This window comes from Haliotis rufescens, unplaced genomic scaffold (assembly GCF_023055435.1).
Source record: "Haliotis rufescens isolate VD_foot unplaced genomic scaffold, xgHalRufe1.0.p SCAF_16, whole genome shotgun sequence".
Lineage (NCBI taxonomy): Eukaryota > Metazoa > Mollusca > Gastropoda > Lepetellida > Haliotidae > Haliotis > Haliotis rufescens.
This window is the reverse complement of record NW_025963846.1, coordinates 24634685-24764211: the sequence shown is the minus strand read 5'-3', so window position 1 is coordinate 24764211 and position 129527 is coordinate 24634685. Positions and strand designations below refer to the sequence as shown.

The window sequence follows — 129527 nt, the reverse complement described above, 5'->3', positions numbered from 1 at the left end:
CCAGAATTTAATTGCCCATAATTCAGGTGCATATAACACATGAGTGCGTATTATTCATGAATAAATAAGTCTTGTGTACATTGATCAATCGGAAGGGGTGCTAAATGGGATTGTTCACTCGCCAATATATTAGCAAATATTGCCGTGGGGGCTTATTAGAGCGGGGCGCTTATTACATCGAATACGGTATATATATATATGTCCCTGTATGCTCTCTGCCATCAACATTGTGTTCCTCATACTGAAGAAGTTGACGTCCATAAGTTCTCTTCCTTCTTGACAGGTTTGCATGCTAATATATATCCTATATTGAAAGCAAGTCTGTCTTAATTTGATTTAGTGATTGCAACTTTTGAGACACCCCACACGTTTAATTAATTGTTTACAATAATCAATTGTGATTTTCACATCACCTGCTATTTGCCATTGAGGGAAATGAACTTTTTCTTTCAAGTATTTTGTAATGCATATTCATGACAGTGAGAGCATCATCAGGATATCACTTGTGTGTTGTGTCAGGGTGTCCATCAGCATCACATCATCACAGTAGCTGTAATAATCCCAGCACAATCACCACCTTTCTGCGCCATATAAAAATGCTGACATATCTATTAATGTGATCAATACACCCATTTGGACATATCATGATATATCAAATATTGACAAAGCAGCAATCTCATTAAGATTGTATCTTTTACTCCGACACGATACATCTATGTATGATTAGCTAAAAATATCATACAGTCCCAGACGAATTCTGTGGCTAGACTTACTAAATTCTGCTGAAAAAACATACCTTTTTCCCCCTAAAAAATTACTATAATCTCATTTTTCCAAAACTTGAATCTAAATCCGAAACGAAGTAGTTCCATAAACTGTCAAATTATAAAGTTATTATTGTAAAAGACACACAATTATGCAAATTAATATGCATATTGTCACTAATATTTATTTATGGTTAGATGTAAACATGATAGTAAGATGTTTATCGTTTATGTCGTCATAATACCACAAGAATGTTTACAAGTTAGAATTTATTTCCAATTTCGTTTTATTGTAGGATTCATATTTTGTATGTTTGAATCACATCTTAGCTTGAAAATACTGAAAAATAGTGTATTGATAACAAAAGGTAAATTTCTGCAGTTTTGGAATTGCCAAATTCATCGGGGACTGATCAGAGAATCGGAAGAGAGGTATCGTGTGTGAGTAAAAGATCTGATTTCAGAGGGATTGACAAAGCAGAGAAAGGAGAGGGAAGCACTGTATCATATTAATGTTGAATTGAGTGTTGAGCATCTTAGAGTTACTGTACGTGCAGCTTCCTTCATCTCTGACGCCGAAGACCCGGGTTCGATTCCCGACATGGGTACAATGTGTGAAGCCCATTTCTGGTGTCCCCCGCCGTGATATTGCTGGAATATTGCTAAAAGCGGCGTAAAACCAAACTCACTCACTCCTTCATCTCTGAATGACATACCCACCTGATCCCTGGCAACTCAACTTATCGGTGGTCGGGTTAGGTGATGGATGGATCTTTGCTCGTATCAATCACTGGTTTGTCAGGTCCAGGCTCAATTATGTTCAGCCTTGAATATTGCCGAGTGCTGTGTTAGACAACAATCAAAGACTTTATGACTTGTATGAGTGAAAATGACTATCCCGGTACATATAGAAATGCAAGTGCAATACAGGGTTATCTGGAATGAGGTTTTTTACCTCCTTCATAGTATCGTGATGTCATACAGGAAGTAGCCGTTGTTGAGTCAAGATTACATTGATTCCTTCTTTTTTAGTGTTGAAAGGACAAGAAGATAAGGGCCTTTTTCGGACCACTGGAAATGTCAAATAATAAAGTTAGGGAAAGTAAAATATTGGAATGAAAATTATGATGTTCAAATGGCTGACAGCTACTACTTTTCTTCTTAGACTTGCAAGTGTTTGACTTCTGGCAATGATCAAGTACCTAAGAATTCCGAAGAGAGTCAAAATAGCATATTTTTACAACTTAAAAATCGAATCAATGTTTTCAGCAAGTCTGTGACGTAGGATTAGTTTTGTTGCCTTATATTAGTGCACTGTTAGTATCTGCTTCTTCTTGGAATGTTTCAGCTGGGGTCAAATTTATGAAATGGGGGGGGGGGGGTTCCAGAGACTTGACTCTGTTCTGACTGCAACTAAGTGGACAAGTAGCTTCATTATTCATACGTGTACATTAGGGAGAAACAATACAGCAAGGTCGCGAGACAATACGTATCACGATACATAGGTCACGATACGATACGATACGTATCACCATATGCATATTTACGTCATATCGCATGGAAAATTCTTGACAAGAAATATTTCAGAGCAGGTTCAAAAGGAAAAGCTAGCTGAAGACACGTTTGTAGAAGCTATTTTTAGTAGTGAATTTGAAACGCTAATTACAACACATCTTGCTGTATTTGACTGACAAAAACGCCAAGGGTCATTAAGCAAGTAGTAAGTAATTTATTTCAGCAAGTGTATCGTCTTGTTTCAATACAGTGAAAAATGTATCATGTAGCGTATCGTCACATGAAAACCCATGATGCACCAGTGCACCAATGTACCGTTTCACCCCTATGTACATTGTAGTAAAAGGGGGCACGGGTGGCCCAGTCGTCTGAGGCGCCGCGATTCGCTGTGCAGAGTTGCGTCCCTTGGGCACGCCAGAAACCTATGATTGTGGGTTCGAATCCCGGTTCGCCCCGATTATGTTTCTAGGTTTGTCAGCACCATACCCGTGCTCGTGGGTTTCACCAAAGTGGTAAACATCTGAGACCTGCATCACTTCAGCTTTCCTCCCACATTAGCTGACACACCGTGATATAACTGGAATACTGTTAAAAGCGGCGTAAAACCCAACTCACACACACACACACACACACACACACATTGTAGTATAAATATATGTATAAGAACAATGTGAAAAGAAAAAAGAAACAATATTATTGTTGTTCCATCTTTTTATTGTTTTTATATTTTATTATTGATAATATTATTTACGTCAGTAGTTTGAAAGGAACCATGTAGGATTTGAAAATAGTTTATGAGTATTTTGCAGACATGACAGTGATGCAAATTAATGTCATATGAACAAGAAATATTCGGATTGAAGATGTGCAATAATGATTGGCTTTTCCTCATCTTTTTCCTCTCCATGTCGGGGCGGTCGGGTAGCCTAGTGGTTAAAGCGTTCGCTCGTCACGCCGAAGACCCGGGTTCGATTCCCGACATGGGTACAATGTGTGAAGCCCATTTCTGGTGTCCCCCGCCGTGATATTGCTGGAATATTGCTAAAAGCGGCGTAAAAACATACTCACTCACTCACTCCTCTCCATGTCTGACAGTCATTCAGTGATGTAAAACATAACATATCTTTTTGCACTTTGTGTAAAAATTGGTTAAGATACAGGAAGAGGGAGACTGTTCATGTTACCAGGGCTACAAGCCAAAGTGAGCCTATTTATGTCATGGCCTGCTTCTACGCCATCCGTCATCGTTTGTCAACATCACCTCCACTTCAACTGCTTCAGTATCATGCTATAGAAATTATGGGAGGTGCAACGAGAGTGCTTGACCATTCATCAAGCTATTGATATTGTGTACTATTATATATCAGGATACCCTCCATTCATTTCATAGTTGTGCCATATTGTAGTTTGGAACCATGTTCATGATTTCTGTATACCATATCCAGTTTGTATCATTTTGTATCATGTATCATGTATCATACTCTACTTTACCGGTACATACTCATATAACACCACCTCATTTGTCTACATCCCTCCTTTGAGGTTCAGGTAAAATGTCAGGGGAACCGAGAACCTCCGTATATCATCCCCCTTGAAATACTGAGGGAGGGAAATGTCAGGGGAACCGAGAACCTCCGTATATCATCCCCCTTGAAATACTGAGGGAGGGAAATGTCAGGGGAACCGAGATCCTCCGTATGTTATCCCCCTTGAAATACTGAGGGAGGGAAATGTCAGGGGAACCGAGAACCTCCGTATGTTATCCCCCTTGTAATACTGAGGGAGGGAAATGTCAGGGGAACCGAGAACCTCCGTATATCATCCCCCTTGAAATACTGAGGGAGGGAAATGTCAGGGGAACCGAGATCCTCCGTATGTTATCCCCCATGTAATACTGAGGGAGGGAAATGTCAGGGGAACCGAGATCCTCCGTATGTTATCCCCCTTGTAATACTGAGGGAGGGAAATGTCAGGGGAACCGAGAACCTCCGTATGTTATCCCCCTTGTAATACTGAGGGAGTAAAATTTCAGGGGAACCGAGAACCTCCGTATGTTATCCCCCATATAATACTGAGGGAGTAAAATGTCATTGGGAACCGAGAACCTCCGTATGTTATCCCCCTTGTAATACTGAGGGAGGGAAATGTCAGGGGAACCAAGAACCTCCATATATTATCCCTCTTGTAATACTGAGGGAGGGAAATGTCAGGGGAACCGAGAACCTCCGTATGTTATCCCCCTTGTAATACTGAGGGAGTAAAATGTCAGTGGGAACCGAGACCCTCCGTATGTTATCCCCCTTGTAATACTGAGGGAGGGAAATGTCAGGGGAACCAAGAACCTCCATATATTATCCCTCTTGTAATACTGAGGGAGGGAAATGTCAGGGGAACCGAGAACCTCCGTATGTTATCCCCCTTGTAATACTGAGGGAGTAAAATGTCAGTGGGAACCGAGAACCTCCCTATATTATCCCTCTTGTAATACTGAGGGAGGGAAATGTCAGGGGAACCGAGAACCTCCGTATATTATCCCCCTTGTAATACTGAGGGAGTAAAATGTCAGGGGAACCGAGAACCTCCGTATGTTATCCCCCTTGTAATACCGAGGGAGGGAAATGTCAGGGGAACCGAGAATCTCCGTATATTATCCCCATTGTAATACTGAGGGAGGGAAATGTCAGGGGTACCAAGAACCTCCCTATATTATTCCTCTTGTAATACCAAGTGAGGGAAATGTCAGGGGAACCCCAAATATTATCCCCCTTGTAATACTGAGGGAGGGAAATGTCAGGGGAAACTTTCTATTTTTCATAAACTGTACAAACGTCAGAGTGTTGACCATCTGGTACCATAATTATTCCAAAGCCTAGAAAATAATTATAAAAACTAACAAAATATATCTTATAAAAAATGTGTAATTTAACAGCAATTTTAAAAGCATTGACTACAAATATTAATCTTATGTACTGTATAGTTAACCTTAAATTCACAGCATTTATATTTTTTACAGCTACCTGTTTCTTGTTTTTCTAAATGTCGAAAACAATCTGGTGGGTCGTGTTAGCATCAATCTAGTAAACACAGTGTTAAATACTTATCCAAACATGGAATAAGTCACTATTCATATGGTCCTACTTTTTGTAGTCAATATTGTGATGATCTTTTGATCATCTACACAAGGTTACCGTATTTAATGTAATTTATTAGCGTATAATACACACTCGTGTGTTATATGCCCCCTTAATTGTGGGCAATAAAATTCTGGAAAAATGTATCTGTCGTATATAAACATTTCAGGCTATCAGCATAAATCATGAAATTTATCTTTCAACTCAAAACCAAAAATAATAACCAAAATAATATTCTAATAAGAGCCCCCATTTCTATTTTTGAGAGCGCCCTGGGCGCTTATTACATAAAATACGGTAGTTTGTTTTACTGTGTATTCATATATAACAGAATTCATAATCAAATGCATACCGATGACATTTCCATAAGATATTATCTATTTATCTTACCAAACATGTGAACTAATTGCATTTTATTGGTCAGCGATGTTTTGGTACATTTCCATGTAATAAGAGGACAAAACCTCAAAAATTAATAATCGACAAAAGACATGCAGGTTTATTGAAACTCTATCTGATCAGCAGTTAACATAGTTTGAGGGAGCCAAGATTCCATATACTACATAGTATTAACTGTTTATACAAAGTGTTTATATAATTAGAATAATTATGGCACTGTCGCCCCTCCAGTGTGATGTGACCCCCACTGACCCTCATCATGTCCTCCTGGGTGCATCTTCATGAGGCAAGGGAGTTAACTATGAAAGTCCAGTTTCCACCCTTGCCGAACTAGGCTGGAATTTCGGAGTTCTATTTGGCTGGACTAGTGAGTCAATCCATAGTCCAATCATAATCACGTAACGAAATCAACAGTCAGTTAGTAAACATTAAGACTACTGCTGTCCAGATTTCGGTCAATTGCATGATTTGCAAAGCATGTGTATGTCAACTGGGCATCAACATGATATTTTCCATATCTTTTCATGATTTTGATCAAGGTGCTCAAGTGGTTTTGATGCACTTCTCATATAGATCTTGATTATCGATCAGATCTTCTTGACTTGCCTTTGCCATTTGGTTTGAAGCAAACGTGGGTGATATGAGACATGGAATCTGATTGGTCAATAGGAGGGACATGGAAGGGACATATCTCGTAACAGCCATTGGTGGCGCTACAATTGAGCCACGAAATTCCAGCCCAGTTCGGCAAGATTTGAAACTGGACTTTATAGTCAGTTACCTCCATTGCCTCGCGAAGATTTATTCTACCCGAGTGTTCTACCCGAGTGTTCTACCCGAGTGTTCTACGTGTGTGTTCTACCTATGTGTTCTACCTATGCACAGTGTCTGCACTGCTCAGTGTCTCCAAGGTGTATCTTCAACTTTATCATAATACTCTAATGTTTTGCATGATGTTTTTTTTTATATAATCTGTATAATATTTATACAATGGATTTTGTGAACTTACTGGATTATGACACTGTTCAAACATGTGGTATGATAAGGTACCTTGTCTCTTCTTCTGGAATGAAGAAAGTCTTTTGAAAGTGTTTGAATGTGATGAGAATTGTTCATTTGACTGAGAATTTGTATTTTTGCTCTTTTCAACACTTGCATGTTTTAAACTTTCGTCAACACCAAATGCAGATTGAGGCTCTAATGTGTCACATGAGCTGATATGAGCGTTCTGGAGGTATTACCGTATTCGATGTAATAAGCGCCCAGCTCTAAGTGCCCACGGCGACATTTGCTAATATATTGGCTGGTGAACAATCACAATCAGCATCCCTTCCGATTGATCAACGTACACAAGACTTATTTATTCGCGTATAATACGTACTCGTGTGTTATATGCACCCTTAATTATGGGCAAATAAATTCTGGAAAAATATATCTGTCGTACATTAACACTTCAGGCTGTCTGCATAAACCACGAAATTTATCTTTCAACTCTTGTTTTTTTTCCACCAAAATAATATTCTAATAAGAGCCCCCTATTTCTAATTTTGAGACAACCTGGGTGCTTATTACGTCAAATATGGTATTCTTTAATTTGAACACGGGTAAATCTTTAACCAAAACTGCTTTTCTTAGAAGACGTAAATGGTGATTGTACAAACATGTCAGTCACAGGCTGGTTATAACTTCAAACAAGTAATAGCCAGAAAAAACTGGTTGACAGTCATAGTCTATTTTTAATAAGGGCGGTTGTGTAGCCAAGTGGTTAAAGTGTTTGCTCGTCACGCCCAAGACCCGGGTTCGATTCCCGACAAGGGTACAATGTGTGAAGGTGATTTCTGGTGTCCCCCGCCGTGACATTGCTTGAATTTTGCTAAAGGTGGCGTAAAACCATACTCCCTCACTCACTCACTCACTCACTGTGTGGAACAACATCTTGGCTGCTTCTGAGACCTATTCCAGACAGGATCAACTCATTGATAGTTTTCAGCCGACGCCCTTTGGGCCTACTCCTGTGTTTTGCAAGGTTTGGATACACATTGCACAAAACATCCGACCATTATCATATTGCTGAATTTTTGCTCACGAGACTGTCAAATCTGTTGTCCTTAGTTGTAAAATTGAGGCAAGCAATTTTGATATCAAAAGCACTTGTGGGATTTAGTAAAGGAAAACTTAAATATTTCTAAAGCAAGCTACACAAAAAGTTTGTTTGGTATTGTTTTTGACATCCGATGAGAGTTGACAGCAAGCTAGTAGACAGCAGCCAGTGATCAATGTTGATATTTCAGTGGCATTATAGAAACTGCAGCAAGGGTGGATCCACCATTGTTAAGAGGGAAGGGTCCAAAATATCAAAATCCTCTCTCAGTGGAGGGGGGGATTGTCCACAACAAGCTACATTTGGTTTTCAAAAGGGATCTGTCTCAGTGCAGGGTTAGAACTTACAGCATGCCCACCTGCTAGCCCGGGGCTAGTACTCATTTGTCCTGCCTGCTACAATTTTTTTAAAATTGCCTGTTGTTTTATCATTACAAGGGCATTTTATGTTTACCCAGACTACTAAAGCTTTTGAGTTTTGTTCATGTTCTAACCCTGGGTGCCGTTGTACAAAACAACCTTAGCGCTACGTAAGTCTGTGTTGATGTATGGGAGTTACGATCACCTTAGCGCTATGACTGTCGTAAGTCTGTGTTAATGTATGGGAGTTACGATCACCTTAGCGCTACGACTGTCGTAAGTCTGTGTTAATGTATTGGAGTTACGATCACCTTAGCGCTACGACTGTCGTAAGTCTGTGTTAATGTATGGGAATTAAGATCACCTTAGCGCTACAACTGTCGTAAGTCTGTGTGAATGTATGGGAATTAAGATCACCTTAGCGCTACAACTGTAGTAAGTCTGTGTTAATGTATGGGAGTTACGATCACCTTAGCGCTACGACTGTCGTAAGTCTGTGTTAATGTATGAGAGTTACGATCACCTTAGCGCTACGACTGTCGTAAGTCTGTGTTGATGTATGGGAGTTACGATCACCTTAGCGCTATGACTGTCGTAAGTCTGTGTTAATGTATGGGAGTTACGATCACCTTAGCGCTACAACTGTCGTAAGTCTGTGTTAATGTATGGGAGTTACGATCACCTTAGCGCTACGACTGTCGTAAGTTTGTGTTAATGTATGGGAATTAAGATCACCTTAGCGCTACAACTGTCGTAAGTCTGTGTGAATGTATGGGAATTAAGATCACCTTAGCGCTACAACTGTAGTAAGTCTGTGTTAATGTATTGGAGTTACGATCACCTTAGCGCTACGACTGTCGTAAGTCTGTGTTAATGTATGAGAGTTACGATCACCTTAGCGCTACGACTGTCGTAAGTCTGTGTTAATGTATTGGAGTTACGATCACCTTAGTGCTACGACTGTCGTAAGTCTGTGTTAATGTATTGGAGTTACGATCACCTTAGTGCTACGACTGTCGTAAGTCTGTGTTAATGTATTGGAGTTACGATCACCTTAGCGCTACGACTGTCGTAAGTCTGTGTTAATGTATGGGAGTTACGATCACCTTAGTGCTACGACTGTCGTAAGTCTGTGTTAATGTATGGGAGTTATGATCACCTTAGCGCTACGACTGTTGTAAGTCTGTGTTAATGTATGGGAGTTATGATCACCTTAGAGCTACGACTGTCGTAAGTCTGTGTTAATGTATTGGAGTTACGATCACCTTAGCGCTACGACTGTCGTATGTCTGTGTTAATGTATGGGAGTTACGATCACCTTAGCGCTACAACTGTCGTAAGTCTGTGTTAATGTATGGGAGTTACAATCACCTTAGCGCTACGACTGTCGTAAGTCTGTGTTAATGTTTTGGAGTTATGATCACCTTGGCTGTAAGATCGCTTTCTACAACGGCACCCTGAGCTGTCATATCAATGAAGACAGAGTTTACATGGATTTTGATTTTGTTCTTTTAATGTGATAAACGTACAAACATCTTTACCAAAATATTGCATTGAGAGACTAAAGAAGTTGGTATCTATTAGTCAACTGTCTTCATTGGTGATGTTGATATTTTAGGCAAACCATTTTATCTTTTTTTATGACAAAGGGGTAGTACCCTTCACAGTAAGGCATTGTTTACTTTACTTACTCAATTTATCATTTTGGGGGCGGTCAGGTAGCCTAGTGGTAAAAGTGTTCGCTCGACACGCCAAAGACCCGGGTTTGATTCCCGACATGGGTACAATGTGTGAAGCCCATTTCTGCTGTCCCCCGCCATGATATTGCTGGAATATTGCTAAAAGCGGCATAAAACCATACTCACTCACCCGATGTATCATTTTGAACAACGTTCCTTTCTTGAACTGTCAGAATCCTTTTGGGCACTTGGTCTTATATCGGCACTTTGCTTCTCTAAACCCATGGTTATTTCCAGGGTCCCATTAATTTGATTCATCAGGTTTAACTGTATTTAAAGAACATGCATACATTTTACAAAAAAATTATTTAAAATGCGTCTTTGTTTATGTCTTTGAAATTCACTTTGTGTGAAATATATGACTGCGTATTTATTCATATATGGCACTTTGAAGTGTAACCATGGTAACAGGAAGACACAGGCTGTTTACGAAAGGTAAGGTCAAACATTGAAAGAAGGTTGAAAATTTTCTTCTCAGAATATTTTTGGATGAACTTATTTGCGAATGCCTTATGAAATAATGGCTTGGCACAAATGTTAGTTTATAAGCCTCAGCAACAGTTTCTTGGTTGTTAACCTGGCGCCTAACAGGCAGCTTGGGTTGTATACTCCCCAGGGAGCTGAGAATGATTGTTGAGTGCTCACTGATCCAGTGACCGGGGTAATAATAGCGCTTTGAGCATGCCCCGGAGTGGTGTGGAAATATGTGCAATATAAATAGCCTATTATTTCCTGAAACTTCATAATATAGATGAGTAACAAGAGGTTATTTTCCTGTAATCTGATTTGTACTTCATTTTACTGGACATAGTAATGATAAGCGATGGAACTGACAAAAAGGACTAAAATAGTTCAAAATATGTTTTTACAAATACCATGTAGAATGGTAATATGGATATTAGAGGTGGGAAATGTCACAGTTTTGTTATTTTAAAGTTATAACATTTGTTTTTAATAAGGGCATCCAATGCTCAGGTCCTCTCCTAGCCTTGAAGGCAAACGTGTTCGGCAAGAGAATTGTCATGTGTGTTTTGGGTGATCCTATGACCCGAAGTGTTGACAGGGATAAACAGCAAATGAACTACAGCATTGACAACAAGAAGTGTACATACAATTTCTGCATATTGCGTGTGCTTTGAGTTAGAATGCTCTTTGCTGTATATCCTGTATAACATCATGAAAGCTATACTTCTTAAGGCTTTTTTCTCATAATCTAAACAGTACCATATTTTGATGGTATCTTAAGTGATGTGTTAATGCTTTAGCCTGCTTGGTGCGATGCCTTTGAGCTTGTGAACAGCCGTTGAAGCAGGTTTGTTTCACATATAGTGTTCAAATTTTACAATAACATTGTCACAAACGCAGTGAATTCTGGGGAGTTTTTGTCTAACTACTTATCATTGTGCTTATGAATGACGTAATGTCACGTTGTGCTTCAGTATTTTTTCGTCAGCTTTGTTATATATCAGTGTTTTGTTTGACCATTTATGCATATAACAAAACTCTATTGTCAATTTATATATGCCTTTTCTATGTTGTTAAACAATAAATTATTACTGATTAAACTGTCAGATGTTTTCTTTAAAGGGGAAGTGTACACGCAAAAATCACTTTCTTTCTTTTTCTAAACAAAACGCAATTTTAGAATTAATTAGTATCTGTGTTTGAAAATATACACTCATTTTTTTCACAGTGAAAGTAGGAAGCTCACAATAGTGTGAAAATGATATGCCGTTATGAGGCCTTCGTTTTTCGAGCTAAACAGGCCTGAGTTATCCCCCTTAGATTATGACGTAATTGGTGCCAATTCAACTGGGTCCCTGTCTATTCTCAACGCAAAAGATATCAAGTACCAGTTTGCGGTAAAACAACATGGCCTACGACACACTCCGGCGCAGTGGTGACTCAGCATAACACTATGCTGGCTGGCATCTGAGACGCTAGAATCACACACCTAGACCTACACCACGTGAAGCGGCTCTAACAAATCATGATGACGTCATAATGTTTATCAATTGGCACCAATGACGTCATATTGCAAGGGGCATAAGCCATGGTGTTTTTGTTGTGGAAATAGAACACTTGGTAAATGTGAAAAATATAAATCGTTTTGATGCGAAAAATATGTTAATTAATTGTGATATTTTTATATTTTTGTCTATGACACTTCTAGGTTAACACTTTTAATGTGGAAAAAGTACAAGAAAAATAGGTTAATTTCCGTGTGAACTTGCCCTTTAAGAGCTTGAGATGCTCAAGGCCATGGTCAGCCTTTTGCAATGAACTGTCAAGCATTCCTAGGCAACCGTTGTCACGGCAACAGGGTTGGAATGTGGGAGGAAGACCCTGAGTAAGAGATTCACCCAATCTGTCGAAGAAGTGGATGGGATTGGGGATCTAGAATATGGCACAAGTGACTAAGCAAGTTCCCAATGTAAATTTTTGCCCCCGCCCCTCTTTGAGTGAGTGAGTGAGTATGGTTTTACGCCCCTTTTCGCAATATTCTAGCAATATCATGGCGGGGGACTCCAGAAATGGTCTTCACACATTGTACCCATGTCGGGAATCAAACCCGGGTCTTCGGCGTGAGGAGCGAACGCTTTAACCACTAGGCTACCCGACCGCCCCCACCCCTCTTTGAAACCAAATGTAGTATGTTGTGGGCAGTTACATTATCTGAGAGAGAATTTCAATATTTTGGACCCCTCTCTTTTAATGCTGGATGCTCCCTTTTACAGATAGACCTCAGACGGATACAATGTGTGACCAGTTATGGGTGGTATATTGCTAAAATCGGCCTCAATATCAAATTGGTCACTCACGCCACATACACATATTCTTCACATATTCACTGCAATATTGTATCAGTGATCCAACAATTACACTAACGGGAGCCGGAATTCAGACTTGCTGACTTGGTTGATGCATGCCATCGTATTCCAATTGGATCGATGCTCATGATATCAATCACTGGATTGTCTGGCCCTGACTTGATTATTAACAGACTGCCGTCATATAGCTGGAATATTGCAGAGTGAGGCGTTAAAAAACAAACAAAACTTTCAAGTATGGAAAAGATACCTTGCTGTTTGATTATGATACTGTCTGTGTCTAGAATTATCAAACTTATTGAAGCATACGTAAAATGTATTTAATAAAACAAATTGCAACAGAAACAAATCGTTTTGTTTCTAAGTCAGAAATACCTGAATATTCACATACTAAAAGTCTTTAGAAATCTTAGGTGGGGAACATTATCCAAATTAAGATTAATTATGAACATACCAATACTTAATTTTTTTTTCCTGAACTGTTTTTTAATTTTTTAAAGACATATCTTGAAACTTTATATTTTTAAGCAATATATCTAGTGAAAGGTTATAATTTTATCTTTATATTGATATAAATCTGAAAATGTTAATTTAAAACAGTAAACAAATATTTTAGATTTATATGCATTTTTTATCCATTTTGACATGGACGGATTTATAAGTGAGAATTGTTTTACGCCCATTTTAGCAGAATTCAAGCAATATCCCGGTGGTGGACACCCGAAATGGGCTTCTCACATTGTAGCGATGTGGGGAACGGAACCTGGGTCTTCCGTGTGAAGAGTGAACACTTTAACCACTGGGCTACCCCACCGCCCCGTATACGAGTTTGAGTAGGTGAGAGTAAGTTGGGTTTAACGCATCTTTCAACAGTATTCCAGTTATATCACGACGTGTCAGTTTAATGAAGGAGGAAAGCCCGAAGTGATGCAGGTCTCGTTTACCACTTTAGCGAAAAACCACGAGCACGGGTATGGTGCTGACAAACCTAAAAACATAATCGGGGCGAACCGGGAATCCAACTAAAAAATCATAGGTTTCTGGCGTGCATAAGGGACGCAACTCTGCACAGCGAATTTCGGCGCCTCAGACGACTGGGCCCCCCGTGCCCCTAGACACGGTCATGTCTATCACAGTCAGTCAGTGAGTTGATGTTGTTTTACACCGCAACCAGCAGTGTTCCAGTTGCGTCACGGCGGGCTGTAAATATACGGAACCCTTTTCGGGCCATTTGTTTTTTATTTTGTACTTGAAATTTCAAGATAGCAAGTTGAAAATTCAAGATACTAAGTTGAAATTTCAAGATACCGACCTGTAATTTCAAGGTACTAACTTGGAATTTCAAGATACATAAGTTGACATTTCAAGATGTTATGTTGAAATTTCAAGATACTAAGTTGAAAATTCAATATACATACTAAGTTGAAATTAAAAGAAAATGATCTTGATATTTCAACTTAGCATCTTGAATTTCAACATAAATTTCAAGATACAAAGGGGCGGTCGGGTAGCCTAGTGGTTAAAGCTTTCGCTCGTCACGCCGAAGACCCGGGTTCGATTCCCGACATGGGTACAATGTGTGAAGCCCATTTCTTGTGTCCCCCGCCGTGATATTGCTGGAATATTGCTAAAAGCGGCGTAAAACCATACTCACTCACCCATGTTATAATCTTAAAATTTCAACTTAGTATCTTGAAATTTCGTGAAAAAAATAAAAGAAACCAATGGCCCTGAAAGGCTTCCGTAGAAATATGCGATTGACGCCAATTCGACGGCATGAGCAACGATTGACGCAGTGCATTAACACTTACTTCACTGTGCTTTGCATTAATATTTTGTCGGCACATATTATGTCGTGGGTAGCACGGCGTTTTAAAAGGGGAGAGGTTAAAATAATATAGCAGCTCCATATGTTAAAACTGGCATAACCAGCGAAATATATGTTTGTAAAAACATTGTAGGGTATACCACTCATTGCCTTACAAGTGCTATTAAAAGACCGAGTGCTCTACTTGCTGATTGAACCCTAGCCCCAGCTGTGGTACTGTAATCTCAATGCTCTTGTTACAGTAGGCCGAGATATGTATATCTATCAGCTGTGTTTAACACAGTATTGATCGTCACGATATGGCTGAAATATTGCCGATGTGACGTAAAGCATTAACTCACTCACTCACAGTATTGGCACAAGTAAATACTTGACAAGGTCGTGGTATAGCATGAGTAATGCACTACCTCAGATTTATCCCCATAAAGTTGCATATTATTCTTTAGGCCCTCAAGCACGGTTGGGAGATACGACTCCGTTTCCGTCAAAAGAACTACATTGTGTACATGTGCCAGCATATAGTAAAACTCATATGTACCTCCGTTCACTCTTACTCCAGGATCTAATTCCTGAAGTGCAAGGGTTAAGTTGTTTATAAACAGGCTGAATAATAGGGGCGACAAAGGGCATCCTTGTTTTACACCACACTTGAAACTGAGAAAACCAGCCTGTTGTAAAACCATTAACTCTTTCACAACTGCAAACATTAATATAAATAGAGTGTAGCGCTTTCCACATTATACCTTTAACCCCCAGTTCACTAAATTTGTGCCATAATATACGTCAATCCACTGAATCGTATTCTTTCCGAAAATCGATGCACTACCAGGAGTCCCACGGGATTAAAAAGTAACCACAGACATATATTGTATCGATAATAATGAAATATATATCGTGCATCGTGTGTATAAGCACATTCAGGAATATGCCCAGCAACCTCTACTAGGTATATCAGTTGTATTCACAGAGTGCCTATAAATTCAGACGACATTACATATAGACGGGCATGCATACATGCCTACAGCAGGCGACGTATGACTAATGCTGAGCTTCCTATATGTGGTGATGAATGATATCCGCGTCGCAAACACTACACACATTGTTGTACTTATTCAGCATGTGATAAGTGTGAGATTTATCATCGCAGTGGCCTGTCTCTTGTACAGTGTCCATATATCACAGAGCGGCATATGCCATGACGGATATACCAGAATTACCAGCCTGGCACTTTAACATAAGATAAGATATTGATGATACAATAAGAGCCCTCAAATTGCTAAAATATCAACACATATTAAACATAGTGGTTAATAATATTTGCAGATACAGTACTGTTTGTTTGTAGTTTAACGCCGCACTCAGCAATATTCCAGCTATATGACGGCGGTTTTTAAATAATCAAGTCTGGACCAGACAATTCAGCGATTGATATCATGATCATCGATCTACGCAACTGTGATACGATGACATGCATCAATCAAGTCAGTGAGCCTGACCACCCGATCCCGTTAGTCGCCTCTTACGACAAGCAGAGTCGCCTTTTACAGCAAGCATGGGTTGCTGAAGACCTATTCTCTTCCTCGATATTCACGGGTCGATATTTCTTTGTAGTCATATCAACTGTATATATCGTATATTACATGAGCCACACTAGACTAATGCTTAAGCTCTGAAAATATATAGTTTTGATAGAATCAAATAACTAAATTTAAATTCAAAGGAGCCCCAGTGCCTGCCCCTGGGCAAAATCTAGACTTGCTTTATTTAGGCCCATAGCATTGCAGTAACGGCTGGACGACGAGGAAAATAATATGGTTCTGTGAGTAGAGTTTTACGCCGCTTTTAGCAATATTCCAGCAATATCACGGCAGGGGAAACCAGAAATGGGCTTCACACATTGTACCTATGTCGGGAATCGAACCCGGGTCTTGGGCGTGACGAGTAAACACTTTAACCACTAGGCTACACAAGCGCCCTTATTAAAAATAGAATATGACTGTCAACCAGTTTTTTCTGGCTATTACTTGTTTGAATTTATAACCAGCCTGTGTCTGAAATGTTTGTCCTTCGGCGTGACGAGATACCGCTTTAACCACTCGGCTACCCCACCGCCTCTAAAATGATTCAGGGACAGTGAAGAAGAAGAAGAAGAAGAAGAAGAAGAAGAAGATTTTATTAACGTGTCACTTGTATACCACATTTTTGTTAAAACAAGTTAAAAATAAAGTTACCTTAAAGTTGTATACAACCAATCGCACAGCGATTTATGAGAGACGGTACATTGTTAACAGGCACATAATAAAAAAAAATAGCAAAAGCTAAATATTAAAATATACATACATTTATATACAATACAATGTGGCATATATGAGAAACACAAATAATCCTCCAATTCATTTGCCAAGTATAAACAAAGCATTATTACGTAAACATCCCTATGAGGTTGTGTACCGTTTGTACCGCTGCAGAACAGAAGGGGCGATATCTGTCACCTCCAGCCTGTACAGGCAGCCCGTGCATCACCGACATGTTTGACCTCTCCCCTCACATTGTTCATTTATCAACGCTCGTGTTGGACAAATCACCACTTGTCCCTAATTTACTTCCCATCCACTTCACATCACTGTAACAAGCCCGCTGTCGGAGTTTAATTGCCGAGACGTTGTCTAACATTGTCATTCATTATCTTACAGCGGACACCGTGCTACGCATGGCAACAGTGATAAATGTACCACCCCTTATGGAAACGGGAGCTTTAGAAATACCTTTATTGGTGCTTTGATATGATTGGGTATTTCTGAATACGGATCGTGTGTTCCCTCTGGTTTATATAGTCAGACGAAGCAGAAAACAGATGCTCACATCTACTGTCTGGTTGAAAACACTTCCGACCTCGAACTGTGCATTTCCTGAGGCTTTCACATTGTGGAGTTCTGTTTAAATATTGTATGATATTCAACAGCGATGGTCCGAGAAGAGCTCCTTGTGTTCATCGTTGGATTTACGGTAAGTGCCTTTTTGAAAGCTATGTTGACCTAACTTAAATGCAGACAAAGAAAAGACGATGAATACAAACACATTTAAAAGAAAACAACGAAAGCAAATTGTTTTTGAAAACGACGAATATTATATAAAAATTATCAACAATTGGCTTTTATGACTGTACAGTAATAGCTTGGTATATTGTGACCGAGACGAGACGAGTTTGGGCTGTTTTTTTAAGAAAGAAACGACACGTGGGAGTATTTCAGCGGTTTATTGTACGATGAAAAACGACCACAAGTCGTCTATTTCTTCTATGAGATATCAACATTATTTTTTTGTTTGTTTGTTGTTTAACGACGCACACAACAATATACCAGCTATATGGCGGCGGTCTGTAAATAATCGAGTATGGACCAGACAGACCAGTGATTGACATCATGAGCATTGATCCACACAATTTGGAGACGATTAAATGCATCAACCAAATCAGCGAGCCTGACCACCCGATCCCGTTTGTCGCCTCTTACGACAAGCACGATCGCCTTTTACGGCAAGCATGAGTTGCTGATGACCTATTCTAACCCGGATCTACACGGGTTCAACACTATACATGTACGGCCTCATTAAGGATGGTGATAAAATGTACACGCTTTAAAAACATTTATCCGTATTTAAATAATGATTACTCCCTCAATAGAATTCGACCTCGACAATGTCGGACAGGTCCATTTCATGCACAGGTGGGTATTACCCGCATATTCTCACAATCCTCATGTCGATTACCTGTACCTTTTCTTCGTTTTCTCCAAATACCGATTGTCATATCTCTCCCGCTTTTGGATGCGATCGTTCGGCCACTGCGTTCATCTGCGTTTCCCAGCTACATCTATGACGAACCACTCACTAGACACTCTAAAAAGTAACGTCGTCCGATATGCGAAGTCATCAAGTTGCGAGCACATGTTCGAATCACAAGAAATTACGTCATGATAGAACAATGTGTTATCGCGAATTCTATCGCTAAAGCGCTCGGTTCAAAATTAAAATAAAGAGGTATCTACTCTACAGTGGGACTACATCAAATTTCTAACACACAGTAGGTTTATCTCCTAAATAAACCATACTTCGCTCGTCATTGTTCTTTGCGATTTATCGCGTAACTATCTTATATAAAAATAAAGAAATATAGGATGAGTGGGAGTAGTTTATTTCTTATAAGAATTATCAACATTTTGTACAGCCTTTTAAGTATGTCAGTCAATTGCACAAGCTTTAAACACATTTACCCGTATTTAAATAGTGATGACTCCCCGAATACAATACGACCTTGGCAATGTCGGACAACTCCATTTTATGTACAGGGGGTATAAGTTTGGTATTCTCAGAATGTTCACGTCGATTAAATGCAGCTTTTCTCCCAATACCGATTGTCAGATTGCTCCGACTTTTGGGTGCGATCGTTCGTTGCTATCTGCGTTGTCCAGCTACATCTAAGGGGAACAACTCAATAGACGCGTCCCTCTTAAAAATAACGTCGTCTTAGTAACGACGTCGTCAAGTTGCGTGCGCATGTTCGAATCTCCAGAAATGACGTCATGATAGAACAATATTTTATCGTGAAATATACCACGCTTCGTTCTTCATTGTTCTTAGTGATTTATCGCGCTTTATCTTGTACATTAGATATAGGGGCGTAGTTCAGTGACCGTAGAACCTTCTTGTCAATACATCGGTACTTGATAATCATGTAGTTAGTTACCCGTGAAGATCCAGCGTAGAATAGGTCTTTAGCAACCCATGCTTGCCGTAAAAGGCGACTCTGTTTGTCCTAAAAGGCGCTTCTTACGACAAGCATGGGTTGCTGAAAACCCATTCTAATCTGGATATTCACAGAATGAAGATTCTAATGTGGAGGGGCGGTCGGGTAGCCTAGTGGTTATAGCGTTCGCTCGTCACGCTGAAGACCCGGGTTCGATTCCCGACATGGGTACAATGTGTGAAGCCCATTTCTGGTGTCCCCGCCGTGATATTGCTGGAATATTGCTAAAAGCGGCGTAAAACCATACAAAACTCACTCACTTACTCACTCACTCACTCTAATGTGGATCTTCACGGGTCGCTCAGATTGTCATCAAATGGTTGATTTTTAAACACTGTCGAAGGACAATGTAAACTTACAGCATCCTCTCCTAATCAGGATGTTGTACGTACAATACTGAAAACGTGGACCTTGACGCTGACTGGAAGCGTTTGAAGCTGTAAACAGTTACATTAAGGGTGCTTAACAAGTCAATTATACTGACACGTGGAGCTCACATTCAGAATGGATATGTCACTTCCAGTAAACCGAGTGGATGCTTGTGTTTGAAGGAGAATGATGGTCGCTCTGTGGCTTGTGATCCCTCCACAACTTTCACAATGAACGGTTCATTAAGTGACCCTTGACCTTTGACCTCGCGCGCTGTCAGGAGACAGTTAACATCGAGGTGAAGTGTTAAGAATTTCCAAGTAATCTTGTGTTCAGTTTCATTTTCTCTAGTAAACGTACATTTGGAGAATTGGGGTCACGCGGCAATAGGGTTTCGCGAATTATTAATTTAACTGAATTACTAGATGAAGGAAATTTAATTTCATTTGTGATTTAAGAATTATTGTGAATAAAAAGCGAAAATAGTGCCAAGTAGAATTACATGAATTAATATGATATATTGAAGGTTGATTTAACTCTGAGTTTCTTTTGTTTTGTCACAATATTATTTTTTTCACGGATCTTCACGGGTCGGGAGGGGATTGACAAAATGTAAGGGTTGGCACAGACAGGCAGACAGACAACCACCACATTCAGCATCTGGCTTTGCTTTATATTACATTTTCATTTAAGTTATGTTAATGTAAGATAATAAAAAAAATCCATGAAGATTTTAGTTTCCGTATAGAAGTGCCCGTTTTTGAAAAATAAAAACAAGGCATATTATCAAACACTTACACGTGTTATTACGCTGGCAAATAACTCAGTATTAATAACCTTTCGTAACTTGACAAGGTAGACACAATTTTATGGATAACAACTTGTTTAATATTAAAGAAGTTGTTATCCATTAGTATTAAAGAGGTTGTTATCCATAAAATTGTGTCTACCTTTGTCATCCGTCAACTTCTAAGTAATGCCTATCAAACAATTTCTTTCGTAACTTTAATTGCAGCTTTCAATAGGGAAATAAATTAAAAGGACACGAATCACGCTTGGTATTTGCATGGTAGAACACTGGTAGTCCTGCACCATGACTGTGGAATATATTTATTTTGTGAAAAAAGAAATATCTAGAAATGCATACAAAGTCTAGCCAGCTCAAGCTAGCTCTATTCTGAAATCAGCATAGGGAATTTTTATTTTATTTTTAGAGTCAAGAAGGTAATATGTAATATAAGATTTCAGAGACTAAATGTTAGTCTAGAATTACTGGTATAGCCCAGTTATCCTCATTTCAGCCGTTAGCATACGTTGACTTTAGTCACTTAAAAACGTCAAGCGTTATAAACTAACTAGATTTTGATAAAATGTTTCGAGTTATCTCTTTATGATCCTTGCTACAAAACTAGAGCAGGTATATAATTTTAAACATCTCTATTCACTTTGGCGATATAAAAAACCTCCCCGAATCGCAGTACGGTGAAATTCACAGTGCAACAAAGGGAGACAACTCAACAGTTTTTGGTCACATACAATATGATTCTTCAATAATTGATTCCTTTATATAATTAGTGACAGATTTCTAAGTAAAAAATTCATTGAGAACAAAATACAACTCCTTACAATCATGCACAGTTTTATATATTTGCGGGGCGGTCGGGTAGCCTAGTGGTTAAAGCGTTCGCTCCTCACGCAGAAGACCCGGGTTCGATTCCCGACATGGGTACAATGTGTGAAGCCAATTTCTGGTGTCCCACGCCGTGATATTGCTGGAATATTGCCAAAAACGGCGTAAAACCATACTCACTCACTCATATATTTGCAGGGAAAGACAAAAGGACAGCTGCAAAATGCAGATCGCGCAATATGTTGACTTTCTAGTAATTATAATAGTATTTAAATATCATAACTGTTCTAGGCCATCGCCTGTCTACTCGTTTATATAAGACATGAACCTAGTCTATTATTGCTCGTCATTTTGTAAGTTACGTGTACATATAGTAACTGACTTACATATATATTAACCTGCAGAAGCAATCACTGTTTATGTATGTATGTGTGTGTGTGTGTGTGTGTGTGTGTGTGTGTGTGTGTGTGTGTGTGTGTGTGTGTATGCCTGTCTGTCTGTATGTATATACACACACATCAACGCATATAAGCGTTAAACGATACCATCGTGTATCGTTAACGAGAATGTACGTCCTGAAATCTCATCAGCAAATTCAAACTTTTAAGCTTTCTGTTTCCTAAAAAATCTTCACGGAATTGGGGGAACGAGACGCGAAGTAGAACTTTCGAGCTTTCTATTTTAAAAACAAACAAACTGTGTACCGAAGTGAGAAGTTAGAAGCGGTGTTGAGCTTTAAAGTTTCCATCTAAAACAAATATTTTCAGGAAATGAGAAGTAAGAAGCGGTACAGAGCTTTCAAGCCTTTCATCTTTCAAAAATTATGTTTGAAAGATAAATTGTCAACTGTTACCCGGATCGATCGTAACTCTCATACTTAACATAGATTTACGGCAAACGTAGAGTTACGATCGGTTTGTGGAACGGGGCCCTGATCACTAATGTGATATTTTCGTTTTTGAATTTTTCGAGCTCTCTGATATTTAGAATTGGAAACACACAACGAGATGAAGATAGGTACCATACAAATGCAAGTGGGGTCATTTGTTCTTGCTTATTTGGAGATTTATCGCCCTATTCTTCAAATCTATAGCTTTATTTGATCTAGTAGCATCAAACAAACATGGCAGATATGTGTCCGGTATAATGCATGTGTATCGGAAAGGTGATTCAGTAAAATATATTTAGAAAGCACTTTTTTTTATATTGGACGTTTACTAGATTTAGTTTCCTTTTCTGATTTGCGAAAGGCATTTTCGGGGAATCCAAATTATACTGTGTGTGTCCTTCCAACATCAGGGGAAGTCTCCTTGTAGTAACTAAGAGTTGTGTGAACTGATATATGAAAATAAACGTCTCTCTCTCTCTCTCTATCTCTCTCTCTCACACACACACATACACACACACACTAAAAATAAAAAACACAAACAAAACAAAACAAAACAAAACAATGGAACTAAGACTCAACTAAAAGGATATTAGCTTTAGCTTCCTATGGCCCAAATCGACCCCGTTATTTTCCACTACTCTCAATAAAATGTGACGTGGGTACAAATTATCGACAAATGTCAACACAAGGAACACCTCTAGAATACAGTAAATAATATATACAGAATAAACTCCATAACTGTGCATAAAAATGAAAAATAATGAATCGAAAAAATAATATAGAGGATATTTCATTTTTCGAGTGAAATATCATCTTTCTCTCATCGTTGTTTCGTGAAAAGCGACTACGCTTATCGTAAGAGGCGACTAACGGGATCGGGTGGTGAGGCTCGCCGATATGGTTGATGCATGTCATCAATCCCAATTGCGTGGATCGATGCTCATGATATCAATCGCTGGATTGTCTGGTCCATACTCGAATATTCACAGACCGCCGTCATATAGCTGGAATATTGCTGAGTGCGGCGTTAAACAACATGGAATAAAATGACTATAGGTAGCGCCTTTAGCGCACCATTTGTCAGCGCCATGACATCAAATAACCACCATCTCGCGAGATCAGAGGTGTGTTCACGAGGACGGGCGATCGCGTTAGCCTCCAGCAAGGAAACATGATGAGTCCTTCCGGATCGGAAGGCGCGGACTCGCTCTCACGGCTCGCTTCCATATTTAAACACATCTGTGACGTCATTCTATTGTTTGAACGCTCCATTATTTTTCAGGAATGGAGAGTTGCTTGTCAACTGTACATATCTTGAAGCAGCATTTGAATTTTTCAAATATTTTCAACTACAGAATATTTTGTCAAAGTGTAAAAGTAGGGATGAGTTTTAAGTAGGAAAATATCCTCGTAACTCTCCATTCCTTAAAATAATGGGCCTCGGCCCCTGCGGGGCCTCTGCTCCATTATTTTTAAGGAATGGAGAGTTACTCGGACATTCCCCTCTACATAGCGTCGCCGGGGATCAAAATGGCCATAGCTACAAGTGTTAAAGGTTCACACATTTAACTAGCACGCAATCAAGGAATAAAAAGGAATATCACAAATGTGTGCATAATTATTTGAAAATTCATATCTCAATGATGATCTGCCACCAAATACTCCTTCTGCAAAGTTTTAATTCTTAAAAATGCATGTACTGTCCTTTCCAAACACGTAATATTGTTATGCCAATGCAAATAGTATAATTAATAAATACTTGCAACGATGTCATCTCAGTAAAGCCTACGTTACACTATCCAAAAATTTGATAAAAAACTTTCTTCGTCCATTTTGGGCTGTTCACACTCATCAAAGTTTTTGACAGGCCGTCAAAGTTTTGGTTGTAATTATCTTGCCAAGGTGGATGCTACTGACGAAGAATTGTTGGCTGTTGTCATATGTATTTTGTGTGATGCCATGTTGAGAAGGCGGCGTCGGGGTAGGCATATTTGGTCCCGAGAATGGCTGCTCGTTGTTGAAACAAATCAATCAAATCTTCCAACATCTCGTCAGTCCAAGATAGTAGACTCATTTTGACTTGACTCTATGCACTTCCGGTTGAAAAGGTGTAAATGTTCCTTGCAGTCTGATTGGCTAAATTAAATCAACGTCATCAAACTTTGATCAAAGTTTGACGAGAAATAGGATCGGTCTCTATTCCATCAAAGTCCCGTCAAAATTTTGACCAAGATTTTTATCAAAGTTTTAAGATAGGACTTTTAATCCACCTGAGCTGATGGACTCCATCAGGCTCGCTGACTTGGTTGATGCATGTCATCGATCCCAATTGCAAGGATCGATGCACATGATATAAATCACTGGATTGTATGGTCCTGTCTCGATTATTTACAGACCGCCGTCATATAGCTGGAATATTGCTGAGTGCGGCGTTAAACAACCAACCAACCATAACGATTTTAATGAGTTGTCAAAAATTAGTTATGTCACACATAACGATATGTCACACATTACTATAGAAGTCTTGGAGATGTAACGGTTTTCGGTCAAAGGGACGTAACCCCTCAAACTTAGTGATCAGTGGAGTTATTCCTCTACTCCTCAAGCCGGGGAACGTATAGATATGCCACCAGATGTTTATAAGAAAATGACTAAGGAAGCAACACCATTTCCTTTTATCAGTTGGTTTGTTGTTTTACACCGCACTCAGCAATATTCCAGCTATATGACGGCGGTCTGTAAATAATCGTGTCTGGACCAGACAATCCAGTGATTGATATCATGAGCATTGATCCACGCAATTGGGATCGATGACATGCATCAACAAAGTCAGCGAGCCTGACCACCCGATCACGTTAGTCGCCTCTTACGACAAGCATAGTCGACTTTTACGGCAAGCATGGGTTGCTGAAGACCTATTCTACCCCGGATCTACACGGGTCTCCTTTTGAGCCGTCCTTTTTATTCAACACGGCTCAAGCTTGAGTGGTCAGAACAGTGCTGTAAATCGGACAAGAGCCTATGCATCCTTTACTTTGGTAATGGGGAATTTGGGGAAATCCGCAGAAAGTTTATCCTTTTCCATCCGAATCAAATTCGTGCACATCGGCCTCTGAAACATTCTTGATGAAGATATAAAAATAGCATAAATGTATATATGTTTGTTTGAGATTAGATTTTCTTTTTCAGCTACAGATGTAAAACCAGATATTTTGTTAATCAAAATATGAGCCTGAAGATTTTTAAAAGTAAAACACCTTGAAACATTTTTTTTTGTGGCAGACAATTTCACGTTGTTTCAACAGACTGAATCCTAATATTTTATTTCAGAATATCAAATGGTCTGTACTTTAACCTACAACGTAAGGCACAACAGAAACTACCCTTAGGCTTCAGACAAAAAACAAATGAATGTGACTGTACATAAAGTAAATGGAAAACCAAGTGATGTGTCGTCATTTCCAGAATAACACATATGACAGTCTTCCTAAACGTTTCAAGAGAAATGGATAATCAAGAAATGAGTTATCACCTGCAAACATGTCCACGCAGTGTGGTGATATCTGATATCTCTCCCGAATGTGATACGATCCTGGTCTCTGTCCTCGCCAGTCACCGCCCGCCCATACTGCCACGTTTTCAGATCCATGGACCTACAGCAACAGTTAATACAATTATACAATCATAAAGACCGCCTCCGTGGTCTAGTGGTAGAGCGTCCACCGGAGAGCGGAAGGTCCGGGGTTCAATCCCCGGCCGCGTCATACCGAAAGACGTTAAAATATGGTACTTGTTGTTACCCTGTCTGGCGCCCGGCATTAAGGGGCTAAAACAAGGACTGGTCGGCTCGGAGTCAGTATACTGTGTCTGAGTGGGGTATTCATGTAAAAACTGTGTCATGGTATCTCAGTGGGCTAGCACTATCAATCGGCATAAGTCCGGACCAGTACAAGCAGCCACACACACACACGTGCATGATGTCGCTATATAAGTGCAATAATCTTGGACGCGATGTAAAACCCAATTTCGCCTCACCTAATGAGATGTCCTCACATCTTTGTGTAGCGATAGCGAGCACTAAGATCTGATTTTATTGATATTGTTCTTCCACAGGAAAACGATTTTCTTACTGCAGTAGAGAATATAAAGCAAACGCGCACCACCAGTTAGCGATCAGTCGATCATGTTTCCAAGATCTCTCAGACAATGCAAAAAAAGATTTCCCAGAAATGTCAGAAATATTTTTCTTAAGCAGATGGTGTGCGGGTCGGGGAGACTGTCCCTCCGCCTTCTGTCCTTCAACAACCCCGGGGGTAAGGGCAACAACGGCAACTACTGCGACGGGTTCTCCATCTTCAAACACTCGCCGTGTGACCACCAGTTCACCATATGCCTACACACTGTACACGGGTAAGTGCGTGTGTGACATCACAATTAATAAGGTACAGAATGCTGGAACGGGGTACATCCTATCCTGCAATATGACGTAATTATAGCTGACTGTGGTCCTAACAGGGATTTGTTGTACAATAAACGCTTTCGATTATTAAAATTTGACTGACCTGAGTCAACAAGTTTATCACATTTCAGGGTTTACTAGATTCAATTAACTTTGGACAGAACCTGAAACAAAATGTATAAAATGCAGCCATAGATATTATACAAAATGGCCGAGATGCAAAATCATCGTCAATGTTGTCTTATTGATTCTAAAGTATTTATATGAACAATCGAAAGTTATATTTCGCTGACGCATGTCACAATACGCATATACTACCAATACCTAGTTAATCATATTCATAACAATGTCTTTATTCATTATTGAATCGGTAAATGAAACCAGTTAGCTTGAACGATGACGACACTTGTATGCTGTATGCTAACCGCACCGCACCCAAACGGGTTCAGTAGCTATGGGCAACTTTGGTCAACTGAAGTATGCGCTCCAAAAGTGAGTGAGTGAGTATGGTTTTACGCCGCTTTTAGCACTATTCCAGCAATATCACGGCGGGGCACCCCAGAAATGGCCTTCACACATTGTACCCATGTCGGGAATCGAACTCGGCTCTTCGGCGTGACGAGCGAACGCTTTAACCACTAGGCTACCCGACCACCCCTAAAAGTATCATGAAATATACATGCTATGCTCGGTCGTCAGAAGATCAGATCTGAAAAATGCCTGATAAAGACACTAACCCCTGGGTCCTTTCCCGTGGTTCTCGCAATCTCCAGTTACCCGCCCTTGATTTCCATTTGCCAATTTAATTGGCTACGCTACTAGGTCTAACGTACCAATCAGAATGCGAGTTACAATCCAGCCTCAATGTTGGGTTGGCAAGTCCCATTGATTGAGATCGAGTTTGCGATTTGAAAAAACGACTGAAACGCAAAAGAAAGCCTCGAAAATCTTTTTGATGGAAATGATGTCATCATGTGCATTAAAACAGGCGGTGGCTTTGTTTTCTAGGTAAAACGAGTTACCTCCCTTACCCTTTCCCCTATTTCGACATCACACTCCGGCGCAGTGGTGACTTAGCTGGTCGCATGGAACCCTGGGTAGGAGAGTGTTTCGACATTTGATAGATCGTTTGAAAATCAAGGGCGGGTAATTTGCAATCGTTAGAACCATGCCAATGGCTGTCTGGTGCTTTATAAGTAAAGTATTAGTGTTATTGTTATTATGATTGTATAATTGTATTAACTGTTGCTGCAGGTCCATGGACCTGAACAGGTGCCAGTATGGGCGGGCGGTGACTGGCGAGGTCAGGGACCAGGATCGGACCACATTCGGGAGAGATATCGGGGGTGTCAGGAACCCTATTGTGTTTCGCATGACATCACTTCCGGTAAGAAATATAAGAGGATAAATAGGATTTTTAATGTTTGTTTCTTGTGTCGGACACGAACTGTGAAAGAAAACAAACATGGAGATGCAGTAACACCGACAAGGCTTCCGTTCCACAAAACGATCGTAGCGCAACGACTGTCGTAAATCTCTGTTAAAGTATGGGAGGTACGATCACCTTAGCGCTGCATAGCTTTGTGGAACGGACCCCATGTTCACTGCTAAATATAACCGCTCGCAGTCACCTGGCAGCCGTTTTTACCCGAATTGGGGCGGTCGGGTAGCCTAGTGGTTAAAGCGTTCGCTCGTCACGCCGAAGACCCGGGTTCGATTCCCGACATGGGTACAATGTGTGAAGCCCATTTCTGGTGTCCCCCGCCGTGATATTGCTGGAATAGTGCTAAAAGCGGCGTAAAACCATACTCACTCACCCACTTACCCGAATTATACTCACCTGATCAAAACTCAACGATTCCACCTCTAGACTTTCGTATCGGCCCCAACATTTCCTGCAAATGTATACGACAGCAGCACTGGGAAGATGTATAAGACCTGTCAGTACCTTCGTGAGGCAGCTCACAGAGCCATGACAACATCGTCAACGGATACGTCAGAGGTGTCAAGCACGCCGCGTTTGGCCTATCCAGCGATTGAGAACTGATTCAGCGATGTTTGCTTCAGCGTTGCATGCTGCGTCGAGCTGATGAGAGAGCCAGGATGTACCAACATCGCCGTGAACCTTTTTCCGCCAACTCAACACAGGTGGTTGACATATATGGCGGTGGCAGAGTATTGATGTGGGTGGAAATCTCCCATACCAGTAGAACAAACCTGGTGCAAGTGAAAGGTTTGCTTACGACCCAGCGCTTCTGTGATGAAATCCTACGGTTGCACATTGTTCCCATTATGGTGGCAGAGTATTGATGTGGGTGGGAATCTCCCATACCGATAGAACAAATATGGTGCAAGTGACAGGTTTGTTTACGACCAAGAGCTTCTGTGATGAAATCACACAGTCGCACATTGTTCCCATTATGGTGACAGTGTATTGATGTGGGTGGGAATCTCCCATACGGATAGAACAAATATGGTGCAAGTGACAGGTTTGTTTACGACCAAGAGCTTCTGTGATGAAATCACACAGTCGCACATTGTTCCCATTATGGTGGCAGTGTATTGATGTGGGTGGGAATCTCCCATACGGATAGAACAAACCTGGTGCAAGTGACAGGTTTGTTTACGACCAAGAGCTTCTGTGATGAAATCACACAGTCGCACATTGTTCCCAGCACGAGCCATGCTGACGTCATCTTTCCACACGAGCCGTGAACAGCACGTGTAACATTAATGTACGTACGGAACAACAATGTCCTCAAGTGCCACTCTAAGTTGGATTATCCTGAACCACCACAGCTGCAACAGTTTGCACTATCACTACAGGCCGAGTGGGTTAACATTCCTCAAAGTGTAATCCGTGCAGTCATTTCGTCCGTGGGCAGGAGATGCCAGGCAGTATTTGAAATTAATGGTGGTATTAAGGTACAAGAGGTATTGGGTTCTCATGACCTTGACCTCCGCATTTTCTGTGTAGTCATCATATTGGACAATTGTCGATTTTTGTCTTGTTTGTAATATGTCATCATTCATCAAGTGTTAAGATGTACAGTACACGCGTGTTACTCCACAAACCAAATATCTGGTTAATATGCGTTTCTGTTTTCTTGAGTATATTCAATCCCTACATGAAGACATAATACTCAGGAACAAAATTATGTTTTTCTTTCAGCCTAGACTACGAATCAAAGTTGGAATATGGGACGTGGATAGCAGCAACGCATACGACTTTGTTGACATCATGGCGAGTGACACGACCTTGACCCCAAGTCCAACCGAGGCTGGTTCCAGAGCCTCCCGACTTCTGATCAAGAGAAGAAGCTCGTATGTACATTTCATAATTTCAAGACTGAAAGACCACAGATTTTAAGTGCTACACGCAACATGCATCTAAATTACTACAATTAATTACTTAATGTAGACGTTATCGTTTCCAGTGAATCGTGCGAATTATTGGATCGTGTTGTTACGAAGTGGAGTATCCACGCCTGGTCCTAACTACATGACTAAATAGATACACAGGGGTCTGGGGAACTAAACGTAATTGTCCTTTGATGATGAAAAATGAGGAACTTAATTTAAAAAAACAACAACCAAAAAAACAAAGGGTAGATATGTATAACCACGAATGTAGGAATGGATGATTATGTTTAAGCAAAATACACTGCTTCAATGTATGAAGGACACGCATATTGGTCACAAGATAAAGATAGCCCGCGTCTTGCTCCCATGGCCGAAAATGTTATACTGACGATTGTAACTAAGTATGACGTGTCAAAATTCAGGTTCCGCATGTGCAGCGAATGCCATGGTCTGGTGGTAGTGTTTTCCGCGAAGTATGATGCGTTTCTGTGATTTGTTTGTTTGTTGTTTAACGCCGAACTCAGCAATATTCCAATTATATGACGGTGGTCTGTAAATAATCGAGTCTGGACAAGGCAATCCGGTGATTGACACAATGAGCATCAATCCACGAAACTGGGATACGACGACATGCATCAATCAAGTCAGCGAGCCTGACCGCCCGATACCGTTAGTTGCCTCTTACGACAAGCATACTCGCCTTTTTCGACAAGCATGGGTTGCTGAAGACCTGTTCTAACCCGGATGTTCACGGATCCGTTTCTACGAACCCGAATCAATGAGTGTTTAATACTTCTCCACTACATATGTATTAGTAACGTCACTTAACACCAGAGAGGCGGTCGGGTAGCCCAGTGGTTAAAGAGTTCGCTCGTCACGCCGAAGACCCAGGTTCGATTCCCGACATTGATACAATGTGTAAAGCCCATTTCTGGTGTCACCCGCCGTGATATTGCTGGAATAGTGCTAAAAAGCGGCGTAAAACCATACTCACTCACTCACTTAACACCAGAAAGCGCCCAGTAGAAACTACACATTAACTGTCCCCTGGTGAATATGTGTTCCAAAGGAGCTTTGGCACCGGTTTAACCGCAGTGTGAGTGTTCTGTTAATGAAAAATGACTGACCTTTTTGACAGATGGGTACAGACTTGAGCGCGAGTATGGTTTTACGCCGCTTTTAGCAATATTCCAGCAATATCACGGCAGGGGACACCAGAAATGGGCTTCACACATTGTACCCATGTCGGGAATCGAACCCGGGTCTTCGGCGTGACGAGCGAAGTACAGACTTGAAAGCATGGTATATTCTTCTATATTATCCAAAAAGGTAGAAAAAAAGAGTTTAAGAATAATTTACCGACATTTGCATTTTTGCGATTCTCAATGCAGCGCGGTTGAGGCGCTATGAACAACATCTGAACAAGAAATTAATTTTTTAGGAGTTTCTCTGTAATATAATTTTTTAATTTCTTTGCCACGGCTTGGCACTTACACCCGATAAAAACTTCACAATTAATAATACGTATTTTCTCGAAGGCCTTTGGCTATTGGTTAAACACCAACACAAGATGGCTGAACTCCATCTTGACCTTGACCTTTGTTTCAGTCTGATTGTTGACGTCAAATCCTACTGTGATCCCAACTACTATGGCGCGCAGTGTTCAGTGTTCTGTTCTCCCAGCACCAAGGGGCGGTACACCTGCCACCCGTACACTGGAGCCAAGACCTGCGCACCCGGTACACCTGTTTTAATAGTGTAGAATGGGTTTGTAAAATGACAATTTAAAAGGAGCTTGCATATATAACGGAGAGTGACTTGAAGAAAAATAACGCCTGTATCATTTCTATCCAAGTGCTGGAATCAATCTATCGCTCTGTATCTCTGATCAACTTTAACAGGGCACGGTTTCACGAAGCTCTAGTTCTAAACACTACGCTCTCATACCCATACGCATATACCTCAAATGGTATAAGCGCTTAAGTCTCTTTGTTGAAACGGACCTTGGGCAAATGGCCACAAATCGATTATCAAACGAGATTGGGTATAGCAATGTAATAAATTTACGCTTTGGTTATAGAAATGGCCAACATACAGTAAACTACGTTTATAACGAACTGACGGATAAAACGAACTAACATTTTTTGTCCCGACTATTTGCTGTAGTTATGTTGTTTATATGCTTATAACGAACTACGGTTATAACGAACTAAAATTAGAGGTCCCTTTGAGTTCGTTATAACCGTAGTTTACTGTATTTGCAAAAATCCTCAAAAGTTACACGAGTAGAAGATGTTTTTTTAATCCTATTAGGCTGGTACGGCATGAACTGTGAGGTCAACGTGGATGACTGCGCGAGTAGCCCTTGTCTAAACGAAGCCATGTGTATGGACAGACATCGAGGATATGTATGTGCGTGCGCAGATGGGTTCTTGGGTAAGTTGTGTAATACTTAAACTCTCCAATACAATATATGATGATTTTGGTATTTAAGCGAGTGAGTGAGTGTAGTTTAACGACGCTTTCAGGGGGCACGGGTGGCCCAGCCGTCTTAGGAGCCGCGATTCGCTGTGCAGAGTTGCGTCCCTTGGGCACGCCAGAAACCCATGATTGTGGGTTCGGCTGTTTCCTGATTGGTTAATAACAGAATCGCGGGACTTGCTTTCCAGTATTGCTTTGAACGATGTCACTGAATTCGTACTGTAGCCTACAGTTTGTGTGTGTTAATCAGTAAATAATCAGTCTGTTATTATTTGAAGAAGTTATTACAAGATTTGACTTCAATATTTTTTGCATTTAAGGAGTTATAAACGTCAAAACCGATGTTCACACTTTGCGTAAATCCGCTATATAATGGATTTACAGTTTGCAGAGCGTTTTAAGGTTTATAAGTCTACAAACGTAAACAATATTGAAGTCAATTATAAATTGTCTAAAATTGACTGTATAAATGTATATCAGAGCGTGTATGTTACAGTTGTAGTACTTGCGATGACATCGTGTTTCCGCTCCCTAATAAGATAGTAGTTCGAATCCCAGGGACTTGGTCGCCACATTTCATACCCGACCCCTCCTCACTATAACGCGCGGTATATCCCTGTTCTCCAGGTCAACGATGCGAGACAAGGATCAACCCCTGTCTGTCCGAACCTTGCAGCAACGGTGGGCTTTGTGAAGACACTGGCAGGGGTTTCACGTGCAACTGCCCGGTTGGTTGGGCGGGGCAACAGTGCACAATGGACAGAGACGAGTGCGCAAGCTACCCGTGTCACCATCACGGAACCTGTGTCGACTATGCGGGAAGTTACGAGTGTTTGTGTTTACATGGCTACACTGGCCGACTTTGCGAGGACAACATCAACGACTGTTTGAGCAGCCCCTGTATCAACAACGCTACCTGCATGGACGACGTAAACAGCTATCGTTGCGCATGCGCGACAGGATTTACTGGACGGTCTTGCGAGGTCAATATCAATGAGTGTTTAAGTAATCCCTGCGCCAACGGCGCTTCCTGCGAAGACGACGTAAACGGATACCATTGCACATGCGCGAATGGATTTGTTGGGGAATTCTGTGATGAAAATATCAATGATTGTTTAAGAAACTCCTGCGCCAATAACGCTTCCTGCGTAGACGACGTGAACGGCTATCACTGCGCATGCGCAGAAGGATTTACCGGGCAGTTTTGTGAGAATAATATCAATGACTGTTTAATCCATACCTGCAGAAACAACGCTACATGCGTGGACGGAGTAAACGAGTATCTTTGCGCATGCGCGGCTGGGTTCAGTGGTAAATTCTGTGAGGAGAATATCGACGACTGTTACAGCAACCCCTGCGCCAACGACGCCACCTGTATGGATGACATCAACGGCTATCGTTGCGCATGCGCATCAGGATATTTTGGCGACAACTGCGAGTTTGAAGTCAATGAGTGTATCTCTGATCCTTGTCAAAATGGAGGAACGTGCTCCGATAGCTTAAACGAGTTCTCCTGCAAATGTCCAGACGGATACGAAGGCAAATACTGCGAAAATAGAACTAACCCATGCGCCAGCAACCCATGCAGTCACAACGGATCATGCCACGCGAATACCACTGACTTTACTTGTGAGTGCCTGTCTGGGTACACTGGCACGTTATGCGAGGCCGAGGAGGACCCGTGCGTGAGTCGGCCATGTTGGAACGGGGCCACTTGTACCAGTCTAGGACCCGCGTTTACTTGCAGATGTCCCCGCGGGTTCACAGGATCCGCATGTGAAGTCGAGGTCAACGAATGTGACTCATCCCCCTGTCTGAACAACGGTACATGCGTTGATGAGGTGGGCCACGTGACGTGTAGATGTATGGATGGCTATTCGGGACACTTTTGTCAGATTGATATCAATGAATGTTCCTCAAGTCCTTGCCACAACAACGGAACATGCGTGGACAGGAAGGGATTCTTTAACTGCACATGTGATGAATTTTATGAAGGTAAGATTCTTTACTATAGTCTGAAATCACTTCCATGATAGGTGGGGTGAGGTGAGGTGAGGTGAAATGGGGCTTAACGTCGCGTCCAAGATTATTGCACTTACATAGCGACCCGGGTTCGATTCCCGACATGGGTAAAATGTGTGAAGCCCATTTCTGGTGTCCCCCGCCGTGATATTGCTGGAATATTGCAAAAAGCGGCGTAAAACCATACTCACTCATTCACTCATTTAAGTTAAGCCGAAGTGGTCGTGGTCGGCACGGGTACTACAGTACCCCAGGAACGTTTCTGTACATACAGAAAATTACCCAAGCCAAGCCTGTATTAGAATACAGAAACGTACCTGGTACATTAAACGGCGGACGAGTCCATATTCCCAACCCGAAACCGAAACCGGTTCATGTTGAAGTTCCGGTTTGCCTGATTACGAGTGCATGCGTGCATCGCGGATTATTAGAATAATTTACGTACGTCACTGTGTATGATTGTTTCCTATATGATATGCTGGAATCCATCTCATGCGACAGTATGACAGTACTGCCATTTTGAATTTAACCGCGGTTTGGCATACAGGAAGTGACGAATACCTAAAGAACCGGTTATGCGCATTGCACCCTGTGGCGGAATGGACTCATCCTAGGCTACAGGAGAGAATATTAAATGCTGTGCCCCTTAGACTTTGGTCTGTATGATTATTCACAAATTGCATTGGGTACGAGTATACGGTCTTTACGCGTCCTATCAAAGTACATTACTTACCAGACTTCTCGTGAATAGAACGACGCCTGTATGACTATTGTGTGTCTCCAAACCCTACAACCCGAGCAGTTTCCTCAAAGTACAACACGTAAGCGTCTCCATAGCCTACGACCCGCACGACTCCTCCAAACTACAGTCTGTATGCATCTTCTTATCCTACGACGAGTATAAATCCTCTGAAACAACAGTCTCTATGCATCTTCTTATCCTATGACAAGTATGACTCCTTTCAAACAAAAGCCTGTATGCATCTTCTTATCCTACGACGGGTATGACTCTTCTCAAACAACAGTCTGTATGTATCTTCTTATCCTACGACGCGTATGACTCCTCTCAAACAACAGCCTGTATGGATCTTCTTATCCTACGACGGGTATGACTCTTCTCAAACAACAGTCTGTATGTATCTTCTTATCCTACGACGAGTATGACTCCTCTGAAACAACAGTCCGTATGCATCTTCTTATCCTACGACGAGTAAGACTCCTCTCAAACTACAGTCTTTATGCATTTTCTTATCCTACGACGAGTATGACTCCTCTGAAACAACAGTCTCTATGCATCTTCTTATCCTACGACGAGTATGACTCCTCTGAAACAACAGTCTGTATGTATCTTCTTATCCTACGACGAGTATGACTCTTCTCAAACAACAGTCTGTATGCATCTTCTTATCCTACGACGAGTAAGACTCCTTTCAAACGACAGCCTGTATGCATCTTCTTATCCTACGACGAGTATGACTCCTCTGAAACTACAGTCTGTATGCATCTTCTTATCCTACGACGAGTAAGACTCCTCTCAAACTACAGTCTGTATGCATCTTCTTATCCTACGACGAGTATGACTCCTCTCAAACTACAGCCTGTATGCATCTTCGTATCCTACGATGCGTATGACTCCTCTCAAACAACAGTCTGTGTGCATCTTCTTATCCTACGATGGGTATGACTCCTCTGAAACAACAGTCTGTATGCATCTTCTTATCCTACGACGAGTAAGACTCCTCTCAAACAACAGTCTGTATGTATCTTCTTATCCTACGACGAGTATGACTCCTCTCAAACAACAGTCTGTGTGCATCTTCTTATCCTACGACGAGTATGACTCTTTGCTGTTTTCAGTTTTGATACGTCTTAAAAGACCGTAGTCTTTCGTGGTGTTCCGATAGAGTTTGTGCTTTTGTATCAATGGTGAAGACGTCCATGTTGCGTCCTGCAACCCGTTGAAACTTGTCTGACACACGTCTCACGTTACAAAAAGGCGTTGGATGTCAACGAAAGGAATGGATGGAAAGAGAAAAAGAACATCTCACTTTAGTCTCACCCCCTGTTTGAATAACTCAGTGTTTTGTATCATTCCTACACAGCACGAATAGCCCAGCTATCTAAGGCGCCACAATTCTCTGTGAAGAGTTGCGTCCCAGAAATCTGTGATCGCGTTTATAAATCGCAGATTGGCCTCATTATGTTTCTAGGTTTGTCATCACCACAGCCATATTCGTGGATTTCACCAAAGTGGTAAACGTCAAAGACCTGTACAGTTCTGACTTTCCTCCGATATCATACCCTGATATAATTAAAATAATGTTCAGGGCGGCGTCAAACCCAACTCACTCACTCACTCACTCACTCACTCATTTGTATCATTCTTTCTTTGCAGGGATACGTTGCGAGATTCCTATTCCCGCATCCTCAGTGCCTGAACAGCCTCTGGTCTCCACACAGAGCATGACAGCGACTTCACAAAGTGCCACCTCCAGCATCTCAACACCAGGGCTTATACACGGCGACACGGAATCCTCTACGGCTTCATTGACAGCCTCATCTGCAGCCTCCACCTACGCTGTAGATTCGAGCACGGACGCTGGAGGTCGTATCACGCCTACCCCGGCGTTAGATTCCAGCACTGATATCAGTACGGCAGCCAATAGACTTGCCTCAGAGATATACCAGACCGCATACACCACCATGGACCTCACATCCGCCATCTGGCCCACGCCAGTCAGTAGTTGGACCGAGAGTTGGGCCACAGAGACTTCTCAGATGACTGTTGGGAACGGAAGTGTCTCTACGGCAGAAGAGACAGCGCCGCATGGTGAGTAGACAGATAGCTTTTGTTTGTAATTAGGTGTTTGTGTCAATCCTAGAATTTTTCCAGAGCAGTAACTGATAACTATAACTGCACATAGGTGACACGTGTAGATCCGGGGTAGAATAGGTCTTCAGCAACCCATGCTTGCCGTAAAAGGCGACTATGCTGGTCGTAAGAGGCGACTAACGGGATCGGGTGGTCAGGCTCGCTGACTTGGTTGACGCATGTCATCGTATCCCAATTAAGTAGATCAATGATCATGATGTCAATTCCTGAATTGTCCGGTCCAGACTTGATTATTTACAGATCGCTTTCATGTGTCTGGAATATTGCGTAGGGCATCGTTAAACAACAAACAAACATGACGAAATACATCTGATGGTCAGGCTTGAAAGGACTTGGTGGTTCGACGAAAAAAATATTTTTTCTGACAAAAAGTCAAGTGCACTGACCCACCCACCACCCACTGTGAAGATTAAATAGCGAGTCACATATCAAAATGAGGCTGACAAGACAAACTCGGCATGTCTGCGCGCGCCAGTATGGCGATGACATTAGGATTATCAGGTTGTACATGAAACTTGTATAACTCAGGGACCGCCTCCGTGGTCTTGTGGTAGAGCGTCCGCCCGGAGAGCGGAAGGTCCAGGGTTCGATCCCGGGCCGCGTCATACAAAAAGACGTTAAAAGATTGTACTTGTTGTTACCCTGTCTGGCGCTCGGCATTAAGGGGCTAAAACAAGGACTGGTCGGCTCGGAGTCAGTATACTGTGTCTGAGTGGGGTATTCATGTTAAACTGCGGCATGGTATCTCAGTGAGCTAGCACTATAAACCGGTATCAGTCCGGACTAGTACAAGCAGCCACACACACACATACACGTGCATGCACGTCGCTATATTAGTGCAATAATCTTGGACGCGACGTTAAACCCAATTTCACCTCACCTATCCTATAACTCTGGGTATGACTCCTCTCAAACAACAGTCTGTGTGCATCTTCTTATCCTACGATGGGTATGACTCCTCTCAAACAACAGTCTGTATGCATCTTCTTATCCTACGACCCGTATGACTCCTCTCAAACAACAGTCTGTATGCATCTTCTTATCCTACGAATGAGTATGACTCCTCTAAAACAACAGTCTGTGTGCATCTTCTTATCCTACGACCCGTATGACTCCTCTCAAACAACAGTCTGTATTCATCTTCTTATCCTACGACGAGTATGACTCCTCTCAAAGAACAGTCTGTGTGCATCTTCTTATCCTACGACGAGTATGACTCTTTGCTGTTTTCAGTTTTGATACGTCTTAAAAGACCGTAGTCTTTCGTGGTGTTCCGATAGAGTTTGTGCTTTTGTATCAATGGTGAAGACGTCCATGTTGCGTCCTGCAACCCGTTGAAACTTGTCTGACACACGTCTCACGTTACAAAAAGGCGTTGGATGTCAACGAAAGGAATGGATGGAAAGAGAAAAAGAACATCTCACTTTAAATTTCCCAATCACCCAATTTCACCTCACCTATCCTATAACTCTGGGTCTTCGTGGATGATAATCTGACTGGAGCCGATAACTGACTGTCACTGGTTGACGATGCAGTGAATTGTTCTACTGTTTACACGCTTGGCGCTGCTGGTTAGCCTAATGGGTATGGTGTCCGTTTGTCACGCCTGCGACCTGGTTCGCTTCGACACTAGTACAATGTGTGAATCTTCTTCTTGGTGTTTCACAAACAGTTACATGAAATTTCATGAATAAAAATCAAAGAATTTACTCATTATCGTTTCAGACTCTTGTTTTCCGCTTTACCTCGAGGGGAAACTAGGAACGAAAGATGAAGAGGGTCTTAATGAAAAGATGACGCGCATGCTCAGAGACTACGCTGATCTGAATGGCAATTTCAGTGTCAGTTGTCAGTTCGCGTATTTCAAAGACGAAAAAGGGTAAGAGCATTTCGATTTTCTTCGCTGTTTACTTAATCTTGCGATGACGTATGCGCACTGCAACTGAATTCGCGATATGTCTGTTGGTAAGGTCGTGTTTAATGAGTATTATACTTTTTTTTGAAAAGTCACAATTCTGTTGATCAGCAAATCAGACGATCAGCATTATTAATGGCAACCGTCAAGATAGATACTTTGAACCATTTGAGCAAAATAGATACAAACAAATATGTCAATGAATGCGAATCTCTTGGACATCTTTTTAATGGATGTGAAAACGTTAAACAAATCATGATTCTTAAAAAAGATGGTTCCAAGAAATTACTGACACGTCTTTAGAAATGAATCAGACGTACCGTTTCTTCGTTTTCAACGCGGTTGGAATAGCACGACCCCAAAAATTGCGTCCGGTCAAATTACTCTCGTGAGCGAGAGGCATTCAGTGTTGTGTTCGAGACAGGAGCGATGGCGGTTGTGACGCCACGTGGTTATGGCGTGAAATGAGTCCAGGGTATTTATGTTTTGGAATGGGATGTAATTCACATGCTGTCTTTAAAACAATGGATAGTAGAAAATGGTATGTTTTCAATGAATTATTGAATAAAACGAGCGTTGGTTCCTAGACGATAAACGTGGAATTCAGCTAATATAGTCGTGAAACGTCGCCCAATCACTTAGCCGCCATGTTGTATGTTCCATTGTTCAGAGGTCCGGTCACTGAGGTGACGCTGGTCATCACTGTTGATGGTCAGTTACTGGACACGTCTCAGATGAGGGAGATTTGCAAGAAAATACCCACTGAAAACCTCCTCGATGGCTTCCCCCACAAGATGTATCTCGGCTCGAGGTTTCCGATGTCAAGTTCAGCAGCTCAAAGTGACGATCAGGTCAGGTGCATGGAACGTTGGGGCGTTATTCAGTAAACTAGAGAGCAGGGCGGTTGAGCTTAACTGGTCCCGAACTTAGCCTTCTCATACCACAAGCACACCTTGACGTATTCCCATGGTTTGTTTTCCAAGATTGGGTGAGTTAGTTGGGAATCGAACTCAGGCCTTCGGCGTAACGATTGAACGCTTTAACCACAAGTTTACCTCACCAAAACACAGTTAGGTTCCAAGAGGTAAACACATGTGACACACCGCCATCACACAGTAGGATGGGGTGACCGGGCTCTGTGATTTGACTGATTGCGTGGCACCCTGCTCAAATGGTGTGGATCCTTGCTCATGACTTCGGTCACTGGTTTGCCTGGCCCAAAGTTTCCCAATTATGTACAGTCCGCCGTGGTAAAGCTGGAATAATGCTGACTGCGTCGTCAAACAATATACACTCACTGGCATACCTGTTTGCGCAGGGATTGTTTTGTAATATGTAAAACACAGACATTTTTGCAATCATTTTTAGCTGACCACCGCGGTATTATCCTTATATTTAACACCCAACACCCTCGCACTTAACGTTTTCTTGTAAAAAATGTAAATACGTAAATATATGTGATTGTTTCAATTTCAATTTTAAATTGTCTACCTTAAAACAGCTTGTGTAAAATGAATGTGTCAGTAATAGTTATCATTCTCTCTCATCCTCAGGTTTTAGGGATGCCAACCGTCGTCGTGATCGTGGTCGGGGCGGTAGCGGGTTTCCTTGCCATTACTGCAGCTGTCATTATAATTAAGTATCGAAGGTAAGCGATGACGATGTTTAAGCATTTTTTCCGTAAAAGATTAGGTTTTGAGGGGAAAAGCAGCAGGCTTTCTGTGATTACTTCCAGAAATGCAAAACAAGCTGCCTTATGAGACATCAGAAGGTTTACTGTCACATTACAATTTCATCCTACCTGGTACCCATTCACTGCTAGGTAAACATGGGCATATTTCGAACAGTCCCTTGCATAAAGATACACCACATGTAACCTATGTTACAGGGTAGATTCGGGCAGGACCGAAGTACTAGAAACTCTCAGGAGTCAAGCTGCTGAACACGGTCACCCATCCACCTACTATCCGCCACCAGTGTACACAGTGCCCCCATAGTGGGATATGCCATCAATAGGGACGATACCGTTCCCAGATTTATCATCCAGATGATATTATTAGCATTATTCCAGTTAAATGAAATCGGTATGCAAATAATTGAGTCGTGACCAGAAAAACCAGTGATTGATATTGTGAGCAACCTAATGGCCGAGGTACGGTGACTCGCACTTAACAGATGCCGATCGACAAAGTCGCCTACTAAGACGAAAATAAGTTTCTTGGGGTCAATTGAAACTCGGAATCACCACGGGGGTCAACCAGTCCTTGAAGGATCCTTGTTGGTGAGGTGAGGTGAAATGGGGTTTAACGTCGCGTTAAAGATTATTGCACTTATATAGCGACGTGCATGTATGTGTGTGTGTGTGTGTGTGTGTGTGTGTGTGGCTGCTTGTACTTGTCCGGACTGATACCGATTTATAGTGCTAGCTCACTGAGATGCCATGCCGCGGTTTAACATGAATACCCCACACAGACACAGTATGCTGACTCCGAGCCGACCAGTCCTTGTTTTAGCCCCTTAATGCCGAGCTCCAGGCAGGGTAACAACAAGTGCGATCTTATGACGTCTTTTGGTATGACGCGGCCGGGGATCGAATCGAACCCCGCTCTACTTCCGCTCTACCACTAGACCACGGAGGCGGTCCCAAGAGTTACTGTGACGTATTATGTCCTATGTATGTAAACGTTTTGGGCAGTAAACGAAAAAGGTGTCAGGATTTTACAGTGCTAGCCCTCTGAGATACCATGCCGCAGTTTAACATGAATTCCCCATTCAGACACAGTATACTGACTCCGAGCCGACCAGTCCTTGTTTAAGCCCCTTAATGCCGAGCGCCAGGCAGGGTAGCAAGAAATACCATACATTTTCTTATGTTTACTTCCAGCCGATGTCGGTCCAGCAGGATCACAGAGCCATTGAACGCGGATTCCGATTCGTTCGGGCACTTCGAGAACCAGATGTATATGCAACCTCACACCATCACCGTGGCGGATAGAGCCACGTCTATAGACTAGGCCACGTGGGTTGGATGGGGGAGGAGCTTCCCGATAACCAATCAATAACCAGCCAAAGAAGTCACCAAATCAGGGGTTGCCCTGTCGATGTGTTTACATTTTGTAAAATATGCCGTGTAAATGATTCCGCTCTCGATAATCCAGGTTTTATATCTACCCCCTTGAGCTAGATAAATTCTGTGCAAGGTTTCTGAAACAGAGATATGGAAATGGTAACGTTACTTATGAATATTTTGGAGGATATTTTTCGTGGTGAAGACAGAACACACAATATCGTAAAAAATATCCCGAACTGTTTTGGTTCAGTATGTAATAAGAGGACACGGGTGGCCCAGTCGTCTGAGGCGCCCTGATTCGCTGTGCAGAGTTGCGTCCCTTGGGCACGCCAGAAACCTATGATTGTGGGTTCGAATCCCGGTTCGCCCTGATTATGTTTCTAGGTTTGTCAGCACCATACCGTGCTCTTGGGTTTCACCGAAGTGGTAAACGTCTGAGACCTGCATCAGTTCGGGCTTTCCTCCCACATTAAGCTGACACGCCGTGATGTTACTGGAATACTGTTAAAAGCTTGAATGTACAATGTAATGTCCCCATTTGATCTCACGTGGAGGCCTGAAAGAAGGCTTGCATCCACAAGAGCAGATGTCTGTACAAACATAACTGACCAGTGAAGATCCGGGGTAGAATAGGTCTTCAGCAACCCATGCTTGTCGTAAGAGGCAACTAACGGGATCAGGTGGTCAGGCTCGCAGACTTGGTTGATACATGTCATCGATCCCAATTGGGTGGATCTATACTCATGGTATCAATCACTGGATTGTCTGGTTCAGACTCGATTATTTTCAGAACGCGTCATATAGCTGGAATATTGCTGAGGGTGGCGTAAAACAACACACCAAACCAAAACCAAAACAAAAACAACATAACTTTATGTTACCGTGTTGAAGGCGTCCCCAACATGTAAATGGGTTGTTTCAGTTTCGCTGTTTTGTAATCAGGCAACCGCATCCTTTCATCCCTTCATCGCAATATGAGCTTACTGTATGTCACTAACGGAGGAAACGGCTCGTCCCGTTAGAATTTATAGTAGGATTTGTGGCAGTCCACTTCTACATCTCCGACCAACACATCGAAAACTATTTTCTGGATTTTTCTTACAAACGTATTTTCTTTTCTCCGAGAACAATCATTTCTGTGTATGCACATATATTTTTCATTTATACTTAAAATAAAACGATCTATGAAATAATGAAGTGGTATTTAGGTAGATATAATACTATTATATAGATATAAACACACACACACAAACACACACACACACACACACACACACACACACACACACACACACACACACACACACACATTTTTTGTTGTTGATGTAAAAAATGTAATATATTTCACAAAATTGATATTTGCATGGTTCTACTGAAATTGAAAAGACTTGAACATATGGACGTTAATTATTGTACATTGTATTCTATAAACAGGAATAGTACCGTTATGTACCTTGCACGAGTATGAGAGACTTCGTTAAACTATAGCCTTCATGTACCCGACTTCACTTTAGCCGGAACTAACTACAGTGCCGGCAAAAAAAAGCATACTGCCAAATCTGTTTGATGGTGGCTATGACATAAAACAACAAATTGTTTTGGGATGATGATGGATTTGATCCCTGTAACACAGGCGACATTACATGCATCAAATCATGCGAGTATGTCGCGCGACTGTTTTCAGCCTAGTAACGGTATTTTTGCAAATCCAATTTTGAAGTGTACACTTTCTTTCGCCCGGCATTTTATATGTATATTTGTATAAGTGTATGATGTGTGATATGTATTTTAATGTTTATTTACTGTGGTGATGTAAGTATACTTGTATTGATGTCAGTATAACTCAACGTTTCTGCAGGAAATATCTCCTCAATCGCCAAGCTATTGTATATAATTACCTTCAACTAAGATATTTTTGACGAAAAAACAAACAAAAGGGAAATAAAAAGCGAAAAGATCTCTTAAATTCTTTTTTTGTTAATTTTTGTTTCGTTTCACATGTTCACCACCATCCTCCACTCAATATTAATGAGCCGCAATTCCCAGTGCAGAGTTGTATATTTTATATTATTACCCACGTGGTGAGGATACAGGTGGTAAGATACTAAATCCGTACGTCACACGTGTGTCCACTCTCCTACCCAGAGTTCCATGCGGCCGGCAGCCAGCCAGCTTAATTAGTACCTCTGCCACAGGCCAGCGCCATGTGACGATTCGTCTTATCTTTCACAGTCCATTCAAGATATTGAATATGCTTTTCATCCGTTTCATGTTTGACAAGTCTACACATTTTCATAAACAAACGTCAAAGAATGTTTACGGTTCATTAAGAAAGTATCATAATACGTGAAAATCTATTTGTTTTTGCGTAGTTATCCTTTGTTTACATTGGTTGTACGGCTCCACGTGCTGTCATCGAAGCCCAACGGAGAGCTGGCGACACGGCCACTTTGGTGCATAAATATATTGTCATGCAACTCACTGTCGCAGTTGTAGTAGCATATCTATATAGTTATGCAAAACAATATGTTAAGCGCCCCCAAATACCAGCATTAGTCCGTTCTACACTGATTTCTGAAAAGGCGCGTTTGTTTACAAACAAGAGAAAAGTCCGGTCACGTGATATGCAAATTAGCCTGTGGCAGTGGTGTTATGCTGAGTCACCACTGCGCCGGAGTGTGACGTGTGTCGTACAAGTTTGACCTTGTTTTATTCGTTTTGATTGGATAACCGTGACCTCTGTCACACCGGGACTACTTTTTTTATTCATAAAAAATCGCGAGACGTCATTCGTTTTGTAACTACAAGGCAGAACTGAAGAAATTAATAATGAGAACGAGAGATATTTACAAACACTTTATTAAACCAAACAAGATAGTCACACGCATCAAATTCGGTTTGCATTCAATATAAGTTATGCATAGAGCTTCTACAGACATTACATATAATTGAGTTATATCCATTTTACGACTACCGATCAATAGAGCGAGGGCCCCCCATGAGCGTGACGCACCCCGACCACTTTCGCAACTTTCAATTTAATTTAACGTAAAAGGATAAGCGTGGTGATATGAAGTCTGTTTAACTATCCGGACAGATATCTAGACTTACTTGGGATGATCCGGTTGTGCCATCAGTGTCCCCTTCGAAGCGTATTTTGTGGCGCTGTTTAGGGAGGTGTTGTTCATGAATGAACGTACACGACTGCACGACCAGATACAAATCTTTCGAAAAATTCGTGGAAGTGTGCCTGACTTCTGATTTTGTGGCCCCAAACATCCCAAATGTGAACAATAACATTCCCTATCTCTAGCGTAAAAAGGTGTGAGTAGACCACGATTGTCTTTTCTTATTCCGGTGGTGACCTTGCCCTTCGATCGTTCGAAGCTGTCACTGACATGCAAGCAGACTTGAGTTTGTTGATTTTCACGTCTTCGGTATAGGGTGGTACAGTTAACACGAATGTCTTTGGCGAACACTCTGATTTCCCTCTTCCAAAATGGTACGAAAATGATATAAATTCAGCTCATAGATCAAGGAAACCGAATCATTTTGATTGCACAGACGGGACACTGGCAGTGCGAGTGACCGACTGTTAGTCCGATATTCAAAGCCTGGCGCTAATGTGACTTTTCAAATTTTCTTATAGGTGTCATTCGTACTTACAGCATGTCGCTTTAATTACCATAAGTTGAAGAATTTCTTCCAAAAGGATCTTGATCGTCGGTGCTGTTTTGTTTGCAAACACAACTGCAGGCGCATGTTGTTAATGCGGATGCACAGAAATGTCAACAATGCCCATATTTGGGCATATATCAATATTCATGCGCATCCAGATTTTGCAAACGGTTTCAGTTTGGTCTGTCAACTATAACGAAAGTTGTTATGTATTTACACTTAAAGGGGAAGTGTACACGCAAAAATCACTTTCTTTCTTTTTCTAAACAAAACGCAATTTTAGAATCAATTAGTATCTGTGTTTGAAAATATACACTCATTTTTTTCACAGTGAAAGTAGGAAGCTCACAATAGAGTGAAAATGATATGCCGTTATGAGGCCTTCGTTTTTCGAGCTAAACAGGCCTGAGTTATCTCCCTTAGATTATGACGTAATTGGTGCCAATTCAACTGGGTCCCTGTCTATTCTCAACGCAAAAGATATCAAGCACCAGTTTGCGGTAAAACAACATGGCCTACGACACACTCCGGCGCAGTGGTGACTCAGCATAACACTATGCTGGCTGGCATCTGAGACGCTAGAATCACACACCTAGACCTACACCACGTGAAGCGGCTCTAACAAAGAATGATGACGTCATAATGTTTATCAATTGGCACCAATGACGTCATATTGCAAGGGGCATAAGCCATGGTGTTTTTGTTGTGGAAATAGAACACTTGGTAAATGTGAAAAATATAAATCGTTTTAATGCGAAAATTATGTTAATTAATTGTGATATTTTTATATTTTTGTCTATGACACTTCTAGGTTATCACTTTTAATGTGGAAAAAGTACAAGAAAAATATGTTAATTTCCGTGTGAACTTGCCCTTTAAATATATATTTAACGTGGGTAATAAATAAAATACCACACTCATTCTCCTTAGATACCATTTTTACGACACGAGTGGACTTTCTATGGTATCTGGCCGAGCGAAAGCGAGGTCAGAAACCATAGAAAATCCACTCGTGTCGTAAAAATGGTATCTAACGTGAATGAGTGTAGTATTCTCTATATATATCTACAATTACAGGTTACCATTACAAAATGCACAGATGTGGTTACTACAATATTCAAAGGGTGTGTGGCAATAAATGTCATGCAGGAAACACAATAGAAATCTACAAAGGGACTGTATTTACGTTTTGGAGACGACAGAGAGCTTGGAATTTTGGCGCTTTTCTATGTACGACTGTGACGTCATATATTTTGCGTCAGAATGAGCGATATGACGTCATAATGGTGACGCGCGATGCAGAGCGAAAGCCTTGCAAAGCTTGCTTTGTTTTCTTTAGGGATGCCCACCTCATGTTAGCTTACCAAGTTGCCGTGCTAATATGCTTTCAATGCCTGTCATATGTTCGAGTGAAATATTACGGCGGTGTAAACAAACTGCTTGAGTATATACAGCGGTACATATTTTGTTCGGTGATTCCATAATTCAAATCGATAACCCATTCAAAACACTGGACTCAACCCATGCCGCTTCACTCAGTATATTTGCTAACACCAAAGAGTTCGCGTTTTACTTAGTCATGGTAGAATGGAGATAAACATACTGTGTTTTCAATGAAGAGCGAGGTTACCTGTAGATTTAACCCACTTGGTGCCACGGGACCATATATGGTCCCTCACTTTTCACACCCGCATAGTGCCAGGGGACCATATATGGTCCCGAGAAAAAGCCCTTTTTAAACTGTGAAGTTTGATACTTAATACTGAGTGCGCAAAGTCAAAACTATAACCATCATCACCCCAATCATCTTAGCTTTAACATCGTGTAACTCATACTTTATACAATGCTACGGATTGCGAAATATGGCGAGATTGGTAAAGTGGCTACCGCTCTTCTCGGCCTTTTTCTGCCATGTTTGGACACCAAGCGAATGACGGCGAATTTTGATTATGCACCCATGTCACATACACGTAAATATTTTCAGACAAAATCCTTGTTCATAAGACAAAATATGACCTGAGTGGTCAGAAAGACATATTTTTCGCAACTGTATACTTATTCACGTAAATACAATTCTGTTCACTCCTTTATGAACAAGTTTATTTACACGTTTTGTATATTTTTATCGACTATCGGTAATGGCGGAATGGTCGGTACACATGAGAAAACGACAGTTTATATTTCCATTACATTTATGACGTTCATTGAATGAATTTATAACCATCTTCACCCTAATCATCTCAACGTTAATATCGTGTAACTCATATTTTATGCAGTGCTACGGATTGCGAAATATGGCGAGATTAGTAATGTTGTTACCGCGCTTCTCGATCTTTTTCTGCCATGTTGAACTTCATGCGAATGAAGGCAATTTTTTATTATGCACCCATGTCACATACACGTAACTATTATTATATCAGACAGCCAATTTGAAAAAGAAATCTGATCGGACTGGTCAGAAAGATTTACTAGTCCCAACTGTACAGTTATTGGCGTAAGAGTACTAACGTTTAGTCGGCCACGGAAGTTTTTTGTTCAAGTATTGCATATGTTTATCGACTGTGTCATGGCGATTTAGCACGGCGCTACATACCAACCGACAGTGCAGATTGTCTTTTTGTTTATGATGCTGATTAACAGAAAATATTCAAATCAAAGATATGGAAAGATAGCTATAATCGTTAATATTAAGTTGGTATAGTGTATATTTATGGGCAGGAGGTTCATGATCAAAACCTAAACATTTAATGGCCAAGCCCGAAGTGATCGACAGGGCACGTTCGCATCATATCTGTGCCGCGATTTCTTGTTTACCGGTTGTCCTACATACTCGCCCGTTCAAACAAATAACTGCTACTTTTTTCATTTGAAATGACTAAGAGTCATGTGTGATTGCTCAAACTACCTGACCGTGTGAGTGACTTGCCCTAACTGTTTCACATTTTGTCGCAAATGGAGATTTCAAAAGTGTGGCCACGAAATCTAACGTGAGTCGACGCCATATTGTAAACAAATTGTGTCAAGGTCGGTCTTTTATTAAAGATTTTGCTGGTTAAGTTTCGAAGTTCAATACCAAGAATATATTTTTCCTTTTATGACAAATAATTCCATTACTTTCATTGACATACGATCATTATCTATTTCAAACTTTTCCTTCAGTAGAATGGGATGGAATGGGAAACTAGTGGAAATAAACTATCACGTATGTTCTGAAGTGTACATGTAGATACCTAGCTAGGTGTAAATAAACTAAGTCGTATTTATAAATCAAATGAATAAATGAAAGAAAAAGTGGTATTTCATGGACTGGCCATGCAAGTATATTTTGAGCAAAGGTCTAAGTTAGGCAGCCAAGTGCGAAATACGAGCTGATACGAGGATTTATTACCCACGTGGTGAAGATACAGGTGGTAAGATACTAAATCCGTACGTCACACGTGTGTCGTACAAGGTTGACCTTGTTTTATTCGTTTTGATTGGATGACCGTGACCTCTGTCACACCGGGACTACTTTTTTCATTCATAAAAAATCGCGAGACGTCGTTCATTTTGCGATTACAAGGCAGAACTGAAGAAATTCATGAGAACGAGAGATATTTACAAACACTTTATTAAACCAAACAAGATAGTCACACGCATCAAATTCGGTTTGCATTCTATATAAGTTATGCATAGAGGTCCTACAGACATATAATCGAGCTAGATCTATACATCGATTTACAATGTACGACTGCCGATCGAGCGCGTCCCTTGACCGTGACGCACCCGAACATTTTCGCAACTTTCAATTTGATTTAACGTAAAAGGATAGGCGTGGTGAAATGAAGTCTGTTTAAACTATCTGGACAGATATCTAGACTTACTTGGGATTATCCGGTTGTGCCATCGGTGTCCCCCTTGAAGCGTATTTTGTGGCGCTGTTTCGGGAGGTGTTGTTCATGAACATTCCCTATCTCTAGCGTAAAACGCTGTGAGTGGATCGCGGTTGTCTTTTCTTATTCTGGTGGCGACCTTGCCCTTCGATCGTTCGAAGCTGTCACTGACATGCAAGCAGATTTGAGTTTGTTGATTTTCACGTCTTCAGTATATAGGGTGGTACAGTTAACATGAATGTCTTTGGCGAACAGTCTGATTTCCCTCTTCAAAATTGGTACGGACATGATGTAAATTCAGCTGATAGATCAAGGAAACCGAACCATTTTGATTGCACAGACGGGACCCCGGCAGTGTGATGCGTGTGACTGTTGGTCTGATATTCAAAGCGCGGCGCTAAAGTGACATTTCAAAATTTTTTATCGGTGTCCTGCGTACTAACAACATGGCGCTTGAATTACCATAAGTTGAAGACTTTCTTCCAAAAGGATCTTGAGCGTCGGTGCTGGTTTGTTTGCAAACAGAACAGCAGGCGCATGTTGTTAATGCGTATGCATAAACATGTCAACAATGCCCATATTTGGTCATATATCAATATTCCTGCGCAACCAGATTTTGCAACCGGTTTCAGTTTGGTCTGTCAACGAACGAAAGTTGTTATGTATTTACACTTAAATATATATTTAACGTGGGTAATAAATAAAATACCACACTCATTCTCGTTAGATACCATTTTTACGAAACTCTTGAACTTTCTATGGTATCTGACCTCTCTTTCGCTCGGTCAGATACCATAGAAAGTCCACTCGTTTCGTAAAAATGGTATCTAACGAGAATGAGTGTAGTATTCTCTATGTATGTTTTCTGGTGGTCATAGTGAAACAATGACATTTGGCGCCCGAGTTGCGAGTGATCGAAATTAGGTTTGTTGAATAGATTTGCTGCCATTGAAAACGTTTCAACAATTTTGATTGAATCTACATGTACTTACTCTTGGGTGGTATTACGTTAGTGTAAACTTGTTAATTATTAAGAAATAACAATGATGCCCGATATTGAGCGATGTCTATTTGAGTATTGTTAGGCCTGCTAGCGATCTTTCACATTTTGTCCTTTGAAAATGTACGATGTCCATTACCCCGAAGTTGTTTTTAGCACTTATAAAAGGGCACGGTCATTGTAACATACATGGACGTAACCGGGATTTCTTCAAGATATACATTCCAAACTGTCATTCGTTTTGTGACATAATCTTTGAAACAGTCTGCGTATGAATTAATCACGACCACTTCCGTCAATTTTGTTTTGACGTCAAAAACACGCACAATTTCATCGGAATTTTTTATCGGTAGATATAACTCACGGAAAATTCTCGTTGAATGTGTATTTCAACATAAATATCATTAAAAGTACGGTTTCTTTATGCGGTTACCATAGTGATGTCTTCACGAACGAGGTCATTCGTCACCACTCGCCCCTTTCCGTAACCTGCAAGAAGACTCGTCCCCCTATCGATGAATGTTATGTGTTAAAATACGACAAACCAATCAGAATGCGCGTATGATTCCAGTTTTTCGTCAAAGAATCCCTCAGAAACAATTTTTGATTTAACATATGTCTTACATCTAAAAATATACCCAAGACACAGTTAAATGTGGGCAAGCATACTGTGTAATTCCGCATGACCCGATGTGTTTTAAATTGCATCTGAAATATACATAATATATGGAGAAATATATGTGAACTATTACGCAACGAGTTGACAATTGTTTTAGGTATACCCGTTTGCGCTAAGACGGAACCCGGTCGCAAAAATGGCCATGAGAGGGGCACAAGTAGCTATTCGGCTTGTCCCGGAACAACACGAGTTGGTCACGAATGGTCCCGGAATAACACGAGTTGGTCACGAATGGAACGAGGTGTGGCTGGATTAGTTGGGGGCAGAGAGATAACTTTGTTGTATGAACACTGGCTCCAGACGCCGAGGCCTGGGTTCGATTCCAGTCATGGTTACAAGGCCGTGGAGCACAATCCGGGTCCTTCCCACATTGATGATTCTGGATCATTCCCTTCGTGGACGGAATTACTATTCAGATTAGTGTAAAACACAACTCACTCACTCACTCACTCACTCACTCACACTCGAGGTTTGGGATGAGGATGGCACAATGCACAAAAGGAACTATAGTTGTAGACTAAGTGGACACAGTTAAAGACGAATGACTCGACGGTCAGTTCACACCAAATGTATTCGATCCACATAAGCCTCACAACCCATGAAGATCCGGGGTAGAATAGGTCTTCAGCCACCCATGCTTGTCTCCCATGAAGATCCGGGGTAGAATAGGTCTTCAGCCACCCATGCTTGTCTCCCATGAAGATCCGGGGTGGAATAGGTCTTCAGCAACCCATGCTTGTCTCCCATGAAGATCCGGGGTGGAATAGGTCTTCAGCAACCCATGCTTGTCTCCCATGAAGAACCGGGGTGGAATAGGTCTTCAGCAACCCATGCTTGTCTCCCATGAAGATCCGGGGTGGAATAGGTCTTCAGCAACCCATGCTTGTCTCCCATGAAGATCCGGGGTGGAATAGGTCTTCAGCCACCCATGCTTGTCTCCCATGAAGATCCGGGGTAGAATAGGTCTTCAGCCACCCATGCTTGTCTCCCATGAAGATCCGGGGTAGAATAGGTCTTCAGCCACCCATGCTTGTCTCCCATGAAGATCCGGGGTGGAATAGGTCTTCAGCAACCCATGCTTGTCTTAAGAGGCGAGTGACAGGATGGGGTAGTCGGGCTCGGTGTCTTGGTTGATGCGTGTCATCGTACAACGACCGTGTGGATCGTTGATCATAATATCAATCATTGATTTGGCTGATACAAGCTCGATTATTTACAAGCCGCCGTTAAAAAATATGTAATTAACAAAAAAATTCGCCATCAGTGCTTTGGAAAAGAGTATATCAAGGACAACATATTTTTAAAGACTATTAATTAGCAAACTCTGCTCCAAGAAGAAACACAATTAGTCTTACCCCCACCTCTACCAAATTGATATTTGTCCCAAAAAAGGAAGGCGTCATTTTCCTCAAAGAAAATGCCAGCCAGTTTCAGTACCTAACAATTGCTGTACTGAATTACGCTTCTCATTTCTTTAACTACAGTTTGTTTGTTAAGGAAGTTAACAAGTTAACGTTCTAATACAAGCTGAAAATAAAAGGTATGCATAACTACGGTTATAACGAACACGCTTATAACGAACACGCGGATATAACGAACTTACTTTTTAGTCCCAACTATTTGCTGTAGTTATGCTGTATATATGCTTATAACGAACTACGGTTATAACGAACTCAAATTAGTAGTCCCTTTGAGTTCGTTATAACCGTAGTTTACGGTACACTGACACTTCATCCCTTGAGCTGGGTCAACATTTCAACCATAATGTGACATACCGTTACATGTTTACATGTAAATGAAAGTTTTCCCATGTTTTCAAACGCCTTGGGAGATGAGAAAGTAACGTTAGGTACTGTAATAGAAGCCCAAGGCATGACGGGACCGGAAGAATCACGTGGTCTCCTGGGTGATTGATGCGATGACGTTTGAAAGTTGGAAACGAAAATATGGCCGACGGCAGGGGTGCTGCTCAATCCGTAGTGCATGACGGGATGTTGTTGTCACGTGATCAACGCCATGTTTGGGAGCAGGGACGCACGGCTTCTCAAATGTTGGATATATTTGTGCAGTGTTATAACAGTAAGTAACGTCTTTTCAATTCATAGATTGTAAACAATGCATACAATAATTATGCATTGTTTTCATTGTCTGGGAAATTAATTACTTTTCTTTGTCAGTCATTAATGCAAAAAACGACCCCAGAAAAAAATCACTGTTATAATCCTTACACTCTGAGGATTGTATATTTTAGTATTATCATTTAAATATTGAGAGCATGATTTATATAATCATTACTAAAATACAAAATGTACTGTAACACGCAATAGTATAGGCTAGATTTTAAAGGATAGAAGTGAGTCTTATTTACCTATTATACTCATTTACGGAGAATTGTTTCGTCGTTGTATCTCCTTAAATTTTAATCAGAATACTCGCCTGGTTTTGAATTTCGACGCTTAAACATCTGTCACATCATGGATTATTTATCACATGGATTATATTTTCTGAACGCGGCACTAACGCGTGTCTCCTTATCCAGTCCTGTGGCATATATAATGAAACCTCGTTAATACGGACACCCGGCTACCGGACTACTGCTGTTGAGAAAGTCTATATAATGTTAACGGTTAACTACTTCGTTTTCCGGATGGTAACGGTACCGACGCATGATTTTGGAATTCGACGCTGGAACATATTTCTCATCATAGTTTATTTTATATAAAAGAAGGTATTTTCAAAAAGCGTCAGTCATGAGTGTATTCCTTATCCTGTAAAAACACCCATGTTTCATATATACTGAAACCCCGTTATTCTGGAAACCCCGTTTTCCTACTGCTGTTGAGAATGTCTAACTGTATATAGTGTTAACGGCTCATTGCTAATTTGTTTCCGGATGGAAACGGTACCGACTCCGTTAACGAGGTTTCACTACATAAACAAATGGTAATAGTCCATGCTAGATGTCATGCTCAACGTGTACAGAGAACTATTTCCCCGGTCAGTGGATCAGCGTACAGTCGATTTTCATGCCCTGGTGCCCGTGAGGCGTTAACAGTCACATAGCCATCTCATTCTACCGGGTACCCATTCACGGCTGGGTGAACAGAATCATATTTCCAACAAAGTCACTTGAGCAAGGAGACACCACATGTGCTTCAGTGTGAGGCAGGACCGAAGCCCTAGACACTGTCAGGAGTCAAGCTGCCGAAAAGGGTCGCCCATTCAAGGACACTCCGCGACCAACGTTTCTTATTTTGATTCTCGTTTGTTCTTTATACAGATTATAATAACGGTACTATTACTTTATGTTCCAGTTGGTTAGCCCCACTGGGATCTTGGAGATACGGTTTGACCGGTTTCAGGCAGTTAACACTGGTCAAAATACAGCGGACCCAAATGCCGGAGGTAGCTCCACCACCGTATCCATGGCAACAACGCAATCGCTGGAAAACCTGTCGTCCAATTCCACCCCGACCCCCATCGTCCCCGTCACCCCCTCCTGGGAGGACCCACCCGTCTGCCAGCCACCCACCAGATACCGCTTCCTGCTCTGTATGGATATGTTGGGGTAACGTGTCATGTTGTCATGTTGTAGGTGGATATGTTGGGGTAACGTGTCATGTTGTCATCTTGTAGGTGGGTATGTTGGGGTAACGTGACATGATGTCATCTTGTAGGTGGGTATGTTGGGGTAACGTGTCATGTCATCTTGTAGGTGGGTATGTTAGGGTACTGTGACGTCATCTTGTATGTGGATATGTTAGGGTAACGTGTCATGTCATCTTGTAGGTGGATATGTTACTAGGGTAACGTGACATGTCCTCTTGTAGGTGGATATGTTGGGGTAACGTGTCATGTCATCTTGTAGGAGGATATGTTAGGGTAACGTGTCATGTCATCTTGTAGGTGGATATGTTGGGGTAACGTGTCATGTCATCTTGTAGGTGGATATGTTAGGGTAACGTGTCATGTGATCTTGTAGGAGGATATGCTGGGGTGACGTGTCATGTTGTCATCTTGTAGGTGGATATGTTGGGGTAACGTGACATGATGTCATCTTGTAGGTGGGTATGTTGGGGTAACGTGTCATGTCATCTTGTAGGTGGGTATGTTAGGGTACTGTGACGTCATCTTGTATGTGGATATGTTAGGGTAACGTGTCATGTCATCTTGTAGGTGGATATGTTAGGGTAACGTGACATGTCCTCTTGTAGGTGGATATGTTGGGGTAACGTGTCATGTCATCTTGTAGGTGGATATGTTGGGGTAACGTGTCATGTCATCTTGTAGGTGGATATGTTGGGGTAACGTGTCATGTCATCTTGTAGGTGGATATGTTAGGGTAACGTGTCATGTCATCTTGTAGGTGGCTATGCTTGGGTAACATGTCATGTTGAAGGTGGATATGTTAGGGTAACGTTTCATGTTGTCATGTTGTTGGTGGATATGTTAGGGTAACGTGTCATGTTGTCATGTTGTTGGTGGATATGTTGTGGTAACGTGTCATCTTCATGCTTCCACATGTTACACTACTCACAGTTTTTCTATATTCCACTTATAATGATGCTACATCTCTGACTGGCTACAAATCATTGAAAGCCGTGAAGATGCCGGGGTAGAAAAAGTCTTCAGCAACCCATACCTGCGGCAAGAGGCGAATATGCGGCTTGCTGCATGTCATCGTATCCCTATTGTGTGGATCGATGCTCATAATATCAATCACTAGATTATGTGGTCCAGACTCGATTATTTACAGACCGCCGCCATATAGGTGGAATATTGCTGAGTGCGGCGTCAAACAAGAAACCAACAAATAAAAGCTGTATCATGCATGAGCTAGTGCGCGTTATACCGGGGAGGGTAACCTGTTGCAGGCAGCCGGAGCAGTGCAGTCTGGGGCGGGAGGAGACAGAAATGTTGCAGATCACCCAGGGGACGGTCACACCCACGGGGGAGGGCAGCGACATCCTCATGTTCGGAAACAACCTCCGAGGCATGCCCAACCCACAGGTCAACCCTCTCCGATACAACTTCCCTACCTGGCCGGTAAGACTGTTTTGTCGCTCAGTCCGAGCCTACAGACTACCTTCCAGTAGATACAACCTACTTCTCGGTCGCTAACATGGATATCGCCGTCCTTACCTATAACCAGGGCTAACCCTCTCACATACAATCTACCTCTCGCTCGCTGAGATGAATACTGAACCACCGGGACAGGTGGTGAAAGGGTGTTCAATGTTACATGTCATGACTTCAGTTGTCTGCATGCAGCAGGTGGCCTTTCTCTCGCCTGCTGTCATCCAGTTCGTTCTAAACCCCGACTACTGTTTTGTTTCACTGTAAAGTATTTCGATGTTTTCTTATTCTTTTTGGTATTTCTTGCCTTCAGACGGTCCATTGGCCCGAGGGATTTTTCCCAAGGTGAAGGTTAAACATTTTCAACCAAAACTTACGTTACTCCTTCACCAAATGTCCCCTCCTTAGAAACAGCTGTTGGTCAGTTTAGGAACCGGTAATACACGTTGCATATAAACATACATAATAATTAAGAAAAATTCCTTTCTTGTTTTTGTTTATTTCTATGTAGGGTTCTATAAGTGTGACTGCATATGTGCAGTGCTGTGGAGTTCCAGATCCGAGTCGCTGTGAGGAGAAACTGTCTGGCAGAATGTCAGTCATTCCGTCTGTGAACCAGAGAACGGCTGTGCCAACCCTCGTCAATGTCACCAACAAGGGGAGGTAACTACAAACAAGAAGACTTTCACATTTTAGCAAAGAGTTACGCAAATTATTGCGCAAAGATTGCTTTGCGAAACGGGATCCCGAAATAACATTCTGAACATCCATGTTACATGTCTATTTGTTCGGTGCAGGGATTTATGGCATTCAAGGGGATTTCCCAGCAATGTCAGAGGCTTTCCCCATGATTGAGGTAAATGCTAACAATGTAACAGTTGCTGTGTATGAAGGGGGCGGTCGGGAAGCCTTGTGGTTAAAGCGTTCGCTTCTCACGCCGAAGACCCGGGTTCAATTCCTGACATGGGTACATTGTGTGAACATTTCTGGTGTCCCCCGCCGTGATATTGCTGGAATATTGCTAAAAATGGCGTAAAACCATACTCACTCACTCACTCACTCACTCACTCACTCTGTATACTGTATGATTATCGTGGATCACTGCTGATCGTTGCCATGGCGAGACTGTGTTGTATTGAAAGCCGCTAAGACTAAGATCCAGGACACTTCCTCTCTATTTGGTGGGTTTGAATTGTTCGATCCCGCGTTAATTCATCACTTCTGTCCTCATCAGCCTGATGTTATCGGTAACGATCCTATGCTCCCCCAACTACTACGGCGTCAACTGCTCGACGTTCTGCCGCGACGACAACCAGCTGGACAACCGTGTCTGCCACCCGACCACCGGTCAACTTGTGTGCAGTCCAGGTACGGTACACTATAATTTATAATTACACAGGTTAGCTACAACCATGCTACGGTGGGAGTCCATTTTATATCAGTTAGCTACAACCCATCTATGTGCGATCACATTTTACACTGGTAAGCTATAACCCAGGTACGTGCGATCACGGTTTACGCTGATTAGCTACAACCCAGGTACTTGCGATCACATTTTACTCTAGGTAGCTACAACCCAGGTACGTGACAGAATTTCTGCAAGGACCAAACATACATATTGGGTTTATAAATGTCATTGAGGTCCAGGGGGCACGGGTGGCCCAGTTGTCTAAGGCGCCGCGATTCGCTGTGCGGAGTTGCGTCCCGTGGACACGCCAGAAACCTATGATTGTGGGTTCGAATCCCGGTTCGCCCCGATTATGTTTCTAGGTTTGTCAGCACCATACCCGTGCTCGTGGGTTTCACCGAAGTGATAAACGTCTGAGACCTGCATCACTTCGGGCTTTCCTTCCACATTAAGCTGACACGCCGCGATATAACTGGAATACTGTTAAAAGCGGCGTTAAACCCAACTCACTCAAGAGTGTGATCATTGAGAACATGTAAACACACATCAGTCACAACGGCTGTATCAAGTCGTTTGTGTAGTCAACCTTTAAACGCACCTTGCTTGAGGGTGAAATTAAAGCCATCCCCTGCCTGTAGCTAGCTATACGTTATAATTACGAGATAATACCTTCTTGACTAACTGTGTTGCAGTTCTACCTTCAGTTGCTTCAATAGTATGACTAAAAAGGTACAGTCGATGCAGTCTGAGAATCCTGCATGCAGTACGCCTTCTTTAGGAATACTATCTCGGTGTTCGCTTTGCCTATTAGAGAGTGAGTGAGTTGGGTTTAACGCCGCTTTTAACAGTATTCCAGTTATATCGCGGCGTGTCAGCGTAATGTGGGAGGAAAGCCTGAAGTAATGCAGGTCTCAGACGTTTACCAATTCGGTGAAACCCACGAGCACGGGTATGGTGCTGAAAAACCTAGAAACATAATTGGGGAGAACCGGGATTCGAACCAACAATCATAGGTTTCTGGCGTGCCCAAGGGTCGCAACTCTGCACAGTGAATCGCGGCGCCTTAGACGACTGGGCCACCCGTGCCCCCCTCTGCCTATTAACTCATACTGACATTGTATACGACAGGCTGGAGCGGCAGGAACTGTAACGAGGACGTGAACGAGTGTGACCTTGGCGTCTGTCGTCATAGCGCCGGCTGTAACAACTTGCTGGGAACCTTCACCTGTCATTGTCTCAGAGGGAGTTCAGGTATGCCTAAAACCTTAAACCTTAACCCAATTCAACAACCATGGGCCATTGAAACCAACCTCACAACCTGAACATGACAACCATGCACCGTCGACACCAACCACAATACCACAAGCTTGACCCAGTGGTCTCATTGCCCGGGACCAAAGGATCTTCACGGGTCGACTCTTTCGTAGTTGCTTGTTTAGACCCATGAATGCACGGGGTAGAATAGGTCTTCAGCAACCCATGGTGGTCATAAAAGGCGACTATGCTTGTCGTTAAAGGCAACTAACGGGATCGGGTGGTCAGGCTCACTGTCTTGGTTGAAGCATATCATCGTATCCCAATTGCGTGGATCGATGCTCATGATGTTAATCACTGGATTGTCTGGTCCAGACTCCATTATTCGATCGCCGTAATAAAGCTGGAATATAGTGCGGCGTTAAACAACAAACAAACTCATTGCCCGAATCTTGCAACCCCCAAATCACAAGCAATACCCATCACTACTTAACCCGAAGGATCACCTCCGTGGTCTAGTGGATAGAGCATCTGTCCGGAGAGAGGAAGGTCCATTTTTCGATCCTAGGCCGCGTCATACCAAAAGACATTAAAAATTCATTTTTGCTACTCGGCAGTAAGGGAATAAGCCAATGACTGGTCGGCTCTGAGTGGTGTACCCACGTTAAACTGCGGCATGGTGTTAGTCGGCCTAGTACAAGCAGTCACACAGACATACGGCGGACGTGCATGCAGATCGCTATATAAGTGGAATTATCTGGCACGCAACGTTAAACCCCATTTCACCTCCCCTCACCTCACATCAACCCCAATTCCACAAACACCTCAAAGGCAAAGCCAAGCTCCATAAGCGGACAAACTCAGCATCACGAACATTACCTGATCTCAGAGGAAAATCATGAAAAAGATGCTCGAAAGAGCAATAAGGCAACCTGATACAAAATCCCCGACAGCATATATCGTTGCTCATAATATCAATCATTGGTTTGTTTGGCCCAGACGCTATTATTTACAGGCCGCTGTCACATAGCTGAAATATGGCCGGTAGGGCGTTAAACAAAATACAAACAAACATAATCATTATAATCACACACGCCCATCCACTACTCTCCCAGGCAGATTTTGTGAGAACCGTGAAGCAAGCTGTTCCAGCCAACCCTGCCTCAATGGCGGAACATGTTTTGAAGACTTGGCGTCCGTGGGCTTCCTGTGCGAGTGTGCCCCGAGCTGGAGCGGTGCCCAGTGTGCCACCCTGGTGCCCCGGACCACCCTTGGACCACCCACTGGTCACGTGACTGGAACAGGTAAGCAGCTTAATATGGAAGATTTAGGCAAGCTGTTTAAAGACGATAATCATGACTCAGTAGGTCCCCTCAATCAGCTTATGTTAGTTGAACCATGTATTTTTCTAAAACATAGGTCAGCTGTTGGGGTGTTTTGTTTAGTAAGGTTTAGAATTGCGTTTTCCTGTTTAACCATGTATGTCGAGCAGGGTAGGGTGATTTTCTTACCATGGACTCCCAATAAACGCTCATTTTGACTATTATTTACTTTCAGTGGCTTCTGAACAAGATGACCCGAAAACAGAGCCCCAGGTGGGTGGTATGTTATGAACCATTCATTGTTGAATCGTTGTTCATTATTTACAGCTGTGGACGCCTTGCCAAAATCGCAAAATCACTTTACCATAGTCGTAGCGCTATGGTCTTGTAGAACGTTAACATGATCTTTGTATATAGTTTATATCCTCTTCCTCTTCTTCCTCCTCCACTTCCTCTTCTTCCCCACCTCTTCCTCTTCTTCTTCCCCTCCTCCCATTCTTCCTCTTCTTCTTCCCCTCCTCCCATTCTTCCTCTTCTTCCTCCTCCAATTCTTCCTCCTCCTCTTCCTTCTCCCCTCCCCTCTTCCTCTCCTTCCTCCTCATCTTCCTCCTCCTCTTCTCTTCTTCCTCTTCTTCTGCCTCCTCCCCCTCCTCCTCCTCTTCTTCCTCCACTTCTTCCTCCACTCCCTCCTCCTCTTCTTCCTTCTCCTCTTCTTCCTCTTCTACTGCCTCCTACCCCTCATACTCTTCCTCTTCACCTCTTTTCCCCCTCCTCCTCTTCTTCCTCCCCCTCCTCCTCCTCCTCCTCCTCCTCTACCTCCTCCTCCTCATCATCATTGTTGTTGTTGTTACCCGACAGCGCCGATCATTGCAACCACCGGTTTGTCTGGCGCATGCACTTCTCAGGCCGCCTGGTGACTCTAATCACATCCTTGCTCCCCCCTTCCTCACCAGTGTACCATGTATTGATAAACATTTGTTACATGCCACGTATGCTTGCTGAAACATCACCTCCCTCTAACGCCAGCATGTGTACGTTATGTCTTCAGAGCAGCTCGGACTGGACGCTGTGGTACGTGGTAATAGCGCTGCTGGCGGTCACGTGTCTCGTCGTCATCATCCTCATCATCTGCGTCATCTGGTCCAGCCGCAAGTGGGTAGTATTCCCTGTTGTTCTTATCATCGCCGTGATTAACACTTTATGAAGGGACGACAGAAAACTACAAATGAATCCTAAACATCGAAATATATACCATTAAGAAGAACTTAAAGACCACACCATTGTTTCATTTTACTACAGTTAATCTATCATGGAAGGGCAACCCAAGTCTTTCATTTTATTATAGTTAATTTATCACAATCTCATTAAAATCAGATCTTAGTTCTTGCTATCGCTAAACAAAGATCTGAGGACATCCCATTACGGGTCACGTCGGAACGACCTTTCATCCAACCAATCAAAGCGTCGCTTACCAGATCATGAAAGTGACAGACGGAATGTGTTTTCTGATCATGCAACCTCGAAATATTTAACAGAGGGTATTCCGAACGACAGTTTTATGATTATATCCATACAACCTAGGCCATCTGTAAGCCATTCCAGAATGTTCTTTTTATCAGTTTTAAATTTTTTAACCGAGCATACGTCAAAATATGTTTCGAAGCGTAGTCGCCAGTTTGAAACTAGTGTCGTAAAGCTCGAGAAAGCTGCCTTCTGATTGGCTAATGTCGATTTCTTGGCAGTCATTTCATTGATGGATCAAAGTTCGCGAGAGGTCGTTCTGACCTGACCCGTAATGGGATGTCCTCAGATCTCTGTTTAGCGGTAGCGAAAACAAAGATCTGATTTTAATGAGATTGAATTTATCATGGAAGGGCAACCCGATTGTTTCATTTTACTATAGTTAATCTGTCATGGTATAGCATTTTAACAATAGTAATATGAAAGAATCCTTAACTTTTTTTGGGTAGTATACATGACATGTTCGTTGAGCACGGACGGTGTGTTAGCCTTGTGGTTAAAGCGTTCGCTCGTCATTCTGTCAAGTTCGACTCCTCACGTGGCATGTTTGTGTCAGGTGTCCCTGTTATTGCTGAAATATTGCTAAAGGTAGAATTAAACCACACTAACAAACTCACCTTCAAGGAGCAGTTTCAAATTTCTGTTTACTCGTAATTTCTTAAGAACTATCAATATTGTTTTCTTTATGAAGAGACTAACGTTACACAGATTTCATACCGTATCCCTGGTATCTGAAACTCACACATCCGAGACTTTATTCGTTCATCTGTTTGATGTCTATTTGAGCTTCACGACACAAAACAAATTCAAAATTGCTCTTTCTCGTTTTCATTTAAGTTGTCGTGACCTGGAAATTAAGCATAGGCGTAACTTCAATATACCTAGGGGCGGTCGGGTAGCCTAGTGGTTAAAGCGTTCGCTCGTCACGCCGAAGACCCGGGTTCGATTACCGACATGGGTGCAATGTGTGAAGCCCATTTCTGGTGTCCCCCGCCGTGATATTCCTGGAATATTGCTAAAAGCTGCGTAAAACCACACTCACTCACTCAATATACCTAGAAATTTAAGAAAATGTAAACTTTGTAACTTAAACCGCGCTGATAATAAATTCTATTTTCTTTTAGTGTGTCCATGCTTAACGAACTGTTAAGACATGTATACATCCTAACATATATAAATTTAACATTTTGATATCATCGCCATCATTACAAATCTAGCAACATATTTGTACTATGCACATATGGAAAGAAATGTAAGGTTAACTGCAATTCCGCCTGTACCATAGGTACACACAGGCCCGAGGCCTAAAAGTACTGAAATAAGCTGATTGATTGAGTGAGTGAGTATGGTTTTACGCCGCTTTTAGCACTATTCCAGCAATATCACGGCGGGGGATATCACACATTGTACCTATGTCTGGGACATCACACATTGTACCCATGTCGGGAATCGAACCCGGGTCTTCGGCGTGACGTGCGGACGCTTTAACCACTAGGCTACCTGACCGCCCCTCTGATTGATTGAAGAGACATACCTAAAACAAAGAATGTTATAGTACAAAGGCCTCTGACCTATCAACAATGGTACACTTGGGTTACAATAGCAAGTATAAACAATGACGATGTATACAATAAGGGTGACTATGTTCACAATTTACAGTGTTTGTTATAAACAAACCTTGATAGTGTTTTCAAATTAATATTAACAGTTTTTAAAGCTTTTAAATTTGTACGTATTCACATTATTAGAGAAATGCTTTGTAAGATCAATTCCTTATTTAGTTATACGCTGGACAAGGAACAGAAAGGATTAAAAAAATCTTCTGTGCCATATTTACAAACTTGGCATAACCTAAGTAGATTATCAACCATCTACCTTTATTAAAATGTAATCTAGGAAAACAAGGCTTCAATCTTACGAGTATATGGAGCCGCCTCCGTGGTCTAGTGGTAGAGTGTCCGCCCGGAGAGCGGAAAGTCCGGGGTTCGATCCCCGGCCGCGTCATACCAAAAGACGTTAAAAGACGGTACTTTGTGTTACCCTGTCTGGCGCTCGGCATCAAGGGGCTAAAACAAGGACTGGTCGGCTCGGAGTCAGTATACTGTGTCTGAGTGGGGTATTCATGTTAAACTGCGGCATGGTATCTCAGTGAGCTAGCACTATAAATCGGCATCAGTCCGGACTAGTACAAGCAGCCAGACACACGTGTATGCACGTCGCTATATAAGTGCAATAATCTTGGACGCGACGTTAATCCCCATGTTAATCCCACCTATGGGTATATTGCGAAACTTCTTTTCATTCAGTGTTAAATAGGGGCGGTCGGGTAGCCTAGTGGTTAAAGCGTTCGCTCGTCACGCAGAAGACCCGGGTTCGATTCCCGACATGGGTACAATGTGTGAAGCCCATTTCTGGTGTCCCCCGCTGTGATATTGCTGGAATATTGCTAAAAGCGGCGTAAAAACCATTCTCACTCACTCACTCACTCACTCACTCACTCACTCAGTGTTAAATAGTTCTCTGGTTCCCGTTTGGGGGAAGCGACCACATTTCATTTTATCGACCTGTCACATTTCAGACGCCGGTACCAGATAAGTGGGGCCACCAAACCCGACCAGGCCATAGCTACAGTGACCACGGTGACCACAGCCCCACCTCCTGGTCAGTTCGATAACATGGTGTATCTCCACGACCCAGAAGACCTTGACCTTCAGCCTCCAACCTCTAACCTTTATCAGCGTGCTCTCATGTCAGATGACCCTTACATCAACCAGGCATCCCTCTACGAAGACCGAATAGATCCAGATACACCGTTTGAAGGAGAGGGTCAGGATGTACCTCGTGGAAGCGGGAGACCTGTTTCATCAGCCACTGATAACTTTTACGCCTCTTGGGATTGTATTCTTCAACCGGAAGACTCTCAATATGAGGCTATAACCTTTCAAGGTTTTCAGGAACGACTAGATGGTCTGCAGCGTTCTCAGGCAGGGACGTCCCCATCCTATCGCCGTGGTAGTGACCCTGCTTCAGATTCGAATTTTTACCCAACACACCCGGGCTTGTACCCTGTTGATTTTATTCAAAGTGACACTTCCGAAATGGTTGCTTCACAGCCGAACAATGATCGTCGACTTTCAACATTTAGACCCGTGCCGGAGTCTCAAATCAGCGGACAATTCACTGAACCAATTTACGACCGCCGGTTATCTGTTGAGCCAACAAATGAAGATGTGGCTCAGAGCGATCAGAGATTCTCGAGTGTCTCCCAAACAGTTCAAGCTGATCGCCGAATGTCCACGGAGTGTGTCAATGAAGACACAAAGGTCACAGGTCCAAGGGTGGTAACATTAACCAATCCTTCAGTCAGTAGTTCTTTTAAACGACCATGCCCCACCCCCAGAGCGAGTAGAACTATTGCCAAGGAGGCTCACACAGAGAGTAACAGCGAAATGTCATCCACCCCACAACTGAGCAGCAGGAAGAACAGCGAAATTCCATCCGCCCCGCATCAGAGCAACAGGAAGAACAGCGAAATACCATCCGCCCCGCATCAGAGCAACAGGAAGAACAGCGAAATACCGTCCGCAGCACAGCAGGGCAAGAGGAAGAACAGTGCGGACCTACTGAATCAGATAGGAGGACTTCTACAGGATGGGCCCGCGGAGAACAGTCGAAGCAAAAGTGGTTCCTATGCCCTGAGCAAGTGATAGAGAACCAGAACACTACTATCAGGAGCCAAGTCTATTTCGCGACATCCTGATTGTATTGCACAATGGCAATTTTAACGATTTTGTATTTATTTAAGTTTTTTTATATTAAAATCATTTATTTAGAAAGTCTGAATGCAAATAAAGTTATTATTTTGTTATAGTTGCTTTGGCACAGCGGAATTCTAGACCTTTGTAGAGAATGTTGTTATTATATTTTTCATTCTTGGACTCTAAATTATATTTTACACCCAAGGAGATTTGAATAAATTTCAAACTACTTCATCACCGGTGAGAGTTTAAAAACACTTCGAAGTAGAATACCGGCACGGTTTAAAATAAAATGTATATTTAAATATTGAACAATATTAGAAATCTTGACTACTATTTGATGCAATACGCCCGGGCCTAATACAGGGAGTGAGTCAATTAAGCAGATATAGGTGATTTAACAGACTGAAGTCTTAAGAAAATAGTTTGTTAAAATATTTCGACTTTTATTAAGAAAGGAAAATACTTTCCATGCAGATTATTAAAATATATTTTGTTTGAATTTAATTTCCAAGTCCTTATTTGTTCATTGCCAACTTCTGTTGTATAACGGTTTGTTGTCATTTATGGTGAAAGAAGCAGTTTTTTTTATAGTTTTGAACAGGAATGTCTTAGTTCGAATGCCGAATAACTTATTTGTTTATGTTTTATGTAGAAATGGTAGTATACCAGCTTGTAGATGTATATGCTGTAATGTTGTGGAATAAATGAATATGTAATGAAACCTTATTGTGATTCTGGGATTGTGTTTGTTTGTTCGTTCGTTTGTTGTTTAACGCCGCACTCAACAATTTTACAACTCTATGACGGCGGTCTGTAAATAACGGAATCTGGGCCAGACAATCCAGTGATTAATATCATGAGCATCGATCCACGCGATTCGGGTCTATGGCATGCATCAACCAAGTCAGCGAGCCTTACCACCCGATCCCGTTAGTCGCCTCTTACGACAAGCATGGGTTGCAGGATACCTATTCTACCCCGTGCATTCATGGGTCTAAACAAGCAACTACGAAAGAGTCGACCCGTGGATAGCCTTGGGTCCCGGGCATTGAGATTGCTGAAGTCCTATTTCACCCCTGATCTTCACGGGTCTCTGGGATTGTGAGCTTTCAACATTTAGGTGTTATAAATGTTAAATAGCAAAACCATTAAGTGTTAACAAATGCCTACCCTAGACCCAATACAGCATAAGACATGAAGTGCCTACAAATATCTATCCGAGACTGACTTCGGCATTAGACATGAAGTGCCTTCAAATACCTATCCAAGACTAACTTCGGCATTAGACATGAAGTGCCTTCAAATACCTATCCAAGACTAACTTCGGCATTAGACATGAAGTGCCTTGAAATGCCTATCCAAGACGAACTTCGGCATTAGACATGAAGTGCCTTGAAATGCCTATCCGAGACCTATACATACACATGCCTGGGACATAATTGCCTAAATACGCTCATTGAATGATGAATACGGTACGTAGTGCCTGCAGATGCGTGTGCCTATCTCAGAATAAAGTCCACGAACGCCTGTCACACTAATTAAAAACATAGAACGGTTATTGTGAAAAGGAGTGGGATGATTGCTCGTGTCGATTTGATCAAAACAGATCATTCGAACCGCGCATAAAATCCTAAACGCTAACCAGTAACAATAACTGGCTATATCCTATATCAAAGTCTGCTTTTCACCTTGACCTTTTAAGCCGAATTTTCTTGACTCGTTCTCTGATTGGGCTATCGATATGCGCGATAATTCTCTCCCGAAAGGGTCCGCCTCTGTGGACTAGTAGATAGAGCGTCCACCCTGAGAGCGGAAGGTGAATGGTTCGATCCCCAGCCGCGTCATACCCCAAAACATTAAAAGATGGTACTTATTGTTATTTAGCCTGCCGCTCGGCATTGAGGGGCTAAAACAAGGACTGGTCGGCTCGGAGTCAGTATACTGTGTCTGAGTTGGGTATTCATGTTAAACTGCGGCATGGTATCTCAGCAGGATGGCACTATAAAATCGGCATTTGTCCAAACTAGCACAAGTAGTCACACACACACACACACACACACACACACACACACACACACACACACACACACACACACACACACACACACACACACACACACACACACACACACACACACGTGCATGCATGACGCTATATCGTGGCCTTGGGTTTCACCGTAGTGGTAATCATCTCAGACCTTTCCTCGAATATTAACTAACAGTAGATTACCTTTCTAACCTCCAACTGTAGGTTGGGCGGAACACCGGAGGCGTGATCTGGCCGTGCACAGATTGCAGTGACACCTGAAACGTCAATACTCCACGCCCCAGGTACACTCTGACGCCAGATGGCGTTTGCACTTCTCTGGTTCTATTACTTCTATACCAACACGAAACATGACCATATCCATATCTACATCTACATCTTTATAGGACACGCGGAGAAGGCGGACATATGGTATGAGACACGCGGAGATGACAGGCATGTGGTATGAGACACGTGGAGAAGGCGGACATATGGTATGAGACACACGGAGATGGCAGACATATATGGTATGAGACACAAGGAGAAGGCAGACATATGGTATGAGACACACGGAGATGACAGACATATGGTGTGAGACACAAGGAGATGACAGACATATGGTGTGAGACACAAGGAGATGACAGACATATGGTGTGAGACACGCGGAGATGACAGACATATGGTGTGAGACACACGGAGATGACAGACATATGGTATCAGACACACGAAGGCAGACATATGGTATGAGACACGCAGAGATGACAGACATATGGTGTGTGACACACGGAGATGACAGACATATATGGTATGAGACAAGCGGGGAAGGTAGACATATATGGTGTGAGACACGCAGAGATGACAGACATATGGTGTGAGACACGCGGAGAAGGCAGACATATATGGTGTGAGACACGCGGAGATGACAGACATATGGTGTGAGACACGCAGAGATGACAGACATATGGTGTGAGACACACGGAGAAGGTAGACATATATGGTATGAGACACGCAGAGATGACAGACATATGGTGTGAGACACACGGAGATGACAGACATATATGGTATGAGACAAGCGGGGAAGGTAGACATATATGGTGTGAGACACGCGGAGAAGGCAGACATATATGGTATGAGACACGCGGAGATGACAGACATATGGTGTGAGACACGCGGAGAAGGCAGACATATATGGTATGAGACACGCGGAGATGACAGACATATGGTGTGAGACACGCAGAGAAGGTAGACATATATGGTGTGAGACACGCGGAGATGACAGACATATGGTGTGAGACACGCAGAGATGACAGACATATGGTGTGAGACACACGGAGATGACAGACATATATGGTATGAGACAAGCGGGGAAGGTAGACACATATGGTGTGAGACACGCGGCGAAGGCAGACATATATGGTATGAGACACGCAGAGATGACAGACATATGGTGTGAGACACACGGAGAAGGCAGACATATATGGTATGAGACACGCGGAGATGACAGACATATGGTGTGAGACACACGGAGATGACAGACATATATGGTATGAGACAAGCGGGGAAGGTAGACATATATATGGTGTGAGACACGCAGAGAAGGCAGACATATATGGTATGAGACACGCGGAGATGACAGACATATATGGTGTGAGACACGCGGGGATGACAGACATATGGTATGAGACACGCGGAGATGACAGACATATGGTATGAGACACGCGGAGATGACAGACATATGGTGTGAGACACAAGGAGATGACAGACATATGGTGTGAGACACGCGGCGATGACAGACATATGGTGTGAGACACGCGGAGAAGGCAGACATATGGTATGAGACACAAGGAGAAGAAAGACATATGGTGTGAGACACGCGGAGATGACAGACATATGGTGTGAGACACGCAGAGATGACAGACATATATGGTATGAGACAAGCGGGGAAGGTAGACATATATGGTGTGAGACACGCGGAGAAGGCAGACATATATGGTATGAGACACGCGGAGATGACAGACATATGGTGTGAGACACGCGGAGATGACAGACATATGGTATGAGACACGCGGAGATGACAGACATATGGTATGAGACACGCAGAGATGACAGACATATGGTGTGAGACACGCGGAGATGACAGACATATTGTGTGAGACACGCGGAGATGACAGACATATGGTATGAGACACGCGGAAATGACAGACATATGGTGTGAGACACGCGGAGAAGGCAGACATATGGTATGAGACACAAGGAGAAGGCAGACATATGGTATGAGACACAAGGAGAAGGCAGAGATATGGTGTGAGACACGCGGAGATGACAGACATATGGTGTGAGACACGTGGAGAAGGCAGACATATGGTATGAGACACAAGGAGAAGGCAGACATATGGTGTGAGACACAAGGAGAAGGCAGAGATATGGTGTGAGACACACGGAGATGACAGACATATGGTGTGAGACACACGGAGAAGGCAGACATATGGTGTGAGACACACGGAGATTGCAGACATATATGGTATGAGACAAACGGAGATGACAGACATATATGGTGTGAGACACGTGGAAAAGGCAGACATATATGGTGTGAGACACACGGAGATTGCAGACGTATATGAGACACACGGAGATGACAGACATATATGGTGTGAGACACACGGAGATGACAGACATATATGGTGTGAGACACAAGGAGAAGGCAGACAGATATGAGACAGGCGGAGATGACAGACATATAAGGTATGAGAAACGCGCAGAAGGCAGACATATATGGTATGAGACACAAGGAAAAGGCAGACAGATTTGATACGAGACACGCAGAAAAGGCATTTGGCACATCGGGTTATCAGATATTGTATAAACACGTAAGGTATATGACACATGGGATAAACATTGTACAACCGTGTGGTCACGCCTGCACTAGAGGACTCCATCACGGCGTGACTGGAGGGTGCGACAAACGAGAGTTAAGAAAACGAGAAAATAGTTGGAACCGGTAAAAAGCGTAGAAAAGATCTAAAAAACAACTCAGATGAAGGTTTGTTAAAACAAGACAAACAAGCACTTGGAAACTTGTTGGGCGCGACGTGAACTTCGTCTTTTCGTCCTCCTACGAGTTCAAAAGACCATCAACGCATTCCACATTCCTCCTCCAAACAAAGGTAAAGTCAAGTTACAAGCAATACGACCCCAGCTAAAGATTATCAGGTATACACATTTGGAGACCTGGAATCTAAATTAAACCAATACCCAATAACGAAAACATGAATTACCGAGTGAATTTTATTTAACGCCGCAATTGGCAAAAACTTCAGCGTTTTCAGCGTGGCCTGTAAAAAGTCGAGTTTGGACAAGACAAACCAGTGATTGATAGTATGAGCAGCGATCCACACCGTCGGGGCACGGTGACATGAAATCAGGGAAGTAACCTAATTCTTAACATAGGTAATATAGTGCTGGGGAGCAAACGGGGTTAAACTGCATGAGAAACGTTATACTCCGTCGTGTGCGCGCACGCACAACCAGCAAGGTCACACAAGGTCACACAAGGTCAGACATTGCAGCTTTCCGATCCATATAGTCAGCTCTTACAAGCATGGGGTACAAGGAATTTATCTTACCGCCATGTTTATCATTTACCACATTTTGAAAAGAAGCCGAGCCTGAGACGCAAGTATTGGCGTGTGAACTCAAGACATCAATTTGTTCACGTTTCGGATCTGTACACCACGTGCATCAAAAGTCAATGTTTATTTACATGACGCGACGCCATTTCGCAGTAAGGGGCTTGAATTGCTGCAGAGGTTAGAAAGAATGACAACATGTTGCCATGACGACGGGGAATATTTTTTTCGAGTTGGGCACCGCTGTAGCAGCGTAAATGGAAATTTATTAAACGTCATTGACCAAAAAAATTCATTTTTTTACATGTAAGGTAAGATAACTAACTGCTAACACCACACCGGTCAATACTACAGGCATGACTAGCCGGCTACTATAATGTACTTTTCAAACATGTTACAAGCCGATACGTGTAATCGAACGAGTTTTCAGTGTGTCGAACGAACGCACAAACGCCGACGTCTGTACCAGCATTATCCACTGTTTGTGCTTCTATATTCCCCCTCGCTCCCCCCCAAAAAAAACAACAACAAAACAACACATACCAAAACGGTCATCTGTTAAAAAAATACCACTACTTACGTACGGTATCTTTTGAACATATTGCAAGAAGGTTCCAAGAGGAATGCGTTATGCATTTTCAGTCTGCTGCATTTATGATGCTTGGGTGTTGTGTAAAACTCATGCATTGACAGTTCCATTTCGGTAGAGAGATAATACATAATCAATAACAAATGAACATTTTATTTTGTACAGTTTATGTCATCCGGGAAAGAATTGGTCTTCAGCAACCCATGCTTTTCGTGAGAGGTGACTATGCTTGTCGTAAGAGGCGACTAACGGGATCGTGTGGTCAGGCTCGCTGACTTGGTTGATGCATGTCACCGTATCCCAATTGAGTAGATCGATGCCCAGGATGTCAATCACTGGATTATCCAGACTTGATTATTTACAGACCGCCGTCATATAGTTTGGATATTGCTGCGTGTGGTGCTAAATAACAAATAAACATTTTTTTTCTGCCGATCTCGAAAAGAACTCCATATACACAGTTGTATCCACGTGTCGCCAAATGCTGTTCTGTGGGAAAGAATGTCCACCAACATATAACCCTCTATCTAAACACCTGCCCCCTGCGCGGCTAGGGCGAACAAAGGAGTTGTATAAGTTATATATTGGTGAGGTGTGCGTAGTGAAGTCATAAATACCAGTGTAAATATTGTAAAATGTATATAGGCTAGCTAATATTTACTTTAATAGAGTTAGGTGTGATAAATACAGAAGACAAATACCGTCTTGTGTGGAGAGAGAGGGGGAGAGAGGGGGAGAGAGGCCGAGAGGGGAAAGAGAAGTGAGAGAGAGGGGGAGAGGGAGAGAGAGGGAGAGAAAGAGAGGGGAGAGAGAGAGAGGGGAGAGGGAGAGAGAGGGAGAGAGAGAGAGGGGAGAGAGAGAGAGAAAGAGAGAGAGAGAGAGGGAGAGAGAGAGAGGGAGAGAGAGGGAGAGAGAGAGGTTTCGGGGAGGGTCGCTATTTTCTTATATCATTAAGTCGACTTATTGAGACGTTAATTAAAATGGAGTTGAATATAATATATATGGACTGTAGACAGATACTCAGCGAATGTCACAAATATCATAAATCCCCACCGGATCACGCACAGAAACAGGAATGTATATACCAGAAAATTCTGTCACAAGAAGGCATGCCGTTTTCTTCAAATCTAAACAGAATGTTGGGCAGAATTCATAAACTAAGTCCAATGCAAACATCGACATCCCATGGCCAGAGATGTCACACGACAACGGCAGGTTGCATGGGCACACTTTTATTACCGCTCCAATGCAGTTCAAGGCACATTAAGCTTTAGTGTCCACATACACGTCTATCAAGATAGAACCTGGAATGTGTTTTCTCATTTCATGTAGAGCCATAAAAAGCACGATTGATCCATTTTTTTGTGCAAATATGAGGCTTGTGTCAAATTTATGCATTGACGATTTATGCAGGACAGTCATTCTTACATAGAAAATAGGTTAAGAATAAATATATGACTTTATTTAGTAACACCATATTGTCATCAACGAGGAGTCTCCAATTTAAATAAATTGTTTGTTGCGGGGAGGCAAGAATATATCAAGACAAGTATTATATATCAGGCACGATTCCAGGGTCAGTGTGTAGACTAAAACTACGCTGAAACAACATTCTGTACATCATCGAGGATAAAACACGTCGGAAGCTACTCCCACAGTTTATTATGCGTATACGAACATAAAAAGAAGGCATGTAGAGATTCGCCCTGCGGTACGCACTACATGATTGTACACAGAGTCATGAATATACGTGTAGGCATCGAAGGCTGAACGTCTATATACACCATCATAAGTGAGGACAGATAAAAGCTATGACAAATAACCGATTCGTGTCCCTTTGATGTGGCAGGATCCGCTGAAAGTTCTAGATTCACACTGATTATTATCACGCCCCATACTCTTTCTCATTGGTTTAATCAAAGTGGAATTTGTCTCCGACCTGCGTCACAAGGTTTTCCTCCCGTCGTGCTGTACCTTACTTAGTGTCCAATGCCTGGAATACAAACTCTCTGACTGACTCACTCACTCACTCCAAATATGTGTGAGTACCAGGTCAAGGTACGTGATGAATGGAGAGTTTTAGGCAGAATTAGTTTTAAGCGGAATATTTTGTAAGCAGAATTGGATGTAGGCAGAACAAGGTGTAGATAAACTGAATTGTAAAAAAGATATTTTGTAGGAAGAATAAGTTGTGGGATGAATAAGATGTAGTCAGAATGAGTTTTAAATATAATGAGTTGTCAGACAGAACAGGCTGTAGACAGAATAGGTTGTTGGCGGAATATGATATAGGCAGAATAGGTTGTTGTAGGCAGAATGAGCTGTAGGTAGAATATTTTGTAGGCAAAATGAATCTCACAGGCACAACGAGAGAACAACAACACGAAACCGAGTGGTTGAAATTGACATTTGGATAAATGTCATCTGTTACAAGTCCAGGTTGTCACGCGTAGAAAGTAGGCCAGGAGTTACGTATACAGATCGTGTATGTATCGTTACCCGCTGCCAGGCTACGATTTATAGCCATCGACTCAAAGTCTCTATTGTCAAGGTATAAATGGTTTCTGTGATTTGGCAACGGGGGCCAATTCACATGAATCAATGCCAATGAATTCCTAATTGAATTTTACTGAATGTAAGTATACATGGTGTTCATACCGGCACCAAACACGAGGTAGCTGCCACTACTGACGAATTAGGTTATATTGAGGGCAGCAGCGTTTACCTATCGACATCAAAACAGAGACTATTTATACACAACCGTGTCCATAAACGGGAGTGTGATATATGGACTAGAAAACTATTGAAGTCTTGGTATCATATCCTGTCAAGAATGACTCATATTGAAGAGATAATATATTGGTTTGATGCACACACGAACAATACTGGTATGTTGTGTGAACCGACTCTAATAAACACATTACCTGTGACGTCATAGATCCATGATTTGAGATGCACCATTTCTCTCGTGCAGGATTAGCGTGTAAAGTTTCGAAATCACGTGCTGCATGTCGGTATAAGAATAAAGACACTGTGGTTACATTTGACTGATTGTCAGTTTTGTCATTAAGTGGAACACACTGGAAACATCTCTTCTTAACGTACATACTTCTCTATATATTTCTATGGTTCGCGTTTATTTTGGTGGTTAGCGCACACACACACACACACACACACACACACACACACACACACACACACACACACACACACACACACACACACACACACACACACTTGTGATATCTCAAGTAAATAGTTCTTAAAGACATGAGCCTGGTCGAATCGGTCAGAATCGTTATTAATCATTTGACGCACAGATATTAATATAAGACCCCGCGTGACACGAAGTCGGATGAGTCGAAACATGGGAAGTGTTTTCTGTCTGAGTGAGTGAGTGAGTATGGTTTTACGTCGCTTTTAGCAATATTCCAGCAATATCACGGCGGGGGACACCAGAAATTGGCTTCACGCATTCTACCTGGAGAATCGAACCCGGGTCTACGGCCTGACGAGCGAACGCTTTAACCACTAGGCTACCTGCCCCCCCCCCCCCCCCCCCCCCCCCCCCCCCGGTTTTTTTTAACAGAGGTTGTATCATACATACATTGATACTTCAACAAAACACCTGCGTATCTAGTGATCGATACAGTGATCGATAAAGGAACAAAGAGAAAGAAAGGCCTATAAAACGAGAGCGTTAGGCGTGGCTCTCAAGTCACGTCAAGTCATACAATGCAGTGTACACTTGGCTCCGTCTTCATTGTATTTAAGTCCTGCACCAGTTTGAGTTTTTCGCCACATTAAGTTGTTCAAACCGGTTTTAAACCCCAATTCTCTCACTGCTGATTGTGCAATTCAGCATTCACGATCGTATTATCGACCTGACAAACTAAACATACATCTCCGTTCAAGCATACAAACGACAGGTTGACGCTTGCCGTTCGCCTTGAAAATACAGTATGCTGTGTGTATCAATTGTCGGACAAAACAGCTGCATATGCGAAATCAAGATCAGGGACAACCATTTCATTAATGAACACTGAACTTGGAAGAGGTGCACATGGGAATGCACGGAGGAAAGTCGCGATTCATGTGACATACTAGCTTATATTCATGTGATCTGTTGACAGAGCGTGCTTAGTGTATAAACAATCATTTATCATAATTCATCTGCCATTCACGTGGGCTGACATGTGTTTGGGAGTCTGCTACTTAAGGTAATACTTCTTATACCGTCGACCAGGTCACGCTAGTCAGTACGTGATGGGGACAGGGAAATGTCACGCAAACTCCGACACGGGGTTATCCCCCCGTCGCTGCTGAGAGCGGAGTTGTGGGGCAGTCACTCTGACCATAACTAGCGTTTACTTGCAACAATCACGTTTAATCAAGCGTGACGCTCACACTTATCTCAGGTTGTAATCGCGGCCTTATGCGATTTTACCTATTGACGGTGACGTCACGGTCACGTGATAAGCGTGACGGGAAGTGACAAATGAGCCAGTAAACTTTGCCGTAGCGCTGTCAACAGAGACGGGCTGATTCGGCTGATTGACCGAGGGCCGTGAGAAACAAACGCGGCTGTCTTTGTCTCGGCGGTGTTTTCGCTACCTGTCCGGCATCTTCTCGTTACCTGACCCCCTCCCCCGTGTGTCCTGGGGGTGATCTGTGGTCTCAAGGTGTGGGCGAATGTCAAACGGCAACGTTGTCTAAAGTTTCTGCGACTTGGAAAAGTGTTGTGACTTACTATACCTGCTCCGCGTGACCCCACAGGGACGGGGGTGAATCGGGCTTTATACAGCGAGTGACTCTCTCGGATTTCGGTTCTTGTATCACCTTAACAGACGCGGCAGCAGCTGAAGATGGGGAAGCAAGGTCGTGGATGGAGTGTGGCGTTCACACTATGGGTACTTGTCATTCACGTGAGTACCTTGTATTGCCACTGATAATATACACAGATACATTTGCTGTTCCAATGTCAACAAGTCCAGTTATCCTGGTGATGTCAGCTTCATCATCCATCGCCGGGGTTTGGGATGAGGGGACGAGTTTAATGGATGTGTAACTGTATAGACTGATGTTGTAGACTAACGCTTAGTCCCTGAACATATATAATTTTGATAGAAACAAATAATTCCATTTAAATCGAAAAGGCGCCACAGTGAGATTAGAGGTTCAGAACCTGAAGGAAATCTAGACTTGCTTCATTCAGGTCTTTTGCATTGCAGGGCTGGGCGGAGGGGAAAATACTGATTCGGGGACTGTGAGACACACTATTGTTGTAGCTGTGTTGGTCTTTTATTTCAAACGGTCTCCCTGTATATGTCTTAACATATAACGCGCGCTTGTGTGTTTAGTGTGTGTGTTTAGAGTGCGTGTCTGTGTGCGCTTGTGTGTTTAGTGTGTGTGTTTAGAGTGCGTGTCTGTGTGCGTGTGTGCGTTTAGTGTGTATGTGTGTTTTACGTGTTTAGTGTGTGTTTAGTGTGTGTGTGTGTTTAGTGTGTTTAGTGTGTGTGTGTGTGTGTGTGTGTGTGTGTGTGTGTGTGTGTGTGTGTGTGTGTGTGTGTGTGTGTGTGTGTGTGTGTGTGTGTGTGTGTGTGTGTGTGTGTTCAGTGGGGGGGGGGGGGGATTACAGATGAGGGTAAGTTTTATTAATAAATTATTAAAATAATTTATAATGGGTAAGTTTGTACTAACCCAGGCCAAATTTGAATCAGGGGTTACTGTCGGAAATCTTTCCCAGATGAGTAGGGATAGAGCGTGGAAGGTCGTGGGTAGTCGTCTCAGTTGTAGAGTGTACTGCGTTTAGGCTGCCAATCCATAGATTGAACTGCTTGCGGGTCTTTGTTGTGAGGAATTGCAGTGAAGGTATATTAAGAATACAGGTTTTGCATTCAGTACCCATCATTGAAGAAACACACTCAACCGTGAAGACTAGATTTGGATGTGTGATATAGGTGACAATAATAACATGTTGTGGGGAACTTTACTTATGTTGTTATCGGGCTGTTCAGTCGGTGAGGCCAGGCCTAGGGTTACCTTTAAACATGACACGGGGCAAGATCTGAACTTGGTAGATGTTGTACTGGGTTGTGGGTTGAGGGTGAGGACACAGTGTGATGGGACAGGGTGTATGTGTGATGAGACAGGGTGTGTGTCTGATGGGACAGGGTGTGTGTGTGATGGGACAGGGTGTATGTGTGATGGGACAGGGTGTGTGTGTGATGGGACAGGGTGTATGTGTGATGGGACAGGGAGTATGTGTGATGGGACAGGGTGTGTGTGTGATGGGGCAGGGTGTGTGTGTGATGAGACAGGGTGTGTGTGTGATGGGGCAGGGTGTGTGTGTGATGGGGCAGGGTGTGTGTGTGATGGGACAGGGTGTGTGTGTGATGGGACAGGGTGTATGTGTGTGATGGGACAGGCGGTGTGTGTGATGGGGCAGGGTGTGTGTGTGATGAGACAGGGTGTGTGTGTGATGGGACAAGATTTGTGTGATGGGACAGGGAGTACGTGTGATGAGACAGGGTGTATGTGTGATGGGACAGGGTGTGTGTGTGGTGGGACAGGGTGTGTGTGTGATGGGACAGGGTGTATGTGTGATGGGACAGGGTGTATGTGTGATGGGACAGGGTGTGTGTGTGATGAGACAGGGTGTGTGTGATGGGACAAGATTTGTGTGATGGGACAGGGAGTACGTGTGATGAGACAGGGTGTATGTGTGATGGGACAGGGTGTGTGTGTGGTGGGACAGGGTGTGTGTGTGATGGGACAGGGTGTATGTGTGGTGGGACAGGGTGTGTGTGTGATGAGACAGGGTGTATGTGTGGTGGGACAGGGTGTGTGTGTGATGAGACAGGGTGTGTGTGTGATGGGACAGGGTGTGTGTGTGATGGGACAGGCGGTGTGTGTGATGGGACAGGGTGTATGTGTGATGGGACAGGGTGTATGTGTGGTGGGACAGGGTGTGTGTGTGATGAGACAGGGTGTATGTGTGATGGGACAGGGTGTATGTGTGGTGGGACAGGGTGTGTGTGTGATGGGACAGGCGGTGTGTGTGATGGGACAGGGTGTATGTGTGATGGGACAGGGTGTATGTGTGATGGGACAGGGTGTGTGTGTGATGGGACAGGGTGTATGTGTGATGGGACAGGCGGTGTGTGTGATGGGACCGAGTGTGTGTGTGATGGGACAGGGTGTATGTGTGATGGGACAGGGTGTATGTGTGATGGGACAGGGTGTATGTGTGATGGGACAGGCGGTGTGTGTGATGGGACAGGGTGTGTGTGTGATGGGACAGGGTGTGTGTGTGATGGGACAGGGTGTGTTTGATGGGGCAGGGTGTGTGTGTGATGAGACAGGGTGTGTGTGATGGGACAAGGTTTGTGTGATGGGACAGGGAGTACGTGTGATGAGACAGGGTGTATGTGTGATGGGACAGGGTGTGTGTGTGTGATGGGACAGTGTGTGTGTGTGATGGGACAGGGTGTGTGTGTGTGATGGGACAGGGTGTGTGTGTGGTGGGACAGGGTGTGTGTGTGATGGGACAGGGTGTATGTGTGATGGGACAAGGTGTATGTGTGATGGGACAGGGTGTGTGTGTGGTGGGACAGGGTGTGTGTGTGGTGGGACAGGGTGTATGTGTGATGGGACAGGGTGTGTGTGTGGTGGGACAGGGTGTGTGTGTGATGGGACAGGGTGTGTGTGTGTGATGAGACAGGGTGTGTGTGTGATGGGACAGGGTGTGTGTGTGTGATGTGACAGGGTGTGTGTGTTATGGGATAGTGTGTGTGTGTGATGGGACAGGGTGTGTGTGTGTGATGTGACAGGGTGTGTGTGTTATGGGATAGTGTGTGTGTGTGATGGGACAGGGTGTGTGTGTGATGGGACAGGGTGTTTGTGTGATGGGACAGGGTGTGTGTGTGATGGGACAGGCGGTGTGTGTGTGATGGGGCAGGGTGTGTGTGTGATGAGACAGGGTGTGTGTCTGATGGGACAAGGTTTGTGTGATGGGACAGGGAGTATGTGTGATGAGACAGGGTGTATGTGTGATGGGACAGGGTGTGTGTGTGGTGGGACAGGGTGTGTGTGTGATGGGACAGGGTGTATGTGTGATGGGACAAGGTGTATGTGTGATGGGACAGGGTGTGTGTGTGGTGGGACAGGGTGTGTGTGTGGTGGGACAGGGTGTATGTGTGATGGGACAGGGTGTGTGTGTGGTGGGACAGGGTGTGTGTGTGATGGGACAGGGTGTATGTGTGATGGGACAGGGTGTGTGTGTGGTGGGACAGGGTGTGTGTGTGGTGGGACAGGGTGTATGTGTGATGGGACAGGGTGTGTGTGTGATGGGACAGGGAGTATGTGTGTGATGGGACAGGGTGTGTGTGTGATGGGACAGGGTGTGTGTCTAATGGGACAGGGTGTATGTGTGATGGGACAGGGTGTGTGTGATGGGACAGGGTGTATGTGTGTTGAGACAGGGAGTTTGTGTGATGAGACAGGGTGTATGTGTGATGGGACAGGGTGTGTGTGTGATGGGACAGGGTGTGTGTGTGATGGGACAGGGTGTGTGTGTGTGATGGGACAGGGTGTGTGTGTGATGGGACAGGGTGTATGTGTGATGGGACAAGGTGTATGTGTGATCGGACAGGGTGTGTGTGTGGTGGGACAGGGTGTGTGTGTGATGGGACAGGGTGTATGTGTGATGGGACAGGGTGTGTGTGATGGGACAGGGTGTGTGTGTGTGATGGGACAGGGTGTGTGTGTGATGGGACAGTGTGTGTGTGTGATGGGACAGGGTGTGTGTGTGATGGGACAGGGTGTTTGTGTGATGGGACAGGGTGTGTGTGTGATGGGACAGGGTGTGTGTGTGATGAGACAGGGTGTGTGTGTGATGAGACAGTGTGTGTGTGTGATGAGACAGGGTGTGTGTGTGATGAGACAGTGTGTGTGTGTGATGGGACAGGGTGTATGTGTGATGAGACAGTGTGTCTGGGTGATGGGACTGTGTCTATGTGCGATGGGACAAGATGTATTATGAAATTAAATTTTTAAAATGTAATAAAATATTAGGATATCCTGTTTGATCCTTCAGTTCATATTAGAACCCGGGAGTGATTTTAATGTTTCAAACGACGTGTGACCATATCTCGTATTTCTCTTATCTGGATACGACGTGTAACTCTAAGGTTTCTCCAAAAATAAATCCATAAAACACAGACATTTTTACCCTCGGTGTGGAAGCTCCAGTTGAATAAGAGTCCCGTTAGTTGTCTGCGGGGAAGCAGTAACAACCAGAACGGGGGTCATCGTTGGTGAGCCAGACCTATGCTAACAAACTTCTTTACCTTGCACATAATTATTCAGATCTTCTACTCTGTGTTTACAAATGAAACAAAGCCTGACTAGCAACACAAAACGACTACAGTTTTATGTGGGTCAGGATGTTCTTTCTTTGAGGTGAGGGTTAGACCCCGGGGGCAATGCCTTTCAATGATGGCAAATAGCGGACGTTGTATGTAGGTGAGAACTAGTCCCCGGGGGTGGGGTGTTGATGACATACATTCGAAAGTGAAAGGTCTAGTGAAATTTGCTTGTGGGAAATGCTGCCGAACGAACCTTTGATACTATATCATTATGAATATGCTATTAGTGACACTCATTGCTAGATAGGGAGAATTGTGAATATGTGATCATCTGATTGGTTGTAGCTTCAAGCAATGGTTGTTATGATGATATTCAACCCAAAGTTTGATGGATTATTGTTATTATTCCACCGAAATGATTACTTATAACGAGTATTGTAAAACGGTATAAATATCTTATTAACCCGATCAAAATTATTTTTGTATATATTTACAAAGTTTCCAATATTTTTTTAACACGATTTTGACTTGAACATGTACACGTATGTAACGTTTTGGGAAAAACACATAAACGCAATGATGTTCTTTATTCCTGAATTAGCGAATGAAAACGAGAAAAATATGTAAGGAAATTCATGTCACATATCCAGCTCAGTTTATTTCCTCAATCACATCTTCCAGGAGAAAACGCAAAACTGTTTTGGGTAATACTATTTAACATAAACCTATAATATTCCTCGTCATTGCTTTTTGTAACAACATCATCAACCGTTCAAAGTCAACGCATGAGATGGCCGCCTTCTTACTTCACGCCTACTTGATGACTCACTCAAAACGTGAAGGGTTTTCCAAATTCTTTTGAAAGAAGTAGGCGTTGTTGAAAGAGTTCGGTGGTTTTCTCACCAACATGAAGTATGAACAAGTCAACGTGACAGGTACATGTCACATTTATATAAATGTACGCGCCCCCTCGCCACTGCAAGCCCCCACTGACTGTATTGCGTGTTCTGATTATTCCTTTTCGTGAACAATTGATTCGAGAATAAAGTGTCACTAGCACCTGAGAAACGATTTATTGGTCCATGTGAAGAATCCTAATAACATAATAGGTAGAATTCAATACTTTAGGTCAATGTGAAGTTTACTAATAAAATAATACGTAGAGTTAATTACTTTAGGTCCTTGTGAAGTTTACTAATAAAATAATATGTAGATCTCATCATTTTAGGTCCATGTGAAGTTTACTAATAAAATGATATGTAGAATCCATTACTTTAGATCCATGTGAAGTTTACTAATAAAATTATGTAGAATTAATTACTTTAGGTCCATGTGAAGTTTACTAATAAAATTATGTAGAATTAATTACTTTAGGTCCATGTGAAGTTTACTAATACAATTATGTAGAATTAATTACTTTAGGTCCATGTGCCTAATAAGTTTAACTTAAGAGCCAATTTCCTTCCACTGAACTAGAAATACACCAGTGAATCAGCCTGATCTGTTTCATATTTAGAGTTATACATAAAGATTCAGTAACACAATAAGAAAGCAACAAGACTGTATGACTAGTGGGATGACTTCAACTTCAACTTTCCCTTTATGTCGAGACATAACTCCAGTCTTTGGTGTTTACATTTCACAACTTTTGAGTGAGTGAGTGAGTTGGGTTTATATCGCTTTTAACAGTATTCCAGTTCTAACACGGCGTTTCAGCTTAATGTGGAAAGCCCGAAGATTTGTAGAGGAAAGAACGAGAGAAACGAACATTTGTAAAAATAGAAAGTAAGAACCGGAATGACGATGAAGACAACGGTGACGACGACAACGATGCTGACGATGTCGACGACGACGACGACGACGACGATGATGATGATGATGATGATGATGATGATGATGATGATGATGATGAAGAAGAAGAAGGAAGCTATCTCATAACTTTATCCCATACCACAAGCATCCTCTGAGGGTATTTAAGAAACAATTCCCGTCGCTCATTACTCTTTAAATAGTTTCCCGGTCTTATGTTTGTATGACTGATGTTTTTTTCATACCACGGATGTTTCACATCCTGTTCTTGGCAAAGTAAAGTTCACATATAAGTAGAAATAATAGCCAAAAGTCTGAAAACCCCCAAGCTATTTTCCTTACATGTCAACACTAATGTCAACTGATGGATCGACTGGTGTTACACATCAGCTATAAACCCTGATTAATCTATACGTTACCAGATTACATGTCCGTTACAGCTGTCCATCAATCGACGTTTATCACGGATGATCTCACCTTACATTAAAATACGAACTTCTGATTGATTAAGGACCTGGGCTCCGTTCCACAAAGAGATCTTAGCACTAAGTCGATCGTAACTCCCATACTTTAACATAGACTTGTGACAGTCGTAGCGCTACCTGGGCTCCGTTCCACAAAGAGATCTTAGCACTAAGTCGATCGTAACTCCCATACTTTAACATAGACTTGTGACAGTCGTAGCGCTAAGATCGCTTTGTGGAACGGGACCCAGCGCTACCTGGGCTCCGTTCCACAAAGAGATCTTAGCACTAAGTCGATCGTAACTCCCATACTTTAACATAGACTTGTGACAGTCGTAGCGCTACCTGGGCTCCGTTCCACAAAGAGATCTTAGCACTAAGTCGATCGTAACTCCCATACTTTAACATAGACTTGTGACAGTCGTAGCGCTAAGATCGCTTTGTGGAACGGGACCCAGGCAATTATGTTCCATGTAGCCATGCTCATATACCCTGCTGAGAAATCAGTCGGAACACACCTTAGCTAATTTGCTTATCTCGCATAAGTATCGTTGAGCTGAAATGAACCGATGTTTATTCGAATGCATTGGGTAAAGGGAAGTAATTCGGTTTGTGTCGACAGTTAGCAGTCAAAACGGCTGAAGCAAAGCGTTTTACTCGGTGAAACTTGTATATATTTCGCACATATATTCCGAGTCTGTATGAATGAACGTTGGTGAGGTAAATTCGTTGTCAACCGATCCCTCGGGGCTTATAGTGGGATGTACCCTGTGCGTGGGCTCTTTTCCCCGAGCCGTCAGACAATTTATAATGTGCACGATACAACGACAAATTACTTAAAACGATAAACTACTAAACATCACGGAACAATTCCATTTTCATTTTATTTCCTGCTTGGAACATGGAAAATTCCTATTTTTGTTTTTGTTTCCGCATTGTTAAGACAACCACAGAATTCCCCCAGAGATGTGTGATTAATAACTTCAACGCTCACAACAAATTTCTACCTTGAAATTCTGAATTCGTACATTTCAAAAAGGATAAACTTCGTTAGATAAAGTCATAATGTTCACAACAATCTACTGAGCATAAAACATCCTTGTTAAGATATTGTTATACATCACGCAGGTACATCACGTTTATACATCCCGCAGGTACATCACGTTTATACATCACGCAGGTACATCACGTTTATACATCACGCAGGTACATCAGGTTTATACATCATGCAGGTATATCACATTTGTACACCACGCAGGTACATCACGCGGGTACATCACGCACACACATCACGCGGGTACATCACGAATATCCATAACTCAGGTACATCACGCACACACATCACGCAAGTACATCACGCGGGTACATCACGCACATACATCACGCGGGTACATCACGCACACACATCACGCAGGTACATCACGCATATACATCACGCAAGTACATCACGCACATACATCACACAGGTACATCACGCACACACATCACGCACACACATCACGCACATACATCGCGCAGGTACATCACGCACACACATCACGCAAGTACATCACGCACATACATCACGCACACACATCACGCACACACATCACGTACACACATCACGCAAGTACATCACGCACATACATCACACAAACACATCACGCACATACATCACGCACACACATCACGCACACACATCACGCAAGTACATCACACACATACATCACGCACATACATCACGCACACACATCACGCACACACATCACGCACACACATCACGCAAGTACATCACGCACATACATCACGCACATACATCACGCACATACATCACGCACATACATCACGCACACACATCACGCACACACATCACGCACATACATCACGCACACACATCACGCACACACATCACGCACACACATCACGCACACACATCACGCACACACATCAGGCAAGTACATCACGCACATACATCACGCACATACATCACGCACACACATCAGGCACACATATCACGCACACACATCACGCACACACATCACGCACACACATCAGGCAAGTACATCACGCACATACATCACGCACACACATCACGCACATACATCACGCACACACATCACGCACACACATCACGCGCACACACATCACGCACACACATCACGCACATACATCACGCACACACATCACGCACATACATCACGCACACACATCACGCACACACATCACGCACACACATCACGCACACACATCACGCACACACATCAGGCAAGTACATCACGCACATACATCACGCACACACATCACGCACACACATCAGGCACACATATCACGCACACACATCACGCACACACATCACGCACATACATCACGCACACACATCACGCACATACATCACGCACACACATCACGCACATACATCACGCACACACATCACGCACATACATCACGCACACACATCACGCACACACATCACGCACACACATCACGCAGGTACATCACACAGGTACATCACGCACACACATCACACAGGTACATCACGCTCACACATCACGCACACACATCACGCACACACATCACGCACATACATCACACAGGTACATCACGCACACACATCACACAGGTACATCACGCTCACACATCACTCAGGTACATCACGCACATACATCACACAGGTACATCACGAACATCCATCACTCAGGTACATCACGCGGGTACATCACGCACACACATCACGCAGGTACATCACGCACATACATCACGCAAGTACATCACGCACAGGTACATCACGCACACACATCACACAGGTACATCACGAACATCCATCACTCAGGTACATCACGCACATACATCACACAGGTACATCACGAACATCCATCACTCAGGTACATCACGCGGGTACATCACGCACACACATCACGCAGGTACATCACGCACATACATCACGCAAGTACATCACGCACATACATCACACAGGTACATCACGCACACACATCACGCACACACATCACGCACATACATCACGCAGGTACATCACGCACACACATCACGCACACACATCACGCAAGTACATCACGCACATACATCACGCACACACATCACGCACACACATCACGCAAGTACATCACGCACACACATCACGCACACACATCACGCACACATATCACGCACACACATCACGCAAGTACATCACGCACATACATCACGCACATACATCACGCACATACATCACGCACACACATCACGCACACACATCACGCGCACATCACGCAGGTACATCACGCACACACATCACACTCATACATCACGCAGGTACATCACGAATATCCATCACTCAGGTACATCACGCACACACATCACACACATACATCACGCAGGTACATCACGCACACACATCACACACATACATCACGCAGGTGTATGAACGTATACTGTAATTAGCTGTTCTGTTCCTGCACAAGTGACGTACACGAAATTGCCCCCTGACTCCGTGTTTACGTCACAGTGTTCCTAGCCCGCGGTCACATTACACACGCCCCGTCCGTCATTCGGATGTGATCCGGCATACAGACGCCCCGAGACAGAGATTTAGACACGAAGATAAAATACGGGACTTATACAACTAGAAGTGGGGTGATTATGGTTATTGAGTAGTTAGGTTGTTTTTGCTTTTCCAGACAGTCGATCATGTTCCAGGGACAATTTTTAAATCATGGTGTACATTATTTATATATGTGTGATTTTCAAGAGTATATATATATATATATATATAAATAATTTACTTGTCAGAGCAGACCAGGGTAGCACAATGTCGTTTAAATTGGGGTATTGGAATAAATGCAGCCTGACTTTCCCTTTTTAATTGCTGTATATGTATATCACACGGGAAGGGAAAGGAACCAGAAATTTCACCACAGTATGGGTACAGAGGGCTATACTATACACTATGTGAAGGTTTTTTAAAAAGTCTTTGATAACCTCATCATCAAACGATACAGTACGCTGATTACCTATCTTGATTATCAGCCGACACCATTTGGTGAAAAGGGCAGAATAGCTGTGAAAAAAGATATGATCACGCAGGTACATCGCGTTTATACATCACGCAGGTACATCGCGTTTATACATCACGCAGGTACATCACGTTTATACATCACGCAGGTACATCACGTTTATACATCACGCAGGTACATCACGTTTATACATCACGCAGGTACATCGCGTTTTTAAATCACGCAGGTACATCATGTTTATACATCACGCAGGTACATCACGTTCATACATCACGCAGGTACATCACGTTTATACATCACGCAGGTACATCACGTTTATACATCACGCAGGATCACGTTTATACATCACGCAGGTACATCGCGTTTATACATCACGCAGGTACATCGCGTTTATACATGACGTTTATACATCACGCAGGTATATGTTGGATCACTGAAGATGTAATACACCTATATAATTTTGACGTCGCTTACATATGTGTTCGTTTAATTGTTTACATTTAGGTAAATATGGCATGTCAGAAGCATGTCAATAAATCAGCAACCCCTATGACAGAATATGTTGTCGAATTGAATAAAGAAAACACTTCCTCCCGCATTTCAACGACTTTTTACGAGACCAGATTATATTCCCGACACCTGCATGCAAAACCACGAAGCTTGAATAGATTACGATTGAAAGCAGGTGATATTGACTTACAATGACACCAATATGTAAGGTATCCCTTGTGAAATGATAGTGAATGCCTGCATTGTTGGTGCTCGAACGTCATTGTGTAACTGATACAATCCTTCCCGTGTGCCACAAACACCGGATTGAGAGCGGAGGGTGTTGTTCCTCCTTAGTATGTCTGTATGTTTGTGCAATCGTAACACTGGCATATGATGCGTCGAGACTGACCTTGGACAACTAAAGTACAGTTCAAAACGGCGTTAGGCCTCGCTCACACACCCACTCCACTTTACTCCGCTCCACTCCACTCCACTCCACTCCACTCCACTTTACCCCTCTCCACTCCACTCCGCTCCACTTTACCCCTCTCCACTCCACTCCACTTTACCCCTCTCCACTCCACTCCGCTCCACTTTACCCCTCTCCACTCCACTCCGCTCCACTTTACCCCTCTCCACTCCACTCCACTCCACTCCACTTTACCCCTCTCCACTCCACTCCGCTCCGCTTTACCCCTCTCCACTCCACTCCGCTTTACCCCTCTCCACTCCACTTTACCCCTCTCCACTCCACTCCACTCCTCTCCACTTTACCCCTCTCCAATCCACTCCGCTCCACTTTACCCCTCTCCACTCCACTCCGCTCCGCTCCACTTTACCCCTCTCCACTCCACTCCACTTTACCCCTCTCCTCCCCACTCCACTCCACTCCACTCCACTCCACTCCACTCCACTCCACTCCACTCTCCACCCCGCTCCACTCGGGTGGTCAGACTCGCTGACTTGGCTGATGCATGTCATCGTATCCCATTGTGTTGATCATTGCTCAAGATATCAATCACTGGATTGTCTGGTCCATATTCGATTATCACAGACCGCCGTCATATAACTAGAATATTTCTGATCGCAGCATTAAGCAACAAACAAACAAACAAACTAACTAACGTCTCTGGTATTACGCCTCCAAGGGATCGAACCACCGCTCTTCCGCTTTCCGGGCAGACACGCTATCTTCTACGCTATTACCCCAAATAAACGGAATAACAATTCTCCTCGTATTATTGTCTTAAACGATGTATCTGTAATAGAATTTGAATGGACGAGGTACCATGGTGCATAAAACGGAGACACACCACAAAACACCACACGATATACTTCATGAGTGATATTTCGAAAAGCGACATAATCCTGTCTAGAATACACGGGAGACAAGATAGACACAATGTTTTGGATAACAACTTCTTTAATACTGTAAAAAGCGACGTTTAGGTATAGATACTTATGCCGTTGGTCACTTTTTTACAGTATTAAAGAAGTTGTTATCCATTCAAATTGTGTCTACCTTGTCATCCGTCAACTTCTAAGTAATGCCTATAAATAATTACACATATCTGGGACGTGGGGAAGGAAAAAACACCAGAGAGTATTATGATCGATCATCTAATGAAACTTCCTGGTTTGAAAAACAATCAACATCTGATAGGTCTTTACAGTAAAATCCATGTCATGAATAACCAATTGTCTCTACAGTAAAGACCCATGTAATGGTATTACTCACGTCGCCATTTATAGCAAACACATAGGAACTCCGGATGTATTAATACACATGACGCATACACCGTATCTATTACAGTTAACGTGGTATTGAAAATAGTTCTGTGTTTCGTCTGACAACAAAGGGCAGCTCTGTCACGGTACACCGGTTTCGTTATGATTCAGAACCGTATCAAGACAATGCACCTTTCAGAATGGAAAACAGAAGTCGTTTATCATGAATCTGCCACACACTGGCGTACCTGCACTGGTACTACCTTGTTCTTGATTTCTCAGCCCTCACAATACCCCGTGATGTAGCCGGGTGGAACCAGTCTGCAGACTGACTGTACTCGGAAGGCAGAAAATGGGCGTCGGGTTATCAGTAGTTACTGGTTATAAATACGTTTGTTGAGGCAACCAGGGAAATTAGGGCGTGTCTTCTTGCAACAAGACGGCGCTGAACAACAAGGAACGTTATATCTGATGATATCTAGTTCCAATACACCTCATTTCGACGCAAATTGTATTGGACTGTATTTCATATTTTTATAACCTTTGGACCGCCTCCGTGGTCTAGTGGTAGAGCGTCAGCCCGGAGAGCGAAAGGTCCGGGGTTCGATCCCCGGCCACGTCATACCAAGAGACGTTAATAGATGGTACTTGATATGACTGGTGTCATCCAGGAACCGTGATCAGGGAACATATCTGCCTAGTGCTTGGGACTTATTGCCTTGATTTTTGTCAGTGCCAATTATCTAACTGGCTTCCATTTGCCCACTGCTATTTCTATTCCTTTACCTATCAATGCTAATTACCCCCGGCCTCCCGTTTTCCCATTGCCCATTGCCATTTACCTATCAGTGATAATTTAGTCCAGTTGTCCATGAGTATTAGCGCTAATTACTGTACAGTGTTGGCTTACTTTGTGAATTGCTAATCGCCTATCAGCGCCAATTATCCTTTGGCTTCCCTAGTTAAGTTTCCACCTTGTGTTATCTTCTTACTCTTGTTGTTCTGACATGTACATATATATGCTCTCTGCCTAAAAGGTTTCATTCACCTGATGAAGGAGTAAGCATATATTCCAAAATGTTGTGTTCCTCACAAATTCTGTCTGTCTGTCTGCATGACACGACAGCCTCCCAGGAAACAGAACTTGTATCTCATCCCAGCGAAACAATAACCAAAGTTAACAAAACACTAATATAAACATAATTTGTATCAAGGCATTTATAAGTGATACTCATAAGGGAGGGAATTTATGATGCCACAACATCATCGACAGTAACGACATCATGAACATGACACGCAATACTAAGTGCCAGGCAAAATTAAGTATAGATCCATATTTGGTGGTGGTTGAAAATAAAACAAACGAGAAAAGGTTTTCGACTGTGGGGTATTCTATACGGGTATCACAGCTGTGTTTTAGACCTTAAGTTTGCCGAGTTTCAGTGACTGGGACATGCGTTACACATTCACAGGCTCCAAAGTACCAAAGAAGGATATAATTTACCAAATATATTGTTTTCGAGTTTATTGATTGCAGACAAACACAACTGTTTTGTGTTGAAGAAACTATGTAACATATATTTGTACGTGAACGATATATTTATGGGTTTACGGGGGCATAGAAATGAGTCAAAACTTCATCTGTATGTCCATCGACATGGTTTGGTTTGTCAAATAACACATACCAATTACTCCTTGGTTGAGACTCTTTCAGGCGGATAGTAAACTGAATTGAGATATGACACCAAAATATTACAGATATTTGAGCAATCTATATACATATACTATAGATATTTTTAAATAAAATGTTTCAAACTGAAGAGGGAGTTAGCGAGGATTAAAATTGGCGAAACCTTAAATGGCGAAATGGGTGCAAAGTGTGAAGCCCATTTCTGGTGTCCCCCGCCGTGATATTGCTGGAACATTGCTGAAAGCCACGTAAAACCATACTCACACACAAGACGGCATCGTTCCTAGTAAGACTGTCCACATTAACAAGTTACCGTTCTGAGTTGGGATGTCCGGATTAACGAGTTACCGTTCCGAGTAAAGCTGTCAAGATTAACGAGTTATCGTTCCGAGTAAAGATGTCCGGATTAACGAGTTACCGTTCCGAGTAAGGATCTCCGGAATAACGAGTAACCGTTCCGAGTAAAGCTGTCCGGAATAACGAGTTATCGTTCCGAGTAAAGTTGTCCGGATTAACGAGTTATCATTCCGAGTAAAGATGTCCGGATTAACGAGTTATCGTTCCGAGTAAAGATGTCCGGATTAACGAGTTATCGTTCCGAGTAGGGTGTCCGGATTAACGAGTTATCGTTCCGAGTAGGGTGTCCGGATTAACGAGTTACCGTACCGAGTAAGGATGTCCGGATTAACGAGTTACCGTTCCGAGTAAAGCTGTCCGGATTAACGAGTTATCGTTCCGAGTAGGGTGTCCGGATTAACGAGTTACCGTACCGAGTAAGGATGCCCGGATTATCGAGTTATCGTTCCGAGTAAAGATGTCCGGATTAACGAGTTACCGTTCCGAGTAAAGATGTTCTGATTAACGAGTTATCGTTCCGAGTAAAGCTGTCCGGATTAACGAGTTACCGTTCCGAGTAAGGATGTCCGGGTTAACGAGTAATCATTCCGAGTAAAGATGTCCGGATTAACGAGTTATCGTTCCGAGTAAAGATGTCCGGATTAACAAGTTACCGTTCCAAGTAAGGGTGTCCGGATTAACAAGTTACCGTTCCGAGTAAGGATGCCCGGATTAACGAGTTACCGTTCCGAGTAAGGATGTCCGGGTTAACGAGTAATCATTCCGAGTAAAGATGTCCGGATTAACGAGTTATCGTTCCGAGTAAAGATGTCCGGATTAACAAGTTACCGTTCCAAGTAAGGGTGTCCGGATTAACAAGTTACCGTTCCGAGTAAGGATGCCCGGATTATCGAGTTATCGTTCCGAGTAAGGATGTCCGGATTAACGAGTTACCGTTCCGAGTAAAGCTGTCCGGATTAACGAGTTACCGTACCGAGTAAGGATGCCCGGATTATCGAGTTATCGTTCCGAGTAAAGATGTCCGGATTAACGAGTTACCGTTCCGAGTAAAGATGTTCTGATTAACGAGTTACCGTTCCGAGTAAGGATGTCTGGATTATCGAGTTATCGTTCCGAGTAAGGATGTCCGGATTAACGAGTTACCGTTCCGAGTAAAGCTGTCCGGATTAACGAGTTATCGTTCCGAGTAGGGTGTCCGGATTAAAGATTTAGCGTACCGAGTAAGGATGCCCGGATTATTGAGTTATCGTTCCGAGTAAAGATGTCCGGATTAACGAGTTATCGTTCCGAGTAAAGCTGTCCGGATTAACGAGTTACCGTTCCGAGTAGGGATGTCCGGGTTAACGAGTAATCATTCCGAGTAAAGATGTCCGGATTAACGAGTTATCGTTCCGAGTAAAGATGTCCGGATTAACAAGTTACCGTTGCAAGTAAGGGTGTCCGGATTAACAAGTTACCGTTCCGAGTAAGGATGTCCGGATTAACAAGTTACCGTTCCGAGTAAGGATGTCCGGATTAACGAGTTATCGTTCCGAGTAAACCTGTCCGGATTAACGAGTTATCGTTCCGAGTAAGGATGTCCGGGTTAACGAGTTGTCGTTCCGAGTAAAGATGTCCGGATTAACGAGTTACCGTTACGAGTAAGGGTGTCCGGATTGACGAGTTATCGTTCCGAGTAAAGCTGTCCGGACTAACGAGCTATGTTCCCGAGTAATGATGTTCGGATTAACAAGCTATAGTTACAACTAAGGATGTCCGGATTAACGAGTTATCCTTCTGAGTAATGATGTCCGGATTAACGAGTTATCGTTCTAAATACGACTGTTCGGATTAACGAGTTATCCTTCTGAGTTCGGCTGCCCGGATTAACAAGTTATCGTTCCTAGTAAAGCTGTTCGGATTAGCGAGTTATCGTTCCGAGTCAGGCTGTCCGGATTAGCGAGTTATCGTTCCGAGTAAGGCTGTCCGGAATAACGAATCGTCATAAGTAGTAATGTACTTTGTATAGAGATAAACGTTCAGAAAATTAATTGTCCGGATTAACGAGGCCGGACAAAGGAACTTTCCCTGTCTTTCACAAATGTTAAAGTTAGTATTAGGTGGCAAGGCAAGGTAAGGAGAGAAGACCGGTTGGTGCCTCTCATATCTCAATATTTATTTTACATTTATCAGTGCTGTTGTTTAAAGGAAGTCTGTTATGATGTGTTCCTCACAAATTCTGTCAGTCTGTCTGCATGACACGACAGCCTCCCAGGAAACAGAATTTGTATTTCATCCAAGCGAAACAATAACCAAAGTTAACAAAACACTATTACAATATTAAATCAGGGATCTAATCCTCCGCCGTCACTCGTCCTCAGGAGCCAAGTACATCATCAAATATATCATGAGAATTTGTATAGCGCACTTTCCGAATTTTAACTGCTCAAGTGCACTTAGACTTTAGATATTATTACCCCGATCCCTGGTATATTGGCTATACATGAAGCTGACGGAAACATCACTATACCATCAGTGTACCTGTCATCAGTTTGCTGATGCACTGGAGCTGACACGGTCGCCTCTCTCCAGTCAGGTGAAAGGTTGACCGTGCTAAACGCTTGTAGTTACATGTGATCACTGTCACTCAAGGGTAATGGGTACTTAACCTGGACGAGGCCAAAAATAGCCAGACACGCCACCATGGTGTTTAGGTAATAGTTTGAGGTCACTGCTCCTAGCTATACCCCTGCCACGATGTTCTGATCAATGTGGTCTTATGGTAAGCCTTATGGTGCTACTTTGGTAGCGTAATTTTATTTTTTTTAAATCGAAATTTCTAAAAAAAACTAACGAAATTTCGAGTCATTTCTCGTTACTTTGATTACTTTCTCGTAATTTCGATTATTTTCTCGTTACTTCAAGTTCAGGGAAATTTCGAGTTATTTAAATGAACTTAAAACAACGAGAAAATAAACGAAATTACTAGAAAATAATCGAAGTAACGAGAAAAAAGTTACGAACACTTTTGACGAGTCGTTTTGACAAATAAGTTACAAAGGTGGTTTAGTTAAATCCTTTGATTAAACGAGAATTTCATTTTACCCCAACACCGCCAGTTGTTGATAAAACGTGTCCCTGATTTGTGATTAATATTATATATATAATATGTATTTACTATTGCACCAGGGTTCTTATCGTCACAGGATATAACCATCAACGTCAACTTTCCAATTATATTATTTATACATGTAAGTCAATAAACTCAATAACCCGGATATAGTGAACTCTAGAAAGTGTGGATCATCGAGGTTCTATAGTATATTATTTAGTGTCAAGGATCAGTGATCGTATAGCAGTTCCATAATCATAAGAAATATCTGTGTATGAATCAAAAAGTGATGATAACAGGTGTTCGCGAAGAGGTGAGCGTATCCTGCCCCACCGGGGGCACCCGTCACAAACACATGCAAAGGCAAATCAAAAAAGTGGTTTAATACACTCGGAAACATGCTACAAGTCACAATACTAAGGAATTGCATCGGACATATTTTTTGTAACTGATGCGTCAAATTTGGAAATGTCCTCCACATGTCTTCATGTCTCCACTGTGTCGTTTTACTATGTTTACATATAGACGCACTTTCCTACGCGATACACAGTTTGTTGCTGTGTAAATATTGACCCGCTTGTGGTTTGGTTGTCATTTCATGTGTGTGTTGTGTGTTGATGTCTTCTATACATAGCTGGGGGCACGGGTGGCCCAGTCGTCTAAGGCGCCGCGATTCACTGTGCAGAGTTGCATCCCTTGGGCACGCCAGAAACCTATGATTGTGGGTTCGAATCCCGGTTCGCCCCAATTATGTTTCTAGGTTTGTCAGCACCATACCCGTGCTCGTGGGTTTCACCGAAGTGGTAAACGTCTGAGACCTGCATCACTTCGGGCTTTCATCCCACATAAAGCTGACACGCCGCGATATAACTGGAATACTGTTAAAAGCGGCGTTAAACCCAACTCACTCACTCACTTACATAGCTATAGACTCTTTATTACCTCCGTGGATATCTGGTGCAGGAGAGTTCCAATAGCCCCCATGCTGGTCGTACGAATGAGTGAGTTTGATTTTACGCCGCATTTAGCAATATTCCAGCAATATCACGGCGGAGGACACCAGAAATGGGCTTCACACATCGTACCCATGTCGGGAATCGAAGCCGGGTCTACGGCGTTGGTCGTACGAAGCGACGACCCATGGGTAAAAATATACACCCCGGCAAATTATGCTGGTCGTAAGAGGCGACTATACTGGTCGTTATCAGGTGAAGTTAAGCAGCGTTGGTCTCGGAGAGTAGGTGGATGGGTGACAGTCCTATTGCGGCGTCATAATCTTCATCGCTATTTTGCCTTTACCCCCAGTGTAATCTGTTTTGTGGGAAATTGGATACTGGTTTTATATTTAAACAACAAACGGACGAACAAAACCACAAATTATGATCTGGCGGCCACGCTGATTCAAGGCGTTCCATATGCATAGACATGCACCGTGCTTTAAAACGTGTGCACTCTGATACCGAGGAGCTTTAGATCCCGCCCAACCCATAATACCCAATGCTTTCTACTAATTGTATTTGCGTCCTCGTGAAAACCATATTTTATGTATGTCTATATATTGTACATACAAATCGACGCTCGGGTGAAGACTATGTGCATACTTAAACACCCATATGCGGTCTGGGTGTAATCTGTTCTGTGTGGTACGTTACAGAGCAGTGATCCCGCTGTGTTGCTATGGCATAGACACTCACTCACTCACTCACTCACTCACTCACTCCTCACGTTCTCCTTCTCTCACTCACTCACTCACTCACGTTCTCCTTCTCTCATTCACTCACTCACGTTCTCCTTCACTCACTCACTCACTCACTCACTCACTCACGTTCTCCTTCACTCACTCACTACGCCCTCCCCCCCCCCCCCCCCCCCCCCCCCCCCCCTCCTCTCTCTCTCTAGTGATTTCCCTCTCTCCCTCTCACTCACACACACAAAACCGCCGTACAATTAACACACTTACCCAAATATTGACACCACACTAGACCTGGCACTAACATTGATCCAAAAGCCCAACAAGCTTGTAACGAAACATTCACAATTTAAAAAGTATTAATCCATGTTTACATGTCACTTTGACGCTGTATATATTTAGCGTGCATAATATTTCGACTGTTGACAGGCTATGCAGATTAAGAAGTATTTTTAGACTGAATACGTGGGTAGAATTTGCTAAATTGTATAAAGTGACGATGATCACATTTTACTTCCTGCGTTACAAGGAAGGCTGTTGTAATATCTCCCAAAAAGTGATAATATATGAATCTTTTTCAGCTTATCCCAGCTTTGAAGACAATATTGATATAGTAGCGTTTGATAGAATATTGCCCTTCAGACCAGACCGACAAAGAAAACACCGAACACAATTCATGGAATCAGAAATGAGAAACAATTCATGACAATATCTCGGTTGTGAAATACTGTCTCGAAACGTCCATGGACACCTCGCTATCCGGACACTGTTTAAACGACTATATGAATTTAAGATCAAAGGAATACTCATGTTTTTTTAATCCGTAATTTTGTTTATCCGGGCGATTGCATTGCAATTGGCACCGTCTGGAGTATTGGGGAATATGTATATGATCATACCTAGATATACCACACAGGGTATATGTCACAGTCAATGTGTACGATGACTGAAAATTCACATAGGCAATTTACAAGACGCCTAAATATTCAGGTATTTTACAAATGGACTAAATTTCTGTCCATTTATTGTATTATTATAATGAATTTAAAACATTTGGAGGTTTACTTTCACCATTATTTTCTGCATCGTAAATCAAGCATAATTAGTCTATTGTGATGCTTTTGAGCCCCTTTGAATTTCTAACTAGTTTTTAATCAATCTGTCAAAAAAAATGGACAGATTGTTCAGTCAATTTGTAAACTGCCCAAGTGAATCACATTTTACACATGAACACATTGACTGACACATTTAAAGGACACGTTGACATTCTTCACTTGGCTTATACTATTCAACACCATTCAACGTCAATGTCTGATGTCTGAACGAGTAGACAGGATCTTGTGTATATTGAAAGTGTCTGAAATGATTAAAGAAGCACGCTATTAAGTTGGCTACAGACACGCTTTTTAATCATGACTGTAAATATCATTGCGCCTTCATATATTCCACAACATTCCCGTGGTAGAGCTTCAAGGGCGTATTTGACCTATTATGTCTCTCATAAATGGTTTTTAATATGATATATACTGATGCAATAAAGGCGTCTTTGCGTGACAGTTTATGTATATTTTGATGGCGCATCGAGGCAGAAATGTCCTTAATAAAAAATCGCCTAGTGATGTGCAAATATGTTTACATCTGATGTTATCAATAGCGACAGTCTATAGAAAATATTTGTTGATGTCAAGGTGTATCCAATAGCGAAAGCGTTGTGGTTGATAGTATGGTTTTGAATATACACCTTAATGATATACGGTCCTTAGAAGTCAGTCTTCAGCGTAGGTAGACTTTTAATATGTGTGTCAGTATGCCATTCAATTACTGTTACATTTATCATATGAAGTAGACGAAATGAAGTGATCATCTTTTTCCACACTGAGCAGGGTATTTACTATTATAGGTCCCGTTATTGTAAAGGCCGACATTATATTCCATCTTAATATAATTTTAATAACAGATCAATTGAATAAGTTTGTTTATTACTTCTTTACATTGATAATTAATTATTCAAACAGTATTTTGTTTCATTCAAATAGAATAGTTTCAAAAGAGCCACATTGAAAATAACTGGTTTTCATGTAGTTTTTATCGCATGTTTTCCTTAGTAATTCTCGGCGGATCTGCTAACAAGAAAAGGCAGGGTTGGGTGTTTCTGTACATGATTTTGACAGGAATTAAATATGTGCGCGTTTCCCCGTCTTTCCATGATGACGTTTCTTGATGTTGCATTACGATTTTACCCTGTCTGGCGCTCGGCATTAAGGGGCTAAAACAAGGACTGGTCGGCTCGGAGTCAGTATACTGTGTCTGAGGGGGTGGCAATGTTACTCAGAAAAACATCTCAGTGAACTAGCACTATAAATCAGGCATTAGTCCGGACAAGTACGCAGGCACGCAGGCACGCAGGCACGCAAGCACGCAGACACGCACGCAGGCACGCACGCACGAAAGCAGGCAGGCAGGCACGCACGCAGACACGCAGGCACGCAGGAACGCACACACGCACGCACGCACGCACGCACGCAAGCAGGCAGGCAGGCATGCAAGCACGCAGGCACGCACACGTGCTTGCACCGGGCTATATAGAAGCAATACTCTTGAACGCGACGTTAAACTTCAAGTCACCTCACTTGTTTTCACTACAGATATCTCACTGAAGAATAGGCTTGTTCTTTCTACACATATTGATCACTACCAAGGCGAAGGAAACTAAGACTGTCCCTTAAGCCCCTAACGCTGATGTCTCTGTAGTTGATAGGATAGTACTGCTGATCCGGCTTTCACCAATGCCTCTCAGACCCAAGGTCATGGCATCTGCAGGATAGGCAACAACAATATATCCTTGTTGAACATAACACAACTTGCTTTGCCAGAGTCATTCGTCACCACTCGCCCCTTTCCGTAACCTGCAAGAAGGCTCGTCCCCCTATCGATGAATGTTATGTGCGAAAATACGACAAACCAATCAGAATGCGCGTATGGTTTCAAGTTCTTCGTCAAAGAATCCCTCAGAAATAATTTTTGATTTTACATATGTCTTGCATCTAAAAATATACCCAATACACAGTTAAATGTATCCAATCATACTGTATAATTCTGCATGTCCCGATGTGCTTTGAATTGCATCTGAAATATATATAATATATGGGGAAATATATGTGAACCATTACGCAACTAGTTGACAATTGTTTTAGGTATGCCCGTTTGCGCTAAGACGGAACCCGGTCACAAAATGGCCACGACAGGGGCACGAGTCGCTATTCGGCTTGTCCCGGAATAACACGAGTTGGTCACGAATGTGCCAGAGTAGCATCAACACATTCGTGGGCAAAGTAAATGTAGAACCGGATCACCAAAACCAATTGACAAACATGATAGAATCGAACCCAGACAAAGTCAAAATTATCTAGGTCACATATAGTTTGCCATATTTCATTTTTATAGCCGTTTGAGTAGCTCTGTAACATTCTGTGCCAGCAATTTATCATGCACTCGTTTACAAGTGAAACTTCATGACCAAGATGAGGTGAGGTGAAATGGGGTTTAACGTCGCGTCCAAGATTATTGCACTTATATAGCGACGTGCATGTACTTGTGTGTGTGGCTGCTTGTACTAGTCCGGGTTGATGCCGATCTAAAGTGCTAGCATACTGAGATACCATGCCGCAGTTTAACATGAATACCCCACTCAGACACAGTATACTGACTCCGAGCCGACCAGTCCTTGTTTTAGCCCCTTAATGCCGAGCGCCAGACAGGGTAACAACAAGTATCATCTTTTAACGTCTTTTGGTATGACGCTCCCCGGGCGGACGCTCTACCACTAGACCACGGAGGCGGTTCATGACCAACAAACCAAGTAGTAAACTCTACATTTGTAAGTTCCTAATAAGAAGAGCCCCAGAAAAAAACAACAACAATAACTCTCCTTTGAGGAAACTAAATGGAATAACATAGAAGAGAATAACAATTCTCGATTATCCCACGATAGGAATCCATTGGGCTTAAAAGCCAAAATAGCGGTGTAAATTATATATGAATGGATCACGGAAAATCAGTGATGACACCAGGTGTTCGCGAAAGGGTAAGCATGTCCTGCGCTACCGATGGCACCAAACAAAATAACAATATCGGAATCCCGAGGAGACTGACCAGAAACTTAGGATGAAACTGGTTATCTGAAAGTTTCTTAAGTCACGGAAATAATCATTAAGTAAATGCTCAGGGAATGAAACCTAACGGAAACTATAAGGAAATGAAAGTTATATCAATGTTATTTGTCAGTGATTCATATCCACTTCCTATTTTCTAATTTACAGCAAGTGAAGTCCTCGGGGAAGCTGGACATGAAGCTGCACAGCTTCTACTCAAGTGGTAAAGGGTCTAATGGAAACTGCTGCGAGTCCATTGTTTCCTGGCTCGGCTGCAACAACCAGTGCGATCCAAAGTTTACCATCTGTGTAGACGAATCGAAGTGAGTACATGGCCTATCTTGTATATTTAGTTGAATGACGTGTAGCTAAATTAGTATAAATATATAAGGAGTAAGATTAATGAAAACAATTATCTTAAACTTTTAGCAGCCTTAACTGCAGATATGGTATTTGTATCACAATACTTTGCAGATCATTGTTAAGTCATGTGTTATTATGACATCATAAATGACTCTGCCATTGAAGCCAACACAATGCTTTTTACTGGTTATAAACTAAAAACGTTAAAAACGTTGGAAGAATGTATTTGATGATTAGTAGAATCTCACTTACGTACGTATACCCTCGTGGCTTCATATTGCAATAGACCGTCTCTGTGGTCTAGTGGTAGAGCGTCCGCCCGGAGAGCGGAGGGCCCGGCGTTCGATCCCCGGCCGCGTCATACCAAAAGACGTTAAAAGATGGTACTTGTTGTTACCCTGTCTGGCGCTCGGCATTAAGGGGCTAAAACAAGGACTGGTCGGCTCGGAGTCAGTATACTATGTCTGAGTGGGGTATTCATGTTAAACTGTGGCATGGTATCTCAGTAGGGCTAGCACTATAAATCGGCATCAGTCCGGACTAGTACAAGCAGACACACACACACACGTGCATGCACGTCGCTATATAAGTGCAATAATCTTGGACGCGACGTTAAACCCAATTTCACCTCACCTCATATTGCAATATTTTGGAAAACAATTTCTGTCAGTATTAGAAGTGATGGTTTTACATCCTATGGAATCACATGCACTTGATTTTATTTATGATGAACATTATGTAGCCATATGATTGATATCGTTATGTTTTATTCCATTTTTCATTAAAAAAGGAAAAGACCCAACAGGTATGCTTTTTATGTAGTATGCATGCATCTCCCGTGTAGAGAATGACGCATGGTCTACGAGGCGTGTTGATCCTCGGTTCCGAGGGATTATATTTTGTCGAATTAATCCACAAGATACAGCTAATCCCCAATTCTGTAATTTTTATAATTTTACCCACAGTCGTAGAAACATGTCTGTCGGTCCTTCGAAGAGATATCACCTCATTCGGCTTAATGTTGTAATGATGTCATAAAATCTCTTGTGACGTAATAACTTTATTTGGATGACGTCATAATCAGTATAACGTAACTAAGCTATATGCGTTACAATTTCCCCAATGGGTCGAAGAGATATCACATCATTCGGCTTAATGTTGTAATGATGTCACAAAATCTCTTGTGACGTAATAACTTTATTTGGATGACGTCATAATCAGTATAACGTAATTAAGCTATATGCGTTACAATTTCCCCAATGGTTAATACCTACGGTATGTATATCAGATCTGGGCCCGCTTGCACAAAGCGATCTTAGCGCTAAGATGATTGTAACCCCCATTCTTTAACATAGGCTTACAATAGTCTTAGCGCTAAGATCGCTTTGTGCAAGTGGGCCCAGGTGATGAAACTTAAGGGGCAGTTATTGTGTGCATGTTGCTGGCATGATTCAATATGCTTTACACGACGTTCGATAACGCCAGAGTCCATCCCTTGTCATGCATCCACGTTGAATAAAACCAAAGATCCTATCAACTTGTCTTGTGTATTATCCTAGCAAGAGTATACTTTTGGTTTAGTAAGTCTGTCTTTGTCTTATTTTCTACATATAATCCATATTGATCAAGTATCTGAGGCCCTGTAACACTGTATTGCACATAAAGAGACTGTGTGTTATGTGTAACATCGGATGGTCATTGATGAATACCACTGTGACCAGGGCACATTAAGGCTACCTGGGTTTCTACCCATATCCACGTTTTGTTTGTTTGTTTGTTGTTTACGCTGCACTCAGCAATATTCCATCTATATGACGGCGGTTTGTAAATAATCAAGTCTGGACCAGACAATCCTGTGATTGACATCATGAGCATCGATCTACACAATTGGGATACGATGACATGCATCAATCAAGTCAGCGAGCCTGTTAGTCGCCTCACACGACAAGCATAGCTGCCTTTTGCAGCAAGCATGGGTTGCTGAAGACCTAGTCTACCCTCTCTTTCCAAGTGGTTCGAGCCTTTGGTCTCCCAGTCACAAGGCGCATGCTCGGTTCGTCATATGCGTGACGTATGCTATTACATGCTTATGTTTTGTTTCTCCAGCCACGCTCTTATTACAACTAATGCCATGATCATTCAATATTTCAGCTCCGACAGTGTCCATGATTGTTCCTTGCTTAAAAAACAAACTGGGGTGATGCATGAACAAAACAATGTGATCTTCGGAACGGACATCGGAGGGGTGTCCAATCGCTTCATCATGTCCGTGGCATCAATACCAGTAAGTCTCATCATGTTCCCTCAGCAGATTTTATCATATCAGTATCAATAACAGCTGTAGGCTTTATCATATCAGTGTCAATAACAGCTGTAGGTTTTATCATATCAGTGTCAGATAAAGCAGTAGGTTTTAGCATATCAGTATCAGTAACAGCAATGGGTTTTATCATATTAGTAACAGCAGTGGAATTTATCATATCAGTAACAGTAGTGGGTTTTATCATATCAGTATCAGTAACAGCAGTAGGTTTTATCATATCAGTAACATCAGTGGGTTTTATCATTTCAGTAACAGCAGAGTAACAACAGTGGGTTTTATCATATCAGTAACAGCAGAGTAACAGCAGTGGGTTTTATCATATCAGTAACAGTAGTGAGTTTTATCATATCAGTAACAGCAGAGTAACAGCAGTGGGTTTTATCATATCAGTAACAGCAGTGGGTTTTATCATATCAGTAACAGCAGTTTTTTTTATCATATCAGTAACAGCAGTAGATTTTATCATATTGGTAACAACAACGCCATTAACTATAATCATATCAGTGCCATCAGCATAATTACGTGTTTTTGTGTTTCTTGTTTTTTCTTGTCGAAAACATTTTGAATCACTATAAAATAGTGATGAAACCAGGCCAGGCGTTCGCGAAAAGGTGAGCGTATCCTGCACCACCGGTGACAAACACCTGTCACAAACACACATATCTCATCATACAGCAACGTCAAATGAAACCGGTTTCGGCAGATAATCAGTTACAGTAAACTACGGTTATAGCGAACACGCTTATAACGAACTGACGGATATAACGAACTTACTTTTTTGGTCCCAACTACTTGCTGTAGTTATGTTGTATATGTGCTTATAACGAACTACGGTTATAACGAACTAAAATTAGCAGTCCCTTTGAGTTCGTTATAACCGTAGTTTACTGTATTCTCTTGCATTGACGTTTTAAATGTTCAGTGTCCTCAATACTTCTAATAGATCTAGAGTTTTGTATTTATACGAGCCTTGCTTGTATACCTTTAATGAGAGCCATGTATATCACACTGGAAGCTTGTCACACTTAGAAACCATGGTTGTCCGTCCTCAGTCCAAGATAAAGGTGAAGGTCGAGGTGTTTGATGAAGACCCCGCCAACGGCCAAGATCACATGGACAACCTAGCCAAGGTGTTGGAAAACTTCGCCGTTAGTCCCACAGCCGAGGCAAGCGTCTACGAGACTTACATCTTGAACCACAGGACACAGTGAGTCGTATGAAATTATTATTTGTGATTATCATTTGGTTTAAGTCTCATCTGGAAAACGGGAGCGCGGATGACCAGGTCATCTAAGGCTCTGCGAGAAACCTTTGATGGGGGTTCAAGTCTCAGATTCCGACTGATTATGTTTCTAGCTTTGTCAGCACCACGCCCTTGGGAATTTCACGATATTGGTGAACGTCAAAGACGTGTATCACTTCGGGATTTCCTCCCACACCCAGCTTACACGCCGTGACGTAACTGGAACGTTGTTCAAAGCTGCGTCATTTCGAAAACATCGATCAGGCTACTTTATCATAATTCATCAGCTATCTGCCCCTATCGCTATCATATAAAAAAACGAAGTTATCGTGGCGTGAACTAGAATTACTATATGAGTGAGTGATTCAGTAGCCGAATTGTTGCCAAGTGTGCTCCGTACCCCGAGGGGGTGGATCGATCGTTGTGGTATCAATCACTGGATTATCTGGTTTATATATCGCTTGAATACAGGGTTCCGTCATATAGTTGCAATAATGCTGAGTGCGGCGTTATGCAACACACACGGGTCGTCGTGGAAGTGCTCATGCTATCAATCACTATTTAACCAGACTTGATTATTCACAGCCTATTTGGTTATGATATCAATAAATAATTCTCGAATTTAAAGAAAATGGTTGTTTCGTTTCCGCTGTTAACTTATAATTATCAATCTATTGTATTAATTTTTCTATATTTCTTCAGACTGAAAATTCAGTTACGTGCCTACTGCGATCCTGACTGGTACGGTTCTGTGTGCGAGATATACTGCAAGGCGCAGAACAATGAACTGGGCCACTACACATGCCACCAGCAGACAGGAGCGAAAATATGTAATATGGGTAAGCTGTTAAACTATACGCTTTGTGTGAACTGGCCTAAGGTACCGACGACTATGAAAAATAAATGACAATAGACGACAATAAACAAAAAAAACCCCAAAAACTGTAATGCTAAATAAATAAATAAAGAATTCTAAATTTGAAAAAAAGAGAAATATAATAATCGTTTAATAGATAATAAAATGATATATTGTACGCTGAAAAAATGTGTATAAAAACTTTTTTTCGACTCTTCCTTTTTGAAGCAGTAATCAAAAAGCATATTCTCATTAAATAGCGATGGATTCCCGAAAATTTGAATTTTTTAAATTGTTTATGTTGAATTTCTTTACAGGCTGGAAGGGAGACAACTGCGAACAGGATATCAACGAATGTGTAGCCGATGGTTACTGCCGGAATGAGGCAGACTGTGAAGATTTACCCGGGAGTTTTAAGTGCAAATGTCGAGAAGGATTCGGAGGTAAGAGATGCATTTTATTTGCATTTTAAACCCCAAAATTACAAATTAAATCACATGTTGAGTTCCTAAGGAATATTTTTTTTGTAAATTTTACTTTGACAAACGTTCAGTTATGTTTTCTAGCCTTGTCGGCCGGTTGGGTAGCCTTGTGGTTAAAGCTTTAGCTTGTCATGCCGAAGACTCAGGTTCGATTCCCCACATGGGTACAATCTGTAAAGCCAATTTCTGGTGTCCCCCGCCTTGATATTGCTGGAATAAAGCTGAAAGTGGCGTAAAAAACATACTCACTCACTCACTCCAGTCTAGAATGTTATGAAAAAAACAACAAGAATCACCGGAATCACAACCCTTTGACTTGTTTTTCTTCGTTTGATCTTTTTTCACCCGACGGGCAATACTTATCAAAAACTCTTTTTGAAAAAAAAAACTGTGGTGATTTCACTTTAGAATATATAGGTCTCCAGTAACCTATGCTTGTCGTAATAGCCGTCTAACGGATGGAAAGTCGGGCTCGGTGACTTGGTTGATTGTATTGTATGTATCCCAGTTGCAATCATTGGATTGTCTTGCCCAGACTTAATTATTTTACAGACCGCTGTCATATACATCCCTTGGGCACACTAGAAATCTATGATTGTGGCTTCGAATCCCGGTTCTCCCCGATTATGTTTCTAGGTTTGTCAGCACCATACCGTGCTTGTGGGTTTCACCGAAGTGGTAAACGTCTGAGACCTGTATCACTTCGGGCTTTCCTCACACATTAAGCTGACACGCCGTGATATAACTGGAATACTGTTAAAAGCGGCGTTAAACCAAACTCACTCACTTTACTCACTGTCATATACATGTAGCTGCAATATAGCTGAATGTAGCGTTAAACCCTACCGCCACAACCTTCAGGGTTCTTCTTCGATTATTTCCAGGAATGTTTTGTGAAGACATCACACACCAGTGTGCCACTGATCCCTGTATAAATGGAGGCACCTGTTCCGGAAACGAGACACACTACAACTGCACATGCCAAATAGGATGGGCCGGAGATACATGCGCAGAAGAGGTTGACCCATGTGAGAGCGCCCCCTGTCAACAAGGGACCTGCGTGTCCAACAACGTCACAGCAACCCGGTTCACGTGCGCCTGTGAGTCTGGATGGACCGGAAACGCATGCGATGTGGACATAGTAGCAGGGATACCAACTGATGGTGGTGGGTGAAGGTTTGGTCAGTCTCGTTGTGACAGTCATTGCATCATCCTCGGCACACAAAGACATTTTTACAGATTAAGAACCCCATATTTGTCAACTGAGTCTTCAACATACAGATATTTCTAAGGTGTACGTTTCGTGAAATTGTTCTGGTGCATCACTCTCTTTCTAAAACAATAGTGCATCGTTAGATAGGTAATAAAACCTAACATTGTTTGATATATACTCACACAGAGTGAAAACGCGTACACTTTAACACGAAATCAGAAAGGATGTGTTTTTATGCTCAAGTCCATCTCCAAACACATCAAATGAGATTCAAACCCGTACGGTGATATTGTTGTGTTTGATTATCTCATGCTTAAATACAACTTCATTTTGATTTAAGTCGACATTTTGCCAAATATCTTTTGAAAAATTGCATATCTGTTTCAGTAAAAGATTTACAACCTAATTTTGTTCATGGCAGAATAATAAAGAGTGATTTGTAAAAGGTTGGTAGTTACAAACTACGCATAAAGTAGTGGACACTATGACTGTCACATCGGATGTTTTCTTATTTAACCGTTGTTACTAATATTTCAAACGACTGTGGTGGTTTATTTCCATTCAGTCATATAAAACTATTCATTTCTTATTTTAAGAATAAAAACAACCCCTAGCAAATCTCCTCTACTTTCTTGAGGTTTCAAATCATTATAACAAGCCTCTGATTCTAACAGGGAAAGAATAACTTTTTGCAGTGTGTTATCGCTAATCCTGTCATGCAATTGAAGCACACGAAAAGTCAAACTGAACTCAAACAATATTTGATATGGTACAACACTGTCTCTTCCTGTGAACAAACACGTCAATACTTACCAGTTCAGCTGATAACTCTAGGCTTCCGTGGTCCAAAACGTGAACTGTTCCGAATGTAGAACAATACAGCAATGCTTGTTTTGGATGTGATCGTGCCCAGGTTATTTGAACCAAGGGGACAGGATCAGTTTCGTAAGTAAAGGAGTCCATTTATTTTTGTAGTGACATATCTAACACGAACTAACCTGAGATTTATTCATACGTTTGTTAAAACTGAAACTGATATTGGCAACCATTTTTATAATATTATATATATTTAATATAATTACAGGGTTTTATGGTCATTTTGGTTTAACTAATACAATCAACAGATTAAAATTTAGATGTTTTTGTTATTTGGCATATTTCAGGGCATTAACATGTTAACGGAAATGACAGTAGGTGTTTTGGTGATGGAAAATATGTATCGACTATAATTTTAATATCTAATGTGACCAGGGGCGGTCGGGTAGCCTAGTGGTTAAAGCGTTCGCTCATCATGCTGTAAGAATGTTGTATGATTGGAATGTGACGTGGAAGAATGTTGTATGATTAGAATGAGTTATGTAAGAATGTTGTATGATTGGAATGTGACGTGTAGGATCGTTGTATGATTAGAATGTGTTATGTAAGAATGTTGTATGATTGTAATGAGACGTGTAAGAATGTTGTATGATTGGAATGCGACGTGTAAGAATGTTGTATGATTGGAATGTGACGTGTAAGAATGTTGTAAGATTGCAATGTGACTTGTAAGAATGTTGTATGATTGGAATGCGACGTGTAAGAATGTTGTATGATTGCAGTGTGACGTGTAAGAATGTTGTATGATTGGAATGTGACGTGTAAGAATGTTGTATGATTGGAGTGTTACGTGTAAGAATGTTCTGATTGGAGTGTGACATGTATGAATGTTGTAAGATTGGAATGTGACGTGTAAGAAGGTTGTATGATTGGAGTGTGACGTGTAAGAATGTTGTATAATTGGGATGAGACATGTAAGAATGTTGTATGATTGTGACGTGTAAGAATGTTGTATGATTGTAAAGTAACGTGTAAGAATGCTGTATGATTGGAGTGTGACATGTATGAATGTTGTAATATTGGAATGTGACATGTAAGAATGTTGTATGCGAAATATCACATCCTATTTGACCTTTTTTTTATATTTGTGACTTTCATGTCCCTCCTTTTACCTTATGTTGGCACATTTTCAACATCTCATCTGACACTTCTGGGTTTATGAAGTTGAAACTTTAAATGTGTGATCCCACCTATATAAAACTCGCAAAATTCAGATCCGCCTTTAAATATGTCCACCATTTCAGCCATTTCGAAAATGCTATTTTTACCGATGCATTTTCTTTAATGATCATTGATATATGCATCTTGAACATGAAGTTGTGGTCTGCATTAGGCTTCAAGTTGCTACGTATTGTCATCCAACTATTCGTGTGTCAATATGTCACTGAATAAGGAGATAAACATACTGTGTTTTCAATGTAGAGCTAGGTTACCTGTAGATTTAACCCCGCTAATTTGAATTTGGAACCGAACGCGCAGCGTGAGTTTTCAAATGTTAAATTTAGCGGGGTTAAATCTACAGGTAACCTAGCTCTACATTGAAAACACAGTATGTTTATCTCCATTCTACCATGACTAAATAAAATGCGAACTCTTTGGTGTTAGCAACTATACTGAGTGAAGCGAGTGAAGCGAGTTCATTGTTTTGAGTGCGTTATCGATCTGAATTACGGAATCACTGAAAAAAAAATATGGTGCTGTATATCCTCAAGCAATTTGTTCATACCGTAATACTTCAATCGAACATATGACAGGCATTGGAAGCATATAAGCACGGCAACTTGGTAAGCAAACATGAGGTGGTCATCCGTAAAGAAAACAAAGCAAGCTTTGCAAGGCTTTCGCTCTACATCGCACGTCACCATTATGACGTCATGCCGCTCATTGTGACGCAAAAGATATGACGTCACAGTCATATATAGAAAAGCGCCAAAATTCCAAGCTCTCTGTTGTCTCCAAAACGTAAATACATTCCCTTTGTTGATTTCTGTCGTGTTTTTCTGCACAAAATGTATTGCCACACATCCTTTGTATATTGTATTAACCGCATCTGTGCATTTTGTAACCTGTAATTGCAGATATAATTATTTAAATACGCCTACCGACAATGACTGAAAATAGTACCATTCTACGAATATTAGCTTCCACGGTGAAGCGGCCGTCAAACCAGCTGTTTCAATCAGAGGGGGTTTATTGTGATTTAATAGCCTCTGATTGACCAATCAGAATCGAGTAAATTCCAAATTCATGGTAGAATGTACATTTACATCTGTTGTGTGAAATCTTGTTTATACTGGTAAGACCTTTCTGGTCTAAAGTCTTGCTCCATTTTGCTAGGTGAGCTACAGAGCCGTGTGGCAGTATTTTTGTTACATTTAATTGATACTGTTTTTGTGCTCTTCTCAGACCCAGCGGCCATTACGCTCCTGGGAGTGATTGATAACAGCAATAGGGACAATCTAACTAATGGCTTGATCAAACTCATCAACGAACTCGGAGGTGTTCCGAAAAAGGTTTTTGTCAAAGTCAACACAAGAATAATACCAATCAACAGCGAGTGAGTGATTCATTGATACTATTTCAATTGATTTCAGTGATCAACTTAATTGATGTACAGTCTCAAATGTATTCACATGCAATCTTCGCATCCGCATGGAATCCTTGTTGGAACATTGTCACGTTGTCGACCTTCCAAAAAACAAGCTAAAAGTATCAATGTTAACTACAGCGCGACAATACGACAACGCGACATTATCAATATGTCTCATTGTCGCTCATTTTAACACCGTTTTGATGGAGCGACAACGCGACACATGTTTACCTTGAAAATGTCGCGTTGTCCCATTGTCGACCTTTGATAAAAAAAATAATATATAAAGCGCGACAATGCGACAATGTGACAAAGCGACACATAACCAAAATGTCGCATTGTCGCGCTTTGGTTAATTTTGAAACTTTTTACTTGTTTTTGTAAGAGTGTCGTTAGCATGTACCACCAGTCAGAAAACCGTTATGTTCTGCAGGGTTAATCTAGACCTGCACAGGCCCCAAGTTTGCAGCCAATGGTAAAAATCCAAAATTGAAATATATAATTTCCCAATTCATGTTGACATAATAGCGACAATGTCCCTACTCGGATTCAATGAATCCGCTTTTCAAGAAATGTCAGGACATATGATGGCAAACAAATAACTTTTATATTAAAGACGTCAGTTCTTAATTTCAGGACCACGACAACCCGTGTGGAGTTTTTCTCGTCACTTGCAGACGGGAACGTTCTGAACAATGAAGCTGTCAACCGCATCTTTAGCTCCAACAGCGATGACGACATCAACCCCTACCTGCCCCTCCCGCTCTACCCGGCCAGACCCCAGACAGGTCCACAAGGGCTAACAGAGGTTGTCAATTACTCTGATTATTATTTCACCAAAGTGGTAAACGTCTGAGACCTGCATCACTTCGGGCTTTCCTCTTACATTAAGCTGACACGCCGCGATATAACTGGAATATTGTTAAAAATGGCTTTAAAACCCAACTTACTCACTCACTCTATATGGTGTTTGAGGGCACGGATGGCCCAGTCGTCTAAGGCGCCGCGATTCGCTGTGTAGAGTTGCGTCCCTTGGGCACGCCAGAAACCTATGATTGTGGGTTCGAATCCTGGTTCGCCCCGATTATGTTTCTAGGTTTGTCAGCACCATACCCGTGCTCGTGGGTTTCACCGAAGTGGTAAACGTCTGAGACCTGCATCACTTCGGGCTTTCCTCTTACATTAAGCTGACACGCCGCGATATAACTGGAATATTGTTAAAAATGGCTTTAAAACCCAACTCACTCACTCTAAATAGTGTTTAAGTTCAGACAGGTCGAAAGACGTGGTTCACTCATAGGAGAGTTTCGCATAAAATTTGAAAGTGCCAATCTCGTGTCCATGAAGCCATAAACAGTTTCAACATTCGGGGAGATCAACGATATTCATCATAACATCGTGTGTCACTGCCATTTTACATCCTCTCTGTGACCTTATGACGTATGCCCGCCTCCGTGGTCTAGCGGACAGAGCGTCTGCCCGGAGAGCGGAAGGTCGGCTCTAAGTCAGTATACTGTGTCTGAGTGGGGTATTCATGTAAAACTGTGGCATGGTATCTTAGTGAGCCAGCACTATATATCGGCATCAGTCCGGACTTGTACATGCAGCCACACACACGTGCATGCACGTCGCTATATAAGTCCACCAATCTTGAAAGCGACGTTAAACCCCATTTCACCTCACTTCACTTCAGCTCACCTCACCCCACCTCACCTCAAAGAATAGTAAACAAAACGACAAAACCCCTTCCAAATCCAAAGAAATCTCTGCATAAATCGTACAATTGTACAATTACGACTATATCGTGAGTATGTGTTTATGAATCGCTATCAAATAGTAGTGATACCAGGTGTTCGCGAAAAGGTGAACGCATCCTGCCCCACAGGTGACACCCGTCACAAACACATGCAAAGGCAAATCAATTGTTGACCTAAGAAAAACCCACCATGGAATAAGTCAAAATAGGGAATTTCATCGGACATCATTTTTGTCACTGATGCGTCAAATTTGGAAATGTGTCACCATAAAACTTTTTGAGAGCTTTACCCAATTCACTCACACGTTTACTTTACAACGTGTCGATAATATTCAGCTGATATTCGTATTACCCCACCAAAGCGTCTTCCCGAGGCAAGGGCGTTAACTGACGTAAATGTCTAATTGTCATTTGGAAATTGGACTTTTGTAGTCAGTTAACTCCCCTTCCCTAGGGACGATGCACTTACATGACATACACGAGATTGGGGGTAGGTTCGAATGTTATTTTATATGAAAGTTTGAACTATCACGAATCAAACGTTATAAGGGTCATGACATATCGTGGTGTGAAGCCCTTGTTATTAGTTATTAATTCAAACAGTATAAAACCACAGTGATCATTGTTACCAGAGTACGTGGTTTAGTTTGGTTTAACGGCCATTGAATACTTTTAGAATTTAAAAAACTAAATGTGGTGGGGTGAAAAGTAGTAACCTTGTATAACTCCACTCAAGCGACAATAAAACACAGATGTCATGTGAACAGACCGAGTGTCTTAATCGGATTATAAGAACAACGATTAGCGGATCCTTGTACGGATAGAGGACGCAACTCGACGAGAATCAGCAGTCAGGTCATGTAGGTTTGTATGTTTTTGCAGGTGCGGAAGGAGAGTTGGCTGACCCTTAACTGGTATGCGATCGTCCTCCCTCTCCTCATAGCGGTAATCCTGGTGGTCCTGCTGGCGATAATCCTCATCCGACGAAGACGATCGTAAGTAACGCAGCTGAACAAGGACTTAACTAGAGGGTAATCGGCTCTTGTCATATAACAGGATTATAAGATCCAGCGACCTGACAAAACATGAGACATAGATGATGTCATTAGAGAAGAAAAGGCGCATGTATTATTTTGTTTGCTACATTAGTCTCAGAAACAATCAAACATGGTGACGGATTGAAAGTAGTTCCGGCATTCTGGATCGTTTGGTGTTGGTTTGGTTTGTTGTTTAACGCCGCTCTCAGCAATATTTAAGCTATATGACGGCGGTCTGTAAATAATCGAGTCTGGACCAGAAACTCCAGTGATTGACATCATGAGCATCTATCCACGCAATTGGGATCGATGACATGCGTCAACCAAGTCCGCGAGCCTGACAGTCCGATCCCTTTAGTCGCCTCTTACGACAAGCATAGTCGCCTTTTATGGCAAGCATGGGTTTTGAAGACCTATTCTAACTCGGATCTTCACATTCTGGATTGTTCCCCTACGACGCGGATCACTGCAGATCAATTTCAGTGTTCTATAACATTGACTATCGGTTTTGCACCAATCACTCAAACTGTATTTATCATTCCAAGGTTAATGTCAAGACAAGAAAGTCAAATTCCCTATTTTGTTTATTTTCCTGTAAAGATGCTCCAAGGCATAATTATATATTTCCAATTTCCAGAGACAAGACAAAACAACTGATGCGTTGCGAAAGTAACGTAATGGACGCTGAACCCAACCACATGGCGTTTGAGAATGTTCTGTATCTCGAGGCGAACAAGGAAAACCAACAGCGACAGAACAATGATCTGCCGCTTGACGGCGAACCTTCGGCTGATGGTGAACTGGCGACTGGTGGCGCCTGCAGCGATGAATGCAACCCCTACAGCCAACCAGTGCAGTACGACACGCTTCCCAAACAACCCGCCGCTCTTTGCAACAGCGCTGGTCAGTACCAGAACAGCAACCTGGCGTCTCTTGACACCCGCTGTGAAGCCGGATCCAATGATTACACTGACTTTAACGATCTTGACGGAGACAAGACTGGAGTGGAAAATCACTATCAGGAACTGGATGAGGTCCTTCAACAAAAGGCGGCCATTGCAGCTCGTGACGGCGACGTTGGCGACGTCAGCGACGTTTCTGCTGGCGACAGTGACCTCGAGGACGACATTGACAAAATCAAAGAAAATATCAGGAAAAGCCATAGTGAAGCGTGATGTCAATGTCTGATAGTATTGCTGGGTCCATATAATAAGAGAATGCCTCAGCTAAACAGTTCCGGGTCTGAAACAATTTCAACAACGTATCTGCATTATTTAAGATGTGTTCGATCTCAACAAGGCAAAAAGTTAGATGCCATTAATGACATGTATGTTTTATATATAACATAAAAAAAAAAAATTCTTTCTAAAAACGTTACGCGGGCATTTGATGTTTTTTTAAAAAAAATGCATTTTAATTCATACGTTGATTAACATTGTTCGTTTTGAAACCAAAACACTTAATGGAATGTTTTACACTCCGAAAATATTGTCGATGCAATATTTCATTTTAACTCACTCACTTTTGTGAAAATATTTGAAACACTGAACTGCACTGAACTGCGGAACAGATCTGTTAAATTTCTGTCTACCATTTTGGTCTTTGAATTACTGAATACAACAGACTGCCGGGGGAAAAGAAAGTATATTCTTGAAAATTGGATTTGAGCCAAACATTACTAACGTTACGGGGCTGGAAACAGTCGCCGAAATACTGCAAACTTTAAAACATTCTCAAACTAAGATACCCGTATTACATACATCACCATGGAATAACCATTTCTTCTTGTTTACTTTTAGCCACCATCAAACATGGGTGTATACTTTCTTTTCCCGGCATATTATATTTATTTAAAAATAGTGACTATCCTCAATCAGGGGCCCCGTAGCCAAGTGGTTAAAGCGTTAGCTCGTCACGCCGAAGACCCCGGTTCGATTCCCGACATGGGTACAATGTGTGAAGCCCATTTCTGGTGTCCCCTGCCGTGATATTTCTGGAATATTGCTTAAAGCGGCGTAAAACCATACTCACTCACTATCCTAAATCATAGAATAACATGACCATGTACATATTTCAATGTCTCAGTTTCGATGTCTCCGGGATTGCAGGATATGATGTAGGGCAATAATGCTTCAGACAACTAGTGAAGAGTCTTGGTAATTTGTTTAGTTCTTTGGCGGCGGCGGGGTAGTCTAGTGGCTAGAGCGTTAGCTCGTCACATCGAAGACCCGGGTTCGATTTCTCACATGGGTTCAATGTGTGATGCCGTGGGGTGATGTCCCCTGCCTTGATATTGCAAAAAGCGGCGTAAAACAATACTAACTCACTCCATTGTTTGCCCAATTTACCGTTGATATTAGTATACAGTAATTCCCGTTAACTCAAACACGGATGTGACGAAAGTATTTATCCTGGCGTTATAGCGAAATTGTATTAATTCTCTTAGCGTCTTAACGGGGCGTATGACGTTATGAATAATAACCCATTTATGAGAGATACCAGTTCCTCTTTCAAAGCGATCTAAGACTGTCGTAAATCTATTGTAAAGTATGCAAATTACTTTACGATCGTAACTCCCGTACTTAAACATGGACTTATGACAGTCGTAATGCTAAGATCGCTTTGTACAAGCGGGTCATGGCCTCTAAAGTATTTCTTGCCACCTGATCTTTTTTATTATTATTATTGTTATATATACAGACATGGTGTTGTATTTCTGTTGTTTTGGAATCATGTTGTACATACATGTACATAAATACATATACAATGAACACTCGTTAGTCCGAACAACGTTACACGATCACAACTTTCCATACGTTAACGGTTGAGACTTAACGATGTACACAATTATTATCGTCATGTCGTTCGGATTAACGAGGTTTCGCTGTAATTTAGTTTTGATACCACATGACACATCTGACCTATTTAGTAAAGTATAATAATGTTTCAGTTTAGAATCTGTGATTTTTACATGGTTGTGATATATACATTAATAATATATATACAGTTTATATATATTCTCCAAAATGTCAATGTCCGAAAGGATTTTGTTTGAAAAATATATGCAAATATATTTTTCCGATTCACGCAAATGTCAATTCATTATCATATTTTACATTAGCATAATCACATTGTTTACTTATTTCATGTTTTTTTAATGTTTGCATTAGTATGTAAATATTTATCATTAAATGGTGCAGAGTTAAAACAAAAAAACGCCGCTTCCATTTCTTCCCAGTGCTGTTCACTACAATGTACCGGACACTCTAATGCACTGTACACTTAAGAAGAGATTACGAAACTGGAGCTTCCATGATAAAATGATCAAGAGGCCCAGAAAAGACGAGTGCCCCTTTAAAGCAGTGCTATATCTCCGTACATTGTAGCGTCTTTATTTGAATATACTCAGCACAGAGATCTATGCATATATCACTATGTCCATGACGACATGTAAACAGTGCTATTACTGTTTTGTCTATTTTGTTATCCCCGATGTAACCAAACCTGAATTGTTTTATTGCTGGTGTACATACAAATGGTAATGTTCGCTGGACGGATGACCTTGACCTCATAAAAATGAAGGTGTCCATCATTACAAGGTCACTGAATTACCAAATCCGCTTGTATATTAAGGGCACAATACAAGACTCAAACATCATAAAAGATCTGCGCAAATTTACTTCTGTTTACCTCCGGCTAAGTTATTCATATGATCATGTCCAACGACCACTTGCCATTCGTCACCAATCGCTCATTTCCGTAATAACCATTCGACATCTTCCGGGATGGCACGAGTGGTCCCGCGTACTACAGCGCGAGAGCATGGCGTATGGAAATAAGCCAAAGTTGACATTCGTCACCACTAGCCCCTTTCAAGTATCTGCAAGAAGACTGGTCCCTCTACCGATGGATGTTATGTGCGAAAATACGACAAACCAGTCGAAATGCGCGTATGACTTCCAAGGAATAATTCCCTCAGGAATAATTGTGGATTTTATATGTCTTACATCTAAAAATATACCCAAGATACAGTTAACTGTGTTCAATCATACTGTATTATACCGCATGTCCCGATGTGCTTTAAATTGCATCTGAAATATATATAATGTTTGGGGAATATACGTGAATCATTACGCAACGAGTTGACAATTCTTTTATCTATGCGCGTTGCCGCTTAGACGGAACCCAGTCGCAAAAATGTCTACGACAGGGGCGCGAGTGTACAGGAGTTGGTCACGAATGCCTAATGTGAACATACATGTAAAAGACACGAATGTACAAGTATGTCCTACAAGCAGGATATGATGTGAGTGCATAATCCCTTGTATTTACACACTGTCAGTTTAATAATCATTGAAGATGTTCCTTGTATGTATACTACCCAAAAGAAGTAAAGGGTCCCCTGATTCTTTCATATTACTAGAGTTAATCTGTCATGCCATGACAGATTAACTATAGTAATATGAAAGAATCAGGTGACCCTTTACTTCTTTTGAGTAGTATATATAGACGCCTCACACATTTTACAGCAGCAGTATCGCACATCACAGACGGTATGTCATGATCATGACATTTAATGACAGTGTTCGTGTGGACATGACATTTATCTTTCTACATAACAAGCACTGTGTTTCCATCCTGGCGTACTATTTCGATTCTCTGTAAGATGTTTTGCTGTTTATATTTGTTTACATCCCAGTTTCAAAACACGTTGAACGATGTTATATATATATATACTGGAGGATATTGATACATTTCAATAAATTTTGCTCTTTTCACCTTGTTTTGTAATTATTTCAGTTATGAGTATATGAGGGTGCAGTAGATGAGTACATTCATTACACCATTACATAACACAGCAACGGGTTTGTAGATTTGGAAAGGATGTTAAATTGTATAACTGATTATTGATTGATGATCTACTATAACTGACAGTTACAACTATTATGACGTAACTAAATATACATATGATTCAAATTAACACCAGAACAAATCGATACCTCTCGGCGGATCCATCGTCATGATCAATCAAAGGTCAAGAGGATATTGAGTAACCATGCCACCTCTGACCTTTGACCTTAACTTAGAGGTTATAAAACTAATCCCAAGTTTCTAGTCAGTGATGCAAAATAATGAGTTATAACAAGAAAACATTTCTGTCAATAAGCGGATTTGTTTATGCTACTGTGCTTAATACACAAACAATAATTGAGGTAACAATTACTAAGGTCAAGGTCAAGGTCAACGGAACAATGTGAATGTAATGCATAAATCTAACTACATAAATACAATATCATATGTAAATCATTACGTCCAATGGTCAGTTACTGCAATGGTTTATGTTAATTACCAGCACGTATAAATTATTACTGCAATGAAAAATATTAAACCTGAAAGATCTGCCGCTATTAATAATCACAATAGTTTCTTTAATAGTTAAATGTTTTTGTCTTCGTATATTCAGTTTATGTTTGTAGAGGGTGGCCATTTGTGCCACACGTGCAAGGATAAACGTCGGGCTTTCAACTATTCAACGGATGGACTAAACATAATGATTGCATTGAAAATGCAATGAGAACTCTCCTTACATCATGTGTAGTTTGAATGAGACAAAGACCCATGACCTAACACGATTAAACCATGACCTAACATGACTAAATCATAACCTACCACGACTAAACCATGATATAACATGACTTAACCATGACCTAACACGGTTAAACCATTACCTAACACGATTAAACCATGACCTAATACGATTAAACTATGATATAACACGATTAAACCAAAATATAACATGACTAAAACATGACCTACAACGACTAAACCATGACATAACATGACTAAACCATGACCTACCACGACAAAACCATGACATAACATGACTAAACCATGACCTAACACGATTAAACCATGACATTACATGACTAAACCATGACCTAACACGATTAAACCAAGACCTAACATGACTAAATCATGATATAACATGACTAAACCATGAGCTACAATGACTAAACCATGACATAACATGACTTAACCATGATCTAACACGAATAAACCCTGACCTTACACGATTAAACCATGATATAACACGATTAAACGATGGTATAACATGACTAAACCATGACCTAACACGATTAAACCATGAAATAACATGACAAAACCATGACCTTACACGATTAAACTATGAACTAACATGACTAAACCATGACCTAACACGATTAAACCATGACATAACATGACTAAACCATGATATAACATGACTAAACCATATACCTTACACGGTTAAACCATGATCTAAAACGATTAAACCATGACCTACCACGATCAATCCATGACCTAACATGATTAAACCATGAAATAACATGACTAAACCATGACTTTACACGATTAAACCATGACCTAACACGATTAAACCATGAACTAACATGACTAAACCATGACCTAACACGATTAAACCATGACATAACATGACTAAACCATGATATAACATGACTAAACCATATACCTTACACGGTTCAACCATGACCTAACACGATTAAACCATTATACAACATGACTAAACCATGACCTAACACGATTAAACCATGACCTAACACGATTAAACCATGAAATAACATGACTAAACATGACCTAACACGATTAAACCATGACATAACATGACTAAACCATGACATAACACGATTAAACCATGATATAACATGAGTAAACCATGACCTATCACGATTAAACTATGATATAAAATGATTAAACCATGACCTACCACGAGTAAACCATGATGTAACATGACTAAAGCATGACCTAACACGACTTAAGTATGACCTCATGTGACTAAACCATGACGTCCAACGACTAAAGTATGACCTAACACGACTAAACCATGATAACAAAACACGACTGAACCATGGACTAACACGACTAAAACATTACATAACACGACTAAATCATGACATATCACACCTAAAACATGACCTCAAGTGACTCAACCATGACCAAACACGGTTTAGCCATGACGTAACACGGTTTAGCCATGACGTAACACGGTTTAGCCATGACGATACACAGGGTGATTGGTGAAAGGTAGTCATCAAGCGTTCATTGTAAGCACTGCCTTATTCCCAAACGAGACTTTCTTTCTACAAACAAGCGTTACAAGTAAGTTATTACCCTGACGTCGTGTGCAGAAAGGGAATACAATTATTCATTTTTTTGGTCACATGTTACTTTAGATCTTCCAGCTTTTTGCTATCGATCGAAGACTTCCTTTAGCATAATCTGGTCCGTGTAATGTGTCACCTTAAACTAAATGCAAATTGTTCATGTGGCAGTTGATGGAAGTCTGTTTGGTTACATTCAGAGTATCCCACTACATACAAAATAGCTAATATTTGGGCCATCTTTCCTTTTTTTGGTTTACGGAATTTAATAGTGAAACATTTCACTGGTTGATCCAAACAATGCACTTTACGAGATTTTTAATAATCTTAAGGTTGGATCCATAAGGTGATTAAAAGGGGATATATATTTTATCGCAATTATCAATATGTAATTATCAATTATCAATGTGAGATTTCCTGTTGAGAAAAATCGATTTCCTTGCTCCTGATCGAACGAACACCGTGTTGGCTGCATGGGTTTCAGACACAGGCGTTTAATAGCCTAGTGGTAGCCTAGTGGTTAAAGCGTTCGCTCGTCACGCCGAAGACCCGGGTTCGATTCCCGACATGGGTACATTGTGTGAAGCCCATTTCTGGTGTCCCCCGCCGTGATATTGCTGGAATATTGCTAAAAGCGGCGTAAAACCATACTCATTCACTCACTTAATTAGTCTTCGAGGCTAAATGTTTATCCTGACAAAGGCTGTCCTGAGTCAACTGCTATGACAGTATCCCACAACGATCAACCATCATATGTGGGTTACTGATACAGGGATTTGGCCCGCGTGATGAAAAGAGATCTAGACACTATTGCGACAAACACAGTACTAAACCCGAATTTAAGAGATATGTGATATTTTTTCAGATGCAAAAAAACAAGCAAAGAGCGATGCAGACCATACAATTCAGAACAATTATGACGTTGAAAGCTGTTTTGTGTACACAGTGCAAAAATCGAAATGCTCCCTTCAATTTTCACTCTACTCTCAGTAGGTTTGTAACACTCGACCTTCGAATTCATACAAGAAGACATTAAAATCGGTGAAAAATGACGGCGAGTTGAAATTGTTAAAATTACACAAAGAGGCTTGATATTTGTACAAATACGTCTATAGTAAAACGGGGAGTTTAGAGATCAATACACTTGAATAAAAATAAGATCAGGGCAGATATTCACTTTTATTTTTGTAGGAATGCTTCGTATGAACCAAGCTGTTTTGTATTTACGGTTTCGGTTAAGATGGAAAGTGTCTACCTATAAACCTGGTCTAGTTTTATTTTTGACGTTCCAAGAAAAGGTCAATAGGTGTTTTAAACCAAACCAGCTGATATACATTTATAAAATGGCATACATGACAGACCAAGGCATAGTATTTTAAGACCGCTTCTCCCAATTCCTTTTTCTCGAACACACACACACACACACACACGCACGCACGCACGCACGCACGCACGCACGCACGCACGCACGCACGCACGCACGCTCGCTCGCTCGCTCGCACACACACACACACGCACGCACGCACGCTCGCACGCGCACGCACACACACACGCTCGCACGCACGCAAACACACACACACACACACACACACACACACACACACACACACACACACACACACACACACACACACACACACACTCATGAATGGAAAGTGTCTACCTTTAAACCTGCTCTACTTTTATTTTTGACGTTCCAAGAAAAGGTCCATAGGTGGTTAAAACCAAACCAGCTGATATACATTTGTAGAATGGCATACATGACAGACCAAGGCATAGTATTTTAAGACCGCATCTCCCAATTCCTTTTTCTCGAACACACACACACACACACACACACACACACACACACACACACACACACTCATGAATGGAAAGTGTCTACCTTTAAACCTGCTCTACTTTTATTTTTGACGTTCCAAGAAAAGGTCCATAGGTGGTTAAAACCAAACCAGCTGATATACATTTGTAGAATGGCATACATGACAGACCAAGGCATAGTATTTTAAGACCGCATCTCCCAATTCCTTTTTCTCGAACACACACACACACACACACACACACACACACACACACACACACACACACACACACACACACACACACACACACACACACACATGAATGCAACTGAAGCTTACTATTTTTGTTAGAAATCTGTAATGTTTAATATGTTGATTAATCTTTGGTATCTGCGTCACGCTAAAGACCCGGGTTCGATTACCTACATGGGCACAATGTGTAAAGCCCATTTCTGGTGTCCCCCGCCTTGATATTGCTGGAATATTGCTAAAAGCGGCGTAAAACCACAATCACTCACTCACTCTACCTGTAAGGGGGGCATGTTTACCCTTTTCACGAACATTTGGCGAACACCTTGGCCCACTTGCACAAAGCGATCTTAGCGCTACGACTATTGTAAGCCCATGTTAAAGTATGGGAGTTACGATCATCTTAGCGCTAAGATCGGCTAAGTGGGCTCTCGTATTCTCTGACAATGGCGTTTCATATTAAAAATGTCATTTGTTGAATGATTGATAAATGTTATTTTTGTTCAGTTCTCAAATATGAATGCAGCACTTGCAACGGTCAGATGGATGAATGTCATTTAGTGCTGCCGCTTATGCGAATGTGGCAGTGACTAATGCAGTTGTGGTTTGCCTTAGAACTCGGCAAGGTGGAAGTTCGCGGCCTCCTGTATCTAACAATGGAATCCGAAGTGTCATTGTCGCTCTTACAAAAACAAGTACAAAGCGTTTGTCGCATTGTCGCGCTTTGAAAAATATCTTTGACAACGCGACATTTTTCAACGTAAAAATATGTGTCGTTGTCGCATTGTCGCCCCAGCCTAAATGTGTAAAAATAATTTAAAATGCGACATTGTGATATTGTCGCATCGTCGCTTTTTTCCATTAATGGTGAGCATGTAAAGTAAGTGTATTAATCTGCGCATGTGCAGAAATGCGTAGACTCTTTTTCACACTCCACTGGTCTTTTCTTTAGCTGCTATGATTCAATGTACCAATTTAGCTCCAAATTACCATAACAATATGTGGTTGCTTTTCTCAAAATGAAACAAAAATTGATCGTTTCTTTAGAAATTAGTTTCCTTACATATAGTACTTGCCGTTGTCGTTGTTTTAATAAACCAACATGTTTTCACGGCAAGAAACAAACAATTTGCATTTTTGTCGCATTTTTAAGGGAACACGGATGTCCCGTCCTTTTTAGACGGGACAATTTGCTGTGCAGAGTTGCGTCTCTTAAGCGTGTCAGAAAACTATACTCGTGGGTTCGAATCCCGGCACGACACATATGCATCACTTCGGGTTTTCCTGCCAAATCACGCTGAAGAGCTGTGAAATAACAGTTCAAAGCGGCGTTACACAACATTCGCTCAAATCGACAAATTCGCAGTGAGTTGCATTCCCTAGGACTGCCAGAAACCTATGATCGTGGGTTCGAATCCCTGATTCGTCTTAATTATGTATCTTGGTTTGTCAGCACCATACCCATGCTTATGGGCTTCAACAAAGTCTACGACTTGCATTTCTTCCGGCTTTCATCCGACATCAAGCTGACACGCCGTGATGTAAGTGAAATACTATTCAGAACGGCGTTAAACAATACGCACTCACTCATGCTATCCAAATTTAGTTTGGTGAATTAAGGACATATTTCACAATAATGTTTGGGATAATGTTTGGGAGATCCCTCCAAGCAGGCATCTAACTTTTAAAATTTGACAGTTAGATCCCTAAGGGCGCAACATTTATAGCACCTAAAATGCTTAAAAAACATTGTTTTGTTAAAGGTATTTTAAAAGATATTCAGGAACTCTATGCTCAACTGTGAGAACACTGTGTTTGTCGGCCCTGCGTTTGTCGGCCCTGCGTGAAGCACGTGAAATGTGTTTCCCGAGCCTTTCGCACGTGCACCTCGCACTTTAATTTGCCGATGGGGGTTATGAAATGCATGTCCCGGAGCAAGTATACCATTCGTTTTGGCCCAGCTCGAGCACGTTTATCAATCATCTAAATATTACTTGCCCATGTTGTGGGCCTATTATGCGCAAATATAGCCCTGATCAAGATATAAGTAATTTCTTTTCTATCTGTTCGTTTCGTTGAACGAAAAGCTTCAAAATCACAAGTACTGTACAAATACTAGAATGCATAGAGTAACATACTGTATAAAAATTGCATAATACACATTTCGCAGTTCATAAAGGGATAAGCAATTGGTACTGATGTAAGTAAATATTTAGTTTTTAATTTCACACCCTTTCTCCAATGTCGCCGTGGCAGAAGACTACATTCGCTAGCCTTCAGTGCGGACTTCGTGGGTACGAATCACGCTGGCGACAAACGTTTTTCATGATATTGTTCTATCATGAAGACAAATGATAAGGGGAAAAAGAAGTTCCGTCATTGTCAACAGGTGTTTAAATAACAATTCAGTTAGTTGGACCACGGTCAAAGACAAAGGAGCCATGGTTTAAACACGCAAAACATCCCCGACGACCACTTAACCTTCATAATTAACTCGTTTACAGACGTATGCATGAGCATTTGTAATTGTTACGAGTGAGTTCGATCCCTGGGCGCATTCATCAAAAATCACAGATAATGATTTGAAAATATGCAGTAAATAAGCGCGACAAAGCTAGAAGTTGATGAAATGATGCGTTGTTGCCTTTTGGTAAAAGTAAAAAAATAAATAGTGAAAACGCGACAATGCGACAAATAGTAAAAATGTCGCATTGTCACCTATTTACAACTTTGACATTTTTTCACATATGAATCGGACTAAAGGAATAAGTAAATTTGTTTTATGATATTTCATCTTTTGCAGTGGTGTGACTCTTTGATCTCCTGCAGTTAATAAGCATCGACAAGGATCATTGACAAAACACCATGGAACCATCCGAACACATTCACTTTGCTTACTGCACTTTGGGGGCGGTCGGGTATCCAGGTGGTTAAAGCGTTCGCTCGTCACGCCGAAGACCCGGGTTCGATTCCCGACATTGGTACATTGGGCGAAGCCCATTTCTGGTGTTCCCCGCCTTGATATTGCTGCGATATTGCTAAAAGCGGCGTAAAACCATACTCACTCACTTACTATTGCACTATTGGTGTTCCGGAGGAGAATATGTAGCAGGGCGTGGAGTCATCCCATAGATGACATCCTTAACTTGTCAACTTGCTGACGGGGTTAACCTCTTTGGTCGTGTGGACAAGGCGTCCGACCTCTGATCAGAAGGCCCACGGTTCAAATCCCATCACGGGACTCGGAAATTTTATGGCCGCTACAAATATATTATGGCTACATATGTGCTAATACTGAAGTTAAAACAAGCCATTCCGCCGTTGAGGCATATTACATTAAAACACACCTGTGACGTCATTCCATTGTTTGAACGCTCCATTACTTTTCAGGAATGGAAATCTGTTTGTCAACTATACATTATCTTGAACCAACATTCGAATTAATTTCCACTTGGAATAGACGAAACTATTTTTTTTACATTTATTGACAAGTAAATAATTTTAATTTCTTTCCGAAAACGTGTCGCCAACGGACTTCGAACCCGCATCGTTTGATTTGATAACGTGTAATTGTCAACCTCAGTTACGGCGGCACATGAAGGAATCGTGTGAAATGAACGATTAAATATTTCCATAATTTTGCATAATGCTTAAAAGCTCAAAATAATATGTATATAATATTGTGTTAGAGCAGGTTATCAACAACAATGTTCATATTTACAGCAATTAGATAAACCTTTGACGAGAAATACAAATCAGGTAATATATATATCCTTGTTCGGGGCTCTATATTTCCTTTTACTCCCGTCAGCTTACCCTCCACGTAATGACAAAAAATGCAAAAAAAAGTTAAACACAACAAACGTTTTGCAACCAAACTATAAGAGTCTTTGTTTATGTATCAGGGATTTACTCTGTATTGAACTAATCAATGTCAACCTGCCACTAAGTTGTCACATATATTGGTATTTGGTAACGAATGTGCATTACTTTGAATACACCTTTCACCATCTTCCCGAGGCAAGTGAGTTAACTGACTATAAAAGTCCAGTTTCCACCCTTGCCGAACTAGGCTGGTATTATGGAGTTACATTTTGGCTGGACCAACGAGTGAATGCAATCCAATCAAAATCGCGCACCAATCGAAATCCGTTTCGTAAAGTGGCATGCAGATTTCGGTCGACTGCCGGATTTGCAAAGCATGTGCACCGCTAACTCGTTGTCAATTATTTCTAAATCAGTTCATGTTTTTAATCAAGATGCTCTCGTGATTTGATGCACTTCGCGATGTAAGACTCGTTTTATCACAATATAGATCTTGATTATCGATCAGATCGTCTTGACTGGGCGCCACCGTTTTGTTTGAAGCAAATGTAAGTGGTACGAGAGGTTGAATCTGATTGGTCAATAGGAGAGGCATAGAAAGGACATAACTCGTAATAGCCACTGGTGGTGCTACGATCGAGCCCAGGAATTCCAGCCTAGTTCGGCAAGGGTGGAAACTAGAGTTTTTAAAGTCAGTTAACTCTCTTGCCACGGGAAGATGACCTTTCACCTGAAGAATTGCACATTATTATTTAGTCGCTATATGGCTGAAATAATACCGATGCGACGTTAAATTTGAACCCACTCATTATTATTTGCTTTCTTATTGCAAAAGGAAAGAAGGACAAGAGCGGCTTTAGTCATCTTCGGCGCTGCAATGCAGCCTGAAGAGTTGCGTCCCTTGGGCGTGCCAAAAACCTATGGGTTCGAATCTCGGATTGTCCGTGAGTGTTTGTACGTTTGTCAGCACCAAACCAGTGGTCTTATTATCCGTCGAGGACATGCACCACATCAAGCTGATCTATTTCACGTGATATAACTGAAATACTGTGCCAAATGGTGGAAAACACAACTCACTCACTCAAAGGAAAGGGGGCGCGGTTGCAGAGTTGCGTCCCTTGGGCACGCCAGAAACCTATGATTGTGGGTTCGAAACCCAGTTCACCCCGATTATGTTTCTAGGTTTGTCAGCACCACATCCGTGCTCGTGGGTTTCACCGAAGTGGTAAACGTCTGAGACCTGCATCACTTCGGGCTTTCCTCCCACATTAAGCTGACGCGCCGTGATATAATTGGAATACTGTTAAAAGCGGCGTTAAACCCAACTCACTCACTCACTCACCAAAAGGAAAGGGTCACATTCTTTAGATACATGTGGAAGAGGGCTGTGTTCCCCACAGCGTCTGAGATAACCGTCATACTTCATCATAGACTTAAGGTAGTCATAGCGTCACACCAGCTTATGTACCCGTGAAGATCCGGGGTAGAATAGGTCTCCAGCAACCCATGCTTGCCATAAAAGGCGACTATGCTTGTGATAAGAGGCGGCAAACGGGATCGGGTGGTCAGGCTCGCTGACTTGGTTGATGCATGTCATCGATCTCAATTGTGTGGATCGATGCTTATGATGTCAATCACTGGATTGTCTGGTCCTGGCCCAGACTCGATTATTTTACAGACCGCCGTCATATAGCTGGAATATTCCTGAGTGCGGCGTTAAACGACAAACAAACAATCAAACAAACAAACACCCGCACATGCTTGTTATTCTATTACAATGTTAAGGAAATAGAGAGGGATGCAGTTACCCATGTGATGTTCGCATGCTACCGGCCCACTCTGATCAAAGTGTTCGGTTTGTTCTGTTTGTATTGGATGCATGATTGATGATATTAGTGTCCGTGACCAGTTTCATTTCATTTCACTTTTTACCCATCATTTACAGATACTGTGCATTCTCTCTTAACTTCACTGACACACTTTTTTCGCTCAGCGGTTTTTCCAGTCACATCTCCGTTGGTTGTAGTTGTAGTTAACGTCCTTGCAGTCACCACTTTCACATTCGGCCAACATGAATTCAACAACGCGTGGTCATGAGGATAATGTTTGAAAAAAACGTGAACCATGAACAATGTCGCGTTGTCGCGCTTTGGTAAAATAAATAAGATGATTCAAAGCGCGACAATGCGACAACCCGACAATGTGACAAATGGCAAAAAAGTCGCGTTGTCGCGCTTTGGTTAATTTTGATACTTTTTGCTTGGTTTTGGAAGGGCGACAATGCGACAATGTTCCTTCTGGTATACTATTGTTTCGAGCATCCTTCTGTAGCGACTGCAGCTATTGTGAAATAAAAATGCCACTAACGTACATACACCTGGAATGAAATTTAAACCACATTCGATATGTTTCATATAAAATAGCCATTTAAAATAATCGTATGCTGAAGTAATTTTCGGACGAAATAAATTTGTTTTTGTTTACAAAATGATATACTCGTAATGAAATACGGAATCAAAATCGACAACATAATGCTTTGTAATATGCAATGG

At 42.0% G+C, this 129527-nt stretch overlaps 3 protein-coding genes across 5 annotated transcripts; all 3 read left to right on the top strand.

The window, feature by feature from the left end:
• The first annotated feature begins 17255 nt into the window (after positions 1-17255).
• Positions 17256-42951, top strand: LOC124133797 (fibropellin-1-like). 2 transcript variants are annotated; one of them, XM_046498337.2, is made up of 12 exons: positions 17256-17673; positions 26615-26769; positions 28073-28205; positions 29991-30142; positions 31790-31920; positions 32495-32617; positions 33290-34657; positions 37080-37514; positions 39303-39456; positions 40163-40343; positions 41046-41140; positions 42377-42951. In XM_046498337.2, exons 1-12 carry the CDS (start codon positions 17632-17634, stop codon positions 42504-42506), a joined length of 3099 nt encoding a protein of 1032 aa, XP_046354293.2. In that variant the 5' UTR covers positions 17256-17631; the 3' UTR covers positions 42507-42951. The 2 variants fall into 2 exon arrangements, with proteins under 2 accessions (XP_046354293.2, XP_046354294.2); XM_046498338.2 differs by lacking the exon at positions 33290-34657 and having other exon boundaries at positions 17257-17673.
• A 10844-nt stretch (positions 42952-53795) lies between these two features.
• Positions 53796-66865, top strand: LOC124133799. Its single transcript, XM_046498340.2, has 10 exons — positions 53796-53870; positions 55106-55359; positions 56666-56837; positions 57379-57530; positions 58102-58235; positions 59404-59526; positions 60645-60833; positions 61087-61124; positions 61900-62003; positions 64951-66865. Exons 1-10 carry the CDS (start codon positions 53808-53810, stop codon positions 66077-66079), a joined length of 2358 nt encoding a protein of 785 aa, XP_046354296.2. The 5' UTR covers positions 53796-53807; the 3' UTR covers positions 66080-66865.
• A 9757-nt stretch (positions 66866-76622) lies between these two features.
• LOC124133802 (neurogenic locus protein delta-like) lies at positions 76623-118718 on the top strand. Of its 2 annotated transcripts, XM_046498342.2 has the most exons (12): positions 76623-77299; positions 101372-101526; positions 102357-102371; positions 103718-103850; positions 104942-105096; positions 105835-105971; positions 106306-106431; positions 107355-107636; positions 110966-111116; positions 111786-111957; positions 113788-113900; positions 114580-118718. In XM_046498342.2, exons 1-12 carry the CDS (start codon positions 77240-77242, stop codon positions 115115-115117), a joined length of 2037 nt encoding a protein of 678 aa, XP_046354298.2. In that variant the 5' UTR covers positions 76623-77239; the 3' UTR covers positions 115118-118718. The 2 variants fall into 2 exon arrangements, with proteins under 2 accessions (XP_046354298.2, XP_046354299.2); XM_046498343.2 differs by lacking the exon at positions 102357-102371 and having other exon boundaries at positions 76627-77299.
• Positions 118719-129527: the final 10809 nt, after the last annotated feature.

Bases quoted from the DNA above. Each gene is read 5' to 3' on its own strand.
- LOC124133802 (XM_046498342.2), top strand. From the start codon at position 77,240: ATGGGGAAGCAAGGTCGTGGATGGAGTGTGGCGTTCACACTATGGGTA. The intron at 103,851-104,941 runs GTAAGTCTCATC...GTCCGTCCTCAG, and splicing joins TGTCCGTGGCATCAATACCA to TCCAAGATAAAGGTGAAGGT. The intron at 107,637-110,965 runs GTGGGTGAAGGT...TGCTCTTCTCAG, and splicing joins AGGGATACCAACTGATGGTG to ACCCAGCGGCCATTACGCTC.
- LOC124133797 (XM_046498337.2), top strand. From the start codon at position 17,632: ATGGTCCGAGAAGAGCTCCTTGTGTTCATCGTTGGATTTACG. The intron at 31,921-32,494 runs GTACACCTGTTT...TAATCCTATTAG, and splicing joins AGCCAAGACCTGCGCACCCG to GCTGGTACGGCATGAACTGT. The intron at 37,515-39,302 runs GTGAGTAGACAG...TTATCGTTTCAG, and splicing joins AGAAGAGACAGCGCCGCATG to ACTCTTGTTTTCCGCTTTAC.
- LOC124133799 (XM_046498340.2), top strand. From the start codon at position 53,808: ATGTTTGGGAGCAGGGACGCACGGCTTCTCAAATGTTGGATATATTTG. The intron at 55,360-56,665 runs GTAACGTGTCAT...AACCTGTTGCAG, and splicing joins CTCTGTATGGATATGTTGGG to GCAGCCGGAGCAGTGCAGTC. The intron at 59,527-60,644 runs GTATGCCTAAAA...CTACTCTCCCAG, and splicing joins TTGTCTCAGAGGGAGTTCAG to GCAGATTTTGTGAGAACCGT.